This window comes from Pipra filicauda, unplaced genomic scaffold, assembly GCF_003945595.2.
Source record: "Pipra filicauda isolate LSUMZ 115617 unplaced genomic scaffold, ASM394559v2 scaffold72_size3293161_pilon, whole genome shotgun sequence".
NCBI classification, from domain to species: domain Eukaryota; kingdom Metazoa; phylum Chordata; class Aves; order Passeriformes; family Pipridae; genus Pipra; species Pipra filicauda.
Genome location: NW_024104898.1, coordinates 1,500,311 through 1,643,646, shown reverse-complemented (window position 1 = coordinate 1,643,646; position 143,336 = coordinate 1,500,311). Strand labels below are relative to the sequence as shown.

At 46.3% G+C, this 143,336-nt stretch overlaps 2 protein-coding genes and 3 long non-coding RNA genes across 7 annotated transcripts; 2 read left to right on the top strand and 3 right to left on the bottom strand.

Annotated features, from left to right (window-relative positions):
* Positions 1 to 9,882: 9,882 nt before the first annotated feature.
* On the top strand, positions 9,883 to 16,574 carry LOC113995209. The gene is made up of 3 exons (XR_003543303.2): positions 9,883 to 9,970; positions 12,847 to 12,971; positions 16,504 to 16,574. It is a non-coding gene; the product is annotated as an uncharacterized LOC113995209 (long non-coding RNA).
* Positions 16,575 to 62,027: 45,453 nt separating this feature from the next.
* On the bottom strand, positions 62,028 to 70,417 carry LOC120324859. Its single transcript, XR_005566527.1, has 4 exons — positions 70,252 to 70,417; positions 69,842 to 69,942; positions 66,419 to 66,760; positions 62,028 to 64,246 (listed from the first exon to the last, which is right to left on the bottom strand). It is a non-coding gene; the product is annotated as an uncharacterized LOC120324859 (long non-coding RNA).
* A 13,517-nt stretch (positions 70,418 to 83,934) lies between these two features.
* Positions 83,935 to 97,834, bottom strand: LOC113995208. Of its 2 annotated transcripts, none has more exons than XR_005566525.1 (3): positions 97,544 to 97,834; positions 86,173 to 86,251; positions 83,935 to 85,428 (listed from the first exon to the last, which is right to left on the bottom strand). It is a non-coding gene; the product is annotated as an uncharacterized LOC113995208 (long non-coding RNA). The 2 variants fall into 2 exon arrangements; XR_005566526.1 differs by lacking the exon at positions 97,544 to 97,834 and adding an exon at positions 97,351 to 97,444.
* An 85-nt stretch (positions 97,835 to 97,919) lies between these two features.
* MRPS18A (mitochondrial ribosomal protein S18A) lies at positions 97,920 to 120,876 on the top strand. Its single transcript, XM_027735056.2, has 6 exons — positions 97,920 to 98,034; positions 98,202 to 98,233; positions 101,561 to 101,665; positions 110,327 to 110,450; positions 111,269 to 111,335; positions 120,137 to 120,876. The coding sequence occupies exons 1-6, from the start codon at positions 97,935 to 97,937 to the stop codon at positions 120,279 to 120,281; spliced, it is 573 nt and encodes a 190-aa protein (XP_027590857.1). The 5' UTR covers positions 97,920 to 97,934; the 3' UTR covers positions 120,282 to 120,876.
* A 1,995-nt stretch (positions 120,877 to 122,871) lies between these two features.
* On the bottom strand, positions 122,872 to 141,400 carry RSPH9 (radial spoke head component 9). 2 transcript variants are annotated; one of them, XM_027735054.2, is made up of 5 exons: positions 141,140 to 141,396; positions 140,811 to 140,973; positions 140,108 to 140,237; positions 139,465 to 139,611; positions 122,872 to 123,134 (listed from the first exon to the last, which is right to left on the bottom strand). In XM_027735054.2, the coding sequence occupies exons 1-5, from the start codon at positions 141,364 to 141,366 to the stop codon at positions 122,974 to 122,976; spliced, it is 828 nt and encodes a 275-aa protein (XP_027590855.1). In that variant the 5' UTR covers positions 141,367 to 141,396; the 3' UTR covers positions 122,872 to 122,973. The 2 variants fall into 2 exon arrangements, with proteins under 2 accessions (XP_027590855.1, XP_027590854.1); XM_027735053.2 differs by lacking the exon at positions 122,872 to 123,134 and adding an exon at positions 136,879 to 136,976 and having other exon boundaries at positions 141,140 to 141,400.
* Positions 141,401 to 143,336: the final 1,936 nt, after the last annotated feature.

The window sequence follows — 143,336 nt, the reverse complement described above, 5'->3', positions numbered from 1 at the left end:
TAGTCACCTGATATTTCCTGAGAATTTGAAAGAAAAATGAGAGACATTATTTTGCAGAAGCAATTTTTGGAAAAGTCGCTGTGGTTTTCTTGTCATCTTCCAAGCAAGAAAATAAATGACTTAAGTTTTTTAAATTTAAGTACCTGTAAAAAGCCAGATCGCAATATGCCTTGCCATCTTCAGGTGCTTCATTCTCCTATCATTATAAAACAACAAATTCTACCAAAAATATATGAATCTCCTGGCAATCATTGACTATGCTATTTACCTACAAAAAGTATAAGACTGCCATGATCAGTTCTCTGATATTTAACAGACCTCATTCTATGAGCAACCATTGAAGATTTAGTGTTTCTCACATACATTGCCCAAAGTTCCTGTTTGTGGTTACCTAGATGAATTCTTTCTGCATTCACACAGCTCAAGGGAGGCCTTGCCAGGAAGTGGTCTAAAGCTCAGTGAGCTCCCATAGCCCTGCTTGATACAGCCATCCCCACCCATGTCACAGAATCACAGAATCATCAAAGCTGGAAGACACTCTCAAGATCATCTGGTCCAACCATCAACCCAGCACCACCACAATCACCCCTGAACCATGTCCCCAAGTGGCACATCTCAGTGCCTCTTGAACACTTCCATAGATAGTGACTCAACCACCTTACTGGGCAACTTATTCCAACGCCTGACTGCTCTTTCAGTGATAATTTTTTTCTGATATTTAACCATTTCCTCTCATCCTTTCACTTGAGACATGACAGAAGAGAACAACCCTCACCTCACTACACCTGCCTTTCAGGTAGTTGTAGAGAGTGATAAGGTCTTCCCTGACCCTCCTTTTCTCCAGACTAAACACCTCCAGCTCCCTCAGCTGCTCCTCACAGGACACGTTTTCTAGACTTTTTACCAGCTTCATTGCCCTTCTTTGGACATGCTAAGGTGCAGGACACCTGCAGGTCAGCACACGCATGGCCACACTGTCACTGAAACCACACCGCCAGCCTGAGGAAAGCCAGGTGGATACCAGACAAGACTGGTTGTAAGTGCAGGCTTAGGCCCAGACACAAATTTAGTGGACATATCCCTTATGAAACCATGGAAGAGGCGGCAGCTACCTTGACAGCAGCAATCAAAGCTCAGGTTTCCAGCAAGCTTTTAAAACTGTCAGTCCTCCTGCACTAGCCCTGAGATTAAGGCACATTTAGAAGATATTTATTGCACTTTAGGTTCTATTTTCACTCCATTAAAAAAAAAAAAAAGTTTTGGCCATGAACACAGTCAGTTATTTGGCTTTTGCTATGCATACACAGGGAAACTTCCTAGTAACATCTTGCACTGTCATCAAATACCATGAATTTGTTCCTTTCCACTGAACTAGGCTCGGGCTTGAATTCTCAATTCATAGACTTTGAACTTGATTCAGGGTAACATTGTTTCAGCTGAGGTTCACAGACCCTGAAGGCCAGAGAGGGCCAGCCAGAACATCTTATCTGACCTCATGCTGCCCCCAGGCCACAAACTTCATCAGTTCAAGAGCTACACTTGGGTTCAGCAAACCTCTGCTAGGAGTACCAGGAAGATCCTCAAGATTTTGGAGGTTTTTTGGTAAAAAAAAGGTAAGATATTTATTAGGTATTCATTGGGTTTCTTTCCTAATGCAGCTTTGATAGAAGAAACCACACAAAGAGACAAGTATGGTAAAATTTCCATCACTCCAGTCCTTATACCCCATTTGGTGAGGACAGGCCAGACCATTTCCAGTTGTTCTCCTGTCTCAATACTTGGGCTTGGGACAAGGCTTCTCAAGCCAGTGATTCGGTTATTTCTGGAGCACTGTCACTGGAGCACTTCCCTACCTCTTGCCCCCACTCTGTCTCTCACCCCCAGTGTTTCCTTCTCTACCGGTGAACCCACAAGCAAAAATGACACCCGAAAAAACATTTCTGAAGGTCAGTTTTCCACCTCTAAAAAAAAAGAGACTGAAATTTCGGTGTAATTGCAATGAAGAAGTTGTGTTGTAAAAACTGAGCTCATTCATAGAGAAACAAAGGAGGAAGCTGTATGCAAGGACCAATTCACAGAGCACATCTCCATCAGCTCTGGCCCTTCCAGCCCTCCATGGACCTTTGCTTTGGTACCCAGTTACACAGGCTGTTCTCAGGAAACCTATATAGGAGAACAGAGAGAAAGGTGAGATGACCTCTGCTTATACGAAGGCATGAAGCAGAAACTGAGGATTTATGACATACTTTTTCTCTTGCTTTCACCACCTTCAGAGATTCACAAAAACTGTCTAGGTAGTACGAATGCTCATGGTCAAATTCCTGTGGGAAATGTTCTTGCTGAGTCAAGCTGGCGGAAAAACAGAAATTTTGCTCAGTGGGAAATTCCAGGACCTCTGTTTTCTCCTTAAATTAATCAGAAAAGTCAGAAATCAAAACTTTCTACAGAATGATGTTTCCAAGTATTTTTCTTAAATATTTGGAAGAAAAGATAGGGCAGCCTCAGTTTTACAAGCCACAGCTTTGTGAAATAACAGCCAAGTATAAAACTTTTTTGACATTTCTGTGCTGCAATTCCAAAAGCCACATCACACTGCAGTAAACAAGTGCAGCCACAGAGACAGTGTTCCTAGCAGCATCAGACTGCCCTGCAGAAAATGCAGTGTCTGTGTAGGCAGTGTCTGCGATCTTCCTCTAGCAAACACACCAGGCTGAGAGGATATTCTCTTCCTTGCAGGGCCATTTGTTGGGCTCTCCTCTTGTATCTGTGCAAGGTGAAAGTATGTTTACATTGTGAGTACTTTCTACTTCCCGTGTCATTACCTCTCCCACACACTGTGTGTGTTCCAGTGACATGCAAAGGAAGTTGACATAGGAGACAGACAGGCTCTGAAGATCTCCCCAGAGCTTTGAAACGAAGGCTATTACAAGGAACTATCTGTGCTTCTTCTTGTGCAGAAATTGCAGGCACAACCACATGGCAGCTCTTGAAGCCTGAACCGTGTTCTATGCAGCACCAGTGAGGCATCAAGCAGGTGGTCTCATGTAGCACACACTGAACTGAGCTCATGAGGCTGAGTGAGGGGAACTTCAACCCTGCACGCTTTCTCTGCATCAAGAAAAGGGAGTAGTGGTCAGCACCAGGTGGCTTCATGAGGTGGTGCTCAAAGGATGGGCCCTTTCCAGCACAGTAGCACACAGGACCACAGCCTCCAAAGCCCAGGCTGGAACCGGGTTCAGAAGAGGGACAGGAATAGACCAAGGCCTGATGCTGCTCTTCTGTGCCAGAGCTACACAGGTTTTCCCTAAATCAAGCCAGAATCAAGCAGAGATTCCATTAAATAAGGCAGTCCTAGGACAAGGTCTCCCCAAGTACTCAGACATGAGGGACAAAAGATGGTTTAACAGGAGTAGGATGAAAGAACCGTTCTGTTAAATCCAACCAGCACGTCCTGCCTCCAGACTGTTCTGTGGCATATTTGTAAGAGCAGCATGCTGGGGAGACTGCAAATGCAGGCGTTAAGAGTTACACTATGTGGTGCTGGACAGCTTTAGTTAGTTTAGTCAGTGAATTTACCAAGGACTGACTGGAGCAAAAAGGAAGTGGTTTGTGGGGGCTCTTCACTGGCGGGCAGAGACAAAAAGCATAACAAATCACTGCAAATTAGTGGACAGAAGGCTACAAGGCATATACATGGAGCATAGGAAAAACAAAAAGTAGAAATTATTACAATAATCCAAGTAACTGGATTATTTCTTCTTGAGTTGGAGCATGAAGTTCCTGTCTTGTAAAGGTACTCTATCTTTCATACAGCCCATGCACCAGGAGAGTAACCTGGGGCCTCTTCAGTAGGCTATAAAAGCACAACTACAAGAAGGAATTTCAAATTGCAGATATTGCTGTCAAGGTGATGCAGGGTCGCTAACACAAGCCCTGATTCTACTGTGGGTTTCTTACAGGTGCCGTCCCCTGCTCTTGCCCCCAGATGTGGTTAACTCAGATGTTCACTCATAAATTGCTCTGTGCAGGGCCAGACCCAGAGTTGTACCAGCAAATTCAGTTTTGGGGAGTGACTTTTAGTGAGGCTTAAAAGGTCTGGAAGAGAAGAGGTGTGAAACTTCCAAAAAGGTTCATCATTCACACTAATTCCCCCAGACAGGAGAATCAAAGGCCAAGTGACTTGATCACATCCCTTCTCCTTCCTTACTCACAGGTCAGGAAACAGCAACACATGCCACAGTAGTAAAAGTGACCTGTGGTTGCAAGGTTACAAGGAGTAGCGAATTCCCAGGAAGCTTTCACAGAGCCATCGCTAAGAGGTTTCTAGTGGCAATATCCTACCAAAACTGAAATCAGGCAGTATAAAGAGAATAAAAGGGGGAGGAGGAATACACCAGAGTGACAGTCATGTGATGCAAAGGGCTAACAATAGCCTAATCTGACATTTTAATTCCCTTTAAATACATGTGGAGTGGTTTGGGCATAAGTGAGATGCTAGTGGACTCTAGCCTGATGTTATTTTCTTTGCATAGGAGAGAATTGCCACAAACACCAACATCCAAAAAATAGACTTTTATAAAAAAAGTTTCCTAGCTCCACTACCAAACCCTACAGGGGAGGAGAAATGAAAAATGGTAGGACTGGCAGCATACTGAGAGATTTTTGCCAGTTCTTCTACTGCAAGACCCAACCTTTAGGATGAGCAGGGTTTATGCCAGCAAGTCTTCATCTGCATGATGGAGTTAATTCATGTAGTTTACTGTCCAGTCTCACTCTCCATTAGCTGACTTTGCAGAAAAGCAGCTCTGCCTCACTGGCTCCTCTCCATGCTTTTGGGGGCTTATCCCACAGCCCCAAGTGCTGTGCAGGAAATGGCATGGCTCTACAAACCCTTTCCCAAAGGACTGGGAGGAGAAACATCAGTCTGACCCAGGGAAGGGAAGGGAACTCCTGGAGCACATAGCAGCATGGGAGAGGGGCTAGCTGCACCCGCATTGCAGAACAGTTATGTCAGCAGCCTTGGGGTTGTACTCTAGCCCATCTCCTTGGCTGGCCAGCCAGCTCAAGTCAAAAAGCGTCTCTGATTTATAGGGATGTGGGTGTGGATAAGACATAAGTTACCAGCAACACTGGAGTTATAATCTTATTAACTCTGCAGTGAACACCCACACTAAGCAGGGAGGCCAGGGAGGCAGAAAGACTCCAAAAGAGGAACAGGACAGCCAGGCTTGTAGTACTGGTCCAACTGTAGCCTTCCCACTCTCATTCCCTTCACCCCATACGCCCAGTGATCCTGTTGCCACCTGCACAAGGTGGGGGCAGGACGTGTCTTTCCTTTCACTCTCACAGGATCTCACTCACAGGATCTCAGCAGCAGGGCCCCTTCCCTCGGCCCTTATTGCAGCCACTCATGCCTCCACCACCTCCACCCTGAGACCTTGCAGCTGGGCCCAGAGCACACAGCCAGAAATGGAAGCTGTCAGCGCAATCACTGTGGGTTTCCCAACCTCTTGTTACTGCAGCTTTACAGTTTATGTGCTGTGTGTGCCAGCATATGTGGACACATGCTCTGTTCCTGTGGATATAAATGCATCTATGTGTCATGCTACCCATCTCCTAAAGCACAGGGAATGTCAAGCCTGCGAAAAGGTGATGTCCATGGTTTGGCAGTTGCACACTTTGTGGTCACTCTTTGTATCAGATGGGCATGGGAAATTTCTGCTGAACTCTGGCAACAAGTTTCTCCCTTGGCTAATTTTTAATGGCAAAGGTTTTGTAATCACCATCCGAGCCTGAGGAGCAGAAATTCCTGAGGGGTAATTGGCTTTGTCGGTCTGTTGGGCGCACTCAGCCTTGATCTCTTCAATTACTGTATGCATGTACCTACTCTCACACTGACACACTGGTGAGGACAAGCCCTCTGGCTCCATGGATGGGTGCGTGTCTTCAAGCAGTGCAACCACCCTGGTAGCTAATGCAGTGCATGAGACATGGGGCAAGTCTAGCAAGGAGTAACTCTGGTCTCACCTTGGTGGCCCATGAAAAAGATCACTGATGAGATGGGGCCTGTGGAGACAAGGGGACAAATAAAATGGTCCTCCAGTTGGTCCTTTGCTGACCACAAGCTTCTTCACCTGCCACCATACAGGGCAGCTCGTTCTCATTGCCAGCTAGGAAAACCCTCCCAGCAGAGACTCAGCTTCCACTGACAAAAAGTCTGCACGTGCCAGGGTGGCTTATCCTGGATGAATTTTCTGCCAGCAGTACAGTGCATTGTCTTAAGACTCTTGCCAGCAAAACTGTATCAATGTGAGAGACAGGATGACTTTTCCTTGCCTTAATTAATGGGGTTATGGAGGCAAAAAATTGTTGGGAATGGACAAGGCTGATGACCCCTTAATGCTGCCTCATCAACACACAGCATTTAAAGGATATGTATGACAGTGAAGCATGTTTTGAAGCCCCTCTGTGGGGCCCAAAAGGACTCCACATAGGCACAAATCTAACATCTGTTATATCAGATTACATACTGGGGTCTCAGACACAGCAAAGGAGTCAGGATATGTGTGCACAATCCTCCTATTTGCTCCTTCCATCCTGTTCCATCCTCCTCACCTCCTCCCCACAACAAACTTTCTGCTACCGCCTTTCTCCCTCCAGTCCTCAGGTCTGTCACCCATTCCCAGATCACCCCAGGAGCTGCTGCCCCTACAGCAGTGGCCAGCGGGTTGTTCCACAGCTCCACTGTCCCGGAGTTCACCACAGGCAACTTTCACTCCCTCGTCTCCTCTAATTGCGGTCGGCACCCCCCAGGCTGGGGGAACTCGTAAATACCATGGTCTTGTGAGGGAGTCTTCCAGCCAGTAATTGACTAAACTTTCCAGATGCACTTCCAGCAAGAAATTAAGAAGCAATGTGACCCTTGTCAAGGGCACGGGCTCCCCCTGCAACACAAACACCCTCTCCCAGGAAAGCCCTGTCCCTACAGACATGGGCCTGGCTGGGCTGGCAGGATCCATAGTGACAGGAGGCGCCTGGGGAGCTGGGGAGCTGTAAAGCAGATCTCTCCCAGCCCCCTTTCCCCCACAGATCCTTATCAGTGCCACTCAGCATGGTGGATGCTACAAGAGGTATGTGAGCAGGGCCACCAGTAGAAATAAGGGCTCCCTGGAAGCCTCCAGACAACCCACACCTCTGGGGCAAGCAGGCCTGGCACAGGGGTCTTCTCCTCCTCCCCGCTCCCAGCCCCAGCTCCTGATAGCACTGGGGGCTGCAGCCTGACTGTCCAGCCTAGCCTGCCACTCAGCAAACCCCATGCCTTAGCCTGGGCAGGTTGGACTTCCCCCTCCATGTACCCTCATCTTCTCTCCCCTTTGTCATATAAGAAACAGCCTTAATGAAGGTGTTTATTGAAAAATAAAACAAGTCGGGAGCTTTACACCTGGGGAGTAAAACAGCCACGGGCTGACAGTGTGCACCACTGGCAAGGCACTCCTTCCCAGCCTTGGCCATGGGAGTCACACCAAATCCTAGAAGACCTGTCTGACTGGGGGCCATTCTGGCTGCAAAATGCTTTCCCTCAGCACCCAAGCAATGCCATCACTTTCTAAATGAGCTTCTGCACCCTCCAGCAATGCTGTGATGGGAGAGGAGGCCCAGCAGAAAGTCTCTTACACTGCAGGCCTGATTCTTGGCTCAGGCTCCAAAAAACATGGCACAGTTACCACCTTGTAGGGCTCTGCAAGAGACCAAGGAATTGGGACAACACAGGGAGCAGGGCAGAGAGATGCAGGGGCGGAGTCCAGGCAGGTAAGAGCAGAAGAAGGCAGAGGTCTTCAGCAGAACTGCCAGCAAGTAACTGGGTCTGGAGCCAGTCGGGGCTGGGGCCAAGGGACCAGAGGAGGCCTTGAGAGGGAAATGTGCCCTCTGTGTGCTGGGCTCCCGCACCCTCTCACTCCCCCAGCTCAGTGACCTTCAGGGCAGAAATGACAGTCTCCAGCTGTAGGATTTGCAGACAGGGGAGAGGAGGAAATCCAGTCTGAGGGAGAGCATCCTCCAGCACCAGCATGGGGTGGAAAGGAAAACTGAGTGTGTTGCAGCTCACTCCTGTCCTGCCACAGTTGGTGGGGACAGAAGCCAGGGCCAGTGTGGGGAGAGCAGTGATAGTCCCTGTGCGGCAGGACAGAGCTCCCTGTATGAGGCACAGAGGGAAGTGCCTGGGGAGTGCCAGTGATTCACAGCATTGAGACCAAGCACAGATAACTGGTTGAAAGGTCTCTCGCCCTGCTAATCCTGCTTCCTTTCGATAGCTTTAAATCCATCACTTAAAAATTCAGTGTTTCTCTGTAGGAGAGCTGGGTGGCCTACAGGATGAATGGAGCTCTTCACCCGTGGGGCAGCAGGGAGACTCCAGAAAACAGGGCCAGGAAGGTGCTGGCATGTTAGCACGTAGTTGGGTTATAATTTACACACATACACCATATGCTTACTACCATTAGCATCTCAGCTTGGAAGGCACCCAGTCTCCTTTCACCCCTGAAGGAATTGACCTCATTAGAAAGCACTCAGAGGCCTGCGTGATATTTGCCTGCAAAATAGAGGCAGCTATGACTAAACCAAAGCCTTGAATATCAAGCTCTCTCCCCTTTGATGGAGTTGGAAAGATGGCACTTTTCATGGTGGGCAATCTCAAGTTGGTCGTTTTCCCTGAGGGGACACAGCACACAAAGATATTGCTGCAATTTCAGTGACCTCAGGTGGCAAGCAGTAGGGATCATTTGCACTTGCATATTTAAAATAACACCTATGAGAGATTGCCCAAGGGTCCAGTACAGATGAATTAGCTGGTAGGAGAGAAGTCTTTAACTGCATGGCTAGTCCATAAGATAGGACCTCAGGGGCAATTAAAATGGGATTGAGTCCATGCTTAAGTATGGTTTTATTATTGTCACTAGCACTTTTCACACTGAGTGTGACAAATACTGTTCCCCTCCTGCACTCCTCTAGGAAAGGTGCAACCATTTCAGAAGTCATAAATAAGCCTCAGGTAGGTGAGGTCCTCAAGGGTCAAACCAGCAGTCCCAGCTACACAGGAGGGCTTTGCCTCCAGGTGGACTTGTCTCCAAGCAGCTTACCCACTCTCCCACCACTTTGGAAGGCCACAACCCAACACTATCCCTTCCTGTCTTTTTCCAGTGTTTCTACCATCTCCACTTAATGAGTGCTGTAAAGCCAGCTCCCTGATCCCTGCACACAGCCCTGGGCTCCAGATGGAGACCTGGGGGTAGGAGGGTTGCTGAGTCTGTATATTCTTCAGTATCTCCCTCCTTCACACTCCTCCATGCAGAAATATCCCTACTCCTATCAGCGGTTTTGGAGCTGACGTCTTTCGTGACGCAGGTAACGTCCTACAGGGGCAATGAGGAATGATCTCCCCCCCTCCTGGGGTCCCAGACCCTGCCCGCCCCAGCTGGGGAGACCTCACACTCATCTCGTTGCTGGTGCTCACAGGATGCTGCTGGGCCACATTGGCTCGCTGAAGGTTGGGCCTGGTGACAAAGTGGAGCAGTGCTGATTTAGACCCACCCAGAGAACTGCCCTTTGAAACTCTGCTCCTTTGTTCAGGCTGCTAAAGGGCCATACTGATGAAAGTCTTTGCATGCCCTCTTGATCAGCATTTCCAAGCACTGAAACCAGGACTGCAAATGTTGAAAGTGCTGGAGCTCAAGCCCACACTCCTGACTGGCACCTCCATCATGTTGTCACAAAGAGGACTTGGATCACAGACAGGAGCAATGGACTGTATGTAGTAGTTGCTCCAGGCAAGGAGCAAGACTCTCAAGGAGTGGCCTCAAAGGCAGCCTCACTGTCATGCCAGCATGTACCTACTGTGGAAAGGTTTCTAGAGACTGCATCCCATTCCCTGTCCTGATTTGACCACATGGGAACCTTTGCAGTGGAAGGAAACCAGGTACTATGGGGCCAGGGCAAAGTGAGTTCACATAGTGAATGCCTAAAGGGAGGTGCTGAAGTGCTGTCATGCCTTGGTGCATAGTGTCAGAGCTCTCTAACTAGTTAAGTGCTAAATTCCTTCATCAACCCCAAGCTACTGCCTCAGGTCAAAAGCAACCTCCACCATAGTGAGAGAAGCAAGTTCAGCTGCTCTTTAAATTCCTTCCATCCTTCCTTCCTTCCTTCCTTCCTTCCTTCCTTCCTTCCACACCATACCCGCTTTTGTCCCCAGAGCTCTTCCCTGTCATGCATTAGCAGCTGCAGGAGGGGATAAGCAGAGAAAGGGAGATGAAGGAGAGCTCTGCTTATCTCTCCCAGAGGGAATTTCTCACCTCCACTCTGTTCTGCTCAGCTGCCCAGGAGGCAGCCCTGTCGACAGAGACAGCGTCTGGCCTGCTGTGTTGACAAAGTCACAAGAGATGTGGAGTGCACATGGAGATCAAGGCAGGGCTGACATAGGCTTTAAGCCCATTCCCACTGCTCTGTTCATCAGAGAAAGGAGGCGGGTGTGGGGGTGGGAAGGGGAGAAGACTTGTCTTCTGCACTGTGCGAGACCCAGCAGCAAACCTTGGCTCCTCTGTTTCCCCGGCCCGGCTGCTCTCAGCCACTCACGCTTTCCTGCCTGATCCCAGCCAGAGACAGCACAGGGTTGACAGCAAGTCATTCCATGACCTTTGCAGAGAGAGCAGAAAATGTTTTCCTTATATTCAAGTAGCACTGTAAAAAACTGGTGAAAATTCCTGTGTCAAACACACCAAAGTTTTGTTCCCAGACTTGACAGTGAAGCAGGCTCTTCAGGGCAGGCATCCACAGAGCATGTTGTCTCCTTCTTGTTCTTCTGCTCTCCTATTGCACTCCTCCTCTGGATGGTTCCTCATTCATATGCTTATCTGCTGAGTTTGGCATCAACCCTTAGATCTGAGTGCCCTGCCCACGATCCTGCTGCACCCCTGTTTGCAAAGGATCATGATGAGGTACACTATAACTGCCTGGCAGAGGAGGGCAAGTTCGCATTTGTCTGGCAGTTTTCATGCACACCACTCAACTGATTGCAAGTGCTCATCTGTGCCTCTCTTTAGCACGGAGTTCACTTGCCAGAGGGGTTTGCCCGTTTCCACAGGCTGGGACCAGAACTATTGCCAACACTTCCAGCAGCAAGAGCAAAGCTGCTCCAAGTGCCTCCTCCCTGCATCCTCCCAGACATCCAGGTTTCGTTGCCCGCTACTTACAGCCTCCCACTTGCTTGCACCACTTGCCCCCTTCATGCCAGAATCTGCCCATGCAGCTCACTTAATCTAAGTGGGAAACTCAGGAGTGTTGGGTACACTCAGAAAAGCCTAACTCTTGCACTGAAGTTCTCCTGAGCATCTGTGCTCTGGTCTCTGGGTACTGGCACCTGGTAAGAGATCAGGGGAACCTAGTGGTCTGCCAGGACTGAGCACACATCTCCATTCCTAAATGACTGCAGTCCTACCTACTTTGGCAGATTGAGATGAATTAGTAATAGCACTTCAGTACTGGTATAACACTAGCTATGCTTCCTAGTACAGAAATATTCCTTTAAAAAAAACACCTCATACCTCTACATGTCTCAATTTCACTGTGAGGCTGGCAATAATAAAGGCCAGCTTAGCCTGAAATAGCTGAATTTTTAATGGTGCTCAGCTTCCACTGAGGACAATAACAAATCCCATCCTGTGAGGGGCAGCAGAAGTGGTGCTGAAAATCTGGCTGGCAGCACTGCTGCTGCTGCTGGCAGTCCCAGACATGCAGCAGTGTGGATGCAGGACCTCTCACCAGGAGGGAAGAGCAAGTAGGACTTCCCCTTCCCTGACGCTCTGTCTCCACCTTTGTGTTGCAAAAACAAAGAGTTTTGGGTGTGAACCCGCCCTGTGCCCAGCAGCAGCTTTGGCGGTTGCGTGCACAACGTGCCCACTCCTGGTGCTGCTTATGGAGGAGGAGGTTGTCTGTGCCATGGGCACGTTCCTTGGCCCCTGAGGCACCATGCTTCTCCCTCTCCAAAGTACACATGCCTGCACCACCTCCCCTGTGCCGGCAGCGGAACTGTTGCTGGAGACTTTTCAATGCTGCAAGCCATGCTGGATGAGGTAGGCCAGGCTCTTTCCAAGGTGCCCGACCGCCTCCTAACATGAAATCACAGAGCTGATCGATGCAGATGAGCATGCAGAACAGTGTATACTGTCTCAGCCTGACTATAAGAGCTTATGGTTTACAGCCAAACATGGTTTGACCTCCTCCAGGATTGCCCAAGGGAGGAGGGTTCTTCTTTTCCAGCTCTCCTTTTCTCATTTTATTGTTTTGACCCTTATAGCAATATCCAAGTAAATCCCTCAGACTAGAAATCAAGAGGTTGCATTTTCACTCAGCGGTCACTGGAAGCTAGGAGCAAGGAGACACATGTACTAATTTACTGTGCCACCTAGAGTAGTGCATACAGGGTCAAGGGTCCACCACCAAAAACAAGAGGGAGGGTCAAATCTGTATCATGCAAGGCATCAGAAGGAAAAAATATCACAGGAGGAGGAAAAATCCCCTGACACTACATATACATGTGTGTCCAACTAAAAACCACTGCCAGAGCAAACTGTGAAGACCCTAGGTCAGAAGGAATAGAGTTACAGTAGCATCTCCATCTGATTTGGCTCCTATGCTGAGAAGAGGAGCCTGTGGCAAGCAAGCTGGCAAAGTCTGACAGAGCCAAGCTATACAGTAACATTAGCTGTTAGGAGCAGAGCCTCTAGGCTACTCAGTCTAGGCATTTTTTTAATTTTTTTTTTTTTCCCCAAAGTCTTACTCTGCTTTTTCCAACTCCAGACTTTGACAAGCATTCTGGACAGCCTAGTAATTGTGTGCTAAGTGTATAATCCTAACGAGAATGGAAAGACCTGACTCTTTGGAAGCTCCTGCAAGACTTCAAAGGAATTACCAGGAATTACCAGGTGGTTTTGAAACACATCCATGACTTCTGGCCCATTTTCTGATTGTCTCCAAGGAGGGAAGGCTGCTTGAATCCCTGGGAAGGGGCATGGGACTAAAAGAGGAAAGCAGAGACTGGGGTGGGAGAGGTGGGGGTTTGCATGCAGCAGGAGATGACCTGGGGTAGTTTGTGTGCCAAGAGGGTACCAGGAGGAGCAGGAAAGATGTACACTAGTTTTCTTCTTTCTTTGCTGGAGACAATACAGATGGCATGGTGGAGATGAGACGGTAAAGGGAACAGGAAGATATCCCCTGGTGTCCAAAGAGAAAGGTTTGGCAACAGAGGTGCAGAGCTGGGAAAAAAATGGATAGATATCAAGGGAGGTATACAGACAGAAAAGACAGCCTGGTAACACACGCATTAGCCTGACTGGATGCCCACATGCATGCTGAGTTGGGAGCTCCTGACTCTTCATCTGCCCACTTAGCAGCAACCCCCTGGACCTTGTAATACTATAAACAACTCTCCCAAAGCCTCCTAAGGCTGGAGAGGCTCCATGAGAGCAGGATCTCTCATTCCAAGCACTTTCCACCTTAACCTGTTTTTGCTGCATATGTCAAAGTGAACGCATGTCTCTTTCATCAGGGACACTGCTCTGTGCATAGATAAGTAGAGATGAAAATGTCCTCAACCTCTACCAACACAACACAGGGAGGCTTGAAATTTTTGGAGGGCTCCCCTCCATGGCTATGCTGTCAGAGAAATTATGTGAGCTTTAGTAGAGATATTTGAAGTTCAGGAGCACAGGTAGGCTATGAACAATGAAAAATAAGACTGCCATGCAGGTATTAATACTATCTCAGTGTATAAAACGAACTGAGGCAAAGGGGAAACCAAAAACTTGGGAATGCAAAACCCTTCTAGGTACTGGGCAGAAAACAGAAGATCCCCACTGTGTATCCCTTCTCTCTTGTCAGATCTCATATTGCCCAAGTCAGAGCTGCACATGGATGTGCTGCTGACAGAGCACCGTGCAGTTGAAAGCCTGGTGCTATGCCAAAAAGTATGTGTGGCACATTGCTAATACAGATGGGGGTTGTCACCCCCATAGGCACCACTGGCAATTCAGTGCCTGATCTCTTGTGGATTTATACACATCTGGCCATCCCACTTCTGGAGTCCTTATGTGGAAAGGCAACTGCAATGCACTTATCAGACTGCACAGATGCTCACCTGCCTGCCAGCTGCTTCCTGCTGCTCTGATGACTTGCTTCATCACTCCCTCCTTGTGAACATCAGCCTTTTCTACACCAGTCAGCTGCAGTCATAGCTGTTACTTAATTACTTGCTCCTCAGGAGCTGCTTGCCCAGAAATACAGAGGCGCTGACCTATCCTCTGCACTCTCCCTGGGTGCCAGACTGCACCCACGGGGAGGTCCCAGCCCCACCACTCACTCCTCACCTCCTGGAAGCAGCGAGGTGGGTGGCAGCATTTCATCCCATGTACAAGCACTGCTGCATGCAGTGCTCAGAGCCAGCAAGGCCAGAGTGTACCATTGGTCTGTACCCCAGATCATAATGCCCCAGCCCTCTTAACAGCCCAAGAGTACACAGACACACGTACACGTACTCTCAGCCTGTGCCCAAGCAGAGCCTCTGATGCAGACGTGCTCTCCTACTTGGCACTCATAGACAATGGAAATGGTCTCATTAAAAAAGCTGTAGACAGAATGAATCACAGTTTCCTGCAGGCCTAGTCTGTGGCCCTTCCCAATGAGATGAGATTGGCAAAAAGAAACCAGCCCATCACCCAGAGCTGCTTGCTAGCTTTAAGCAGCACCAGGAGGAAACACCCTGCTCACCACTCTGGGACCAGGTTCACCCTAGGAAAGGAGTGGAAAGGAGAAGCATTCTTTTGAGATGGTGAAGAAGCCCTTGATCCACATCAGGGGCTGCCAGGGAACAGTGCTCCTGGAGTCACAGGGCATGCAAGGAACTGCAAATGTTGCAGGATGCAGGCAAAGGAAATGTGGTAGTAGTGAGAGAAAAGAGGTCTCCACAGAGGAAAGCAACCCCAGTGTTTTCCCCAGGACGTGGCAGTGACTGTGTCTTGCTCTGGGCTGGTCTGCTCCATTCCAGAGAATGTAAGAACTAGCACCTATTTTACTTGTCTCTGACAACTCTGGCTTCATTTGCTTGTAACTTGCCACTTTCACCACTTGAGTTGACATTTTCCAGGCCAGGCATCTGCCTTAGCTTGTTACAAGAAAAAGAAGAGATAAAAAAACCAAACCCAGCAAAAAAGACCTACACATATTTAGGGATTTTGACCATTTTCAGAGTACCAGAAGAAAAAGAGGTTATTTTGTCCATGCTAAAAAAAAATCAACACAACTTGTTAACTGAGAATTTACAGCTTAAAGAAAGAACTTGAAATTAGGCAAGGGAAGTGCCTAGCTGCCAAGAATAGGCCTCTGCTGTCCCCAAGAAAAATATCCCAAATTTTGATTCAGTTATGAGCTTGATACTCACACATAACAGACTTGGCAGAGTTGGCAGCTCCATGCTGCAAATTTTCTGCCCCAGGTGAGTATACAGTATGTACACACATAGCTCTCAAGTGTTGAACCAAAATGGCCCTACACCAGATATCTGCACGTCTCTATGTCAATGTGTTTGGGGTGGGGCATGTTGATGGAAATTTTACTTTCTCTAAAGAACATATGCATTTGCCTTGTAAAATCTTGCTGAATTACCCAGTCCCAGTTTCCAAACATTACCTGAAAACACTTGCCAAGTCTACCCTAACTTCATTCACTTTTACACACCTTTTGATTTCTGCCATGCACCGAGATTGTGTATCACAAGCAGGTCTGGTTTCCTTCCCTAGAGAAGCCAAATTCATATTCACCAACACTGAGATCAATGCAAATAAGAAAAACACACAGAAAAAATGTAACATGATGGTATTTCCATAGTATCTGATCTCCTTATGCACCAGGAGGTAAATCCTAGATGCAAAGAAAACCCTAATTCCATCACATCCTCACTGGTAAAGTTTGACAATATTTTTAACCTCTATTGCTATGTAGGCTCTTACACTTTCATCTCTGTGGTTTCCAAGCTAGTCCTAAGCAATATTGATTATGCCTCTGAGGTTTGGGTCTCTGATTCTTTTATCCTGCACCCAGGGGAGGAACTGGGGGAATATTTTGAAGCCTCCTATCTAAGGCATTATGCTTTTGGATAGATGTTGCAGAGTGGGGAGAATAGCCCAAGAATGTCTGCTCCCACAACAGCTCTAGAGAGGAAAGCTGGCTAAAGGAAGGCTATGGCCCTTTTTGCCAAGGGCTACTGAGCTACATCTTCCAGGGCATTTGGAGGTCCAGATTTCCAGATTCAGCTTCCACACCAGCAGCCCAGAAAGCAGAAAGCAGAGTAAACCACAGTATTAATGTACCTTTCATATCAGGATCCCTAGGCATTTTGTATCAGTTTCACCTCCCAACAGACCAGAGAGACTGGGTAATAATTATTACTTTTTCCTTTTGCAGAGGAGAAAACAGACACTGAATGTGAAATGAATTACCCACAGACAGCAAATAATTCATATGCAAAGTTATGAGAGGAGCCCAAGTGTCCTGACTCCTTTCTTCCTTCTCTGACCATGCCAGTGAGCTGGAATAGCAAATGCCACACACACAAAACAATCACACATGCTGTTGCCTTGTAGAAATGCTTCACTCTTTAATTTTAGTCAAGACTTCCATGTATACTTCTTCCTTGCCCTTTTAAGTATTTATCCATAGCTATGTCTAGCCACACTGATGAATATAGCAAAGGGAGATGGAGGGCAAAAGAATCGTGATCTAGAGCAATGGGTATCCGTGGGGTAGGAGATGGAATAGGAGCATTTTCCTCTTCTCTTCCACTTATTAGCATAGAAAGATTTGTAGGAAGAGTAGTGGGGTTTTCTAATTAGACCAACTGATGCATCTGGGAGAAGACAGACAAGCTGTCAGGAGCTTGAGCTCTCCTTTAGGTCGGAAAGAGACACATCAAACCTCAAGCTAAGTACAGATTGCAAACAAGTATTCCAAGTTTAACTTCAGTGTGTCAATCAGCTAGCTGTTTTGAAGAAAAGGGGGTTGTTAGTGCATCCACAGCAGTAGGAAATATTAACAAGGGAGAGGAGTAGAGACTGCTCACTTTCATATAATAAGTACAGGCAAAAGTTCTTGTGAGGCAAATAGCAAGGGATTAGTGGAAGAGTCGGCAGCTGGGGAAAATTGTAAAACCAGTAGAATCATAGAATCATAGAACACTCAGAGGTGGAAGAGAGCCACAAGGATCGCTGAAGTCCAACTCATGGTCCTGCACAGGACAGCCCCAAGAATCACACCATGTGCCTCAGAGCATTGTCTAAACACTTCTTGAACTCTGTCAAGCTTGGTGCTATGACCACTTCCCTGAGAAGCCTGTTCCAGTATTGGTGCTGTAGCCTTGGTTTCAATTAAAGTAGAGTACTTTAATTCCTTACTAATCTTTTGAAGATGTTTCCTAGGTTTCCCATAAGGATCACGATCAATTCTGTGACAGCATGACTGTTTGCTCTGTGAACAGTCCTCTCCTGCCTGTGCAAGCTTTGTCCTGTTGTGTAGCAATGCTCTGTGTGAGTTCTTTCATGGCACAGGAGTGGTTTCATCCCCCACTGGTTTCCCTGAAGACACAGGGCATGCTGGAGGACATGTGTCACATTCTGCATGCCACTGGGTTGACTTTGGGACATCTTAGTGATTTTATCCTCTGTTGTTCAGAGTTTGAATTCAGGGTGACAACCACCTTGTTGTGTCATGTAAAATCCCCAACACGGGCTACTTCTTCCTAGCCTGACTTAATGCTAGTGTCACCCAACGCTTCATCCCCATCTTTTAATCACTGCTATTCCCTATGTCTTCCTGTGAGAAATGGCATAGAAATGGGAGCTTTGCCGAGTCCTCACCACATAATTCATTGCAGAGTAGTCTCTTCCTGCTGCATTTCACCCTGTTTCAGACATCTCCCTTTCTGACTCTCTCACCCCTCTCTCTTTTATTCTCTGCTGTTTGTTCTATGAAACTATTCATCAGATAATTCCCACAGACGGTTCCTAGGCATCAGTTCACTCATGAACAGCTGTGTGTAATTCTGCTTGAAATACCAGCTGCTCAGAATGGACGTGCAGGTGCTGCGGGATCCTTCTGTCCCTTGTCATGAGGGGAATCCTTTGGATGGTGCAGATATTCTCATCTACACACTCTGAAATAGTTTCCTGGGGTCAGTCTCTCTTGTCTGATGTTCATAGTGGAGCATGGTGAATGCTCAAGGCAGGATTGCCATGTTCAAAAGGTGTTTGATAAATTAGTAGCTATGGATCAGTTTAACCAGAGATGCAAACATCTCTGGGCAGATTGGACAGTATGGCCAGCAAAAGCTGACTCTTCAACAGGCTTGTGCAGCTTCCATGCCATTACGTTAAAGGAGTATAGAGATGAATAAATCAGTATCCACTGTTTGCTCCATCCTTTGTCCATGCATTCCTCCATCAGCACAAACCCACCAAAGCCTTTGCTTGGGCCCATTCCTAACAGCACGTCTGAACCCTACTCTAGCTGAGATCACATTTCTCAGGTTGATGGGTCTGCTTTCCTCCAAAGACAGGTTTAAAACAAAACCAAAGCCACTCACTTAGAGTTTGGGGCTTAGAAGAACCTTTATCTCATGAAAAGAGAGATTAAAGCCCTCTGATAATTTATAAAGTGCTTAAAAGTTTAAAGGGGAATTGGGCATTTATCTGAACAATGAGGTAACATGAAGAGTGCAAAGGCCACGCATAAGGCAGCCCCAGGGTTCAGTCACTTCACCGCAGAGAGCTTGTGCTTCCAACCATGGATCCGATCCTGGTCCCTGAAATAGTAGCCAGACTCCCAGACTCTCATGGACTAGTAGCCAGGCCAGTCTGACATGTCCCTGTGGCTCAGACATGCAGTCACGTAACTCTCGCCTAGAAGGTCCTTGGGTGTCCTCATTTACTGGTGCCTGACAGCTCCTGTGGTGACACAGGCTGGACGACCCGGATGCCTTCGAGTGAACATCCTGGCATTGAGGGCTTCTCCCACCACACCGATGGCCTGTGCTTACTTAATGACGGTGTGCGGTGTATTCGGTATGCCCTAAGCAATGTATAGTTGGCCCAAGTGCTCTCAGAAGCTTGCCCAACCTGTTTTCATTTGAGTTGGTATTTTAAACAGCCAGTTATTATTTGAGTGGTTGAGTCCATCATTCATTTACTCTCCTGGTAGACCTTTACTGTCTTCCCAGCTGTCTCTCTGCTCATTATCCACTTTGTCTGTTGCTGACAATGGTGTCCTGGCAGACTGAGACCACCATCAGACAATGGAGGGAGGAGCATGTGTGGGACACAGAAATTACCCTGGAGCTGGCCCTGGGTACTGGAACTAGCTCCTGCAGGAGACAGGAACTCATAGGCTTACAGTGAAATGCCAAGCTCAACTGTTCTTCAGCATTTCACACACATAAAGGAAACAAGTTGCCCTCTGAGCAAGAAGGTTAACAAAGCCTGGGGTTCCTGGGGAAAAGGGATGTCCTTTGTCCCCAGACATCTCCTCCTCAGCCGCTACATTAATCCTTACCCCACAAAATGCAAGAGACAATGGCAGTATGCATAATCTAGAGCTAGATACCTGCTGGCGGGCAGGTCACGTTCACACATGATGATGGTGTGGCAAGCTGATGTCTAAGAGCCTCTTTAGAAATCACTGGTCTGTATCATTTCATCTACTCTGACAGCCAAAAAGTTAATGTTTTTGAAACTTCTACTGCCCTTTCAGATGTAGTTGAAACTGACTGATGTGAGCTACCGGGAGAGGGGAGGATGGATAGCCAAACAAGCACTGTTTCCTTTGGAAAATGGGCTTTAAAAATACCCTGCAAATAAACTAGACTTTCTTCCTTTGTGCTGACCTTCAGTAAAACCACGTCCTTCATGCAGCAGTCCTAACCTCAGTCATCCTAGCATGCAGACAGAGCAACCTGGCCAGGCCCACCCTCACTGGACCAAACTCCTTAGTCTCTCATGAGTAAATGAGTACACTTGCATGTGCTTTGCTGGCAGTCCACAAGAGGATCAAAATGTTCCCCCAAAAAATGCATTATGCAAATTGTTTGCCAAATACTTATTTTGAAGGGCCTTTTTTGCAGCTTTTCAAGTCCAAGTTGAAGATGAAGGTTCTCTCTAGAGGTTTTGGTGGATCACTTGATAGACAGGGCTTTGTCAGTCTCTGATCTAAGGGTTGGGAGAACTGAGTTCCCTTCCTAGCTCTCTCTAGGACCTTTCACACGACCTCAGAGGAACAATTCCCTTTTGTATTTCCTCCCTCAGTTTGTCCATCTGCTTTGTTTAAATTGCTTTCTCTTTGGAGAGGAGGTTGGTATTAGTGAAGACGTGACCAGCGTTTCCAAAATGGGGCCATGAACTTGACAGACAGGCCACTACAACCTTAATGGCACACAACCGTAGATAAGGACTTTGCTAGTCTTCATTTCTGGAGAAATATTTGCAAAGAAATAAGTATCATGGAATCAGAGAATCACTGCATATTCTTAGTTGGAAGGGACCCACTAGGATCATCAGATTCCAACTCCTAGCCCTGCACAGGGCATCCCAAGAATCACATCATGTGCCTGAGAGCATCATCCAAATGCTTCTTGAACTCTGGCAGGATTGGCGCTGTGACCGCTTCCCTGGGGAGACTGTTCCAGCACCCAACTATCCATGGATGAATGTCTAACTAAACCTCTCCTGACACAGCTTCAGGTCATTCCCTCGAGTTCTGTCACTGATCAGTGCCTGCCCCTCTTTTTCCCCTCATGAGGAAGTTGTAGACAGCAATGAGGTCTCTCCTCGGTCTCCTCCAGGCTCAACAGACCAAGTGACCTCAGCCGCTCCTCATACGGTTTCCCCTCAAGGCCTTCACCATCTTCGTTGCTCTCCTTTGGACGCTCTCTAACAGCTTAATATCTTTCTTATATTGTGGTGTCCAAAACTGCACACAATTCAAGGTGAGGCCGCACTAGTGCAGAGCAGAGCAGGACAATCCCCTCCCTCAACCAGCTGGCAATGCTTTGCCTGATGCGTCCCAGGACACGGTTGACCCTCCTGGTTGCCAGGGCACTGCTGACTCACGTTCAACTTGCCATCGACCAGGACCCCCAGGTCCTTTCCCTGGCACTGCTTTCCAGAATCTCATTCCCCAGCCTGTCTGTACATCCAAAGTTGCCCCATCCCAGGTGCGGAATCCGGCACTTTCCCTTGTTGAACTTCATACAGTTGGTGATTGCCCAGTCCTCTAACCTGTCGAGGTCTCTCTGCAGGGCCTCCTTGCCTTCAAGTGAGTCAACAGCTCCTCCCAATGTTGTATCAATTGCAAACTTACTTAGTATTCCTTCCAGTCCTGTGTCCAAGTAATTTATGAAGAGCACAGGGCCTAAGATGGAGCCCTGTGGAACCCCACAGTGACAGGTCACCAGTCTGATGTTCCCCCATTCACTATTACCCTCTGTGCTCAACCTGTGAGCCAATTGCTCACCCATCACATGGTGTGTTTATCCAGCTGTGTGCTGGACATTTTGTCTTGAAGGTTCCTGTGAAAGACACTATCAAAATGTTTACTGAAATCAAAAAAGATTACATCAACATGTAATACATACATAAGTAATTAATATATATCTAAAGGAATACATATGTATATATACACATATATTATTTCATATGAATAAAGAACCCAATACAAAGGCTGGGAATTGAGGTATTCAAACTTTAAGAAGTCTCTCTGAAAATGTCTGGAAGTGTTCGGTCTGGTCATTGGTACTGGCAATGTATACAGGACACGGGAAACTGCTAGCAATTAGTGAGATGCACCATATAGCCAGGCCTGTCCAACACCTTCCATGCAGCCAGGTAAGGCTCTCTCCAGGGACTACTGAGTGTCAGTACTCAGTAGCCAACAGCACCTGTCTGCTGAAGAGGATTTTGGGTATACATCAGCCACTTGGCTTGTGCGGTGCTGAGCATGGGAGCCACTGTGAGATGGAGGCGTTCAAAATATCCACGAAGCACTAGAACATTTTGGGGGGTTATACTGTGGTTTGTCCTTTGGTTTAGGACACTACCAGAACCAGCCAAGAATGCTTTAGCGTGACAACATTCTCATTCGCATGGCTGGCATGCTAACATCCTCATTCTTACCTTGCATGTCTGTCAAGTGTAAGCAAAGTATCTATTAATTGTGTCTGACTGAATTTCAGCGCTCTTTTAAAAGGTCATTGATAAAAGTTTAGACAATAGGCCAAGGAGAGGCTGAATCCCCATGGAGAACACACAAGGCATTCTCTTGTGTCACTGACTTAATAAGGAAGAATTGAATACACTCCTGTTTAGAAAGGCCCAAATACTTTGAAGGTTTCTGCTTGAATGAAAGTTGGAATTCACTTTGGCTGTGCTCTCACTCTCTGCATGCTCACCTCGCTTGCACTGCTCCATCCAAGGGCTTTTACTTGGGGAACATCTGCAAGAATAGCTAGAACACTGCTAGTTTTTTGTGGGAAATCCTGTTTCCAGTAGATACCTCTTTCTAAGTGTGAGACTCATCCTCCAAGGCCAGCAACAAGAGGTTATGCATGAGATTCAATATCCAAGACCATAAATGAGGTGATCAACACGTGCCAAGAAAATGAAGTTAACTCTGACTTTGAACCTTTGGGGATTTGCAAGAAACAAAATTCTGAGAGTTCATCTGGAGGCAAGACATAAATATATCACTTGAGATGACAATCAATCATAAACTCATGGGCTGCTTAAAAACATGACCAGGGCTGAAATGCCCCAGTTACATGACTGGAAGTGTTACTCACTTGGTTGCAGGCATGACTCCTCAGGTCCACATGGTCACCAGAAACCCAGCCAAGATCTCACCAAGTTGGCCCTAGCTGCCAATTCCAAGGCCCCTTCGCTTAGTCAAGTCCCCTGTGCAATACACACTTCCTGCCCTGTCTGCTGCCAAAGTCCCACTCATCCCACTCACCCCCAGCAGCAGATGGAAAATATCCACAGCAAGAAGCAATGAGAAAAATTTCTCTGGTTGGCTCCTTACCTCTCAGTACGCTCTGAAATCAGCGAGCTGTGCTGGCTCCCTATCCCAGAGAGTGCTGCCATCTCTCCCTTTCTATTTTAACTGCCTCACATAAGGAGTGGAAAATTCTGCAAGAGAATTAAGCTACCGGGAACACTGGTAGGCACTAAGCTGTGAATAACTCCTCACTTGCCTGAATCACAAGAAACACATTACTGAGGGAAGCAGGGCAGACCATTGCCACAATGGGACACAGGTAGGGATGTCTCTGTGCCCAGATGCCATGAAAAACAATACTCTGTGCATTACATTTATTATATACTTTTAGAAGAGCCCAAACCAGCAAGATGTACCAGTCTGCACTGCACTACATCTTTGCAGTAGCTCCAGACCCAAGGTTCAAGCAGGCACTACTCAATTCCTGGTACAGTATCTCATGGAGCAGTGTACTAACATTTCATAAGCACTGTGTGTCCCCAGCACATGAACGTGAAAAAATGCTCCGTGCCCAATGCACCTGAGTGTGGAGGCTGTGCATTATTGCAACTGTCACAATCTCAGCTTCGGATCTCTGGTGATAACAGACATATTGTCTCTATTACGCAAACCGGCACCAGGTTGGGCCAAGCAACTCACAACAAGGCATCACTGGCATTCTAGGAACAGTTCTGGTCCTTTGCTGCCAAAACACATGGCTCACTGCACATCCCAGTGCAGTGACACGCAAACCGAGAGCTACAACCATCTTCCTGTAACCCTTTTGGGGTTGGCTAGGAGCATATTTGGGGGGGATACTGTGAAGCCCTGCTGGAGAAGGCCAGCAGCTGGATAGCTGTGGAGTAGCTCAAGAGAGATCCGACACCACCCAGGGTGCCTGTTGCTTATATAAAACAGCTAATAAAGCTGGTTATCATCCAGGCAACTCTTGCATTAGGTGTCAGTGGCCATGTGGAGGACTCCCAAAAGCTATATACGTGCTGGTTTTGCTGTCCAAGGAGAGAAATGTAAAATAGGAACTCAGCAGTTGGATTTTGTTGGTCCTTTAACAGACATGTAGCAACAAATGTAGAGCAAAGCTCTGTTCAAAAGGAACTTAAGCATGTGTGGATTAAAGTTAAGCATGTGTTTGTGTGCTGTCCTAGATCATATCCATTGCAATCTCAGGGCCTGTGTCTGCAGAGACTTTGTTGGCAGAAGGCATCCTAATGCAAAATGCCACCTACTGAGAACAGGCTTTCACTGGGGTTGCCTGATGGGAGGACATATCAAGCCAATGTGCAGAGACACTGAATTACCCCAGTAGGTGTAGAGGCTTCAAACATTTTTAGTCACACTCATCAGCAAGAAGAAAAAAAAAGCAAAAACAAACCAACAGCTGCATCATGCTCAGATTTTTGTGAAAAAGCCTGGAAGGCACATAAAAGAGACATACACCTCTGCCTGCTGAGGACACATTCTCCCATTCCTTAGGGTGAGAATGTACCGCAGTGTATTGAGTTGCAACTAAAAGCATGAGAGGCAAGGCCTCAGTGAAAACTCATCCAAGGAAATTGTAAAAGTACATTACAAGAACCAAGGGGCATCTAAGAAACTGGTAAGCAAAACTTGCAGTAGGAGGTGTTTGTTTACACAACAGGTAGTTGCACTGTAGAAGTCCTTGCCACAAGATGCTGCGAATACCACAAGTTCACAGGGTTTCAAATATGTAGAAAAAGAAAAAAAATGCAACAAATATACTAGGTTTCCTCAGAAAGTCCCCAAAGTACAAATTGTGGGATGCTAGGGAAGATTTGGGAGGCATATCACATTTGCCTTCAAATAGTGCTGTTTGCATGTGTTATCAGCCACTGTTGGAGACAGGCTGCTGGGCTCCAAGAACCCTTGGTCTGACACAGCACAGCTGTGCATCCTCTGTGGACATGCACTTTTTGGTCGATGGGGACAGAAAGAAGCAGCAGACTCCCAGTGGTCAGTGCCAGAGGGAACACCTTGGATCAGGCTCCATCCCATGGCTGGTTGTGCATGATGAGGGAAAGATATTTTGCTCAAAATGAGATAAGGCAGAGATTTGAATCAGGGCATTTCTCCCTCGGCACAAACACTAGCATGCACCCCTCATATTTCAGCTCTGAAAAATGTAAGTTTCAGTCTGAAAATCACATTTCACACACAAAAAACGGAAATTTGACACAATGCACTCTCTGCCAGAATAGCTGAAATATCATGGCTTTGTCCCAACACAGTCTGAGAGCTAATTAGAAATCTTTCAAAGTTGTTCCCAAACAGAACTGCTTTTCTCTGGTTATCTACTATGGCAGCTTCACTCCAGAAATACACAAATATGTCCAAAAATACAAGGATGTGTATCAGCAATTTGTAAATGTATCTGCAAAAAAAATGGCATGGTCTATTTTACAAAAAAGTGGGAGCATAGTTAACCATGGTTATAAGTTGAAGCTACGAAAATGCTCAGATGCTGTTTTTCCAATGTTATGATAGGAAATGCCAAAGGTCAAGGGCACAGGCAGTGCTGAGGGGAAGCTGGCAGAGGGTCTGGGATGTCAGCCACAGAAGGAAACTCCACAACAGAAAAGCACAACAGAAACACAGTAAAGCATCATTCTAACACAGTAATGGCAATCGGACCATCCAAAAACACAGACTAGACTCAAAAAAACCTTAATGAGCTTTGTTTAAAAATAAAATAATTAAAATCCAACATGGTAAGCTGCTGGTTTCATGCCTACAACAGAGCCTTTAAGCCTTCAGAGTTCCTACTCCCAGACTTCTATTGGTGACTCTTTGGGCTGGAAGGGTGTTTAAAGAAAAGCAGCAAATGGGGGGGGGTGGGAATACCTGATTTGGGTTTTTTTCAGACTTGTTTTCTTGCCCCAGCCATTTTGAAATTCTTGCTGTTACATGCAGAGCAGCTCTTGCCTAAGTAAGACTTTGGCCTAAATGTTTACCCTGAAAAAGACTTCCGAAAATAACAAGATCAAAGAAGAATAGGTCCAAGGATCCATCCATGACTGTTGACACTAGAATAAAATTTAAAACAAATGAACAAACAAACAAAACAGAAGAGAAACTTGCTATATGTCTTTAAAAAAAATATCAGCGGTAGCACGAAACAGTGCAGCCAAATTTTCTGGATAAATTGGTGAGTAAATCCACTCAAGTGGCTTATGAGCAGAATACCCTGCAGAGTGTTAGCAAAAAGAAGGAACAAAGATGTTAGCTGGTTTTGCAACACAAAAATGAAAATGAACAGAAAATGAAAAAGAATGCTTAAAAGTAGTTGCTTCTCTGTGTTGACAGTTCCTGACATTCAAAGTCATTACTGAATGATTAACTTACCAACTCATTAGAGGTTATTTACATTGTTTATGAGCATATGACTAATTACACAATGAAGATACCGAAACATAATCACCTAATAACAGCATATGGTTGTGGCATAGATGAATTGGATGAGCAAGGAGATCCTGTCTAAGTGCTCCCAACAAGCCCCAGCCTGCCCTGATCATGGGGTGCATGAGGCTCCTTCCTCATCTCTCACAAGCAAATCCGGAAGAGGCAAGGAAACTTTCCAGGGGTACTTGCTGTAGAGGGGCCACAGTCCAGAGAGAAAATGAGGAGGGTTGCATGAGCATCCTTGCAGGGAAACAGAGGTAAGAGGCCCTGTACAGAGCCTCAATACCACTGTCACTGACAAGGAGGGTGTAATCAGGACAAGTGGTATTTGGGAGTGGTTCTCATTTTGACCAGAGGCAAATTCCAACCCAAGAGAATTTGATCCTGATGAAAGGTGTTTGACAGGTAGCCTTGAAGATCGAATGGCAACATCGGCGCAAATTCAAGTTACACTAACAAGTGAACTTTTTACAATATCGCGTTTCCTATTTCTGATAGGCTTTCCCTGATCTCTTCACCATTTAAAAACAAAAAGGCTGACATGGTCCTGACTTAACCAAAACTAATGTCTCAGGGTAAAAGATTCTCTCAAGGATGGTAAGGAGAAACAGTGACATTGAAGACCTACCTCCAAGCTGGATATCAGCTGATATCAACTTCCAAGCTCCAAGATGATATCAGAGAAGCTCTTCAAGTGCTGTAAGGTGTTCCCTTTGTAGAAAAAACCCACACAGGAGGAACATTCACCAACAGCTCACAGTGATGTGAGCTCTTTTAGCCCAGTTGGGCTGAACCTCCTGTGCTCAGGAGGATGTCCTGTGCAGCCAGCCCCAGAATCTGGGGAGTGTCTGGTACTCCTGAAGGCTGTGCTGCCATTCAACAGGACCTTGATAGGCAGGAGAGTTGGGTGGAGAGAAACCTGATGAGGTACAACAAGGGCAAGTGCAGAGTCCTGGGGAGGAATAGCCACAAGTACCAGTTCAGGTTGGGGACTGACCTAGTAGCGAGTAATTCTGCTGAGAAGGACCTGGGAGTATTCGTGGATGGGAAGTTGACTATAAGCCAGCAGTGTGCCCTCACAGCCAGGAGAGCCAATGGTATCCTGGGGTCCATTGGGAACAGTATGGTCAGCCGGTTGAGGGAGGTGATCCTGCTTCTCTACATGGCCCTAGTGAGGCCACATCTGGAGAGCTGTGCCCAGTTCTGCACTCCTCAGTACAAGAAAGATAAGGAGCTAACAAAGAGGGTACAGTGGGGGCCCATAAAAATGGTTAAGGGTCTGGAGCATCTCTCTGATGAGGAGAGACTGTGGGAGCTGTGTCAGTTTAGTCTTTAGAAGAGAAGATGGGTGTCATGAGGATGGTTGCCAGACTCTTTTCAGTGGTGCCCAGAAACAGGATCAGGAGCAACGGCCATAAACTAATACACAAGAAGTTCCATCTCAACATAAGGAAGAATTTCTTTACACTGAGGGTGGCAGAACACCGGAACAGGCTGCCCAGGGAGGTCGTGCTTTCTCCCTCCCTGGAAACATTCAAAACCCATTGGGGCACATTCCTGTGTAACCTGCTATAAGTGACCCTGCCTTGGCAGGGGGGTTGGACTGGATGATCTCCAGAGGTCCCTTCCAGCTCTAACAATTCTGTGTGATCTTGCCAGGGGTCCCGTGTCCATTGGGCTTGCAGATGCACTGTAACAGGAACACTGAAGCATGGCCGGGTCAGGAGGGTGTAAGACTGCCTATTTACCCACCAGTGGCTGAGAAAGCCAGGGACCCTCGATGCTTCATAACATCAATGGCAGTAATGTTTTGGATGAGGTTCTTCCAAAAAAAAGTGCTTTATGGAAGACAAAAAAATCAGCCAGACTTATGGTGCCACTTATGAATGTCATCTTCTAGAAGCCATCTCATCTTATGCTATCACAGCATCTGCTTATCAGAAAGTTGCCTGCATCCCCCCCAGGACCCCACAGATCAGTAGAGGAGACATGGCACCTCATACACCCTGTATCCCTGTGCCTCCAGCACTGTGGCCCAAAGCTGCGACGCCTGATGGAACCATATGCCCCCAGCTGGGAAGCAGAGTGGTGGCAGAAACAATGTGGGACTACAGCCATGGCTATCTGATGGCACTTGTAAGGAGCTCAGTTTGCTGCCAACTAGTATCTGTTCTCAATGGTGCTTTCTCCACTCCTCTTTCTCAACCAAATATTTTTGCTGCTGTTAGAAGGCACTGCCACGTGAAGGGCAGGACTACATTAAGCTTAGAATAGGGCTTGCTGGGAACACTTAGAGACCACCTCTTAAATTTGAATACAGCATATGCTGAAGGGTCCAGAACATTCTGGGTGGAACTCGCCCACTGCATTACTGGAAGTGTTGGACAGTCACACACAGAGTCACAGAATCACAGAATACGATGAGTTGGAAGGGACTCACAATGATCATTGAGTCCAGCCCTTTGCCCTGCACAGGACAGCCCCAAGAGTCACACCATGTGCCCGAGAATATCATCCAAACACTTCTTAAACTCTGTCAGGCTTGGTGCTGTGACCACTGCCCTGGGGAGACTGTTCCAATGCCCAACCAGCCTCTGCGTGAAGAACGTTTTTCTAATATCCAACCTAAACCTCCCCTGACGCAGCTTCAGGCCATTTCCTCAAGTCCTGTCACTGGTCACCAAAAAGAGATCAGTGCCTGCCCCTTCTCTTCTTCTCACAAGGAAGTTGTAGACTGCAATGAGGTCTCCCCTCTTCTCCAGGTTGAACAGACCAAGTAACCTCAGCCGCTCTTCACATGGCTTCCCCTCAAGGCTCTTCACCATTTGTGTTGCCCTCCTTTGGATGCTATCTAAGAGCTTAATATCTTTCTTACATTATGGTGCCCAAAACTGCACATAATATTCAAGGTGAGGCTGCCCCAGTGCAGAGTAGAGTGGGACAATCACCTCCCTCGACCAGCTGGTGATGCTTTGCCTGATGTTCCCAGGACACAGTTGGCCCTCCTGGTTGCCAGGGCACACTGCTGACTCAGCACCCTCAGCATGACACAGGGAGAGACATAAGAAGAGCCCTTGCCTTGCCTTGAAATGTTTTTTTTTCTATGACAGTGCCCAGAAAGGGGATTAATGTCTCCCTGATGGGGCAGACAAGCAAGAACAACATAGATGAAGCCCAATACCAATTTCTGCAGGCAAACCAGTGGCAGCACTACTGTGATTTACAGCTCCCTGTGCCTACAAGCTCCTCATGCTGCTCTTACTCCAACAACCCCAATGCTAACCATAAACTCCAGTTTTCCATCTGCTGTCAGCTTCATCTCAAGTTCATGCCTCCAAAGCTACCAGGGATTTGTACCCCGAAGCCCAGAGACCAGACGCAGCTCCTTCTCTTTGGAGTGGTTCTTTTGGCATAAATGCAGACTGAAGCTCCAGCAGGAACTACATTGTCTCTGAAGAAACCGCAGGGAAATCCCAACCCAACTCAGAACTCACAATGGAGAGGCAAAGGACCCGGATCTCTGAGTTACCCTCTCATCTTCTCCCTGTCCTGCCCTGAACAAGATGGTCAAGAGGGAACATGGTGATTTATTAAAGTAGCTCTTGTGTTGAAAAGAGGCCCTGGGTGCAGAACTGCTGAGCTCAGATGAAACTGGGCATCTCCCACAAGCAGTGGGACAGGAAAATTTGTATCAGCTGAGGAGTGACCCTGCTGCATGGCATCCAGCTGTTTCCCTTCCCTCCTGGGTCTGAGACAGCACAAGCGTACTTACTTTCCTCCCCCAAACTGTCTGTCACATTTGTCACAGACTACACTGGCCTAAATAGTTAGGTGTCACGTAGCCAGCAGCCCATACAGGAAGATCTTACATAACTCAGATAAATGGGACAAGGTCAATGCCAAGCCCGAGCTCCTCTTGCAGAAGACCCTGCACCAATAAGTCCTCACAGCCCTCCTGCAGCACAGGAGGCTGTCGGGGATGGGGAGAAGCAGGGGCTGCCTGGAAGCCCTGGCCACTCTGTCCCCAGGCAGGTCAAAGGGCACTGCTGATACATGCAGGAAGGGATTCCTGGTAGGATTTGCAGGACTGGAATTTGCCATTGTCAGTCTGTAACCAGCAATGCCAGATCAGGTGAGATGGTTTAGTGAAAACACAGGTGTGGCCCTTTGTCTGTGCCCAGTGCCTGGTGTGGTGGAAAAGTTTTACCTGAGTTACCTCATATCTCCTGTGCCTGCTGATTCAGGTTCCTCTCTCTATTTTTAAACAAAGTGTTCAGTGTCACACAGTCAGGAAAATTACTCTGTGCCTCCAGGAATAGAAGCTATACCTTATGTCTGCTTTGCCCCATCCCAGGGGAGTCCCTTATGGCTGATACCATTTAGCTACGATCAACACTGCTCCTTTGTGCACAGGGATTTCTGCAGCATCTGCTCTGAGACTGCAAAACCTGCATTTGTAGGAAATGTGGTGAAGGAAGGACAAAGGGGGCTGAGTTATAGGAGAAGAGAGCACAGGGAGAAGAGCGAACAGGACTATGTTTTGCATTTTCATTAAAAAGTAGGGAGGCTGGGGAGAGGGGCCAGAGAGACTGGATGCTGTGGGCAGCACCAGTGGGGGTCAACAGCCGGACAATGCTGGGCCACAGTTTGGGAGCACTGGCCTTCAGAGCAGGGACAGATACCAACTGGGGAGGACAGATCTGAAGAGGGGCCTCTTCTTTTCAACAGGGAGAGAAGAATGTGGACAGTGGGCAGAAGCACCCAAATTAGGATGGGGTTTGTGGTAGCGTGCGTTTTCTTTAAAGCCCCTTCTTTCACTGAGGGAAGAAAATTTTCAGGACTTGTCTAAAACAAAAGGCAGTTTCTAGTCTTGGTGGTTTCAGAGAAAAGTTTAGAGTTGTGTCTCAAGAAGAATTTTAAGGTTAAGCAGTTGGAAGTGGGGGAGAAAGGGAAGGGCTGTTAAATACAAGTGCTTTTCTTTACTGATAATTCTTACTTACTCTATCAATTTGTTGTACACTTCAAGCTGGCGATGTACAATTGTAAGAGCCAGTATTCAGGGGGGTTCTCTCTGGTCACCCCTGCCTTACTGGAAAATGCAGGGGGGCTGCAGCACTGTTCTAGCTCTGTGGCCTGTGCTGCTTAGGAAGGGTCCAGCCCCACAGCAAGCCCAGTGTCTCCATTTCACTTCCCTCTCCTACATTCCCTACTCTTACTTCAGGGAGCACTGGCTCCTTTTTGCAGGCCCCTTTCATACCCCCATGAATTGTCCTGTCGTGTTCCACCAAGAGTCCAGAAAACACCAAGCAAGTCCACAGTGTGGTGATGACTTTGTGTCCCAGTGTCACTAACTCCAACCTGTATGGGCACATGGGGCCAGTTACAGATGTCCATCACCTGGAGGTAGCAGCCGGTGAGCAGTGTTTGTATCACGTGCTGGAGAAGGAAAACCACAGAATCAGCTGGAGGCCAAAAACAACAGCCGTGAGAGAAGGGATTCATTAAGAGAAAAGTCAAGAGAAGCAAAGCGTGTTTGTGTAAAGGTAGAGCCAGCAGCAAACCATCCTGCAACCTGCAGCTACAGAGGGATGGAGCTGGAGCCATGCCCACCCAGCTGCTCCTGTGTCAGCCATCTCCTCAGCTGGGCTGTCCTGGCATTTGGGGACCTCCTGCTCCCTCTCAGTGGGACTGTGGGGCTCCAGCAGAGGGGCTTCACCACTCCCGATGCTTTCACACCCCTGTCATCGTCATTGCTGGGTTTGGGGTTTGGGGCATTTGGGCAGCAGTAGCCCCTGGAGCAAGTGGGTGGTTTTTCAGAGCCCAAGGCCTCATGGAGGACACACACCCCTGCTCCTTGTGGCTGCCTGGCTTAGCATCCCCTCTGGCATGCAGGCCAGCAAGTTTCCAGCAAAACAGTTGGAACAGACTTCAAAAGGATTTACAGTGAGCAACCTTTCTATCTCTTGATCCTCTCAGCTGTACACTGGATTAGAGCCTGGCTGAAGCCTGGAGCCCTCAGTTTGAGGCTCACTCCCCTCGGTCTCTGGGGATGCACCAGGGCCCTGCTTATCCTCAGGTCCCAAACTCTCTGTTTCCCATGCTGGCCTGACTGTCTGCAAGAGGGATGTTCTGTCCTGCATCAGTGGCCTTCCCTGGATGCTGGCTATTGGGGCACAGGGGACCTCACGAGGATATGGTATGGGTTTGGCCACTACAACACAACCTGGCAAAGCTTAGTAAGGCAACAGTCTCCTCCGCCTTGAGACTGCCATTAGAGCAGCCCCAAGCAGAGTCCTTTTATCCAGGAGGAGGGAAAGCTGAATTAGCCCAAACCTTGTCTTTCCTAACTGTTTTTGCTGAGGCAGCCATGCCCACAAACCTTGCACCACCCCAGGGCTGAGCCATTCTGGTTTTTACGTGGGCTACCTCTCCTTGGGAAATATATTGGATCCTTCCATAGCATACCCATGCCATGAGGCTGACACATCTCCTCAGGTCCTAGCGAGGGGGAATGGTGCTGGAATAACATTGTGACAACTTGGAAGAAGGGAAATTTTCCACCAAGGAGAGGAGAGTGGATGAGGGGAAAAAGAAACACTTCAGGAGCTATAAATCTTTACAAAAGAACTAAGCTTACAAAAAGGGAAAGGGAAAGGGAAAGGGAATTTGGGGCAGGCTTTTTCTTTAATTATTATTTTTCCAACAGACAAAAAAGCAGGTCCAGTTTTTGAAAGAGGAAAAATACTCTGGCTTAGCTCAGGGCAGCAGAAGAGTGGGTTGAGCTCAAAATTACTGACTTCCATTTGCTCTGCAGGATGGGTCAGTGTGATGTAAAGCTTGTCTTTGAAAAAGATGTCCAGACTTTTTCCAAGAGGTGGGGATGGGAACAGAGGTGGAGTCACTTCATGAGGACAGGAAACTGCTCAAGCAAAGTTCATACTGGAAAAGTGGAGATATTTAGCAATCACCAGAAAAAATACACAGCCAGCATAGTAGACAGGGTTACTGCAGGGCAGAACACCAGGGCTTCCCTCCAAAGTGGAGGAGAAGGGCTAAGAGGAAGCACTGGAGCAACAGAGCAAGGGTCGAGGCACCAGAGTGTGGAAGCAGCATTCCTGCACTTAAAGCCCACTTTTACCCCTGACTCTCCACAGGGCTTTGTGTAAGTCTCCTTTGTGTCTCAGCTTACTCCTACAAAACACAGGGGGAAAAAACTCAACTTCCAAGGGGAGGTGAAGGTGTCAGCCACCACTGTCGTGTGTTTAGAGACATACTGAGAAAGGGAGAGGACTCCATCCTGCCACTGCAAGTGATGGATACATTAGGCTCTACTGGGATGGGCTTGCTGAGACTTTGGCCCCCATCACACTCTCCCCGCTGCTGGACTAGCTAGTGCTGTGGGGGGCACTGCACTGGGAGGTGCTGGGTAATCACTGGACAGACTCACCACTGTCGCTTCAGCTTGTTTGTTTTCCCTAATCCCAAGAGGCAGCAACTCTGACATGGCAGCAGCGTGATTAACAAGATCCAGCATTGCTGTCACAAGCATGTAATTACGGGTTTCCTGTGCCACTCCTGCTGGGAGGTCAGTGACTTGCCCTCCCTCACTCCAGCAGAGAGAGGGGACAGCCACAAACTCCCATCTGCCTCTTAACCCCTTGGCCAGCTCTGGCCTCCAGCCTCCAGCTTCAGCCTCCAGCCTCCACAGCCCCGGCGAGGAGTCGGCAAGCTGCAGCACACAGCTAGGCTGGGGAGGGACAGCAGGCTGTGAGGGGTCAGGGAAACTCAGAGCAAAGAGGAGGGGAATCAGAAAGGCTGGAGAAATGGGGTCTTGAAAGGGAGACCACAGAGGATCCTCCTCCTCCTCTGCTGGTACTAAGCACCCTTAAGTTTGCCCACAAGGCTCTGCAGCACAGTGGCACATGTGGAGGCAGCTGGACATCTGCCAAGGAGGGGCCTACCTTTCAAGAGAGGGTGTCTGGTGCATTTTGGGACACTGTCATTCAGACCCCACCATGAGGGAACCTGCCTGTTCAAGGGAGACCTCGGACCCAGGGAGATGGGTAGCACCCTCCTCATGAGTGCAGGGGCCTGCTGGGGGCCAGTATGAGGACTACACTGCCCATGGATGCAGAAAAGTGGAAACTGTGGCCTGTTGTCCCTCCCACGACCCTTTTAAGACATCATCATATATCTGGGACCATCCTGAGAGACCTGGGCAAGCTTTCTCATCCACATATCTCTGCCTACGAGTATATGATGAATGGAAGCTTTGCCACAGTCTTCCCCATGTTCTCCCAAAGGCACTGCAAAATCATTTAGGAGGCCCCAAAGGAATCATTTTGCTCTTCAACACACATGTTTCCCTCACAACTAGTAGGCTGGTCAGGGATGCACAGAGGAACTGCTCTCACCAGATCAGTTTCTGAAGCTGTTGTACATGGGATTATCTGCAAATCGCAGCAGAGAAGGACCCGCTGCTGGCCTGTCAGAACAAGAAGAGGTTTTGTGCCGCATTTGCTCCTGAAGAAGGCCGGGTTTCCTCAAGCTCTGTTTGTTTAGTAACCCCTACATGAGGGAATCCATCACATAGCCTCCTTTATTAATGCTGGCAATCATCTGCAACCAGCTGTTGCCCAGCTGTCAGAGCTGGTATTGCATGGGAATCCCTGCACAGAGAGCCACATCTCCTCATACTCATAGACTTGGGATCCTAAAGAGACTTAAGGAAGAGCCTAGGAGGATATGGCAGCAGCCTGCTTACTGGCACAGGCGGATGCAGTGGACCTTAGCTCCTACTCAGACAGCAAACTGCAACTTAGCTGCACCCCAGGCTGGCTGTGTCCCCACAGCATCCAGTGTCAGTGCACATCCTGTGTCAATGCTCACCCTTGGCACGACCAAAGCACTTCTGTCTGAGTAGCTGCTGCATGGTCACCAGCTCTCAGCCCAAGCAAAGAGTAGCTCTCTCCAAAGCACTGCACGCTGTTGTATTCAGATGGGGGCCAAACCCCACATTTGGGTGTTCAGGCCAAAACAGATTTGCACCTCATACATAAAGAAAACTGTGAAACTGAGTCTCAGCTCTTCCCTTGCTGACTCAAACTATTTGCATCTGGCAAGTCGTAGCTTCCAGAAGGTCATCCAGTCTCACTCCAAAGACATCAAGAAACAAAGAAGACACTATTACCCACAAGAGAGTGCTCCAGTGAAGAGTTGCCTTCACCACTAAAAAATTCTGCTTTTATCCTGATTTGAGCATGAGCTAAGCATGCCTAATTTGGCATGAGCTAAGCAGCAGGCAAACCTTACACGAGTTGTGTTCACACCTAACACAGTTGGCAAGAGCTTCAGTCTTGAAGTAACTGCTGTATAAACCTACATGGGAGCAGACGGGGAGGACTTTTCTTCCATGAAAGATAAATAAGCCCCATCCATAAAATGTGCTGTGAGGAGGGACATCATCTAGAACCTCACAGGCAGATGAGGACGGTTTCCTAATTCATGCCAGCAGTCATCCTAGCCACATGCCATTGTTCAAACAATCAAGGTTTCCTCTGAAACAGAAAACAAAGGAGCACAGAGGTCCTTCAAGCGAAGGCTCCCAAAAGCAGCCTCACATCACAAAAATCTCCAGCTAATGCATGAGCTTAGGAGTCACTGGGTGACTTAGTTATAAAGAGCCTTCTTGAAGGGGTAGCACAAAGCTAGCGGTGGGAGCGCAGAGACAAACTGGAGGAGGCATGAGGCAGCTGTGTGGATCCTGCCAACCATCCTCCCCACTTCCCCCACAGGGAGCAGCAGAGAATGCTGCAGCATGCTGGCCTGTGGTGAGGATTACTGCGGAAATCCTCAGTGCATGCCCCATGTAGCTGGTCTGCTCACTGATACAACCCTCTGCACAGACAAGGCCGTACTTACACAATAAGTAACCATCTTGCTCCTGACCACTTGCACAGCCAGTCCCTGAAACTCCCCTGGTTTTTCTCGTACCCCTCAATTCACATGACACAACATCTCTGTGTTTCTGAGTGTGCTTGGGGTGATTCACAGGCACATGGACAATGGCTTGTTTTAGTGAGAGGCCAGGGAGGAGCTCTACCTGCCATGACAGAGATACTGCTGCTTTCTGAAACATTTCCAAGAAGGAAAACCCTTCCCCTTGCCAAGGGCAATGTCATGTTGGCCATGCTGCTGCAAGGTTAGCAGTGACTGACGTGTAGAGTTCATTCCCAGGATGTGGGAGCTATTCACTTCCCTTCACCTGTCACAGTCCCAGGGGTGGGAATATGTCCCGTAGCAGATGAGACCCAGGGTGAAAAAGCCCAGACGTGTTGCTTCTGGAAGTGAATGGGATGCTACTCTATACTGAACTTCTATTATATTTGAATTTCTGTATAGTGGAGGGGACAACAAATTTGCAAACAATGCAGATAACTTTGAAAGAAAAGAATGCATCCTTTCGACACCAGATACAGAAGAGGCAGACAGCTATTAGTCACCTACAGAACTATTGTATTGGATACTACCACCAAGGCCATCAGTCCCAGTTCCTACAACTACACTCTGATCTAGAGGTCACAAGGACATTCACCTCCATCCCCTCCATCGCTCACATCATGAAATACGTCATTGTTCTCTGCAGTTCACAGGAACATCTCCTGGTGGCCAATGGAAGCAGACTATGCGATGCACTACAGGTTAAAAAAATTGTTCCTACCAGTCTGATTTGGATAGAAATACTTTCCTGACCCCAAATCTGGCATTTCCTTAAGGCTGGAATGCATGCATTAGACATGTCAGGCAGACCTTGGAGAAGTTTCTGTGGGCCACTAAAGTCACCACGGCACCCCACCACATCTTATATCAAGCTGTAGCCAGTGATTTATGCACCAGGGCAAAAAAAACCCCAACTTTTGAATGTCCTTTCAGCATTTTTTTCATGCAAATCAAAAGGGAAAAAAAAAGTTTGCTAGTGGGTTTATATGGGCAATCTGAGATAGAGACTTATTTATCAGAATTGTGTATATTCACCCAGATTAATTATTGCACTGCACCAAACTGAACTGAGATCACTTTTCATGTCCCTTTTGGCAATATCACCAACTGGAACATCCAAAACTCAATATTGTGAGCTTAATTCCTCCAGTCCAGAACCCCGTTATTCTGATACCTGATCCCCTCCATAAATTCAGCAATACTGCCAATGAATTATGCAGCTGTCCTAAGTCTTATGCATCAGCTGCTACCCCCATGTAAGATCAAGATCATGAGGAACGGGAAGAGGGACAAAAAATAAGATAGTCTGCTTTTTCCCTAACTAGAGAATGTCTTATAGCACATCCCAGAAAAAGGGCCAGAGCTCCCCAAAGTGCCTGTGCTCTTCTAGTTAAGATGAAGAACAGCCATGAGGAAGGGCAAGAGACTCATACACTTGATATGAGTCTTGTATTAAGATTGTTTGTTGAACTTGGAGTATTTGAAGATCCTGGTCCTTGAGATTTCTACAGACCATAATTTTTTGCTGCTTTTTTTTTTCCTGTTTATTTAACCCACAGATGTAACTGGTGCGGGAAGTACTGACAGGACATGACTCAGAAATACATACAAGCATATCACTCTACATATACACAAATAAATTCCCACGGATTCGATGCTGATGATGGCTGCATTGCACTGGATGTAACAGGTACTCATACAAAACATCCTCAGGGCCCTCTGAGCTCATGTAAATGATCCCTTCTTGGACACCCTGGGGCCTTCTACCAAGATGGGAAACAGCTATACTTACTCAGGCATTGGCCTGTGACAGAGGACTCAACGCCACAAGTCAAAGAATCATAGAATCATTTAGGCTGGAAAAGACCTTTAAGATCACCAAGTCCAACCATTAACCCAGCACTGTCCAACTGCTTTCTGCTAACAAAAGTGAGGAAGCTGATGGAAGATGGTGTGTTTTGGAGCGTGAGGTGAGATCATACACTAGCTGGCCCTGCACCAGGAAGTCAAGCCCAGCCTCATCTATGATGGCTTTGCTGATCTTTATCTGCTAGAAAAGTGATTAATCTATTTACAGCTGGGTCTGGGGGGGAACTTGCAAGAGGTGAAATCTCAGAGAAGGGGACAGAAGAGGTGGATGAAGAATTTTTTGACCCTAATGGATAAAGGCCTTCCTGAAGCTCAGACAGAAAGCGACCAAGACTGTGAGCTCTGCCAGAGAACAGGGGAAAACTGGAAGTCAGCAAGGAAAAGCAAAGTTCCTTTATGCTCCTTTGGGACACTTATCAGAGATGATTACCATCATGCTATGTCCAGCTACTGAAAGAGACAGATCCTAAATTACAACAGAAAACAGAAGTCCTGGGAGTTCTGAAACAAAGGCCTAAAGCAGGACAAACATTGCCACAAAGACATATGAACAGCACTGAAGATGCTGACCCTGCTACCAAGCTGTGCAGAGGAGCACCAAGTCGTTAGGCCATTTCTACATGTGAATATCATTCCTTCTTGAATTCTGATTGCCAAGGTCAGAGCTCCAGAGAGAAACAGAACTTCCAAAAACCAACATACAAGTGTGTTAGAACAAGCATGAAGCAAACATTTGATTGCAACACATAACACCTCCATTGAAAATTCCAGAGAACTCCAATGTCCTTCATGACAAGAACCAGTTAAATTTTACATTCTTGCAACAAAAGTATTTCCATTTACTGACCAGGAAACTGAAGCACCAGGAGATTCCAACCAATGTTTCTAAATGTGAAAGCCTTAAATCAGATGTCTAAAAAAGCCTGCAGACATGTTGGAAATGGTCTTGGTCTTTCCAAGGTTCCTCACGACCCCACTGTTGCTAACTGAATAATTGCCAGCTGACCTACTTTAGCATCCATAACCACAAACCTTTCCATAAAGGTGACAATTACTATTATTATGTCTGATAAGAGGGCCCAATTTAACTACTCCATTCTTCTAAATTAATTCTAAGGCTCCCAATGCCATTTCCACTGATAAAACAGAGGAGAAGGTTGTCAAATAATTTGCTTAAAATTTCTCAAAGTTTTCACAGTTACCTCTTGCGCAGATTTTTTTTTTCCAATCTGAAAGCAGCAGACTCATGCATGACTATGTGGGGCCATTTGATCCTATCACTTTTAAACAAACGCCCCCCCTGGAAATCAGGCGCTAGCAAGTCCAAGCAAGAAAAATCTGTGTTCCAAAACCATGGATGACTGAAGTAGAGATCTGTATTAACATGTCCTTTCCAGGCCAAAAGAGAATTCATTGCTTTTTATTGTAAGTCCACTTTATCCAGACTTCTGGTTTGGATCACTGAATCGGATGTTTGAACAAATTTCCCCACTGCTCCTCTTATGGCAGGACAGCAAGGAGCTTATGTGACAAGGTTGATACTATTTGGTAAGATAAAAGCACACAACATTTTGAACATCAAAAAAAGTGACCCTTCATCACTTACAATGCAAGTAGGAATTCCTGTCCATGAAAATACTAATCTTAACACTTTCCCAGCCTGTGTTAAATTAGTAGCATTCATACGCAGCACTTCAGGCCATTTACGAGGGGCATTTCCTGCAATCAAAAACATATGTCCCGTAAATGGCCCATTTCTAAGTTTGCTTTCCTAGAGCAGCTGGCCATTCCTGAGAATACAAAGGAGAATATATAAGCAAGTGTAGTGTTTGCTGATACCCCAATCTGTCTGGGAAATAGAAATCCCTTCCAGCGGGAAAGAAAACAATTGTAGCTGACTTCCTTTTTAAAGAAAATACTAGACTGAAAAATAAAAAATGCTGTTTTTACTAGAGTTACACAAAAACTGTGCTTTAAAAGAACCGGAATGAAAAATTTTGGCTTCCTGGCTGTCCATCTGATAGGGATATATTCACTTTCTGGGGCAGTTTAGCTGTCAAAAACTTAGTGGGGTGACTTCCCATCTTCCAGCCTTCTTGCACCTCTGACTGCTCAGCTGTATCTCTGATTTCTGGACCCGAGGGGAAGGCTGGGTGTCTGAAAGCTGCACAGAAGGGCAATTTCTGTTAGTCTGCCTACAACACTCCAGGCAGTTTTATTTTCTCCTTGCAAAAGAAGAGCCAAGCTTTTTTGCATCAGCTTGATTTTCCCAATGGAAATCTGCAATTTTGACAGAAACTGCTGAGTTAGTGAAAAGGGCATTTTCCATCGGAGAATTATTCTGATGGAAAATTTCCCAACTAGCTTTATTAATACCCTTGACATAGTTTTGTCATTTCTCCTATCTGCGTATCAGTGTCTGGCCACTGAACCAAATTTCCAGCCAGGGCTTTCATAGTTATTATTCCCAGAGGGTCATCATGTAATTCTTGGAGTACAGTAGACCTGAGATTTATTACAGTAACTGCTCTGGTGCCACACGTTAGGCAACGTGGACATGTATTTCAGTCCTCTCTTTCCAGCCAAGAAGGCTCAAAGATGCTGCGTGCTAAGCCCATCCTCTCATCCTTTCATCAGATGCCTCGGTTGACTTGGCTTGTTCTCAGTTTCATAATGTGTCAAGGTACGTGTCACTCTTCAGGTGCCTGTGGTACCAGTCACTACGTATTCCTACCACAACACCAGAGCAGGGAGTAGCCCAGAAAACCTCCTTGTCCCTAACCAGGCTGTTACTGCTAACACTGAAGCCAGTGTTCGACATTTGCAACCAGAGTAAATTGTTTCCTCTTGAGATAAGCTGCGGTTAAACCGCTGACCTCCCAAGACGACACGTGGGTCTGTTCTCTGGGTGTAAGCACAGCGCTGTAAATGGATGCCAGTGATCCCCAAGTGCGGGTCTTTTGAGTATTTTACCCTGACGGCTGGCTTTCAGCATCAGTGTTTCAGGCCCATGGTGAAGTGCTGCAAGCTAATTTTACAAGCAGAGTTTCATTTTCTGTTAATGCAAAGTTGTTTGCTTCATCTGGAGCCTTGGCACATCGTGTGGATCAACATTACTTCTGTCCTTTGTGCACTGGTCTATTTAGGGAGTGTAATAGTGTCGATGTATTGGGCAAGACCCCTTGGTAATAACTGCCTATCCCCAGAAAGGAAGATAATTGTGACATATCTTGTAGTTGAGGTGCCTTGAGGATAGTCTCATGCATTACTGGTGATTTATGAATATCATCTACAAGACCTACAGCACACGGCTGAGCCTCTGGAAAATTCACTTTTCCCTCATTTGCTGTCCAGCCATTCTTGAGAGCCTCACCAGTACCTCTGCGGACATCCCTCATCGTCATTTCCATTAATCCTTGCCTACATTGCTCTGAAAGTTAAAAATGTTTTGCAATAGCTGCTCTGTGACCCTCCATCAGAACAAAGGTGTGGAAACTATCCTAGTGCTGGCCTATTATACTGGAGCAAAATCTTATGTGTGTTATTCGCAGAGGGTTTTTTTCCATTAGTTAGATTCCCACATGGCTGATAGGTTTTGATTCGTCAAACCTAGGCGAAGGATACCCATCTTTGTTCACAGCAACTAGGGAATCACCGCAGAATGGAAAGGCTTCTCTTTCCTCCTTGCTGACACCACATCCTTTCTCAGTAACCCATGAGAGGATCCCAGGTCCTGTCGATGTTGCCATTCTGCCTCTACACTGGTCGTTATGCAGATTGGTTCTCAGGAGCACAGTGGAAATAAAAGCATGTTTCTGCTTCAACAAAGCTTCCTGTCATGAATGTTTTCAGTTCTCATACTCTCCTGAAGGACTTTCACTCCAAAGGGGTGACTGTCCCCCAAAGGGGGAACAATGAAAGTTTTGTTTCAGGCTGTTTGATGCTGTTGCAACTCCCTGTCTTCTGGAGTAGCTGTATCCTTTGACACAGCAGTTCCTAGAGCACATTTTAAGGGCAAATCAGACTCAGTTAATAACAGTTTTTGTATTGCTTCATTTTACATACCACACACTAACCGCTCCCTTGACACAGTATTTAAACTCTCTCCAAACTGGCAATACACTAGTAATTTCCTTAAACCCCCCACCCCCCTATTTAGAAATTGTTTAATTTTTCTTTTTTTTTTTTTTATTTTAATTGAGTTTTTCAGGATCTTAAATGCATTGTCATCACAACTGCCTTTATGAAGAGAGGATTTGGGAAAACTTCCACCATTTTGGCAAGCATTTCCCCCCCTGGTTTAACAGAAGCCACTATTCTGTGGTTTCCTCTTTATCTTTTTAGCAGCCACTGTATTCCTGGATTATAATCCCACTCTGATCACCATTTTGCGTTTTTCTTTCCTACTTAGACATAACATGAAGAGCCACACGGTCACGGATCAGCGCTTACTGAGTATACACAACAGTCTCTCCCACTACAACTTGGCCATGAGCACGGAGCAAATGCTGCTTTCTCCTTCAGCACTTTAGCCTGTCTTCTCAACCATTTATTTGCTTCCTGGAGGCTGTTTAGTTCAGGGATGTAAAGAACGGTTTTGATTATACATCCTCCCAGAATATCAGTGAACTGATCTCGGGCACCTGGTGATCTCCATGTCAGGTGCTGCTCTCATACCAGTGAATCCTCACTGGGTGGAGTTCAAATACCCAGGCTGTTGTATGTATGTGGTCAGCGGTGTCGAGACCTCACCACAGCACACAAATAGCTCACACCACTGCCAACATGTCTCTGCTTACAGCTTCAGATCTTTGACCTCTTTTCTTCTCTCTTCGCCATAAGGGACAATGTGATGCCTTTGCTTTCTGGTTCACAGTCCCTACCTTGCTGATAGAGAAATGGGAGTAAGGAGACCAGCACCATGCAGCAGTCGGGGGGACTCAGCCTTCCTGTAAGCCATTGCGAATGCAGCAGTCAGCTGACAGGATGGTTATGAGTGAGTGCCCTATAATCCCTCCCTATGCCATGGGGGATCTCTCCTGGCACCACATGAGAGGGGCAGAGGTGCCTCATGATGCTTGCTAACTCTGCAGGCACTGTCTCTGCTCACGGCCAAGCAAGCAAATGTCTTCTTGGCTTCATCAATGGTGGAGGGCACAATAGGGAGCAGAGAAAAGGGGCCCATGTATGTTGGGGGAAGGAGGGAACTGGAGGGATAGCCCATCAATGCACAGGGACAATCCAGGCCCCCAAGTAGGGAAAGGCATTTTTCAGGCCTCCCTTCTAGCACTACACTATATTCTGGCAGAGATGTGGAAATTCACCTGGGGTGTTACATCATTGAGGCCTGGCATAAAAAGCTGAAAAGAGGCTTTACCAGGCACCCAAGCACTGACTGCAGGCACAAGAGCATGATTGGAAAGGTATCTGAGATGGCAGTGAGTCACAGGTACAGAGTCACATCAGAAAGGGGATGCCAGCTTTTCCCCTCCCAGTCCAGTTTCAGAAGGAAGTGCTGCTCCTGCTAGTGGCATTTTCCCTGCAAACTTGGCAGTGCTTGGTGATGCCTGGGATTAGCTTCCCCTGAGGGGGAAGGGAAAGCCAGGTAATACTTGAGGTCGTGCCAGCCTGATCCTCATTCAAAAAGAAGACCTGGCTTTTTCCAGGCTCTGCTTCTTTCTCTTGCCTGCATGGGAACCAAATCCCCCAGTGGGGACAGGCTGGGAAGGCAGAGGGAGAGACAGAAAAGCCCATAGAAGCTACTGCTGTTGGCAGTTATGCTGCCTAGACCGGTCCAATGCTACAGCAGTGAGGGGCGTTGCAGAATCCCCCTGCTGCAGAGAGAAAAGGGAGTACCGTGACTGGTTATTTGGTGCGGCTCATCCTTCCTCCCTGACATACTCCCGCTTCCCCTGCCTTGCTCAGGCACCACGCACATGCCAGACCTCACAACAGCTGTAAACTGTCACTGCTTGTACAGAAAACAACAGGCTAGCAACTCCTCTCTGTTTTCCTTTAGGTTAAATATGACAAATGCCAAAGAAAAGATGAAAAATTACTTCAGCCTGAAGTCCAGGATGGACAATAGTGAAAGTCAGGCCATGGGCAGTTTTAAAGCAATTATCTTACATTTTACTGTCTTGTAAAGCATTGGTGTCCTGCCTCAGGAGAGGAGTATTGCTACCAGGCTAAGCATCAGCTCTGCAGAGTGCAAGGCAACCTATTTAACACAGCATGGAGCTCAAAGTCATTATTTCACATGTGAAGAGGAAGCTGTTCAGGAGCATCTGAAGGAGAGAGGCTGCAAGGAAGAACTGTGCTGTCACAGGCATCAGGAGGCTGCAGGACAGGGTCAGAGCTGGGGTCCAGGGCTGCACGAGCCAGGACTGAAGGGCAGGAGTGTAGAAAGAGGCTTTGGGCTGGACGAGTTGCAGATAGGAATGGAGGGTACAAGCTGAGCTGCACGGATGACATTTCCACAGTTGCTGCCTGCAATACACGTGGATCATGCCTCTGCCCTTGGTCTAGTCACCCTTAACGAGCCATAGTTTGTTTGTTTGTTTGAAGCAATTTCAAACCCAAGAGTAAAGCCAGAGTTGCCCAGAGCAGTGCTACTGTCCACACACTGGTTGACCTCATGCCTGTATATGTCAGGGAGGTATATCCACCATACAGTAATGACCCAGGACGTGCAGCTTTAAACTCCAGCTCTAGGTGTTGCATCAGGTTATGTAAAGTTCAGTTGCATCATGCACTGTTGCACAATGCAGCCTGACGGCAGCATGCCAAACCTCGCTTCATTCATCGATCAGGTCTCGTTGGCCACAGCAAGCTGGTCAGGAGAGAAGTGTCTGCTCCTCAGGGTACCCCAGTGTGGGAAAGCCACTCCCAACTTGCCACACCCTCTCAAAATGTGCAGGGGGAGCTGCCACCCAGTTAGTTCTCTGTGGTATTTGGCACAACGGCAGCACAAGAGCCCAGTGAGTGAGCAAGGCACAAGCTGCCCAGGTGGCCTCCTCTTGACCAGAGCTGAGACCATGTCTTCTTGGAGAGACTCTCTGCTCCGCAGGAAGCTCTGCCAGGCAAAATGTGACATTTCAGAGCCTAGCACTCACCTCACCATGGTGTCCCTGTGTGGCACCTCTTGCAGGTGGTCTTGGCCAGCCCAGCCCAGCACTGAACCCACTGATGTAGCTGATGCACCACACATCGCCCCCAGCATCTGCAGAAAGAATCTGCAGGTCGGCTAGGGATTGGGCACTGCATCAGTACTTCTCTGCTCAAGCAATTCAAGCCATGGACTAATGGGAAAGATGGTAAGTGGCCCTCTGAGGGTCAAGGGTGATGAGAAAGCAGTTGTAATTCAGAGACCACCAGGAGCATACCTGAAGCTCAGAGGAGGTTTGTGTTCTTCTTCAGAGAGCCCCTAGTCCCCACCCCTGCCAGGCGCCTGTGCAACACCCCTCCCTGGATGTGCTGGGCCACCCATGGTGGCAGGCTCAGCAACGTTCAGCGGATTCTGCTATTTCACACTGCTATTGTGTGAAATGCTGCCTTCTTGCCAAACGGCGCCCCTCCTCTGCTAAAAGCGCAATCCTCCGATGACCCACTCCAGGGTGCGGCATTGCAAGCAGTGGCCCATCCACCAGGATGAACTGGATGAAAGCCCTTCAGCATGGGAGGATCTCTCCTGGGAGGGGCATGGGGGGACCTACCTCTGCAGCGAGGTCCTCTGTCCCCCTCCAGTGGCAGAGACCTTCAAGAACCAGCTACCAGGTTTCACTTACCCAGCTCCCCCATGTCAAGTTCTACATAAGAGAACGAATGTGTTTGAGGCCATCAGGCAGTGCCACGCGTCATAGCCGTGGTGGGCTCCAAAGCCACCAAGGCATTGTACCAAGGAAGTCTTCTACAAGGAATGTGCCCTGGCAAGGGGTCCAGTAGTCTGGAGGAGACTTCAGACAGCTACAACCTGATCCTCTACAGACCATGCCTTCAGCACAAGCATACAGAGCTTCATGGTTCCTATATTCACTTAAGAAAAATAGAGGTTTTGAGTCCTGGTTCTTCTCTGCCCAAGATACCATTGCTAGAAAAGGAGGAAGGAGATCCCCAATGTCTCTGTATACAGAACTACACATTTGATCTTGCATTTGCCATGCCTACAATTTCCTTTCGGAGCTGTAATTGAGCAGGGACATGGACCTGGTTGACTGCAAACCTACCTGCCTCAACAGTACATGTCCCTCCACAGGGGAACGTCCCAGGTCTTGTGGAAGACCCCAGGAGAGCCCAGAACAACAGGGATCCACCCAGATTACATCATGAACATGCTCAGGAGATTTTCCTAGAGCAGCTGTTGGTATGGGTATGACACAGCACAAGCAGACACGAACCTGTCCCCTCCAGAACAAATCACCTTCAGGCAGCAGGAACATCCTCCAGACTGGGCATGAATTTGACAGAGGAGGGATGAAGGTGAGAGGTCTGGGAAGATAAAGAAGCCTGACAGGCTGGCACATCTAGTGCAATGACAGGAAGAAAACATATCCACACCCTCATGACTGATTTTACCACCAAGATATCATACATTACCTGCAGCAGGAGCTGGGGAAAAGAGTTGCAACCAAGCCACGGCCCAAGTCTCTAGCAGCTAATTGCTCTGCCCAGGAAGGTACTCAGCAGCCAAAAGCTGGCTTTGTTGGGTTTGCTCAGGCTGTTGAGTAGGAGGAGGCTTTAATACCAGTCAGTCGTAAACTGTTTAAGATGTGAGGGCAGGCTGAGCTGGACAAGGGCATGGAGAATTTGTTAGACCTACTGTGACCTCTACTGGCTTAGTCTAAAACTGGTGTGCTGGTTGGCATTGTCTTGCCAGCATGGTCCCCCTGCTGCAGGGCTCCCTGGCTCTCTGGAGTTCCCACACTGAAGTCCCTGGGGATCCCTGCCTACAGCACTGTCTTACTCTCACTCCCAATGTAAATGTAATGCAACACCCTTGACTGCTCTGGAAAGAAAATTGCTGTCTAATTCTCACAACAACATCCTTCTGCAGTTCCTAGGCATGCCAAGTTTAAGCTGTCATCTCCTCAGAAAACTGTATAGGCTCAAGGAGTGCCACACTGAGACAGGAGACTTTCATGGGGCAGAGGTGCCCTGCTCCAAGTCGGACTGGTGATTCGGGAGCTCCCACCCCAGGCCTTCCCCATCCTGCTACTAATGTGGCCACTATTAGGCCTATGCTGTGGAAGGGACCCTCTTGGGGGGAGTGCAAATGAAGCCCTGAACAACTGTGACCATGAGAGGCCATTACAAGTGCCTGCTTGGGTCTCCTATAGATGAGCCTTGGAAAGGATACCCCAATGAGGTGAGTAGGACAGCTCATCTGCTTCACAGCTGCTATCTCAGGGTCTGAGTCTTGATCCATTTTTCTCCGAAAACAAAGCTGGTTTAAAAGTCTCCTGCCTTTCCGAAGCCTGGCTGCTTGTTCCTGAATCCCTGCTGCAATGTTCTGCCTTCTCAGGGGCATGTTGATGACAATTTTTCCTTAGCAGTAAAGCTGCTTATGAAGCTCCTACCCTAGCCTTGTGTTCCTGACCCTGCAAAGCAACTTGTCCTTCCTCTTGTCCCTCACCCCCTGTGGTACCACTACATCGCTGTACATGACCACAAAGAGAGCTCATTCACTGAAATGGTTTGGGTTTAAAAAAAAAGAAAACTTCTAAAATTAAAGCAAATTTTCGCCCCTTTGTAACCCTCTCCATGATGCAGCTTGTAGATGACAGCAATAGCAAAACCAAAGGCACAGACGGCCTCAGTGCAGGGGACAGAAACCTCTGCCCATCTTTGCTGCCAGGCAAACTGCAGCACTGAACTGTGCCCTTGGGGTTTGTGGTCCCCAGAAGAAGCTGTTGCATTGCTTCTCTTTAGATCAGGGTTTTGATCTTTTCTATGCAGGCAAAGAGCAGGAAGCTTTCTTTTTTAAAGGAAATCTGAGCTTTCAGTTTAATCCTGTGTTTTTAGGAATGCCCAGATCTTAATCCAAGCCTGGAGTTTGGACTGTTTTAAATAGATGTTGTGTGACATTTCAGAGCTAGTTGCATTTAATTGGTGACCTAGAGTCTGTTCCCACTGCTTTGTATGAAGTTTTAGGCTATAGTTTGATGAAAAACACTAAAACACATTCACCCACAAACCCCTCTCCAGCCTTTACATATAAAAAGAAATATGGAGGGAGAGAGAAAGGCAAAATCATTAACAAACCAGTAGGGTGCTGAACCTTACTTTGAAAATAAAAACCAGAGACTTATTCGTGATGACACATTAAAGTGTCACAAGTTATTCCCATAAAAGATACCACAGAACTAGTTTTGATCGAGTGTTTGTGCTTTTCCCTATGCAAGCTACCGTCTCTACAGCAACATAAATGTTTCTTGTAGTAGAACTTTTCCAGTAGTTTCATGTTTTAAGCACAATTCCTCCTGCAGCACTAAACAAGACTGAATGCTCATATAGCTTCAATGGGTTTTGCAGTCACCTGACCTCTCTTGTAATCCAAATACTCTTCATCACAGCGAGCACACCTTCCTCTAGGCTGTTTGTTCCTGCTAAACACAGGACAGATTCTCATCAATGCTGCAATATGTACTGAACAAACATTGTATCATGAACTAAAAATAAAATCTGGTGAAATAAAAAACTGAGACATTTCAAACTCCCTAGAAGATGTTCCTGGGTTACAGGGATGTCTCTTGAAAAGCCAAGACACGAAGACAAATGACACAACACATCCTTATCAGACAACCTTTGTCCCAACCCATCAGACTGCTTCTCTCCTATATGATAGACAGTATGGACTTGTGGACTTGACCTAACTGTGATGCTTTAGTAAGAGCCTAGCCTTTCTTTAGCAAAGGGGATTGTCCACACAGACAAGGGGAAGTGATTGCTACACTTCCAGATAGCTGACAGTGTCACAGAAGAAAATATCGACAGCAGTGAATAAGCGATGGTGAAAACCACAAGGCAGGAGCCTTCATTATTACCCTTACTAATGCATTTTGGTTACAAAACCATCTAGAAGATTCCAAAACCATCCTAAAGATCCCATCTTTAGGCCCAGTGTGCAAGGCTGACATACATTTGCCAAAAGCTGAGGTTTGTTCCAAGCAACACATGAACTGAGACAGGCAAACGAATGAAGAGCACAGAGAGGGGGGAAGGTAATGATTCCCGGATACGTGCTTTGCCCCGCCACAGGAGCAGATGAATTCTCCAGGTCAAGTCAGTGTTGATCAGAAAGAAAACTTGTATCCCTGAGAGAGTTATGATGTTTGTGACTGTGAGAAAAAACTATCCTGCAATATCAGTCTTGACCTCACTGAAGCAAAGCCCTGTGAGTCCACGAGGCAGGGTGGAGTGAAGGCAGATAACTTAAGGAAAAAGAGACTCAAACACTCCCAAAACAAGAGGCTCAATAACAAGTGAAGAGTGACTGAGCAGGAAGGCACTTGCGGGCTCTGCCATGGGCTGCAAGCTGAATCCCCAAAGCTGGAAAGTTCCTTTCAGTGTCCACATAAATATTTCTGTAAGTTATTTTTAAGTGCGTGTTTTGAAACTGAAGTATATTTAGACTAGTTAAATGAAAATGTGGTTTATAGAAGGCTGATTCTTTAGAAATTTCCCACACTGGGGAGTCTGCTCGGCCGTGCTTGGTCCATACCAGGGCTGCCCAGTCCTGCGGGCAGCTTGGCAGGCTGGCGCCGTGCAGGCAGCAGCGGCAGTGCAGGGCAGAAGCAGGGGCACATCTCTCATCAGGGCCAAGACAGCCATGCACCAGCCCCCTTGCTGGCACAGGAAGGCTGGCAGGCCATGCAATGCTTCCATGTTGTTTTTTGATCCCGGACTGCAAGAGTGGGGTAAGAAGTGGTGCAGCACATGAGAGAGGGGAAGGGCTGAGGAGGAAATCCTGGATCTAGAGAAAGCAAGCTTTCTCCTTCCTGTGAGCCATGGCCGAGTGACTTTCCCAGGGCGCAGCAGGGGTCACGACAATAGTCTCTTCCCAATGTAGCGCAAATCTGGGGTACTCATCACGTGTGGTCTGATCCCAGAGCACTTGCCACAGAATCAGGATGTTGTTTTGGCCAGGCTCCAGCCTGGCTTGAGCAGCCAGCACCCTTTCGCAGAAGTCAGGGATCAAAAATGTTCATGAGATGGACACACAGTCCCTCTGCCTGGTCAGTGAAGACTGGCTGCCTAGGACCACAGCATGCCATGTTCTAGCTCTCTGCCTCCCTGAAGGAGTTTCAATGGGATGCAAACTTATCATTATTTATGTTCACGTAAAATAATACTGGGAGTGACATCATGTAGAAAAATGCTTTTTCTTCCACTTTTTGTTTGCACTATCTGTCCCTCTCATGAGCAGAATTATTACAAGCTTTCCTATGGATTTCAGCTGGCTGGGTTGATTTAGGAAAAACCTTTTGAAGCTTCTGCACTCCTGCCTGCACAGTTGGATGGCTTTTCAGGGGAGTTCTGGGAAGTGCACATACAACAAAACCTCTTTCCAGGACTCTGATTTTCTTTTCCAACTTTTATAGATAGTCCAGCTGGAACAGTAGCAACATGTATGCTATAGTTTAGAAATCTGACCTATTTCCTTTAATCCATGCTATCCATGGGAGCTCTCAGAGGGCTCAAAAACTGTGCACAGCCTTACCAGGTCACTTGCAATACAGGCTTTGAAGTAAAAGCTTCATCCAAAAGTAAAAACATCCTTTGATGGATATGAAATTAACCAAAAACAGGGGGCAGAGGAGACTCTGAGCTTAAGCAACAGCAAGTGTATTATGATTCCTGTTTCTTCTGCAGAAAAATGAAAGATAAACTCTCAGAAATGCAACCTTCATCACCTGTGAGAGCTCCTTCCATGGGAATTCCAGAAAATAGAACTAGAGATGTATCTGGTAAATACAAATACAGGATTAACAGCAACTGACCCAGTGGCAGGACTCCAATCAAACTGCTGAAATTAAAGTTTACAGTAAGTCCCAGATTGCCTGTTTGTTGCACTGCATATCCCCAATGCTTAAGGGGCAGCATTCCCCAGTTGGTAGGCTAACATCTGTACAAAGGCTGCTTAGGGAGATGGCAAGACTGCCAAAGTGTGTATTAAATCCCAAATAAAAGTAATGTTGCTTCTTTCTCTCCCAATACTATCCTTAGAGGTCCAGAAGTCACCTCTCTGAACACCATGTCTCTTCCCAAAGTCATCAGCCAAGCATTTTGATGTTCCTTTTATTTTTCCCTGATACACATACACAAGGGCTTAATTTTTTTCTTTTTTTCCCAAGTAAGGGCTTACTCTGTGCAATAGGAAAAGGCTGAGAAAAAGAAGATTGAGAAACCCACTTCTAGGCACTCTTTTCTCAGTATAAGCAGAGGTTTTTATAAACCATATTCATGGTCTGTTTGGAGTCTGTTCTCTTCCTACAATGATAGGTGCCGATTAAAAAGAGGAGCAGACCTGCTCTCCTTCTAGTTGAAGCCAATGACAACATTTCTTATCCTAAATCACCCTCATCTTTTCCTTCTCTCATTATACAAGTGCTTTTCCCAGGCTCCCAGCGTTTCTCAACAGCAGCGCCCCAGCCCCCTCTGTTTCTTTTTTACCAGAGCTGAAGACTATATTCCCTTCCCATGAGAAAATGCCATTATAATATTTGCTGATTTTTCTTTTTTTTTCCCCTTCCGCCCCACTCCTGTTTTTGTTTCCTTTTGACCCCAGTGACACACTGGGAAGAGCTCTCTCCACAGCCATGCCCACTGATACTAAGCCTCCTGGCCAAGCAGCTACAGCTGATTTAAAACATAGCCCTGTGAACAAACGGTTTGACCATTCCTTTTCGATGCACCTTCCCCCAGCTTGGTTTGCTTCTCCAGACCTCAGGGTCCAGATGTTCCCTCGACCGTCTCACACCTCCTTCAGAGCAGAGATAACACTGTCCCAGGGAGGAAACCTCCAGATCTCATTAGCAATGCTGAAAATGCATTTTGGATGCAGTCTACATCACAGATTATCCAGACAGCAGCGACATACTTGTCTCCTTGCTTCAATCAGGCCACTCAAAGAGAATATCGAGTGTACCAACAAGCACATTTGCCAAGAACAGCTATGAAAATTTAAGAGATGGGCACTGCCTGCCCTGTGACAAAATTCCCCTTCCTACTCTGTGCAGGGAAACATTTACAGGCTCTCTGGAGTTTTGTTCTGCTTGTTTTTAGGCAATGGGAATTTCACTTCTGTTTCCAGGATTCACATGCAGCCAAAGGTGTTTTCCAAAACAAAACCATTACAATCTGTAAAAAGATGGGCCCAAAGGGCATTCTGGCTGCAGAAAAGCAGAAATATTATAATAATAGTAATAATTTGAATAATGACAGCATTCAGGATGAGACAGCTGAACGGAAAGTAAGAAAGAAAGGTGAGTTCTGGAAAGCTGTATAGCCTCTGATGCTGCTGCAGAGCCAATTCTGCCTTTGGACTCCCAGTGTCAGGAGAAAACCACCCTGGATACAGGTCACTGCACAGCATCGCTGTAGAGGTCCATACACCTGTACCTGTACAACATCACCATTTGGCCGCAGTGAAGGGGAACCCCAATATTCTCATGCATGGCTGGACCCTGCAGAGGTGGGGAGCCTGTGGGACCAGCTGGGCACCCGGCACACAGTTTTCCCCACCTCCCTCTTTCTCAAAGGGTCCTTTCTTATCATCTCCCCCGCCCCCCACCCCCACTCCCCGCCCAACCTCCCCATTTCCACATGTTACTGGCATTCAAGGCAAATATTTCTCCCAGCCCCTTCAGTCTGGTGTGTCCCCTGGGCTTTTAGGAGGCCCCTTTATCAGGCAAGATCACGGCGAGCCAGGCAAACATTACCTCAGGGGCACCGTGAATCAGGGCTGGGGGCGTGAATAGGCCCCACACATTCTCTCCAGCCTCTTCCCTTTCCTATAGCAACCAAGTTGGGAGCAGGCAGGTCACACAGCCCCTCCGTTGTGTGGAGAGCCCTGCTGGGGCCAGGGGGGGCAGCCATTTGGTGGTAGCGGGTCGCAGGGGGACAGGCTTGGGAACAGGGGTCCCCAGGGCAGCACTCAGCCCTGTGCAAATATGGCAGGGGGTGCCCTGGCTTCCTGTTTGAGGCCTGGCCAGTGGCTGCATCTGGCTCTCTCTTCCTTGTTAACCAAAGTCATGTTTTCTGGTGTGAAAGAGAAGCTGCTCAGCTCCATCCCAGTCTTTTCTGCCCCTCAGAGAGGGGAAAGGAAAGCAGCATAACAAAACCCTGCTGTGTCAGCCACCGATCCCAAAGGAGAGCACCAGGCAAAAGGGGATGAACTAACAATAGGAGCCTGGCAGATCTTTCCACCAGCAGAGGTTTCTCCAGCAGTCTTAGCAAGGGACCCTCTGTCAGCAGAGCCAAGCCCCGCACACTGGGCAGGGCAGGAGCCACTGCTCAGGAGGGTGTCTCCAAGGCAGCATCCCAAACCAAGGCATTGTGTCTGCCTCTCTACACCAAGTCCCAGGTATCCCTGACAGGTTCTTCTGGGGAAGCTCCTGATGAGACCCTCAGCCTTGACACATACTGCAGCACCAAGGTGGGGGATATCTTGCTGTGCCACCAGGATTTGGTATGGCATTGCCCCGGGGCTGGCGTCAGCTGTACCTCTCAAGGCATAATGTGGACCTCATTTCAGTAGTCCACTCATCCTTCACCAGGCATGAATGCCAGCTCCCTCATGGCACCCAGAAGGCTTTCCACAGCCCTGTGCACACACTGTCTTGCTTCTTTCCCTACCACAGGGCTCTGTGCAGTTTCTTCCCAGGGGAATTTGCGGTGCACAGATCATGCGGTGTTTAGCTAAAGACGCCAAAGGGCCATCCATCCTCTGGCTTCTGACCTCCCACAGGTCAGAAGCCTCCCTCTTGGCAGGCTTCCTGCTGTGAGTGTGCAGAGGAGGGTATAAACACAGTTGCACAAAAGGACCAGCTTTCACCTGGCGCTGTTTCTGGGTGCACTCAGGGAGAGCAGGCAAGGCACACACTCTGGCATCAGCTGCGTGACAAGAGACAGCACCGATCAACAGCCTGGGAATGGGAGACACTCCATATTTTCACTGGGGAAAAGGAAGAGGATGCCATTTTGGTTCTGTGAAACTTTCCCTTGCAAAATATTTATGATCCAACGTGACAGGGAGAGTCATGGGCAAAAGTCTACATGCAACAGCAGTCTCCCTGTGGCTCCACATATAAGGAACAAGCACAGCTGTGCTGAGTCAAAGTGAGCATCCATCTAGCCAAGCACTGGCTGATAGATGCCTGAGGGAGAAGAGAAGAACAGGCCAACAGTGATATTGCTCAGGACTTCCTGAGACAGAGGCTGTCTTCATATCTAATGATGCCTTGAGTCTGACTAATCATCTTCAGGAGTCACAGATTTTTAGCACCCACTGATGCTTACCCAAGGGCTGTGTGAAGGACTAACCCCTTTTGCTTTTGTACTGTACATGATACTGCCTTCCCCTGGCATCTCAAATAAACAAAAAATAAACATTAAATGGGTCGTTTTCCTTCTTGGAAGCATAATGGTGCCTGGGATGCCAGAGCAGATTCTTTGACCCCACACTTCTGGTAGATGCTGGATACACCCACAATGGGATGCCCAAGCAAGTGAGCTCAGTCCAGTATTTTCCATCATGCCCAGGTGTGGTGGGGCTTGCTGCCTTTCCATGCCAAAGCCACAGCTCTTGGTGTTGATCCTGTGCTTAGCTGTATGGGACAGCTCCTGCCTCTGCCAGTGAGACCTTTCCAGGAACTCCTGCAGCATACAGTGGTGCAGTGGGTTAACCTTGGCTGGACATCAAGTGCCCACCAAGCTGCTCTATCACTCCCCTTCCCAGCCGGACAGAGGAGAGAGAATAAGATGGAAAATGACTTGTAGGATAAGATAAGAAATCTTGTGTGTGCACAAGTGAAGAGGAAAATAACAAGGTTTATTCTCTAATTCCCATCAGCAAGCGATGTCCGGTCACGTCCTGGGAAGCAGGGCTTCAGCACATGTAGAGGTTACTCAACAGATAAACACAGTAAACAATGAATTCCCCCCCTTCCTCCTCTTTTCCTTAGCTTTTGTATCTGAGTTGATATCATGGTATGGAATATCCCTTTGGTCAGTTTGGGTCACCTGGCCTTGTTGTGTCCCCTTGCAGGATCTTGCCCTCAACTGGGGAAGGAATGTTACAGTGGTGATGCTGTGTCAGCGCTGCTCAGCAGTAGCCAAAACACTGCTGTTATCACTGTTATCAACACCTTCCATGCTACCAATGCAAGGCACAGCACTCTGGGGTCTGCTATAGGGAAATGAACTCCATCTCAGCCAGACCCAATACAAATGGCATCACAAATTCAGCCACATTCTTCTCACTTTTACGCTTCTCTCCTAGTTTATATTCTGCAGCCCTCCCCCAGGAGCCATTTCAGTCACTGTCATGCCATACCTCTCACAGAGGATGGACATGGATGGATGCAGCCCCTTCCCTGGGCTCATCTTAACCACCAGAGAGTTCCTAAGCTGTCCCAGAACTCTCAAGTCTAAAACCAAAGATATTGAATAAGAACTTTGTCTTCCAGGAGAGAAAGTAGGATAGGTCATAGAGGTGTAGACATGAAAGAGACCCTGCTTAAGCATCACCAGAACTATCTGAAGGGATATTAGTCTAAGCCCCTCTGAAAACACCACAGGAAGGATCTGCCTTAGGTTGTTTGCCCCAGTGTTAACTAGTCTGACAGGAAACTTTTCCTAATATCATACCTCAAATATTCATGGACACTTATGCGTGCTAAGCTTCATACCAGCTGGAGCTTTTCCAGGACCTGTGGTTTTACTCCTAAGTATAGACAGAAACTGTCAATTTGAGTTCTCATGTGTTTCCAAAATGAGTGTGTTGTGGTTATTTTACTAACGTTTTTTTATGTCACAGTAGTAGCCACGAGGCACTATGAATTGTACAGATGGCGAGGGAAGAACAGTCTTCCCAAAATCCTACATGATTCATGGTGAATTAGGACACTGACAAAAGGTGGGTAGCAGGGAGCAGTGGGACAGGAAAGTGATAGTGACGGTGACTAATATCCTGAAAGCCAGGAGCCGTTTTGGCTCTCCTACCCACGCCAGAGACCCTCCATCAATCTTGTGGTTTCACAGTCATATATTCCACTTTCTAAAAAAGCTTTCACTCTCCCCCAAAGGCTTGTGCAAGGCCCGCCCAAACAACGGAATAAACTCACTGACCAAAGAAAAACTGATTGCACCCAAAGTGCTGACACACGCATCGCACGACCCAGCCGGGAGCCGAGCATGAGTGTTTTCCTCCGCTCTTGGCTCTTGGGAATGTCACAGCTCAGCAAGAGGATGGAAATAACTATTTGAGAGAAGTGCATTTTTAAGTGGATAGCGCTCCTTCAACAAGTTGCTACGTCCTTTGCTGAAAGATAACTGGGTATATCCCAGGATATTTTGGGTTGTAGGTAAAATATCTATGCCTTCTGCTGGATCAAGGGTAAGGAAATCCCTCCTTGACCTGGCTTCCTCTTGCTATGTGACAAGAAATCATTCTCCATCCCATCCATACCCATTCCCATCACATGTCAAGGCTTGCACTCCCCATGCAATGGAGAAAACCAATCCATTTGATCATGCACTAAAGACATTGCTGGTCATATCACAAGGAGAGGCTTGGGGACGGCAAAGAGCAGGCTGTTGGCTGCAGGAACAGTTTGCAGAGTCTGCGACCTGCTCCTCAGAGACCTCTAAGGGCTTCAGAAAAGAGGGGATATAATAAGGAACAGGTCCTGTGCCAGAGAATGTGGTCTGGCAGACTTTGGGCTGGGAACTGTAATCCCAGCTCTACAGGATGACATGATGAGGTAAGGCAGTGCCACATGCATGGTGAGCTACCAGATGTTACACCAAGTGTGAGACACAAGTTGGCCTGGTAATACCCTCCAACATCACCTCGACCCACTCCAGAGGTGGGCACTGCCTCAGCCTGGGATCATTGCCCCCTGCATCCCAGCTTGGACTACATGGGACCCCGGGGAAGGGTTTGTGCTGGTTCCCAACCCCCAACAAGGCTGGAAATCAGCACCAAGAGTGGCTAACCATCACCATGGCATAGACAGCCGCAGCACACAGAGCCACCCACATTCCTTCTCCCTGACTCCAGGGAAGAAAACCAGGCTCTGCCTGGCAATTGACTGTTTTATTTGGGTTTAGGATATTGGCCAAGTTGGTGGGTTCAGTGCACTGGCCATGCAGCAGGCCATGCTGGCTGCATTCACAGTGCAGCAGGGAGAACGTGCTGCTAATAGGTCCCCTGCCTCAGCCACAGAGGGCTCTTGCCACTCTCCACCAAAAAACCCTACCCTTGAGGAAGAAGCCTGGTGGGGAAGGCAACTCCCAGCACTGGCCAAGAGGATCTGGTGGCAGGCTCTTTGTCTCCACAAAGGTCAAAGACTCAACAAGGGAAATTACCAGAGTCCTAAACTGTCAGATGACACTCTATCCTAACACAGACGTGGTACCAGTCACAACTTTTGCCCTGAGCCACATAGAATCTTTGTTGTTCTCAGCCTTTGCCTCTTCACCAGGTATTGCCATGGAGGAGAAAAAATTAATTTGGGATTAAAGCATTGGGCTCAGGACTCCCTTCTCTGCATGCAGCATGCCTCAGTCCCCCCTCCAGGAGCCATGGCTGGCAGGTCCCTGCCCCCTTTTCCTGGGGTGATGGAAAAAGAAATCCCATCTGCTGAGGGCTATGTAGGCATCAGCCCCCATGCTTCCTGATGAGAAGCAGGTGAACACGTAGTTTGTGCGTCATATTTGCAGTTTATTTAAAATCAAAGACAGGCAGGAGAATAGCAGGGATGCGTTGGCTAAGGGCCACTTATCCTGCCACCCCCCTGCATGCAAAGCGTCTGTTTGAGGCATTTGTGCCTCTCCAGGGACACATCCTCTGCACCCAGACTGTGGACAGAACTCTCTCTCTCCAGCTATCTCCTGCCCCTCAGTCCTGCAATTGTCTGTGAATGAAAAGGAGTTATTCTTGCTACTTCTTTTAAAACCCAGTTCCCAGAAAAGGCACTTCTATCTAAAAAAAATATATATATATATAATCTATGTTAACAGGAGCCTTCAGCAAGGCACCCACCTTTGTCTTCCTGCTTCATTGCCACCCACCCAAATCAGCAAGAGCAGTGGGTGGCATTTACAGAATATGTCCCTGCTGAGAAGCAAAAGCACTAGGAAGGTGGCCCCGCTACCAGAGTGGGAAATTCAGTGGTTTGAGAGCACTTGGCCTCAAATCGAAGTGGTTTATTTCTGGTAACTCAGCCACAGCAGCTTCCAGTAACGCTCATAAAGCTCCTTTCCGCTCGGGAGGCAGTGACTTCCAAGGGCCATCTCAGCTAGCACTTTAGTCTGGCTTCCCTCAAAGTGTGTTGGTGGTAGGCTGAAGTCAATGAGGGAGCTGAGGCTGCCCAAGATCCCATGTGGGGGACACTGGAGATTTCCTAACAGAACCCACAAGGCACTTTTACATCAAGAGTATTGACGAGCCAACCTCATGTGGTTTGGCCAGCATCCATGTGTTTGGAGAACAAGGGAGCAGGATGGCTTATGAAGACTGCCTGTTCCTGGCATTCCTCAGATCTGCCTTATCCAGTCAGGAACTCCCAAAGACCTGCTCTGGACAGGTTGCTCGCATCACCTCACTCCCATCAAGCCCAAGACAGGGCAGTCTTTGCTGGGAACAGCTGTGGCTTCTCCTTACATCTGCTCTAGACCTAATGATGTCTTGGAACTGCACTGTTCCATGGGGAAGCTGGGATGTTGTCTGAAAGACATCTCATAGGGAAGCTGCAGGAACAAAACAACAGCACATCAAAGCCCAGCCTTGCCCCGAGCTGTTGTACATCCAGATCCAAAGACTCCATGCAGTAAAAATGCCACCAGAGCTGCACCAAAGTGAAGTGAAGCTTCATTTTGGTAAAGGGAAGAAGTGGTCCAGCCAGCTACCACAAACTATTCTCTTGCCATGCCACACCCCATCACTGATTGCTAGCCTACTTGTTGACAAACAGAAACATGAGGTCTCATCTATCATGGTGTCCTGCCTCTCTGCCCCAGTGGAAAATAGTAGCAGGGTCACTGTCAGAGCATCAGCTTCAGCAAAGCATCACCTCTGCTCCCACAGTACCCCTTGCTCTGTATTAGGTTTCTCCTGATTGCATATGTCCAGCTACCCACCATTGCCACAGCCACACACTCAGCCCTGAGAACTTGACCGTGGTCAAAGCGTGCAGATCCTGGCTCCAGTGGCTAAACAGCACCACCTGGGGCACTTTATAAAGCAGTTGGCTAACACTGCTTCTCGGTCACTAGACATATTCCGTATATCCTGCACTTAATTGTTCAGCTGGTGTCAAGGGTTGCAGAATCACCCCTTTTATCTGCCTGGAGTGTGACCCCTTTGCATTTCAGTCTGTGCTTCATTCACCTGAGACTGAAAACTGAGACATATCAGAGCCTCTCTGGGTTTCCCTGCAACATTCATTCCACAATCTCAGCGTGCTTATTTCCTTTTCTAGCTACCAGCAAGCCCATGGTGCTCCCTTGCTTGAGAGCATGCACTTGCTCCAGCAAATTGCTCCCTGTCTTGCCTCCTGTCTTGTCATTCTGGGGCTCAGAGCTGGTCATGAGGCTCTGAATGGGAACACAGCACTGAGACGGGGAAGGATGGAGCAGCAAGGAAAGACAAAACCTCTGCCCATGGAAAGCACACGTGATGAGGACATGTAAGTTGGCCTCAGCAACATCCCACTGCGTCTGTGTCAACAGACACACACATGCAAACACACCAGCAATGCGCACACATACCCAGACACTGCTATCTAACACCAGCATGCTGGTTCCAGAGCCCAGCTCAAGGGATCTACCCTGAACCTCCAGGCTCTGCTTCCCATTTATCCCCTCTTACAGGGACTACCCAAAACACTTGTTGCCAGTCATCTTCCAACCCAAAAGGTAGCGTGGGAGCATCAAGGAGATTGATCCAGCAGATCCCATCTCCCACTCAGGTAGGCAAGTGCTGCCAGTTTACTGGGGCCAGCCAGGGGCTGTTGCTATCAAGGGAAGTGATCTCATTCCCTGCTAATGTGGAAATGATGGGGATCATCTGAGAGCCCATCCCCATCTCCACTGCTTCAGGCTGTGCTCTGGCCTTTTCTTGGGGCAGTCATTTTAATGACTGAGCATGTCTCTGAATTTCCCGCCAGGTTTCAGTCACAGGGATGGAGAGAGAGAGAGAAATACATGCAATAAAGGGGAAAGGGGAGTAAGACAAAAGCAGGAAGAGATATGCTATCATCAGAACATCAGCTTGGAAGAGAAGGGCCTGAGCAAATGAAGGCAAGCAAAGCAACATATGCTAGCATTCAATGGTCTTTCCCCCAGGCCAGCAGGGAGGTGAGGTGCTGCAGTGAGGGAAACACAGCCAAAGAGCAAAGGACCCCAATAGGGAAGGCAGAGGAAGAGAGAGAAGAGGTGAATAATGATGTAAGCATCTCCATCCTCCCCAGAGACTCCTAGTAACCAGGAGCATCTAGGAACCTTTACGCTCTAGACAAGCATATTAGTGAGGATTAACAGCCAGTAGAGAACAGGTGGCCAGGGCAACTTCAATGCAGTGCAGGCTTGCAAAGAGCCTGTTGATCAATAAAGTCCATAAACACAAGAGCCCTGTGGTGCCTCCAAGTACCACTGGCCCTCTCTCTGGGAAGACCACAACTGCAGCACCTGACCGTAATACATGACGTCTTCCAATCAAGGCATGTTTCCTTCCTGTCTGTGCCTCTGTCTCACCATTCTGCAAAGGGAAATACCAGCAGGACATGTTCTGTGTGCCCCAAAAGGGCACTGTGGCTGGGGGCATGCCTGTCCTTTTGGTTCCCTGGCTGTTGCTCACCCTAAACAAGGATCTCCTTTCTATCTGCCAGTGGCTCTGGGTGAGTCAGGCTGGCTGAGGCTCCTTGGTGAGGAACCAAAAGCCTCTTCTGCTCATGCCTCTCTACCTCTCTGATCCACTCACACCACTGCTTCCACCCCACTCAGTTTGGACTCTGGACAAATGAACCTTGAACTTGTCCTGTCCTCCTGCAATGACTGAATTCCCCCAAGGATATACTGGAAGTGTCTCCCCAAATCAGCTATGTTTGTCACTGTGTTTTTTTGCCAAGGCAGGACTCAAGCGCAACCCAGCCTGAGCTTCTACAATCTACCTGCCTTCTCTGTGGAACCCCACATGCTGTCCTTCAGCAGCCCCAGCACATAAAGGAGAGCAGGAAAAGCTTTTTCGTTTCTGAAGAGAGGAAAAAAATGGAGAAGGTGGTAAAAAGAGAAGACCTGATGGTACCTGCAGTGTCATCTCTCTATGCAGACTTTGGTTCCTTCTGTCCTCAGTTCTGCAAACAGCACCAGAAACTACGCATTGATACGAATGCCAATGTTTTAATTGTTGTTACTATTAACATAGTTAATATTGATAAACAGTACTTTCTAAGGACTGGAGAAAAAGCCCTACAGAAGAACCAGAGGAGAACGAAGTCAAGGAGATGAACGTGGGTGGATACCCCATACCTGCACTCCCCACACCACACTCAGCCCCTACACCACTGCTCCCCACCATGTTGTGGCCCATCTGGTATCTCCCAAAGAGCACTGTGGCATCAGGACAGAGTCAGTGCCCTGGGCTTCCTCTCACCCCACTGTGTCTTTCTTTGCAGCAGCACTGAGCTGGCCTGGAAACCACTATGAGTGGCCAACGAGAGGAAATTATTGCCAAGGCCGCTTCACCATGAAGTTTCAGAATCTAATCAGGGAACTTTATTAAAAAGTAATAATGGTGACAAAAAGAGAGAAAAGGAAGCTGCCTTGGAAGCCGTTCAACTGCAAGCACAGGAGCACAAGAGGCTCTTTCAAATGCAAACACAACAGAACCTCCTCAGGGCCAAGCGCAGCTCAGGGCTGCAGGTTGCAGTTACCAGCTGCACCAAGGTCCAGCGCCAGATTGCTTCTGATCAAAACCAGCCCCTCGCCACTTTTTGCCAGGATCAGCAAGGAATGAATGAAGGTGTTTCACAGAAGCTGGTGGTGTCTCTTCCTCTCTGCAGCCGGGGATTCCCCAGTGGCATGCCTGAGGCTTACCCAGGTCCTGCACCGTGGGCAGCCAGAGCTCTTCCAGCACCTGGTGATGTGGCAGGACCAAGATAATCTCAAAAGCCTCTTTTTTCGTTTGTTTTCTTAACAAGTGTTTACAAATAAAGCATCGCTCAGAGGCTCAGAGTGCACAGCTGGGGCTCCCCTTGATATCACAGCAATCAGATGGGGCAGGGTCTGATGTCCTCAGAGGTACTTGCACTTTGTAACTGTATCGCCTAAACTTTCCCTCCCCAGTACTCCCTTTACCACTGCCAGGAAGGGTGAGGAGATGGGAAAGTCCCATGGATTTCCCTCTAGACTATTCCCCAGTCAGGGAGCTGGGGCATGACTGAAACCCATGTAAGCAGGGAGCAGCCAGCCCCTTCCGGGGGATAAGGTCCCATGGACTCAGAAATGCTGCCAGTCCAGCCTCTTCATCTGTGTGGTGCCTCTTCTCTCCACAGCTGTCCTGCTTCACCGCTGGATATCACAGCTCTCCTGCCTTAGTTACTACTCTTCACCTATCTGTGACTTGGGCTGCTGTCTGGCATCTTTCTGCTCAGGTGAGCTTGCTCAACTTGAGGGAAGGGCTCCACTGATTTATCCTTCCCACTCTGGCAGGTGTCCCCCAGGTCACAGGGGAAGGAGTGCTCCAGCACATCCCTCAAGTCTCTTCATAACGCAGTCCTTCATCCTCCAGACGCTCAGAGTTTGCATCTCCCACAGGAGATGTGTTATTTCAGCAAAGCATGATGTGATGCTCCATTTTGCATCACACCTGGAGTACACCACCCCACAGTGAAATCCTGCAGGCAGAAAACGTCAATTCAGTATGCCTCTGTTTAGAGACGGTACCTTTAGCATCAGTCCTCGGCACAGTCCTGTCCTCATGTGGATTCACCCTGCCCGTTCCCTCACTAGCAGCTCATGGACAAAATGGTCATTTCATGCAGGTGAAGACCCTGTGGCAAAAGAGCAGCTTTAGGCAGGATGATGTGCTGCTCCAGGAATGAGGGAGGCCCAGGTAAGGGAAAGGAGCTGAGAGGGAAGCTCAGAGTCAGAAGAGGCAAAGCCACCACAGGGAGAAGTGCTACCAGAGAAAGGAACGCTGCCATGGGCTATGGGAGGTTGGGGCCTCCGTTGCACAGTCTGACACACCTCAGAGCATGGCTGCAGTTGGGCCGTCGTCATTGGGTTTGGCTGGGACATTCCAGATAAGGTGATGCTGTGGTTACTGGAGCTGGAAACCACTTTCCTCTGTCCAGTTATTACATGTTGCCCTATGCATTGATCCTGCTCATCCAGCAGAGAGCTCACCAGCAGCAGCGCCAGACAAGGAGCCAGGAGTCAACAGCACCATTCAGAGAAGTGCTCCTGTGCCTGACTGGAATTGGGTTCATCAGCCTGAGTCACTCCTGAGGCAAACAGCCCTCACCCTACCTCCCTGCAAACACAGACAGTGCTGAGGCAGAGTGCAGCAACTCATCACTTCGGGTGCCTCACACGCACTTGTCTGCAAATAGAAGAAAGAGACAAGGAAATGATCAGATTAAAGAAACCACAAAGCCTGTCTCTGCAACTCCCCATCCCCACTACCTCTGGACGGGATCGATAGGAAACCAAACATCCTGTACACACGCAGCATACCGTGCAGCAGGGACGTGAGATTATCGCCCACTTCCTCTGTGAGCATGCCTGCTGCTCCCAGTGCTCAGTCCCAGTCCCAGTTTCACGTAATGAGAGGTGGAAACAAACTGCCAGCTCATGCCGACTTCTTCGCACCCCAGGAGGCCTCTGGAGAGCAGCTCCCCACCCCCTTCCTCTCCTCGTGGCACAGTGAAAGCAGCTGGAAGTGCTGCTCCTCTGCCCCGGGGAGAAAGGAAACCTGCATCCCACACCACTGCAAACCCAGGTGCCTTCCCAGGAGTTTGTTCCCCTTCAGGCAGCACCCACCAGGCTCAGCTCCCAGCACCTTACCACTGTGGCAAGGAATTGCTCCAGTGTCTGGGCTCATCCTTCTCCCCGGCCCCAGGGGTGTCCTAGAGAAGCTCATCGAGTTACACCAAAAGGAGAGGGCGTAGGCATTTAGGGATTTAAGAGGCACTGAAAGCCACAAACACCTCAGCTGAGGGAAACTGGCACCTAGTCCCTTCTTCATGTCTTGACCACTATCTATGAGGTTTTCCTTTGCAGTCTCTGTTTTTCTTTGGGCCAACCCCAGCATGAGTCCATTGCTACTTCTGTTATTTCCACCGTGTGGTCCATTACACAGCTGGATGTCTTGGACATAAAAAGCAGTTCTCGTGGCTAAATTGAGTGTATTGCTGCATGGTTCATCAGGGCTGGGAGTTTTCATCTTGAAGGAGAAGTGGAGTGACAGAGGTCACTGCACTGCCTCTGCTAGGTTAAACGTGAATTTCTCTGAGGCTCTCCTGGAAAATCAGTCATCTGGGAGCTGTGAAGTGCCCCCAGGGAGACATAGGTAAGGCAGAAGAAGGCTGAGAGGGGAGCAGAGAGTTCACCCACCAATCTGGAGTGCATCTCAAGCACTGATATTGAATAAACCCCATGAACAAGTTCTCCATTTGCCCAAGGACACCCTCCCGAGGGAAAGCACATGCATAACTAAGTCCTGAAGGAGATGCTGCACCAAAAGTCACAAGCCAATCCTTTGCCTTAACCTGCAGGCAGAGGAGATATTTACACCTCGACTGAAAGCCCACCAGGATTCTCCTTTCCTCTGCATCCTACTCTGCCTGGCAGAAGGGGCCAAGGTAGGGAGGCTGAAGTGGCTGCCACAGCCCCTCAGGCTCTTTGTGCCCCTCCACCCTGCTCCCAGGCTTCAGGAGATCATTATCAGCCACAGGTGACCCCCGGATTATCTCTCACCACCCGCCAGGCTCCTGACATCGCACATCCATTACAAGCTTCCTCACTCCTCAGAGGCAACCTATCTTTCCGGACCCCCCTGCAAGTTTGTCAGGGATGCTGGGACACAGAAGGGGTGGTGGGAGACCTAACCAATAGCCCATGACATGCTAATCCTGGGATTAGCCAGGGTTCAGAGGTTAATTACAAAGGTGTGGAGAGGAAGAGGGAGAGAACAGGGACCACGGGAAGACCCAAAATAACTCCTCTTCCTAAGCATCAAGATGGAACCCGGGCGGATTGCAGTTTCTGAAAGACACTGTGAAGGAGGCAATACTCTGGGAAGACATTATCTCCCTCCTGGAGTCAGAAGGGCTGGTCCTCCCCAGTTCCTGACCCATCTCCAAGCCAGAGTGTCTCCTATACCCCAGCTGATAAAACTAGCATGGTCTCCCTCACAGGGGATGAGGAAACTAAACCCGTTGGAGAATGTGCACAGCTCTAATACAACCCAGGCTGTGCAGGAACATAAAATGGGGACACGCAGGGCAGATATTTCATGGGGACACAGCAGGATTTACAAATCTTCCCCCCCAGACTGATTTCTCAGACATCTCTCTGGCAGAGAGAGGCATCACGCAGGGAGATCTGAATGGGCTCCCAAGTGGGAAGCAGCATAAACGCTTCAACCTCAATTCATTATCAGAAAACATCACTAATTTATTCCAGCACAACCCTACTAAGTGTGGTTTTCTGGCTTCCAGGCCATAAAGTATCTCTGCAGGACACTGCTATTGGATTAAGTAGCTTTACCCACCTGTGGAGAGCTGCCTGGGTGCCCAAGCATGGCAGAGTCAGCCCCGTGCCACCTGCTGAGCCCTGCTGATCTCAAGGGGAAGAGAGGGAGAGCAGAGGGTCCCTCCCCAGGGTCTCCAAGCAGCAGCTTCTGGGGAGTCAGTGCTATCGGCCCACCAACAGGTTCCTGGCATGCCCCTCGCCCACCGCATCACTGCAGCATCCCCAGGGCTTTCCTCAGGGATGTCATTAGTCAGAAACTGCAGCATATGACTGCACATCTGGAAGGAATTAGATGACAAGAGCCTCTGCCAGCTGTCTTCATTTAGGTTTGTTCATACTTGGAAGCGCTCTGCAGCCTGATCTGTAAAATAAAAAGTTGCACTGATTGACGCGAGCCAAGGGTTTCCTCTGAGGCACTCCCTGCCCCCCTCGCCTCTGCCCAAGATGACATTAGTACTTATTACATAGTGGAGGCTGGCTGCACACTATGGAGGAGGTTGTGTAAGAATAATTATGGCACAGAAGTTAACTATTGCCTTTCTTCATGTCAGAGCATGGCCAGTTCCAGCATGGACAGGGAGCCCATGGAAATGCCAATCCCAGATGACACTAAGACAGACCCAATGATACCACCAAGCATCACCACCTAAGCGGCATCCAGTGGGTCTTTGGTGCAACCCTGCTTAGAAGCCACTTCCTGTCCCTCGGCACTTCACCCAGTGCTGAGTGCTGCAGTATGGGGCATCCCATGGGCTGTCGGGCAGTTGGTTTCTTCCCTATCCTCATTTCTGTACATTGGGTTTCCCAGGCCCCAGTGATCCCTGAGCTCACATGCTTTGTTCTGCTGGCAGAGGGAGAGGGTGGAGAGCCCCCTGCTTCAGTAGCTGGGAGCCTGGCCTTCCTCCAGCCCTTTGCACAGAAGTCCGCATGCCAGACTGGGGCAGCTGGGCAGGTTGTGCTGCCTCCACTCTAAGGAAGGGAAGACATTGGTGGTGTGGGGCACACAGGGCATAGGGTAACACAGCAGTGAGCATGCTCACAGTGGTGTATTAGTGGGGTTGTGCACCATGCCACCACCACAGTTCAGGCATTTCTCACCTGTGAGATCAGCCTAAATCTCCCAGATACCTGCAAGACCACCAAGCTCAGGAAGGGTTGCAGAGCTCACTAGAGAAGCAGATGAGAAGCTCAGGAACCTCCCCTTTTCACTCCACACAACAGTTTCCCATCTTAAGATGTTTCTGCAGGCTTGCCTCTGGGTGCATCAGAGATTAACAAGGTCTAGGGTCAACCAAAGGAGGCCATCAGGAAAGCAGCATCTAAGCTTCACTGAATCTTCACGGATTTGTCAAAAGACTTTGGATCAGCTGTTCCCAATCTGATAAACCAAGTCCCACACACGAAGCCAGGGGCTGCTGGGAAAACAGCTGATCTGTTTTAGGATCTCCCAGGGTTGGATCCTTCCCACAAAGGATGAAAAAGAACAGGAGCAGCCAACCCCTGACATTGAGTCCTTCCCAAGACATGGGAGGCTGCTATGCAGGAAAGTGGGGAGGACACTGGGGAGGTGTGATGTTGCGAGAGTATGTACTCTTGCAAGAGTGCCATGAATTCACGCAGCCATGTACAGCCTCCCTCAGCTTCCATAGGGAACATGAAACCTGCCCAAAAGCAGCACTAGGGCTCGCAACAGAGCCGGGGTGATTGTCTCGGCTGTGTGACACATGATCTCCCAACGAGGCTGCCATTGCTGGGCCTCAGCCAAGGGGTTGTATTCCTAAGGGCATGGCTTGAATTAATGTATTTTCTTTCCCATTTTGTTTAAAATTGAGGTTGAGCTGCTTCTAAACAGATGTGTTGGAGTAGCCAAAATATTTGCCTTTTTGCAGGCTGCTTGTTTGGCATCCATGCCTGGCTGATGCTAAAATATTCTGTCCTCCCAAGGGCAGTGAGTGAGAAGCAGCTCAGGGGGTGCAGTAGGCGTCCTCCACTCAAATGCCCAGAGCATCACAGTCAGACAGGTCCCTGCTGCCACTATGTCTCATCTGCAACCCTGGCATCTCCCACGAAAGCACAGGAAATGTAAAAGGAGTTTCTCTCCTGGGAAATGCAGGGAAAGAGGGCCCAGCACTGGAAGGAGTGGGCAGGAGGCTGGGGAAGGAGCATCCACGGTGAGGACAGGGCAGCAAGCAAAGTCCTCATGCCCTCACTTTGCTAATCCTGCAGCCCACACCAAGAGCAACCAGACGAGAAAACCCCCACCAAAGGGGTTGCAGTGGCCCGTGTCAGGGTGTTACAGCCCCACACAGCCCCAGTAACCCAAGGTATTTTCACACACCCACTCAGCAGGGTAACAGTGTCAGGGCTTGTCCACCCTGTGGAGGGAGATGGCTTTTGAGACACCCTGAACTTCAGGAAAAAGTAAAGATACACCTGAGCAAAAGACACCTCACCGGGGGGAGCAGCAAGTCCAGTGCCTTCTGTCCCCGTGCTCACTGCAGGGACGGAACCCACAAAACACAGCAAAGTTCCTCAGGGAACTTCCACCCACTCAGGGACATTCTCAGCCCCGAGCTGTCCAGAAATGTGTGTTTGGAGACAATTTCCAGCTGCCTGCAAGGAGGCTTCTCCGCACGCAAACCCGTGCGCTGGGTGCTGGGAAATCCCCCCTGCTCGAAGCCAGGACCCCGTGATTCAGAGGTGGGTGGCCGGAGGGACAGTTTCCGTGCGAGCGCTGGTGAAGGCGTGCGGGAGCACCGCTCGCTGTGCTGTGTGCCTCGGGAATGAGCCGACCGAGCACCGTGCAGACACTCTGTGACTCAGAGCAGCTTCGCCAGCCCGGCGTCAGGCTTCGGCTGCAGCTGGGGAATGCGCCGGCATCACAGACGCGGGGGAAACCTCTGCCTGTCTCGTCCTTTCCTTAAGACACGTAAGGAATAGCATCGTGCAGTTTCCTCCTCCTTCCTCCCCGTGCAGACACAGACCCCTTCACGCTGGCAGAAAACCGCGGTCGGTTTTTGAGTTGGGAAATAGGGCTGTCTCCGCAGATTTCAGCCTCCCAGCATGATTTAGCCACCTGCAGGGTTAAATGCAGCCCCCTGCCCTCACAAGTGCTTTCACCAAAGCTCCCAGAGCCTGACACACCATCTTGACTCTGCAATAAGCTAATAACCAGTGAAGAGAGCATGAAACCAACCGCTCTGACCCAGCAGCCCGATTCACTCCTACCCAGTCACACACCTGGACACTCATCCATGATGCAGACAACCGTTTACGCCAAGGCTCTCAGGCTAGAAACAATCCTAGCACATCCCCTGGCTCTGAGCCTGACACACCATGGTGGGAGGAAGACATTTCAGCATTGCAAGCTTATGCCCCCTTTTGCTAAGGAATAACCGGGGGGGGGGGGGGGGGGGCAGGGGGAATGATGCTATCAGTTCACCTCAATCCGTGCCTCCTTCCACATTTTTTTTCCTCTCTCACATTTCTGAGGCTCCTCTTCTCTCACTTATCACTCACTGGGTCCAGATGCTCAGGATAGACCTGGGTATCAGTGGACAAAACACACCAGTCAGGTCAGTCCCTGGATCCCACAGAGGATGGATCTCACTCGGGGGCTTATTCTTGCTGGTGGTTTATACAGCCAGCAAAACCTCAGACCTGTGACCACAGCCCCACAAGATGAAGTCCTTCCTCACAATCCTGAGGAAGAGAGAAATTTTACACTGGCCACTTCACATATTGTTTCAGACTACAGTAAAATTCACCTTTGAGACAGCAACCCACTGGTCAGCAACTTAAGCAGCGTGGCAAATCATAGAAAGCCCTTACACAGAAGGGTCAGGAGCTGACCTGGAAAGATGTTTCTTGCTATGCTCTCACATAAGGTTTTTGAGTTTGAGTGCCAACTCTTCGGACTCTCTCCTACACTGTTTTGTCTTCCACCATTTCTCTGAAAGAATCTTAGCTGGTCTTGTCCTCCAGCAGCAGATCTGAGCAGACCAGATACCCCAGTGCTTCACCTCAGAGACAAGTCAGTTAGTTTCAACAGCAGTTTAGATGCCAAACTGCCCTGTGGGTCTGCCTTGCAGTGCTTTCCAGCTGGAGGTCTTCCCTAGACCTTATACTGAAGCGCTCAGCTGCACTGGAGTTTCATGCAGCTCACATAGACTCAGCATCCCCATCCCTGGAAGTGTCAAAGGCCAGGTTGGATGAAGCTCTGAGCAAGTTGTCCCTGCCCATGGCAGTGGGGTTGGAACTAGATGATCTTTAAGGTCTCTTCCAACCTGAACCATTCCATGAATCTATCATTCTATTATTCTATGACCTGCTTTTGGCAATGGATGGATCTAAACAGTGAGAGACAAGAATCAGTGGCAAGGAAAAAGCAGCATCTGGTAGGACATGCTGGTTGAAGACAAACAATTGGCACCTGTGATCAAGCTGGTCAGAGGTGCAGAGCCAGAGGGTTACCATGGTCCATCTCAAAGGGACACAGAGAAGCACTAAACTACTCGTTGCTCCAACTGCACGGCAGCTCAGTGCCATCAAGGGTTTGTCAGGATGTCCACCTGGCTCCCTCCCCTTTCACTGAACTCTTGCCTTGTCTCCTCTGCCTGTGAAAGGCCAAGGGAAGAGAACAGTGATGCAGCAGCCTCAGTCACAGTACTTACTATACCTCAGCAACACCCTGCAGCCTCCTAACTACTCTGTGTAAATGCCGCGGGCTACAGAATGGGTTTCCACCAGTTGATTATGACAGGAATCCATTCCTTCACCAGGTAGAGGCTCTGCCTCTCCAGTCCTTCCAGTCCAACAAGACAGGAGATCAGACCATCTTCCCCTTGCTGTAGCGCTCTTAAGGCCTTAAGTTGCAAGTGCAAAGGGGTGACATGTAAAGGTTTAAAGAACGCTCCTGCTGATCCCATGGCTGGGTCAGCACTGATTCCTTTGACAGATAGGCCTTTGAAGAAAAGGCCATGGAGCCCAGGAATATCCAGTTTCTTGCCTCTCTCCAGAGCCCACTAGCAAAGACATGGGCATGTTATGCGTGTGCCCGACGGCAACACATCTGTGACCCAGCCATGCACAGCTAGCAGCACTGGCAGCATCCAGAGCCTCCCAGGGGGAGAGGAATTGTCAGCCCAGGTGTTCTGTATGTGCTATTCTTCCAGCTCTGAGGGAGGAGCCAGTGCCCCCTCCCAGCCTTTGAGACAGGAGCTGGCTGGTCCTCTGTGGATTCCCCTCAGCAGGACTTTGTGTCCAGATGCCACCACATAGGATACTATCCAGTGAGAAGGGAGGATGGTGGCGAGGCATTGCCTTTTTCCTGATCACCAACTCACTATCTCATCATGGTGCCCCAGACAGATCAACTCCAATGAGTGCTTCCTCCCAAACATCCACCAGGATGAATTCCTTCCCTCTTAGCAGAAATGTCTCATGATAAAACAGGATTTCCCTTGTTTCCTCAATACCTATGATTTAGAATTTTAATTGCCCAACACTTGTCTGACAGGCTTGAAGAAAGGGGTAGGTCAAGATGGTGTTCTCAGAACTTGATGAGCATCATCCCAAAACAGCCTTGAGTATGTCATAAAGGTCTCCCCTGAGTCATTCCCTGTTGAACTGAATGCAGTCATACAGTAAACATCCCAGTCTTCAAGCTGGAAACGTCTGATACCGACTGTCCCAACTGGCTGCTCACGTACAATACTCATGTATTACTAGAGAGTACTTACATCTCTATTGGAGCATCAGAGTGGGCTGTATTTTTCCAGTCTGTTGTGACTCAGTGTTGAGCAAGTGGGGACGTGTGGACTATGTCCGGTGATGGTGTACCATGCTTACACACATCTGGGAGAGTAATTAGATACATGGCCACACTCTAACCTCAGCCTTCCTCTGTGGTCTCACACTCAACCTGGAAGCCAGAGATCCAGGGCAGAGTCTGGCCTCACTGACCCCACTTGGAGGAGAGCTCTGGTTTGAGGACATTGCTGGGGCAAAAGATACTCTGATGTTCACTTCAGCCCTTGCCAGCCAGTGCCTTACAGGCAGGGCGAATGGTGGGGAGATGATGAGAGGGGGAAGGATTCTGGTAAGGCTCTCAATTCCCCAGGCCCAGCACCACACTCTGTGGAGTGTGTCCCCAGGGTGCACCATTCCCAGCCCTGACTGCCCCATCACTCCCCCTCGACCCTCAGCTCAGTGGCATGTCAGGCAGGGTGTCTTCCAGCATGTGCAGCCAGTGGGAAGCACAGGCATGCTCAGCTACAGGAAACGAGGCCTCATTCCTCAGGAGTCCCATGCTGGACAGGCAGAGATGATAACCACAAAAATTTGTTCTTTATTTGTAAAAGATCTATTCCCTTTGTTTTACCGTTCCATACCCCCCATCTCTCTCTTCTCACCTCTGACAGCTCTCCTATACTCCCAAGGAGGAGGCAATGATAACAGCAGAGTTGGATAAGATCACCTCTCTGAAGCCCAGAAAGGCTTTGGTATGTTTCCTAAGAGCTGTCTCAGGGTAGCCACAGTCCAGGCTCAGGCAGGCTGACACACTGGGGAGGTTTTCCACTGCCCAGAGCTCCACTGGGGAGGATGGGGATTCTCCAGACTGGGCAAGATGTGAGCAATCGCCACCTTGGGCCTCTGCAGATGAATTCCAAGGGTGAGATGGGGTGCAGCTGTTAAGAAGCTGGGACGGGGCAACCACCCAGCTTGGCAGCAGAGTCCTCCCAGATGAAGAACAGCTGTAATTTAAAAAATGCAAAGTTTCCCCATATTTCCCTAACAGTGCATTTTGTACTTCACCTCAGTTATCGTCAGACCTTGGGGAGCACACAAGGCGCAGGACAAACTCAGGCAGCAGCAGGGCAAACCCACACACCCTCTAGCAGGGTCAGCATCACCCACCAGTTCACACCAGTGAATGATCCTCCCCGGGGGCCAAAACGCCACTGTTTTTCTGCAGAGAGGGCTGCTGCAGGACCATGAGATAGATGCTGTTTCCTCTCCAGTTTTGCCAACGGGAAGGTCAGACAAACCCAAATCTGTTAACAGCCCATATTAATTTTGAAAAATCCTTTTATCAGTATAATGAATCCTTCCTAACAACATATATTGAGGATATCTGTGCTCCCATACTCTGCATCAAAGCTAAGACCTCTTGGCAAAAGCAGTCTGGGCTGGCAAAACCTGCCCTGGCTATTATGGCCTGGTGCAGCCACAGACCTTTGGTTTCACACAGTTGTTTTTTAGTGGCTCTTTAACACACAAAACATGAAAGCGGAGAGCTGCTCAACCTCTGCTCTCCACAGAGGAAGCAGGAGTGAGTGTTTGCAGGCTGCTTTTAGAGAAGTGGAGCCCAGCCCAGCCCAGCCCTCAGCCCTCCCCTTCACCCCTCGCCAGGGAAAGGGTTCACTGGCCCCAGCTGTTTCTCCACCCCAGCTTCCTCGCCAGATGTTGGTCATTAACAGGGACCAGTGTGAAGCAGGGCTGGCCGCTGGGAGCAGCCTCCATATGCTGTTAGTGGTACGTGTGTGTGAGCAAGAGCACACGTGTGCAAGCCAGCATATGTGTTTGCAAGCGTGTCTCAAGGGCTGCAGTAACCACTCCTTTGGCCCGCTGCCAGGAGCGAGACATCTTTCTCGCACACGCACGCTCTTGGCTTTTTGCTCACCCTTGCCCCCTCACTGTTTTGTAAAGCCCCAGACCCATCTGACTCAACAGCTGAACTATCCAGAGGCCCGGAGTTGGAGATGTCCCTCCTCCTCAGCCGTGTTCACGTCCAGCACTTTCCCAGTGCACAGAGGTACCAGCTTCTGACACCATTTCTGTCATCCCCGTTTGGCTCACTTGTTCTTGTCAGCCCAGCCCAGCCCACACACACAAAAAGCCCAGCTTTCTGATTCATCCTCCATGGGTTCTGAGGAAAATGAATCTTCAGCTTTTGTTTTCTGAGGAAGGAGTGGGAACTGTTTACTCAGCAAGGCGATTAAGTCATTTTTTTTCTCCTTTTCACTGATAACAGAAAACCATTTCAAAGGAAAGGAGTGAGTTCAGATCTGGCCTCAGACAAAAGTTGAATGAACCTAGACCGGAATCAAAGGCAAACAAAGCTTATGGGTGGCTTGTCCATAATACTGATAAGTCCTGACCCAAGTTCTCTGCTGCCACAATCAGAAAGAGACTCTCCATTATGGATAGAGCTACAGTCTATGAATCCCGGCTCCTTGTTCCCTTTCCTGGCCACCTAACCTCAACCCCTCCCACTGCTACAACATGATTTCAGCAGTCCTGCTTCTCAGGAACCTGCTTCATGCATTAGGTCAATTCATCTCCTAGAGCTGGAAGGGGAGCTCTGGAGTCCTGCTCTGGTTATTTGGCATCAGTATTTGGAAGAGCTTTTGTTCCACTCACTTAACCCAGCGGGGGCTGTGGAGGCACCTAGGGATAAAGCAAAAAGTGTGGCTGACTTCATCCATACACGTTGCCCCTTCAAAACATAGACACAGTGTCCTCAGGTCATGCCCAGCTCAATGCCATGCGGATCTGGCATCAGGTACATCTCAGAAGGATTGAGGAAGTCTTTGACCCAAACTGAACCTACAGTAACATTGTGTCTAATGTAAGGTTTTTTTCTCCTCAAAGCTTTGTCTGATCTTAAAGTCTTCACCATTTGACATTTACTCATTGCAGCAGATGCAGCCAGAGTGCACCAGACACTGGGCGGCTGCTTAGGAAGATGAGCAGAGGCTTGTTGCCTTTCTTGCTGCAGGACCCAGAGCAACCACTGCTGTTCAGTCATAAGGAGCAGCACCTGGGAGATGGCTGGTAGTGCCCAGTACCTGATAGATTTAGCATTTCCAAAATTTTCTTGTCCACAATGGGTCAGTGGTTCTAGGGGTGGCCCCAGCTCCCACATAGGCCTCTTCGTTCAGCAAAAAAAATCAGCAGAGGTTGCAGAGCCGTGGAGAATGTATTTACAAAAACCTGTGTTGCTAAGCAGACATGCAGCTGCGATTGACACCAGTTGAAGTCTCCTCCATTCCCCCTTGGCTCTGTTCCCAGATACAATGAGTTGGATTCAAGGAGCTGAAGGGCTCTGCTTCCAGATCTGCATCCAATAGAACAGGCGTGGGGGCAACTCATGGTCGTGTAACCCTCCAGGACTGGAAATGTCATCACTGACTTCACTGGGCACATTTCACTGCTCTCCAGAACCCCACAGAGCGACTCACTGACATCATTCCTATGGCTGGGCTTGGCAGAGGCAATGGGGATGAGGCCCACAACAGCCAGCAGGCTGGGGATGGTCTTCATGGTTTCCATATGTTAATTCTTTCTCAGGAGTCTACCTTTGCTGCTCAAAAGCTTCAAGTGCCCTCTTTAGCTCACCAGTGCAACAACTGTGACTGCTGCCACGTATGCAATTTCAACAGGTCCACAGCAAGACACCCTGGCTAAAGGGGAAACCAACTGCAAATCCTTTAGCAGATTCTGCTATAGGCAAAGGGAAATCAAATTAGTCATCCATGCACAGCCCTTCCTTTTTGTTGGGTTGGCTATGAAATGTAAAGTTTTCATCACTGCTGGGATACTTTCCACAATTCACAGCAGGATTTTAGATGTAGACACAGCTGTGCTTCCCCAAAGGTACCTGGACAGTGGGCAAGTGAGACATACAGGCACATGCCAAAGAATGGGCAGAGAAGAAAGAGAGAGGAGGAGAGACAGCTGGAGAAGCACAATAGCAGAGCACTGCTCCGAAAATGACCAGCAGAGAAAGAATAATGGTTGCCATTATTAATTAACATCATCACATCCCATGCTGGTCCACAGCATCCATAAAGCAGACCAGGGCCCACAGGAACCTTTCTCCCACTAATGCTGCTTTCCAAAAGGAAGTTAGAAGAGCACAGATATCTGGAGCAAAATATACACACACCTAACAACAGCGCTGCCCACAAAGAGTCAATAAGAGTGGCTGTGCATCTCAGCACTTCAAAGATAGAGAAAAATAAATGAAATAAATGCTATAAGTAACATATCAAAAAGAATAAACATAACTTGTTCTAATGAGTAAGATAACTAGCTCCTCAAATAGACTAACAAGTTGATGTATGTGCACACTGTCACTGAGGAAGATGGGTTTGAAATGAGGAGAGCTTTCACAGCATTTTGGAAAGTGAGATGCTGAGGACTTCCACGCACAGTCTCAGTCCTGATACTATAAACAGAGCTTTACTTTCTCATGAAAAATATCAGTGGACTCCCTATCGATGAAGAGGAAAATCACAGGTCTGTTATCTCAGCCAAAAGATTGCACTTCCTACAGCCTAGTTTCTCCTGGCACTAGGATGTGCCATTGGGTTCAGCAAGGGAAAGTGCCAAATCTTGAATCATCAGGACTTCCTGTTCACTCCACAATGACTCAGAAGATATCTTTCTAACTTCTACCCGCTTCTTGCTTCCCTTTTCACCATGCTGCTCATATTAGGTAAGGGTAGTCAGGCAGAAAATATTACACAGCCTGATTTCTGTTACCTGGTGTGTCAAACTAAAGCTCCCTTTTGGTTTCCTTTTTTCACTTGCTTGTGCTAGTAGGCAGAACATTTATTGGCAACTCTGCAACACATCTATGAGATTCATCAGTGCAAGATAATTTCTGGTACAAATTCTTTCCTGGGCAAAAGGCTGACATGTCTGGACTAGATCTTATCTGACATTTCTCAGCAAATTTTGTTGTTAGTTTTTTAATTGAAAAAAATTTACTGGAAATTAACCTCTTTGTGGAAATTTATCAGGACTGACAGACCAGAAAAAGAGTCAAGGTTAGGTTTGCAAGAAGGATGTGGGAGACCCAGATTCATAGTCTGCATCAAATGGACCAGAGAGACTGATTCATTACACTGCTGTGATTCCTCTGACAGGATGAGGCCTGTACTCAAATCACTCACCTAATGAGCACTGAATCCTTACACAACATGAAATAGCTCCTTGGGAAGAGGGAAAGCACCTCCACACAGAAACTTTCAGGATGGGGAAAATGTCTGGGACACTAAAGACTGAGTGTCCCAGTCTCAGATCTCAGTCTCTGCTTCAATCAAAGCAAATATTTAAGCAGGTCTCACTTACAGCATCTTCAAAATACTTTGTGTCACACTGCCCATGGTGCTCTGGGTGGCCACTGCAGTGACCTGTGCCTGGCAGATCTGACGTGAAGCACTGCTTATATGTCCTTTCACTCAGGGGGATTGGTGAGGACAGCTGAGCCACTCCCAAAGCACAGATCCAGTTGTTAAAGAGCTGAAGCAAAGCACTGAAACCCTACAGGGTAGTAAATGGTGACCACAGGCGATACTAAAAACTGTCAGGGAAGCCAGCTGATGAGTCACCTCATTGCTGAAAATAGAGTAGGACCTAAATCTCCTACAAAGTTTCCACCGGCACCCCAAAAAGCAGATGGGATTTCAGGCGCTTTAGGCTGCCCACTGGAGGCCCTTCTCCTCACAGGCCATGGACAGTTCCTGTAGGCAGCACCCAGTGACCCTAAGCAAGTATTTTACCTCAATGTCCCCGCAGACCCCATTGCCTAAGCTGGTAAGAAGCTGTCATCTCCAGGAAAACTGAGAAACAAGATAGACTGGAGCAAATAAAAGCCACACTGCACACCCACTCGTCTCCAGGAGAAATCACATGGTCAACAAGACACATCCTGGTCGTTCAGTCCTCAGTGTCTCAACACTCCTTATCAGGAGTGTGCCCCCACCACCAACCACACTCGGATACCACCAACGATAATCTTGACTCCCAGTCAGCTGCAACAGCCCAACAGGCCAAGACCTAAACAATAATCCCCTGGCATTTACCAAACTGTAGGAAGGATGCAGTGACTACAAAGCTCAGACCTTGTGTCTTTTTTCTCTACCAACCTACATCTGATGGTGTAAGAGGCCACCTCTGGAGCTGGACACCAGCTGTGGGTTAGTTTTGCACAAGAGGACCTCTCTGCTCTCTGCAGGGCCACAGAACCTCTGCCTGCCTGCAGCTGCCCTGCCGTCAGGCACACATTTGCCATTGTGTGGGAAACTTGGCTATCAGGAGAGCTTTGAAAGCTACTCCCAGCTACTCTGTGGTAAAGCTGCTTTCTGGAGGAAGGAATTCCTCATTGCCAGCTGGTTGCCATAGGCTAAGGAGGGCTGTACCTTCCGGTGCTCCTCCTGCTCTTCCTCCCTACTCCTGGGTGCTAGTCCTCGCCCAGCCAGGATGCAATCTCTTGCTGCTTTGCTTCAGGCGCAGCAGCTGCTGGGCTGCAGGACCAGCCCTCCTGAGTGCAGAAAGGCTCTGTGCAAGTCAGGTACCCCTGGCTCTGCCCTCCCCAGCCAGCCCCATCCTGCTCCAAAAGCCCTGTTGGTAGAGTGCCTCCTGGCTCCTAAGAAAGCATCCCCTCCGGAGCTGTTCCTAATTGGCGGTTTCCTCCTCTTTCTCTTGTGGTGCTGAGTTTTGCTTCCTAGATCACATTTTATAAGACTGTTTTTTAGTAGGCTGTGCAGACTGCCAGACCTGAGTCTACCTTCAAACTACTGGGAAAAAACATCCTGTCTGCAAATCAGAGGATAGACAGGGTTTTGTGTCTGGATGCAGGCTGGGCCAGTGGGCCCATCCAGAGGCCAGTAAGAACTCTAAGCTTTGAGATTTCATGCCTTCAACAATCTGAGTGGTGTCCAAGTATCACAGTGATGGGCGCTGCAGCCCAAAGAAGACAACCTGGGGCTGGTTTTCAACGTGCATTCCTGAGATCAGCTAACCCATGGCATACTGTATGTGGTGGGTGTGAAGGGCAGCCTGAATATTACTCTCCCATAATTACAATATCCTTCTTCTCCAGGGATCACCAGCTAGAGCAGGGAATAGATGAACCTGAAAACAGCACTGTCTGAAATGAAGACAGATTTTATTGCTGTACACCCCAGCTGTTGAGGAAGGAGTGACTACACACAGATAATTTGCCAGGACATGACAAACACACAGGAGGAGCCTTCTGCTCCATTCAGTAGGCTAGGCATAGAAGACAGAGGCTGGCAGATGCAGCATGGTCCCCTCCGACTGCCTTGGTCATTTCCATCTCTGCCCTTCCCCTACAAACTTGCCTGGTCTCCCTTGAGAGCCAGGACACTGCTGTCTCCAAGGCTCCTTTGGCCCTTTCCTGCTACATGGGGACTTGAAGGGTGGTCTGGGCAGCAGAGTTGATATACTGAAGCTGAAAACCCATCACACAACAGAGGCAATTGGGCCTACCAGCATCTTTCTCTTTGCCCGGAGAGCAAGTCCTGGCTCTGGCAGGGCTGTCACAGCAGCAGGGCCTGTGGCGAGCTGCCACTTGTCTGAATAGCCAAACTCCATGCTCAGGGAGCAGGCAGGGATGGAGGAACATAGCTGTGGTTGATCAAAGCCACAAGCTATTCTCCAGGAGGAAGCCCAGGCTGAACTCTGCAGTTCCAGTCCCTGGGGGCAGACTGCCAAAAACAGTAAGCCAAAAAAGCCACACACAAGCCGAGACAAAATCTTCCTTCCTCCTTCCATTAGATCATCTCCTTTGCCAGCTGCTCAGCTCCTCACCTACAAATCCCCACCAGCTCCTGCGTCTGAGCAAATATGCAAGTTATCAAACCTCACCTGCCTCTTTGCTCAGATCCAAACTGGGGAGTCATCACCCCTACTTGCACCCACTTCTCACCCTCATCGCAGTCCATTGCTGCTTGGAAAGTTTTCTCCTCTCCAAGGAGCCCACACACAGTGTGACTACTGAACTCCACACGTGGCTGGCAAGTCATGAGGGGATGTTTGTGCTCCCAATCCAATTTGCAGAAGCAACCAACATACCGTGAATTGTAAGTGTCAGATATCACAGGCACATCTCCAGCTGGATTTTCCATTCAGAGGGGAGGTATTGGTTCCAGAAATTGCAGCAAGTGCCTCCCAAGTGTAAGAAAAAATAGTGACTGTCAGAGAAGGGTCAGGGCTTGATCCCCTGCCTCTATCCTTCCTCCTTGCTCACTTGTGAGCTGAGGATGGGTTGCTTGAAGTGCACCACCTATCCCTGCCTGCCAGTGAATATTCAGGCAGTCTATCTCGAATCTCTGAGCCTTTGATCCTATTTGCCTACAAATCTCCTTGGAGATAAGGGCAAAGGAGGGAGACCAGAGACAGGATTGTTTCTAGAGAGAATAGTGTGCCTTCTGCTTTCCCATGGAGAATCAGGAGTGCTGCATTCCTTTCAAGCCACTGGCCTTGTTGTGCTGCAGGGATGAGCCTCACCACGAAGCCTGGGCCCAAGGTCACAAAGAAAGAGCTCTCAACTCAACCCTGTGAACGGCAGAGCAGGGTTCATTTAGGTGTTTAATTAGGAATTATTGCTAATCATTGTATGCACTACAGCAGAACAGACAGGTTCCAGTGGAAATCATGATTTGCAGACACAAACATACTTACACAGAAGCTCATTCTTGCCACAGACCTTATAGTCTAAAGAGGAGCAGATGTTGATGCAAAACGTCACAGCAGGAAACAGACCAGAGACTGTCTCAGTTCAACCTGAGTGCTCAGGTAACACTCAGCTGTCAGGTAACATGTGTAGGGAGAGAAAAACACTGGGGAGAAGCAGGGTCTGTAAAAGCAAGCAGATGAAGTACATGGGAGACTCACTGGCACAAATCCCTAGCATCATGTATTCTTGCAACCACAAGACATCCTGATGAAAATACTCACAGAGAGAAAGACTTGCTGCTGTCCTTGGACACACAAGGGTGAACAGATAGATATTCAATCAGATGAAGAAGTGACTGGTCCAAACTTCATCAAAGTAACTAATCTCTTTCACTCATCTGTAATTGGATTAAGCTGTCCCAAACACAAGAAGCTGCGGAAGCCAAGAATTAAGCAAACAATTTTCTAAAAAGATTGGACAATGATGTGGATGAGAAGAAACAAAAAAGCATAACAATGATCACTAACAACGCTTTCGGAAAAGATGCTAAAATTTATATTCCTGGTCCCAATCCCATCTCTAATAGATAGGAACCAGAAAGTGATGGTAAGTGTTGAACAGATTATGTTACATCTGCCAGCTGCAAGGTTCTTGCACCTTCCCCTAAAGCATCTGGCAAAGGCATCAGAGAAAGCATCAGATAATCAGAGACAGGATCCGGGAATAAATGGATTTTAGGGCTCACCCAGTTTTACCATTTCAAGGTTCCAGTGTTTCCAGGATCAAGATTGCAATCTCCATATTTGTGTATACAAAGTCCTTGCTGACATCAGTGAAGTGAAGCCATTTGAAGTAGCACTGCCAGTGTTTGTGATGGGTTGTGGATCTCATTATACTGGTCCTGTTTTTCCTTAAAGCTCCAGAACCTGATGACAGATGATTAGGTGAGAAAAGTGTTATCTGCATAAGACAAGTTTCTAGTCCTCTTGTGTGGGGGAAAAACCAAAAATTGTGATACTAATGCAACATGTTTTCTTCACTGCAGGGAAAAACTACAAAAAGCTATTTGAAGGCAACTCTAACGCTCAGAGGCAAAGAGAGAAAATGCAGTATTTATTCTTTTACAAAAACCCATGATTTTGGAGTTATCACAAATTTTTGTGGTCCAGCTTAAAATGTCTGAAACTTTGGGACTTAGAATACTGAATTTAAGGCAATGTGAACTCCTTTGAGCTCCCTCATGTCTCAGTTCTTGATACCTTCTCTCAGACGCAAGGCTTCTGTTCAGCAGCTCTTCAGAAGCCCTCCTCTGCAGGGTCTGCCTCCCCCCATGCTGCTGACTTCCTAGATTTCATCAGACATCCCATTCGAGTCACCGTTTTTTGTAAAGCTCCAGCTCCCAGACTCACTCAATTACGTGAAAACTTACATCATATAAGGGAAAGTTCCTACTCTTCACAGCTACCAGGAAAAGCTAGCAATGGAACCTGACTGTAACCTTAAAGCCCAATACTGAAGGCCTGAGAAAAACACTAGTATCTTCTTACACTACTGTGTAAGATGTTTATGATTTGAGAGATTCAGGTCTTGGACTGTGTATCTGAAGTCCTTTTGCTGGCTACATTGCTCTCCCCACCCCTTGATTTTGAATGGGTCTCTCTTGCCTCCAGCCTGCTGCTTTGCCCTCCTAAATTTACACCGCTGCTTCCTAAAAAGGCTAAAAGACTAAAAAGTGCTCCACAGCAGTATGGATTCTGGATAAAAAAGGAGACTGATGTTCCCTTGAACACCAAAACTCAGTCCAGCTCAGGCACTAGTGGCATATCCTTAGCATGGTCCTGAGCTTTGTCCCAGCAAATGTCACCACCATATTTGCCTCCCACCCTCTAGCTAAGCTCTGAGTCTCTCTCCCTTGTCTCAGGGCATAGAATCCCTTGGTGCCAGGGAGCGAAAACAGCTCTCCTCTTACTCCTCCCTTTCCTCCCTGGCTCCCTTGTCAGGTGGCAGCCAGAAGCTGGTAAAGGTTACAACCAGTTTCCCACTGCTGCTGTAATTTTGGCTCTATAGCACAGCACCCTGTTGAGGCTGGGCTTTTAGAGCCCCAAAGGCTTTCCGACTGAAGATGTAGGGAGTTGGCCCTGAGGGTTAGGGCGTTCACAATTTGCATGGGAAGCAAGTTAGTGCTCAAACTCGGGCTCTGACCCAAGTTTAGCATACAATGGGAACGTGCCCACGTACTAGAGTCTTGTCCTGGGGCCAGTGTCTTAGGGCATCATTTCGAAGGTGATCACACCTCCTAACTTCATGTAACCTGCTCAGCAAGGGGTTTCCAGTGCATCCCTCACCCTGGTATACAGGTGTGTGAGATTTGCATCTGTGGCTGCTTCACACAGGCAGAGCTTTCCGGGGAAGGTATGTTTTCCAGTTCTTTCCTGTGCCAGTATTGCCGCCACCTGGAGATGAGAGGAATGAAGGGCACCCAGCCATTTCCTTACCTTCATCCCTCTGCCTCTTCTCAGCCACAAAGCACCTTCCTCTATTTCAGCTGGAGAGAAAGCTGGCAGCCTCCCAGCTCTTGCGGTTATGGTGTCCCAAGCGTGCAGCCTGTTGTGAGCCCTGCTCTGCGGAGGATGGGGCCCTTACGCTCTTGGTAAAAACACAGCTCCTGGGCACTGGGGGAGTCTTTGGCAAAAGGAAATAACCTCCACTCAGTGCACTCACAGTCCTCCACCTTCTGGAAGGAGCAACTTGCCCTGGGCTTTCCTGTCCTTTTTAGTTTAGAATTTAAGCTGCAGATCTGTGCGAATGAATACAGGCTTGTGTGTTCGGCAGAGCTGTAAAGGAGAAGGGATTTTTCCATGTATTTTATGGCACTGTCTGGGTACTGAGATGGGAGGGAGCTTATATGCTGCATGTGCACGTGCACATTTTCATGTTGTCTGCACGTGTGTGCATGCATATGTGCATTTCCATATTGCGTCTAATAGGCTCTTTGTTTCTCCAGAGAAGAAGGAAAAGGAAATCCGCATGTAATGAATCCATTTATTTTATGGAGCTCCCCTGGAGAGGGGCCGGGGAGCACGATTTATGCAAAAAATCAGGCAGCTGCTGTTGGGAGGGGGACATCAATCTGGTTTTGATTTTCATTCGTAAGTGGAGGTGGCCACACAAGCCAAGGCCTCATAAACTCCCCATAGAGGAGAGTGGCCCGTTGGTGTGAGGCTGTCAGAGCCTATTTGGCCGTTAGTATCGAGCTGCTCTCCTCTGCATCCGACTAATTCCCGCCCTGTTGTTCTGCTTTCTTAGGATGTGTTTTCCCCATGCTGAGGCCTCCCATTAGAAGAGAGAGGCAGAGCTGTACAAGGGGCACAGACTGAAATCTTTGTATTGAAGGGCAAAAAAGCCCTTTACAGAGCATTTGCAGTTTATACCACAATTCAGTGTATAATGTTAAAAAAAAACAACAAAAAGTAACATGACTTGTATGATACAGTCCAGTCCCTCTCTGCCATTTACAAAAACAGAGGGAGTGAGATGGGATGGAAGAAATGGCCTGGAAACTATATACCACTTATCAGTCTTTTTTCCATCCCTGCCATTTTGCATAACTATTGTCAGGACTGTGAGTGCAAAGGGACAGTGGAGTGGTTCCTGGTGGGGAAGAGATGCCTTAATGGAGCAGAGCTCTTGACAGAATTCTGTTTTATTATCTGATTCTTCATAGATTAAGAGTCCGTGGAGTTTATCCATCAATAGCATAAGAGAAAACTGCCCATAGCATACCATAACTCACTCTGTGACAAGTAAATTGCATTTGGCTTCCTAATGATCTCCCCCCACTGTCTGTGCATGGCATAGCTAACATGCAAAGAATCTAACTCAAAATCTAACTCAGGGTCTGTATTCTTCAACATAATCTTGTGCTTGTCCAGTAGAGGTAGGCAGGTAAGTGGATAGACATATATCAATTCAGGAAACCAAGAATGAAAACTAGTCTTTCCTGAAAACTGTCCTCACATGCGACTAGCAATTAATTACCGGACAAAGTTATTAATTTTTGTATTTTACTGGCTCTATGTAATTTGGGTCCCTATAAAGTACATAAATTCTCTAGTTCTCAACATTGAACGATATTTTTAGATCCCTCAGATACATGTTGTCCTTTCAGAGAACAGACAACACTTGACTGTTGACACTGAACTTTAAAAGGCTTTTCCTTGGCAGAACTAAGGCCCAGTAGTGGGTCAGTGAGAAAAATTCGGAAGAAGAGGTGTGGTTCACTTACCACTCCCTAAAATGCCCAAACCACCTTGCAGAAGAAGGATTCATTTTGAGAACTACAAAAAGGAAGCTGGCTCATTTGCATGTAACACATTTGTTGATTTTCCAGGTAGCCTTTCCGTGGCTTTTTGAGAACTTCATTTGGCACCAGCTTATAAATCAAAGGTGTTTATGTTATGCTGCCAGCAATACAGCCCCTGGCATCACACTGCTTTTTCATCACCAAACATTCTGAACCTCCTGTTCCCAAGTATCTGGAAGGAAAAAAAAAAAGATGCCTTGAAGATATAAAGGCCAAGTATGCACTGATGTGAAATGCTAACTTTAGAGAAGCAGCCACAAGGAATGGGGGTTTTTTTCTGAAAACAGTGGGATCAGAGCCTCTCCCTGAATCCAAAGGTGGTACGTCAATTGGGCCATCAGTTTTCAGGCCAAAAGAAAGAGCTGCTTTTACAGACCATACTGGAAAAACAGTCTTATCTGTGGAGGAATGGATCAGGTTACAGAGCTTCCACCAGCAGTAACTTTCAAGCATAAAGTTGGACCCATTTCACAATGTTGTTTTGAAAGAAACATAATTGCTTACTAAGTCTCAGAACTCCTAGCCCTATAGCAGAGACTAATAAAGATTAGCTGAAAGGCCTCAAATTTACAGGAAAATGCCATTGTCCACACTTGCCCCTTGAGAATGCGCAATTCAATGACTTTACTCTGAGAGACAAAACTGAGTTCCAACAACCAAAACACTGTGCAAGACAGGTGAGTAGCTAAAAGTAAACAGATCACCTTAATGCTCTTCTGTTTTACATTATTCTTCCTTGGATATAAACACAAGTGTCTTTAGTAGCATTGCAAAGGACATTTAGAATTAGAGAAACGTTGAACCGATCCATCCCTCCACCTTCTGCATGTTTGCACATCCACTTATTAAGTGCACATGTTTCAAGTCATTTTATGAACTGAATATCTTATGAAATCTTAGTTGAATGATACTGTACCTATCAAAGTTTTTCAATGGTCCCTTCAGCTACAACTTGTGCAACTCTTAATTTTAATGTGTTCCATCTTCATACAGACCTATAGGAAAGAGAGGCACAATTATACACCATAGCCAGTTAAGTCCCTGAGGAACTCAAAGACTAAGGCTTGTCCCACACTGCAAAGCTCATCCGGCCAAAAAGGACTGCTGATGTAACTGTGCCAGCAAAACCCCTCATGCAGATGTCTCCAAAGTGATGCACTCTATAGTGTCCTCATTTTTATCACTCAGTAAACAAGGAAATGGCCCTAGGCTGGGAAAAGGAGGCAGTAAACAATGCCCAGTCCAGCAGTAAGGCTTCTAGATATGCAGACCATATTCCCCCTAGGTGTCTCTGCCAATGTAGCTATGCTCCTGATCATATGGTAATTAAGCTATTATTTCTCAAATAAAAACACACAGATCATAAGTAGGTACTCTGTACTTCATGACTGGCCAGCACACAAAAGCTCATTCTTGCTATTCTCTTGGAGTTTGACTTCTGCTTCTAAAACTGTGCCCCTTAATTGCTCACAAGAAAAACATGTTCGAAAAATCACCTCATGACTTGTCAAGGTCAAACAGAAAGTCTGTGGCAAAGCAGAGAATTGAGCCGAGATCTGCATCTCCAGCTAGTCACTTAAGAACATGGATCAGATGACACATGAGAAGCAGGACAGCCTGGAAGCACTCTAAGAAAATTTATGCCATCATCAGGATGTAACAACCCAGAAAACAGAATGCAAAATCATCCTGGGAGATAGGGTGAGCTACCTCAACTGACAGACACAAGGACATGCTCACATACGCTACTGCACAGCTAGAGACATGGCATGCCAAATATGCCAGACGACAGCACTACATACATTCGTGTGTCATGCTATGATATGACACCTCTTCTCCAAATAGACAGCTCTGAGGACAGTGAGAGAAAATAGTTTCCTGCAGTATTTCTGATGATCAAGAGAAGCCTCCATACAACTGGACTGAGGACCACACAGTGGAATTAAGACAGCAGCTGTGAGCAGAGAAGGTTCCAGCCTGGCCTCTGGGCACCCACAAAAGGCATAATAACTTCTGATACTCCTTACGCAAAAGCTATAGGTCCATTGATGTCTGTCTGGAAAGAGTCTTAGTATACAATAAGGAAAGGTGGAAAAAAACTTAAAGAGACTAGTTTAGTTCACCTGGTTGAGAACAAAGACTCTTCTAGCAGCAAATAATTCAGCATAGCCCTGACTCCTTCATCTAGGAAGTGATTTTCATCCAAGAACTCCTCACCAGGAATTACACCTTTTCAGCCAGCTCTCTGCACTTCCTACTGACTTGGTCTAATGAAAGTGACTCCCAACCAATACTGGTTTAGTAAAGTTCTTACCAGATCAAAACTGACCTCAGCTGGCTCCTGTCATTTCCAAAAAGCTCCTGCTGATTTGGCTGACTAACTGAGCTCCGGGAAAATTGCGTGTAAGCCCTGCATTTTCAGAGGGTAAATTCTCCCTTTCTGGAACACAAAAGAGAAAGGAACAAAGCCAACAGGAACAAACAGAGTCAATTTGTCTGGATGGAAATGTTTCCAGCAACCCCTGCTCTAGGGCTACTGACACTGAGCCGAGCAGCAAGACATCCTGGGCAGACCAGCATCCCGTGCCACTTCACACAAACTTCCCCAGCCACTGGCCACTTTCTTTCTAGCTTTATTTGACTGCCCCACACCTGGACACCAGCACAACTTCATGCTGCAGCCACATGCAGAGAGGACTATCCTTGCAAAAAATCCTTTCATCTTGTGAAGGGCCAAAAGATAAGTCCCAAAGCAGACACTCAAAAGCACCCTGTACATTGGAGATGAGTCCAGCAGGACTTTCAGGCACTTTCCTTACCCCTCTCAAGCTCTTGGCAGAACTGAGATTCAAAATGATTACTTTGATTATAGGCTTACGGCTACTTTAGCATCTGACTTCCATGCATGGCCCACCTGGCAAAGCAGGCACACCTTCCCCAAATCCACGCCAGGCCCATAACATTAGCAGGCTGTGTGGGCTGCTCTGCCTCAGGGCTGTGGAGCCTGTCGCATTCCCCTCCAGCTGTATCGTCGGCAGCGTCATGCTGACAGGTTCAAGCCGTGCAGAGAGAGTTGTTTTTATAACCCACTTTCTTTTGATAAAACTTTCCCAAGCTTATTCCTCTACATTATAGTCAGGATCACCTGCTGCTCAGGGGGATTCAGATTCTTAAAGGAAAATGGAAAAAAAAAAAAAAAAGAAACCCAGTGAGGAAAAACTGACATATAATGGCATCCAAGGAAGAAGAAAGCACTTAGCACTAACCAGTTACTCCAAATACTGAGCTCTGCCAGCATCCCTCATTCCTGACTGGCAACTCCCTTTCTTTCTCTATTCTTCCCTGGTGTCACCACAACAATCTCTGCTGACCTGCAGCTCCCCTACTATTTCTGCCCTGGGACCACAACATATTGCCCAGGAGTTGTCTTTGAGTCTTGATCGATAGCCCCCAATGCAACAGTGACATGCTGGTCTGCTCACAAATTAAACACCACTCAGCTCTGTGATCCCACAACCCATCTCTGCTGCACACTTTGGCCTTTGCTTATGACATCCCAATTGTTCTTATCCCTCATTCACAGTACAGCTTCTTCTATGTACCTCAGTCTCAATTCACCACCTTCTTTAGTCCATACAGACAGAAACCAGCAGATGTGGAATATGTGAGTCGCTCTGTTGCAGCAGTCCCAAGGTCTCCACAGTTCAGTATTTTACCTCCTGAAAAAGCTACCAGACTAGACAGAGGAGGATTTAAAATCCACTTAGTAGCCTGTCCACCATCCAAATTTGAACTGACATTAGTTTAAAAGCCTGAAACATCATGTTTATTCTGGCTTTCAGTTATGTTATTAATAACTACAGTGACTCTCCACATACTTGCCATTCACACACTGCCCAGTCAAGTAGACAGTAATACTACAAATGCACTGAGTAGTGCTGCTCAGATCTTTTCCTAAACTAGAAGAATTAAGTTAGAGCAATTCAAGACATCTGAGCAAATTAGTTTTCTCCCAGATCATGCTTTGTCTTCTGGCACTCTACAAGGAACTTCATTTGCCATGGAGCCTCCTCCTCAGTAAGTTTAGCTGGGTCTCTCTGAACTCTCCTCTAGTCTCGATCAACCTAAATTTGGCTAGTGCTCGCATACTAATATTTAAAGCTCCCACAGTGCAAATGAAAAAAACATGCTATAAAAGGATTCAAAACAATACCATTTGTTTTTTGTTTTAAAATTTTGGTATTGAATTTCATGCTATTGAATCCACAGCCCTGGAGTCCAAAGTCCCCTTCTTACTCAAAAAGAGCTGCACAGGCAAGACAAGATTCTTCACAGTGTGCTGGGGGATGGACTTCTACGTTCCCTAGAGAGTTTAGACTCTAAGGAATACTTAGTCCACAACTTTTTTGATTAAACTGTCAGTGAGTGCAACAAAAGTCCAAAGCCTTTTTGAGACAGGGATATTCTCGACCACTAGGAACTGGACTACAAAAAACCCAATTTATTTCACACATGTACTGCCAAAGAGCTGTCAAATGAAAACAGCTTATTGTGAAATGTTTCTGTCATGAGAATGAATATTCATTCAAGAACAAAACAAAACCTACCAACCTCTCTGACTTTAAAAACAAAAAGCCCTTTGGCCAAGAGTTTCAAAGCTTTTCACCACCCTCAGTTGGCCCAAGATCCAGGATCCAACAAAGTTCAAGAGCTGCTGCCCAGTAGGACAGGGAATGAGATCCCAAACAGGTGTGGACCAGGTGTGAAAAAGTAGAAGGTTAACACACCCCATCCATCACTGGACAGCACATCTGTAAAAACGGAAATAAATATTAACTCAAGTCACAATCTTGTCTGGAGATGAGCAGAATTCTCCCCAGTGGCAACTACAGAATATCATGTGGTGAGGACTGCAGCTGAGCTGATTTACTGCTAAACTGTGCTTGTATGTTTGCAGGAGGTTCTCGTTCCCTTGCTGCTGAAGTGCTTTTCCTTAATACAAGAGACAAAGAGTCCTAGTGCTCTTCTGAATATCTCTCTGGTTCATTTTTCCAGTTGCAAAGCAAATGGTTTGAAGTTTCATTGTCTTGCCAGACTCATAAAAAGAAACTATCAACCATTAGCCAAATTGTGAAGAACAGCATGTTTTATGAAAACCTAATTAAACTATGGTCATCAATATCACTTTCATCTTTGCTGAGTACTGCCTCAGCTTTCTTATTGCATGCCAAGCTCATGTTCTTCTCTGATTCACTCAGTGAGATTACAGTTAACAGTTTTGTTTTGCTGGGTTTTTGGGGGGGACAGATACAAAAGCAGAGTCCTTCTTGTTTATATACTAGATCTGCAGGGTACCAGAAATAAGTGTCTTTGGGCTCAAGAAGGGATTTTATTTTCATGTCTCGGATATCAAAATGGGAATTGGTTGTCATTGTCACTCACACAAACAGACACAGAATGCCTTTCCCGGAAAGAACTGACAGAAATTAAATTACAAAAAGCACCACACTGCAATACACTTTGGAAATCCTCATCAGTGAAACAGCTCTTTGAGCTGCACAACATGACCCATGTAGATCCTATAGTCCAATGTACCAGGAGATTTGGAAAGTATAAAAAAAATACTACCATGTCCTTCTTTCCCCAAGGGAAATTCTTTTTTCCTTTATCTGTCTCTAAACAGATGAGGCATCCAGCCAGCTACAACTCATAGAGGAAGCCATAGGGAAACGCAAAAGTATATTGTGTTTTCACCTGATGGCAAGGAGGACAACACTATAGCTTTCCAGAAGCCTCCAAGCCTCTTCCAGGTCGATGATTAATAAAAGTAAAGAATTCACTAAAAATGCAGCACAAAAGACTGCAAAGCAGAAAGCACAGACAGTTAGGGATGAAGTAAAACTGATTTTAACAGATCAACAATCATCACTCCAGCCCACCTGATCTTTTTTCCCACATGCCAGTCCAGGAAGCAAGCTTGATGACGACTTAAACAAAACAAACAGAGAGGTCCTACTGTCTTGTATGGTTATCACTCTTCTATTGTCTTCTACTGTCTTCTCTTTACAAGACTGCCTAATAAGACTGTCTCCTATTGTCTACTACTCAGTGCAATTTTAGTGCTAAGTGATAAAAATGCAGTGAGAAGGGCATTCCCTGCTTTTATTTGTCATGATATTTGAGGTTTTTCACGCTGAACAATATTGGAAAATTTAAAAAAAATAACCTAGAGAGCAAATGCACATTTTCCAGATTTGCAGAATGCAAAGATAATTAGAAGTTCAGATAACAGTGCTTTGTGTGTTAGAAAAATCTGCTGGGACTGACGGTGGTGGCACACATAGGTGTGTACATGAAATGCCACGTTCTAAACTATTAAACAGCTGGAAAACAGCAGCTTCACAAAGAAATACCACTCTGAGAACCACATCAACAGCACAGTTGGCTAAGGGAGCACTCTTCTCAGAAATACTCGGAGGAGTTAGATGACTGAAAGCCTCCAAAACTGAAGGACTTTGAGGCGAATCCAGCTGATATATTTGTTGTATGGTGCCAGCACAATTTCCCCGAAAGGCTAAAGAAAGGGGGAAGCATGAAAAGGGTCAGATGGGAATATATGTGCATGTGGGGGAGGGGGGCAAAGAAAAGGCAAAACTAGCTGAGAACAGGCTCCATTTAAATTGCATGCAGACCTCACACAAAGCACAGAGAATTGGTCAGTAGATTGAAGCCATCTGGCTGGAGGAGCCATAAGAGTAAAACCCTGCTGGAGATCTCCCCATCACGTCCCATCATGGTCCAACATCAGAGCACAGCATGGGCTTCCCCCACTCCAATCTCATGGAGTGAAAAATGGGAAGATGAGCAAGAAGAGGATTGCAAAGTTTGTCATTATAACAGAGCCTCTACTCTTTTCACAAAGTATAAACCCAGCTGGCACTTTCTCCTGCAAACTATTTCAGCCTTGACTCTATGCCTGGTTAAAAAATACCACTTCACTAAAAGTCTAGGTGTTTGATCTCTGGCTGGAAGGGGCTGTAGAGCCTGCTTTGCACTCAGCCAGTCTCATATAACTCTTGACCGTAGTGATTGATAGCTGAGCTTGTGGATCCTCCTGCACTCAGAGACAGGGATATGAAGCTTACAGATGTCCACACTAAATACTCGATAAAGCAGTTTCTACAGCGATACATCAGTTTGGCAGAAGGAAGGACTGAACATGACTGGTTTTGTCTACGTTGTCCCAAGGCCTCTCTAATAAATTTCAAGCTTTGGTGACAACAAAAGAGAAACTGAGTCAAGGCTCTACGCTCTGCAGCCAACAGCACAGAACAGTGATGCAGACAGCTGGCTTCAGGCTTCCATGGCTCCCCAGTGAAAGACCACCCCAGGGCTCTCCTAATGTGAATGAACCAGCGGACTCTGAGTCTCCTGCTCATCCTCGCCATTTTTGCAAGCACGTCTGTTATTGAAGGCAAACTCGGCATTTGTTAAAATGCAGCCTGGAAGCATCTGAAGATGCAGCATTCTTATTGTAAAAACATACAAATGTATTTTAAAACTTATAAAGCATATCCTGATTTATGTCCCAGATAAAGCCTCTGACTTCACTTCATGCATATTAGCACTGCTTGTGTTTCAGTACGCTGGTATCTGAACACTCAGCGATGCCATGGTCTTTATGCCAACCAACCCTTACAAATCCAATGTTTTTTATTGTCTGTTTTTCTGAAGTCTCTCCTTCACCTGAGCTGGAAAATCAAGGCACTTAACATCTGGAAAAATTAAAGCTTTGGAAGTCTGCCTGTCTGATTGCCATGGTGTTGTTACAGAATTTTTGTTCCTTACGATTCTCCCATGCAGCCCAAATATTAACTGCCAGAGATTAAATCCAATGCAAGCTCTTCAGTTGTTTTCCATCACTTTGACTTGCCCATATGGAACATTCCCAAAGCATCAAAAGTCATTAGTATTTTTTAAAAACTTATCATTTCTGTATCAGAAGTGCTTTTCAGTGATCCTAAAGGCTTCTCTCTCTGATAAATGCCATCACTGAGGTATTGCAGCTGCTGTCAACAATGCCACAGATACCGGGTATAAGAACAGTAGCAATGAAAATACATAAGGAGAGTGGTGAGGGGAGAAACAGAACTGAAGTGCTCTTGAAAAAGGAAGTTGGATTAATTTTCCCACTGGATTTTTCTTGTTTACACTTAGCTTGAAATCTTGGAAGGAAACGTAATGAAATTATTACTTGGTTATTTTACTTTGAAAAATAGCCATATCCACTGGGAAAATAAGAAAACCTTAAAAATATAAACAAGTTATATTCAAGTGAGTCGGTCGTTCCTCTACCAGAGTGCCATCTCTCTCTGCTCTCTTTGCAGCATTTCCTTCTTACCATCTCCAGCCACCTTTTCATCCCCCTCCCCACTTCCAATTATTAATTTTTGTCTCAATACCATTCTCTCCATCCTCTAAGATCTATTTCAGAAGCTAGCTGCCACTTCTTCATGGACACAGGCATTTGGGGTACACTGTTGTTGTGTGGAAGGGGCCAGGCTTTCCTGTTGATGACATGTGACCACTCTCGACCAGGACACTCGGTTCACATGCGTGCAATGAACCCTGCAGGAGCCTCTGTGCCCTAACAGACTCGTGACACTGGACAATCTTCAGGGAAGTTCCTGCATGTCAGCGGTTGGGTAGGATGAACTGTATTTTCGGTGAAACATGACTGTTATTCTCTTCCCTTATTTAGACATAAGAGGGGTTTTGTTACTTTTTTTGGTCTTTTATGATCAGAAATTTCATTTTATTTATCCAGACTTGTGTTTATGTAACTACAAAATATTATTGTAATATGTGCTTTCTAAGTATGGACAATCCAACAGGATAAACCTGTGAATCCGTGTCACTCTCACTACCACTAAGCATCCCCAGAACAGTTCTCAGGATCTGTAACTCTAATATACATACATACCTAACAAGTAATTCTGAAGAGCTCAGTAATTTTCCTCATTTAAAATCTTGGATGATAAGTTGTTGGACTTGAACACATTTCTTCTGCTTTTGATCACCCAACATCAAATTACAGGCTATAACATAAATTCTAGACGTTTTGCAACCTACTTGTCACTAGATTCAGGTTTCCTAATTTTTCAAGAAGGGGGAAGGGCTGTTGGATTCAAAGCGAGCGCTGACCTGCACTGACCCCTTCTGGAAAGCACCAAAAATGTATCATTGGAAACAAACCTGTACTGATTCAGGGGGTGCGTGTGGGAACTACTTGACCTAATAGCTTTTTCCATCTCTATTCCTATGACTTTTAATCATGTTTGGTTGGAACAGCCTCAGCCTTCACAAGCTATTTGCATGGGTAAGGCTCTGGAGCAGATATACATGTCATCCATTAGCATCCAGCAGACCAGAAAAGGCCCAAAGGACGAGAAAAGTTTCTTTGTAGCTGGAAGCAGAAAATAGTAAGACATTATAAGAAAAATGGCAAAACATAGTCCATTTTCAGACAAGGACAGAACACAAATTAGTATGAAAAGAAAACAGAGCCTTACAGAACGTCTACAATGTGTAATCCCAAAGCATCTAAAACAAGAGAATACAATTTCTTTGAGAACAGTCCCATAAAATCTCTGGAGGCTATAAGCAATCGGGACATAAGTTTCTAATCTAAAATATGATACTTCTTTGCTCCTGAGCAGACTCACACTTGGGAGCACAGGTTTAATTTTTATTCAAAAGGAAAAGGACTAATTCTTCAATGGCCAGTGACATCCTGTTCTGTTCCTTGGAAGTGTCCAGTTCTATCTAAACTGGATGACCCTCCACAGTGCTGACAAATCACAGACCATGGCTGAACCGGCTTACAGAAAGAAAATAATTTTCTTTTCTCTCTTGTGTACATGAACATAATATTCAAAGCTATATTTCTTCGCCCTTGAACACAAGGGCTTGATGAAATAAACACATTCAAAAATTATCTGCAAGAAATCAGAAATATGTCAAATTTCCAAATTTGGAAAGAGATTATGGGCTTCAACTCAAACTGGCACATGCTTTGTTTGTCTCCTTGGGACTCAATGGTCTGCACTGCTAACAGTTGTAGAAAATACAAGACAAAAAAAAACAACCAACCAACCAAAAAAAAAACAAACCACATCTCGGGAGAGGACACAAATCACTCAATCCAGAGAGTACAGGTTTTTAAGAAAGCAATTATCTTCCTTGTTTACATTAAATTATGTGTCACATAAATTCCTTTGGAGACAGCGTGTCTTTAAAGGTGAGGCAAGGAAGTGGAGTACTTACTGTATTTGAACTACCACCATATTGCTGGCCTCTTCCTGTCTGACCAAAAGCCACACTGCTGCTGAAGTATCTGCTTCAAAAGTCCCACGACATGGAGAAACTCTTGGACAGCCAGTAACCCTTTGTCTACATATCTTTACCATGATAAGCCAGCACTGTGCTTATCAACTGTTGGTTTCCACGACATGAAGAAAGCCACCCCTTTAGCCTTCTCAATCACAAGAGGCCAGCAGAAGAAATTGCATTTATTTTAAGACATTGAATAAACTCTCCTATTATGTTGTTGCAGACAAACTCCTTCCACTTGGATAAAAGTCACTTTATAAAGGAAAAAAACCCCCAACCCTCATAAAAATGTGACATCACTACATCACTGTGCATAGCAATGTTCCTTCTCCTCATAAGGATGATATTCCCAGACTGGATGGCAGTAAATATTTTGTTTGGCTCTTATGTTTAAGATTTTGGACAAGTTAAAGATTACCCTGCTTCTAGAAATCATTATATAGCATAAAGCAGCAAGAGAGGAAGAGATCTCTTCCGGCAAGCATTCTTACTCAATTTGCTCTCTGAATAACCGTGATGGCCCTGTTTTCATCGCTTGGCATAAAGCACAAGAGCCTGGACAGAAGCCCTGCCTTCATTCCCACTTCTTTGGAAAGTCCCAGAGTTAAGTGCATAGATCTGCCACATAAAGAGATTTGCAAACTAGAGTGTAACAAGAAGCAAGTGCCCACAAGAGGATGGAGGTGGAAGACCTACTGTGACAGGAAGAGCAAACTATATTTTACAATAAATTTTACATTTATGTGACAGTTTACATTTTACACCACATTTTAGCTATAAGCTCAGAAAATGTACAAAAGACCTCGGATGATCGCTGTTGACCACTGATGGAACTGAATGGCATTAATTTCCATCAATGCACATGACCCCCAAGTGATTTTAATTTACTCAGTTAGTTTTCGCTTGCTGAAGTGACAGAATGCAAACAAGCACTTGGAGAAACCCCATGAATGACCTTTCCCATCGAGTACAGTTCAACTGAAGTACTCTCTTTACAAAGATGCAGAATTACCATCTAAGATGAACTGTTTGTTGGTATCTGAACTCTTAGCAGACTAGGCAGGCTCTAAGCGGGCACCTCTAGGCTACCTTCCATGAAAGGCAGGTGTAAGAAGCCAAGAGGTGAAGCATGCTAAGAAAGATGATGGGAAAAGTGACCTCTCAGCAGCCTACAAGCTGCCCAAGGCCTGACAAAGGCAAGTGATATTAAAACAAAAATGGAAAGCGTTTAAACTGGACAGACTAGTTACAAGAGTTACATCCTGGCAACATGCTACTTCAAATCTTCACATGCTGAAATACACAAACCACCATGGGAACATGCAGGGACCTCAGGATCCATACAAATGTGGTCATTTGAAAACAAGCCCCTTCCACACATCCCACAGAAGGCCTGAAACACTCCTTGACATGAGAGTCACCCCAGAGCCCATCCAAATAGGGCAGCCATATAGTTCAAGCAAAACCACCCCTTGGTCTTCCTCTCATTGGAGAGCTAGGAGAGACTCAAGAGCTGTGGCAGGAGTGTAGCTCAGACTTCCATAACACAAAGGCAGCAGTACATCCAAATTCACCTCCATTCTCCTGAACATGAGGCAGCAGTGTGCCCAGGTGGCCAAGGCCAATGGCATCCTGGCCTGTATCAGGAATAGTGTGACCAGCAGGACTAAGCAAGTGATTCTTCCCAGTGGTGAGGCTGTACCTCAAGTCCTGTGTCCAGTTCTAGGCCCTTCAATTCAGGAAAGCCATTGAGGTGCTGGAGCAAATCCAGAGAAGGGCAACTGAGCTAGTGAAGGGTCTGGAGCACAAGACCTACGAGGAGCAGCTGAGGGAGCTCGGGTTGTTTAATCTTGAGAAAAGGAGGCTCAGGGGGCTTTATGGCTCTCTACAACTACCTGAGAGGAGGTAGTAGCCAGCTGGGTATCTGTCTCTTCTCCCATGCAACAAGCGACAGGACAAGAGGACATGGCCTCAAGCTCCTCAAGGGAAGGTTAAGGTTGGACATTAGGAAGGATTTCTTAACAGAAAGCGTGGTTAAACATCGGAATTGACTGCCCACGGAGGTGCTGCAGTCACATTCCCGGGAGGTGTTCAAGGACCGAATGGACGTGGCACTTAATGAAAACGAAAACCCCGGGTGGAAGGCGCTGGGCAGGGGAAAAAGAACCTCCCGCCCCCTTCTGCCCCTCGGCTGCCGAGGCGGGGGGGACGCGCCCCGAAATGGCGGCGGCAGCACCGCCCTCCCGCCGGCGGAAGCGGAGTGACGGCAGCGCCGGCGGCGGCAAGATGGCGGCGTCCAGCCTGCTGTGCGGGGGGTTGAGGCGGCTCTTCGCCGGGTTCTGGGGGGCTGGCTGGGCCGCCCCGCCGGCCCGGGCCCTCCGCCAGGGTGAGTCCGGGGGCGGCCCCACGCTGCCCCGCTGTCCCGCCGTCTCGCCGCTGTCGCGGAGAGATGGTTGCGGTCACTGTAATTCGCCTTCTCCCAGTCCCCAAATACTACTTCTTTCAGGCTGAATGACTCTCATTGTGTCCTTCTGTCTCTTTTTTTTTTTTTAGTTGTGGAGGTGACTGAAGGCAACACGACCACAGTAAGTCCCTGTACCCCTTTTTCTCAGTAGCTGCCTTTGCTGTCACTTCTCCTTCCTTCAGCCTCCAGTCATGTGTGTGGCCGTGTGTGTCCATGCTCGCACCCCCCCTCCCTCCCCATCCCCCCTAGCAAAGTTAAGAAAAAAAGGGCTGTAGGGTGCGTTGCGAGTGCAGGTAAGCAATGGAGGATTTGGCTGCCAAAGGTCAGGATTGTCACCCTGCTGCTGGTGGCAGGTGCCTCCACTCTGAGCCACCTGTGAGCACCAAACCCCTCACTACAATCCTGGTGAAGCTGGAAGCCCTGACTGGAGGCATTCAGAACCCAAAACACCACAGTTCTTCAGAGGGTTCATTTCTTAAACTGGTGACACTCGACAGTGTCTCGAGTACAGGCACAAAAGAGGGCATGGTGGCTTTGTCATTCCATTGTGGGCTGGCAACATGATGTGGCACTGAAGGATGGCTCTGTACCAGCTGTGTGCCATGCACATCTCTTGCCTTTGATCTATGTTGTGTTTGGTAACCACTGTGTGTGCCATACTGACTGCAGGTGATACAAAGCTTGCATCTTATAACACACATGGTGAGAAAAAATATTTGGTGAAAGGGGTATTTTCAAAGAAAGGGCTTAAATACTAAAGGAAAACAGCCCCTGAAAATAGAACAGAGGTTCTGAAGTAACTGCTGAAGAAGAACATCTTCTCAGCTACACTTTAAGACAGAAGGAAAAGATTAAAGCAGTAGAATTCAAATTTTACCTAATTAACATCGTCTGATCTATTGCACTTTATCGAAAGAATTGTCAAGGAGATTGCAATATTCTGCTCACATTATTTATGCCAGTAGCAATCTATGCCTTGACTGGAGACAGGTAACACAGATATTTTGAAATATATAAATAAGGAGAGTGGAGAAGGAGTAATTTGGGAATAGTTAGAAGACAGTGCACCTAAATGCTAATCTCTATATACATAAATAATAAGAATGGGATGGACTTTTTTTGCTTGCTAATGAAACAGACAAAACCTGGTTGTTCATGCCTTTGAAAGTCTTAAGTATTTTTGTCAAAAATGTGTTTTCTCAGAAGTTTTGTCTTATTTGTATTAGTGGACATTGTCATGTTTGAAACCTGCATGGAGCAGGTTATTTGTTCTATTAGAGATTATATATCTAAAACATATAGCAGTTAACAAGATCTCTTAAGACTGTCAAAAAAACCAAGTTTAAGGTGTGATACTAGGTGTGATAGAGAGTATCTTTTTCTTGCCTTGAAATGCCAGGCAACTAATCTCTGCCCAGAAAACTGAAGAGAAGAGCTTGCAAGCATGCCCTGAAGTTGTTCTAACCAAAACAAGGGGTAGTGTGCACACCAACAACACACACAATGTATTTTGCACTAATATAATTTACATCCCTTTACAAAGGAGATGTAAATTATAATCTCAAAGTCCCAAAACATTAACTGAGGTTTGTTGTAAAAAAGGTATGCATTACATTAGCAGAGCCCTCTATAAAACTAATTCTTCCTGGAGATTTGGAGGTTTTTGCTGAGTAATATCCTAGCATCAGTCTAGGATCCATCAGTGCCCCTGGATGAGGAAAGTCTTGTAACAAACAGTGTAAATTGAGAAACCACGTTTCTCAGTGTATCCATTGGTCACTCCATTTATCCTGCCAGTTCTCCGTTCGTATTTCCTGAATCCATCTTTCTGTGCTTATCTTTCTATGTGTCTTTGGTTTTATCAGTATTGAAGGAAGTTTTTGACATGAACCAGATGAATGAATCCCAGGGAAATCTGGATTGCATCAGCATACTGAGAATGTAGAGCCTCTTTATGCACTCTTAAGTTGTTTAACAGAAAAATAGCAACTGAGTGAATTAGCAGTATTGAAATCCTCAGTAATTGGGGAATAATTGCTAAAGCATGTACACTGGAAGTTATCTCAAGAAACAGTGATCTTGACATAGCATTCTGAATCTGTATTCATTTCCAGCATGAAATTACAGTCAAAGTACAATCTGAAGCCAGACTGGCAAGAATCAAGACCAAATACACCAGCTTCCCAAAAAATAACTTTACTGATTAATAAAAAATTAGATACTGGCCTACATTTTATATTCATAGTGTTAGGTATTTGTTTCTGTAAAACTGACTGTTTTACTTGTGGGAGGTAGGAATCTTACTTAAAATTTGACAGTACTGCCTCTTTGAGATAGCAAGATGCTTGAACTACAAATAACTTATGTTTCCATTTTCCCATCACCAGACAAGAAAGGCACAACCCCAGAGTATGAAAGAGTTCTGCCAGTTCAGCTGGATGCCAGTTTGCTGTGCATGCTTACAGAAAATGTCTTGCTTTTCTTTTCCCAGATTTTCCAGCACAGAACCTGATGGTTTCTTAAAAGTAACCTTGCATTCCACCCAGGGTTTCTTTTCAAACTCTCTGATGCTTGCAGTGTTTGAGCCTGTCAGTTGATGCTCAGAATCTGCATTTAATCTTAATTTGACCAGAGGAAGCTTGCACAATATTTTGGAGAAAAAAGGCTTAGTTTTATTGGTTTTTCTGTCCATCTGGCTGCAATTTGAGATAGCTTTTGCTTCTATTAGTAAGTCCTCAAGAAAAAAAAAAAACAAGTGCACATGTAGATAGACTTCATATTCCTATATTCCTACATATCTGCTTTTAAAAAACAAATTTGTCGAGTTCTTCCTTTACACACCTTCTACATCTCTTTGCATGTTACTTGTGAGAAAACTTGAGTGTTAGACATCACCACTTTGTAGTGATGTAGAAAAGATCATCTTATAGTCTCGAAAAAGAATTGTCCAGCAAATTAAACTGGATAAAATATTGGTGTATGTAAAAAAAAAAAAAAAAGAAAACCACAAACTCCACAGACGTCTCCTAGCAATGCTTTCTTAAATTTAACTTTTGCTCAGAATTTGCCCTCTTTGTGATTTATAATCACTACAACTTCAAGGCATGGTGTTTCAAAAGAGTACTGCAATAAACAGAATTCAGGTGAATATGAGAACTTCACACTGACTGTCAACTAGGTAATGTTTAGTAACCTTTACACAAGAATTTACCAAAGGGTTTTCTATGCCCTCTGGATTTGTTCTTCTCCCCGTAGTCTGTGGCATAGATGTACCAAAGTGCTTGGTGTACCTATATAAAAGTGAGTTGAATGCAGATACTCTTTTCCTTACATCTGCACAGAACTGATCAACGTATTGCGGGCTTCATGAAAAGTATTCCTTTATTCACAGGTGCAGGTAGAGGTCTAAGCTATGCCTGATCACTATATCCTTTAAATTTCTTCCTAGATTGAAGGGAAAATTTTAGAGGATGCTGAAGCACCAACTCCTCCAAACCCCTCTGGCCAGTGTCCCATCTGTCGCTGGAACCTGAAGCACAAGTACGATTACGTGGTAAGTTTAATGAAGGAATTCCCCCAACTTCATAGCTAGATCAGATGGCCCTCAGATCTACGTACTGCACAACCTGCCCCTCTTGTCTTTGGCTGGGTGCAGTAAAAATACTTAACTCCATCTCTGCTTCTCTTGGGTGTAACAAGAGCTTTCTATGGAGTAATCGTTTGCCTTGGCTGATGGTGTTCCTGGGGAAAAAAACCGATGAGCTCGTATCAAATAGATTTGGAATTATACAAATGGCCATCTGCTCTGGGAAGGCCATATATTTCTTCTGTGCCCAGCTGCCTTTCAGCATTGCACTTCCAGGAGAATCAAACTGGAATGCAGCATTAAGTCAATGGATACAGGCGTGTTCTAACTCCGGAGAGGCCAAAAGACCTGGCTAGATCAATTATATGACTTCAAGCACTACAATTTCTCATTGGGTCATTGTCCACTAAGTTAATAACTGTTTCATATAACCTTTAAAAGTGTTGATGAGTACAAAGGAGAGCATGCATTTTTTACATACCTTGCAACAGAAAAAACAGGTTTTATTCAAGCTTTTTGCAGGAAATGCTAATGAGAGGTTCATTAACTAATGAGGGGATAACTAACACTAAATCTAGACTATGGGAAGAAAATCCTGTAGTACTTTAAAACAGAAGTACAACAGTTAAGAACACTTTAGAATAAGAAGCATGAGATAGAAGATGCAGAATGTAACTTTACAAGAGGTCATTCAAACACAGAGTTTACAAAGGGACTAAGTTCCCCCCTTGCAAACTAAAAAAACTCAGAATAAGTTAATGTCAATAGGATTAGAGAGATATAAATACATTGGAGGAAAAGAAATGTTTGTGAGAAAGAAATTCCATTAATGAGAGAAGGGGACTGAAAGCCACATTTGTTGCAGAAAGACTAAGCATGTAGTCCTAGTGCACACACAGAAAAGAAAAATCATGTTTTAATATCTGTGTAGTAACGGCAATGTTGAAAATGTAAAACAACAGGAAAAAACAGGTGTAGAAATTACTTAAGCATTGAATTAGGTACAGACCAACAGGTCTGGATTGCATGTTGCCCCAAGATCTTGAAGGATCTTAAAGGAATTACTAACAAATATATTACTTCACTCACAGGATTTTTTTTAAAGCATGAAAAAAAAATCCTAAGGAATCACCAAATGGTTTGAAAATAGCAAGCAAAATAATAAGTAGTTGAAAGAGGAAGGAGAATGATGCCGATGATTACCAGTTGGTAAATAAAATGTTGCAAATTCCAAGTAAAATGGTATCAGCTAGGAGTAAAAACAAATAATGGATTGAACAGGACTAATTATGACTCATGAGTTATGAAGAACATGAGTACAGCAATAAGTGCCAGACAAAATACTTACAATTGCTCCAGACAGGTGAAACAGCAGATATGAGATGTAAATGAAATATGTTTAGTATCTTTAAAAGCCTGTGTTGCAGAAATCAAGGCTTTAGGATCTGAGTATTGTCAGTGATTTTGACTCAGGCTGGGTGCAATGTTAAACAGGGAAATTAGTTGTGAGCAGGAGAGTATTTAGTGTTCTCTGGTCTGGTTTCTCAGCAACCCGGGAAACTTAAAACACAATGAATTTGCAGATTATAATAAATTAGGTTAAATGGCAAATACCGTTAAGGTTTGGAAAGTACTACAAAAAAGATTGTGTTTATTTTATGTCGCCCATGTTTGAACACAGCATTTTCTTGGAACTCATTTCTTCTTCATGTTTGCTGAATGGTGGTGTAATCAAAACCAACCCATCACACTGGAAAATACTTTGTTAAGGTTACTGCAGCTACGTGACTTTTGTATGCAAGAAGTCAACAGCATCATTAAACTAGAGATTTACAGAAAGCATTCCATGAACCACATATTAACAACTCAAGAAAACTATAAACTGATGTTCAGGGGTAAAATGAGCTGTGGCAGTGGATTAAACTTGGAAATTAATATATAGACTCAGTTTCTAGTGCTGTATGTGGTAGAAGACTGTTGCATGTAGAGATAATCGTGCCATCAAGAACCAAAGAAGCGGTTTTAGACAATGTGATGCTGTAGAGTCTGAATTCCAGGATTAGAAATGGGTCCCAACAGACACAGTAAAACATGAGTTTTACGTGTGTTTGTAGAGTGAACTAAGGTTACAAGTTTTCTTCCACACTTCACTTTGATTCTTAGATCCTGATTCTTACTGCTCAGTATGGAGGCAACAGAAAACCAAATGTGAGGAGAAATCCTGCAGCCAGAGTCTTGTGAATCATTGCTAGGATCATTTCTAAGAAATTGTGGTCCTGAGAGACAATCTAGGAACATGTCCATCTCAGCTGTCATACAATTTTTGAATGCATATGCATCTAGTGTATATATTATCCAGTACTACTCCAGTAGAGCAGAGGAGAACCTGGACAAAAAACTAAAGAGAGCAGTGTGAACTAGTATTTTGTAACTGTAGAAGTTTCTTACCTTATGTTTAGAAGCATCCCTCTGTGGGGGTGGTGAGAACTAGGAGAAATTTCAGTTCTGGAGTAGACCACTTCTTTTGCTTGTGTAAGTCCCTTATGCTTTTGAATGCTTTGTACTGATCACAGATTTTCAGGATTTTAAATGTGAAGGTGAATAAAAATCTCCCTTTTCTGCACTAAAGTGGTCTCTGCTATTTTCTTTGCTGCAGCAGTGATGAGCAGCAGAATCTTGAAATGCTTAAATACTAAAGTGCAGGCATTTAACTGTGTGGGCTGTTAAGCAGTGGCACAATTTACTCACTGGTGGTTAATTGTCCTAAATGTCTGTAAATTGAGAACAGCTATTTTTGTTAAAGATATAGCCTAGTTCATAGAGCATAACCTATAAGCTGTGCTTGGTAAGAGATCAGAATGGATGGATCACAGTGGTTCCTTTGAGATTGATAAACTGAGATCAGTCGGTTGCACAGAAGGGAAAGTGTGAGCTTTTTTGCTTGAGACGCTTGTAATTGGACTGAATGAGGCACTATGAAAAGGGAAGTGTTGAATTAGCCCCTGAGGGAGCTGAGTAATATGACCTCACAGGACTTTCCTTTTGTCATGTGCAACTAGCACAGTCTAAAGTAGTGGCATAATGAGTTACTCTGGCTGTCAGAGAACTGGGGGACCAGTGTCTCCAAAGTTATTAATCAACTGAACAGGCATTGTGAGCACTAGCAGGTCATGATTCCAACCTGCCTCAGCTGTGGTGTGGAGGGCTGCAGTTGTCTTTGCCAGTTCAATCCTAAGCCTCTCCTGTGGCTCAGGATAACAGAGCTTAAGATATAAATTCCCACAGTTTGTGGTCTGTGTGTGTCCGTCCAGTGAAAGTGAGATCTCAGTTGATTTTTTTTTCACATCCATTGGAGATAAAAAAATTATTTTGGTCATTATAAGGATGCAACTGGATTGAAAACTGCCATCCGGTTTTGAAATGCCTGGAGAATGGTGTACAGCTCCCAGGAGTAAAAGAGAAAGGCAAAACTAGACTTGTATAACTGGAAATAATGACTGCTGGACTTGTCCAGTACAGCCCAGTAGTAATTTGTCTGCACAGACAGAACTGTTCTCATGGTAAATTAAGGTTTTAATAAATCGCATATAAGCAGTCAAGGATCCTGCTTTTCAAAGTGTCTGCAGACACTGAAATGCAGAGATGCGTTGCATTTTGGTTGCCATCCATTCACAAGAACATGCAGTATATAGCATTCCATTTAGCAAGTTTGTCCTGTTAGAAGTGAAGGCTAAACTTGTTTTTCATTTCCCCCCTTATCCACTTCAGACATCATTAGTTTGAGTAGGCAGTAAATATGTCATCTTGCTTTGGCAACAATTAGAGGAAACCAAACTTTAAGCTTTGCCTATTAGCCTATTATTAATTCAATCCAAGTTGTTTTCATCAAATGCTGCAGATCACAGGGGTGGGAATCTGAGTCCAGCCTCATGGAAGCTGTCCAGTGATTAAAGCAAATCTGTGGTTACAGGCTTGGCTGTCCACTAGCACAAAATGTGATTTTCATGGAACATGACGGCACCATGAGAACTTGCCAGACATTTTTTTCTTTGACCGCTCCACATATTTGTTCACTTCCCTCCACAGCTGCCCAGTGAAGTTGGCTGTACCTGTGTACTTTCTCCCAGTGGTAAGATACATCTGTGCTAGTACTTTGGGAGAGCACCTGGCCTGATAACTGTGGGGATCTTCAGAAATGGACAAACCTTCGGTCAAGTGTGCAGCATTTTAAGCCAAGTGGTGTGAGTGTGATTTGGAGCTGTAGCATGTGGGACATAGATGACTTCAGTCAAGAAATGACTGCCACGCCAGGGTGTTGGTCAGTTGGTGACAGTGTTGGTCAGAGATGATAACAGAGAACAGATTTTCTTGATTTTTTTTTCTCCCACAGAGAGAAAAGGAAAGACTATCTCCCTTTGCTTCCCACCTCTCCCCTTTGCATGGAAACACTTGATAACAAGCCTGTGACTCCATGAGGTGTGGTAGTAATATTGAGAAATCACTTGGACCACACACACGCCCTTCACAAGAGCCTGTGGCCTACTTAGGCTTTCAGGAGTGCGAAAACTGGAACTGCCTCCGACTTGCCATTAGCTCCTTTTTGCCTCCTCTCCACAGAGTAATGCAGCAGGCTAGTAGCAAAGTCTAGCAAGTTTTTTTCTTTCTAGGCACTTGGAGCTGAACATCCGTTTTTCATTCAGGGAAGTAGTATGTCCTAAATGGCAAATTGAGCTGTTGGTCATTTGAAGAACCAGGTGGCTGAAAAAGAGCAAAAAAGGGAATGAAGTTTTGCCCTGGTTTCCTGAATCCAATCCAGTGTATTTCAGGAGTGGTTGAAAGTCAGAGACCTTGGACTGTTTGCCTGGCCTCTATCCAGTTTCTACCAATGCAGCTGGCACCATCTGGTTCCCTGGTTACTGTTCTCCTTGGCAAGGCCATGTGTCAGCTGGCCTGAGGACACTCCACTTCCATTTTAACCATCGACAGCCTCCCAGGAGCTTTTTGCTTGTTGCTCAGCTGTGCTTTTCTCATTCTTTGGATACAGCATCACTCTGTAGGGTGCCCGATAAGTCATTTGATGTCAGTGAGACACTAAAGTCAGGATCTAAATGTCAGTGAGCCTTCATAATGCACCATTGTTTTCAAAGGAGCTAGATCTGAAAATCAGCCTGAACACATTTCACTGTAAACAAGTAGAAGTAGAAAGGAAGCCAGGTGAGGGAAGAGGGAAATTCTGTGTCATGATGGTATTAGTGAGGGGAGGGGGGAAGGACAAAACAAATCAAAAACCAAAACAAACAAAACCCCTCTAAATCGTGTCTGTAACACTTGTAATGCAACAATTGTCCCAAGTGACTATAAAAAGGGAAACGTTATATCCGTCTTAAAAAGGATTGAAAGGATAACCCTGGGAACTACTACCTGTCAGGCTCACCCTAGGAAGGTCATGGAACAGATCCTCCTATAAGTTGTGCTAAGGCACATGGAGGACAGGGGGGTGATTCAAGACAGCCAGCAGGGCTTCACCAAGGGCAAGTCCTGCCTGACCAACCTGGTGGCTTTCTATGATGGAGTGACTCCCATCACTGGACAAGGGAAGGGTTACAGATTTCATTTATCTGGACTTCTGTAAAGCCTTTGACGCTGTCCCCCACAACATCCTTCTCTCTAAATTGGAGAGAGATAGATTTGATAGGTGGACTGTTAGATGGATAAGGAGTTGGTTGGACCGTCGCATCCAGAAGGTAGTAGTCAGCTGCTCAGAGTCTGATGGACATCGGTGTCAAGTGGCGTCCCTCAGGGGTCCATACTAGGACCAGTGCTATTTAATACCTTCATTAATGACATAGACAAAGGGATCGAGTTCACCCTCAGCAAGCCTGAAGATGACACCAAGCTGAGTGGTGCAGCTCACACACCTGAAGGACAGGATGCCATGTGGAGGGACATGGACAAGCTCAAGAAGGGGGCCATGGGAAACTCATGAGGTTTAATAAGAGTAAGGTGCTGCGCCTGGGTCAGGGCAACCTCTGGTATCAGTACAGGCTGGGGAATGAACAGATTGAGAACAGCCCTGCCAAGAGGGAATCAGGGGTGCTGGTGGATGAGAGGCTGGACATGAGCTGGCAATGTGTGTGCACAGCCCAGAAAGCCAATTTTGTCCTGGGCTGCATCAAAGGTAGTGTGGCCAGCAGGTGGAGGAAGGTGATTCTGCCCCTCTACCTTTCTTCTGTGAGACACCACCTGGAGCACTGCATCCAGCTCTGGGGTCCCTAGCACAGGAAAGACATCAACCTTTTGAGTCAGTCCACAGGAGGAACACCAGCATGATTAGAAGGATGGAGCACCTCTCCTGTGAGAAAAGGCTGAGAAAACTGGGATTGTTCAGTCTGGAGAGGAGAAGGCTTCAGGGTGACCTAATTGTGTCCTTCCAGTGCCTGAAGGGAGCCTACAAGAAAAACAGAGACAGACTATTTGCAAGGGCATGTAGTGATAGGAGAAGGTGGAATGGCTTCAAACTGAAGGAGGGGAGATTTAGATGTCAAGAAGAAATTCTTTACTGTGAGGTTGGTGAGGCACTGGAATAGGTTGCCCAGAGAAGCTGTGGATGCCCCATCCCTCAAAGTATTCAAGGCCATGTTGCATGGGGCTTGGACCAACCTGGTCTAGTGGAAGGTGTTCCTGCCCATGGCAGGGGGGTGGAACTCGATGATCTCTAAGGTCCCTTCCAACTCAAACAATTCTATGATTCTATGACAGCATCTGTCAGAATTGGCCATTACCAGAAGGCCATCCTAAATTCCAGCAGCCCCCTTCACAGCTGAGGTGGTCTGATGCTGTGGAGGTGGATGAATAATTCCTAGTTAGCTAGATTTCTGAATACTCATTTTATATTCACTTGTGATTGTTTGCTTTTGCAAGGGCAGTAAATGAAGCTAGGAATGCTCCAGGGAGCTCTTTGTAAAAGAGCAAAGATGGGGGGTGAGAGCAGGTCTGTGAGTCTGTGAACAGGCTCACCCAACGTGAAAAGCAACAAGTACTCTTTGTTCTTGCCTGTTGCCCTAGACAGGGGGGTGTAGAGTTCTGACATGCCTCATTTGAAATCTTATTCTGTCTGAGTGCTCAGTGGCAGGTCCCCTCAGACTGCAGGCAGCCTCTGCATGGTTCTGCTGCCTCAACTATGAACATATTTACAGCAGCGATGGAGAAGTAAACTCTCACCAGCAACAAGTCTGTCGACAGAAGGGGAAAAAACAAGCAGAGAGTCTCCAGAGGCCCTTTGGGACAACTTATGCTGACATCAGGATGTCAAGGGGGCCTTCTTATATTGGCCTGAGAGGTACCTTTGCACTGGTGCTGTGTGTGGAAATGGAGAGCACATATCTGAATCCTGGGCTGTTGTACTGTGTACAGTTAATGGGACACTCGTGCAACAGCTGGTGCTGCTGTGTTTAAATGTTTGTCATTCCAGCCCTGTGATACTATCTGATCCTAGAGATCCCTTTAATTTTGTTTTTATTAAGAATGCTTTACATTTCTAGATCATTGGTCTACTCTGGCCTCCAATCGGGAGGTCTGGAGGCACACTATCTATAACACTGCTGCTTCTTTTGAGAAAGCACGCAGGATCACTCTCGAGGAGAAAAGACAACGAGGAGAAAAGACAACGTAGAAAGAACCGTGTCTTGTCGATACCACCCAAGGAGTCCTTCTGCTGTGCCTTTTGCAACCGGGCTTGTCTATCTCACATTGGCCTTTTTAGCCACCAGCGCACTTGCAGCAAGTGTGGGTAGAGTCCTTCCCAAATCTTCATTCGCAAAGCCTAGCCATGAATGAAGGAATTGGAAAGGTCAACAGCAGTGTAGTCTGAATGGTTCTTGAATCACAGATGAACCCTCAGCATGCTTTGAGTGCTCCTTCCATCCAGCATGGCTGTCACAGCCCCATCTTATTAAGATGCACACACAGTTGAAGGACTGAAGGCAGCAATTTATCCTATTAGGCCTTTCTCATCAGCACACATTCTTTTTTTACAAAAAGCTTCCTCATGCAAGATATTGGATCATTGCCCTGCTCTGCACCCTTCCAGAGAGACGTGAGGGAAGTTCCACTATGGGAAACTCGATAGAAGTTTGAGGAGTAGATAGCAGAGAACAGTCCTGCTTTGAGGGAACAAAGAGGGGACCAGAAGTGGTCTAACGTATCTGTGACCTTTAGGATAGCAGCTGTGATGGCATTTCAAGTTGTGTAAACAGTGTCCACCTGTGGGTCTTGTGTAACTGTGCCTGAGTACCTAGGACGCATTATCTTAGCAAGAATCTTGGAGCAAGTAGTGAAACAGTGAAGGAGCAGGGATTGCAGCTGACATCATGTGTTTACACTAATGAAGTCAGGGGAAGACTCAAGCCATCTGAGTGACCTTACTGAGCTAAGCTGGCAGGCAGCAAGTGACAACAAGCAAAAACCACTTGTTGTCAAGCTGCAGACAAAATGCATAGGAAAGAATCATTGTTTTGTTTTGAATTGTTTTAAATTCTGTACACAGCACAAGGGTCAGCACAACACCTTGAGTACCAGCAGTTAAGGTAGCTGTAGCACTGATGGTTTGCCCTTCTCTTCCTCCGTCAGGATGTCTTGCTGCTGAGTCAGTTTATCCGTTCTGATGGAGGGATGCTGCCACGAAGGATCACAGGCCTCTGTTTGGAGGAGCACAAGAAGGTTGCTGTCTGTGTGCAGATGGCTCACCGTGCAGGTACCTAGCCCCCACCTGAGACAACCCTTTACTGTGGAGTACCTATAGAACCCCTTGAGAGGGGTCTCCTGCCCAGTAGGTATAGCTCAGTGAGATGTCATTGTCCAGTCACCCAGCAAACTCATTATTGTCCAAATACTGTGACAGGGTGATGGAGCAGAGACTACTTGTTCTGCTTACTGTGTGTCTTGACTCCTACCATGGCAGCAGACGTTTATCCCTGTAGCTGAAACTACCATTGCAGAAAGATCTGGAAAGTGGCTCAGTCTCTGTTAACTAATGATTAAACACCTGCTTCTGAAATGACGTGATTTAGTGTAAGCTTACCTACCCCTTTAGTAACACACAACTCTACCATCTGCCGTGTGACGGCTTTTTTACTTTTCCCTGGGACTGGGACGCAGGTTGTCACAGTCAGAATATTGTGCTGATCTTTATTACTGGTACCTGAGTTGTATCCAAGTTAAATGGACTGAGAATGTTAATAGTCAGATTTTTCCATCCTGGAAATGAAATCTAATTGGACACCAGTGCCCTATGTCCTCTGAAAAATCCTCTGCAGTGAGCCCAAGTGACAGTGTCTTTGGTTTGTATTTCCTTCCTATACCCAGCAGAACCTCCCAGCTTTGTCTTTGCTGAGGTGCAGGTTCAGCAGTGACTAAAGACAAAATACCTTTTCTACTGTACTTGAGCTTTTGCTGTGCTGTCCCAGTAGCAATCTGGGTTTCCTGGCTTACGAGGTGTAATGTGACTTCTGAATGCTGTAGAAGCAAGGAGGCGCTGCAAAATATTCTCACACCTTTCTTTTTCTGTTTCAGGTTTGTTGCCAAACCACAGGCCTCCACTTCCTGAAGGGCATATTCACAAGAGACCCAAGCTCAACAGGTGAGTAGTCTTGTCTTTCCACATTTCCTTTTTTCAGGAATAGATTGAAAGAGGAAATGGGGTAAAACATGCCTCAGGCAACAGGGTTTATAAAGAGTACTCATAGCATTTTGGAGAAGTAAGATCTGTCACAGTATTCTCTAGCCAATCTTTTAAGGACAAGCCACATCTCATACAAACCATTTATCCACACAGGATTAAAACTGCCGCACGTATTAGGGTCTGCCCACCCTTCCTCAGCCGTGCTCACCTCCTCATCACTAACAATCAGTAAGACAGTCACAGGAGGACACCACAGAGATGGAGTCACAGCACTACAGATTAGCTGAGGCTGGAAGAGGCCTCTGGAGATTGTCTAGTCCAAGCTATGTGACTCAAGCAGAGTCACATAGAGCAGGTTACTCAAGACTATGTCCGGTCAGGTTTTGAGTATATCCAAGGATAGACCTTCCACAGTTTCTCCAGGCAGCTTGTTCCAGAGAACCACCCTCATAGTGGGACAGTGTTCTCTTATGTTTAAGCAGAATTTCTCATTTCAATTTGTGCCTGTTTCCTCTTGTCCTGTCACTGACACCTGCCTCTGTCTTCTTTACACCCTTCCTTCAGGTACTATGAACATTGGTAAGGCACACCTGAACCTTCTTTTCTCCAGATTGAGCAGTGCCTTCTCTCTTAGCCTTTTTAACCCCCCAACAGCAGCAGGAGGGTGCCCAGGCAGAGAAACAGCAGTGAGTGGGGGACCGAGCAGCCAGCAGGGGCCCATCACAAGCCTGTTGCCTTCTGCCCCATCCCTGTTTCCTGTAGTCAGCAATTCACCCTCTGTCTGCCCTTCCTATGCAACAGGATCTCTTTCCCCTCCCCAGCCTCAATGGCCCCTGGCCTTTAGTGGGCAAAGGGAAAACCTGTGGCTGCCTCCTGCTCTGTGCTGGGCACTTGGAGGTGCTAATCCCCTGTTTATAACCTCACACTGTTTCCATGGGGATGCCAGAGCGGTGTATGAACCTCACATTAGCAAGCCATGGGGTTACCAGAGGCCATGGGTCCATTGCTGGAAGAGCTTGGAGTGCAGGGCTGAGGATGGCTGGAGACTCCTGCACTTCAGGTCTGACTCTCTGCAGTGGAGATTTGAGAAAGGTTCTTGGAAATGTCCCTTAGATGCTGGCATGCTGCATAATGTAGCCATCAGATACTTCAACTGTGATAACTTCTTTCCTGTGTCTTATGAGCCTTGGGGATTCTTTAGTAGCTGTTGTCTATCTTGTAGCTGTGAGGTAGAGCACATTATCTTGTTAGCATTCACACTGCAACCCTGCTTAGCAGGCCGAGACTGGAAACGGTAAGTGCAGTAACTTGCTGGACTCCACATCTGATTCCCTGACTCTTACAAATTGTTCCATAGACTTCTAGTGAGAACAAGGAATTAATACCTCCGGATACATTCTACATGCAAGTAGGTGTGCTACACCTCTTAAATAAGGGATTTAAATTGGAAATTAGTATCCAAGCTCTTCCTGTTGTATTGCTAGTCCCTCCCTACACCACCCTTGTTTTTCTCTTCCCAGTGAGGGAATGTAGGAAGCGGGGTGGAAGCAGAGTTTAGAAAAAAAGAGCAGAGCTGTTGCAGAGGATATGGAACAGCATTGAAATAGGCAGGCTTTGGGGTCTGGGTGGAGACAAGAGAATAGGATCAAGAAATCAAACTGAAAGTTTTGGTGGTGAGCCTGAAACTAAACAAACAAGTCAAAAAACCAGGATAGAATGCTGGTGTACTTCAGGAGTGCTCTCCTCGTCCCTCATGATTCTTCTCAGCCAGATGGAAGGGGAAAGCTCTGTGTTGGAGCCTTGTGAAATCTTGCCATTGCAGTTCTGTAAGAGTTTTGACTGTGTGTACCCCCACCTCTATTTCCTTCATTGCTCTCTGGAGCAGCAGCTGGCACCACATAAGGCAGGAGTTACAAATTGCTTCCTTCCTCTAGCCTGAAGGGTACCTACATGCTGAAGTCATACAACCAGTACTTGTTTTGGGAATGAGGCCAGAGCTCTTATCAAAAGTTTCCCACATAAATGACTTGTCCAAGCTTACCTTGTCATTACTTCTGTACTTGTTTCTAAAGCTTCCTGTAAGTCTGTAGTAAACTTGGGAAGCACCCAACCTGTGGTGCTGCCAAATGCAGGTGAGCTGACAGAGAAGAGCAGGGGCAGAATTGGGCTTGGACTTTGGAGTGGAACAAGCTGCTTTGTTCAATGCCATGAGAACATGACTGGGTCATCCTCTAAACCTGTTTGGCATAATATCAGGCTGCTCACCGAACTTAGCTTGTTCCTTCATTGTGTTTGTGTCTGCTGGATTTTTAAGTACCAGTTCAAGAAGGGATCAGCAGGATCTACAGAGAGCTTACTATAGCAGGTAGGCTATAGGAATAGCTGTAGTAGGCTATAGTGTAATAGCAGCTATTACACAGTTAAGTGATGTATTTTCCAAATCCTTGAGTTTCATCTCTTTGAGATTGCTATATTGGCTGCTCTAGCCATCTTTACCACTGTGCTTAGATGAGAGGTAGCAGTGCCGTTTTGCACTGCTGCTGTAGCCCTGGGAATGCCAACAGGGAGAAACTGAGGGGCCTCATAATACACTTAGGCCGCTTGTTAAAGCTTTTCCAAGACAGGAACACAGGTAATGTACATTCCTTAACATCAGGTTATCCAGCCCTTGCACTTTCCATCTCTTCCTGCAGTGATGGCTTTTTTCTCACTCCACTAGTGTGTCTACTCTGTGTGTGGTGTTGAAATATGCCCTTTACACCCCTCCCCCTCCAGAATAACTCTCACCAGTTAGAAGCAGATGGAAGTGCCCATGCTGTAGATGCTGGAACTGTTGAATTGCCACCAGCTGCTTGAGGAATCTTTTACCTCATCTCTGAAGGAGCCAGGGATCCTGGAACAACAGTTTGCCCAGTGCTGTGCACTGGTGCTCTCAAAGGTAAAAAAAGACATCACTTCCTTGGCTCTACAGGAGACTGGTCCTACTTAGGCAAAAGAAAGTAGTCATGAAGCACCAAGCCAGCAAACAGAGAGGAAGATAAACTAGGATCAAGGTGGCAAACTGAGACGGATAGTCCTCACAGGTGGCTACTAGTATCTAATATACTGAGAATTTAGGCCATTCCCAGACACATGGCCTCCCTTCTGCTCTCCGTCGCTCATCTGCACTTATTCTCTTGCCACCAGAAGCTGCATTGCACATGGAGGAGAGCTTTGCATACAGAAGACACAGTTCCTGCTATACCATTCTAAAATAAGGAAGTGCAAGTTGAAAAGAATAGATAGAACACTGTAAAGGTGTTGTATTCTGTGTCAAGACTGGGACAATAAACTTTGTGCTGCTGAAGGGCAGTGTTTCTCTCAGTCTTACCTGTACTTTTGTGTGCTCACCCTTCTCCCCTGAAATTCCTCTCATTGCCCCACCCCATAAGCAATCCATTGTTTGTTTCTTTGCTCTGAATTGAGAAATCTTTCACTTTTGCAAGGGAGGGACTTCTGAGAAGTCACTGTCTGCTCCAGATGTTACCCCACATAATTCTGTGAGTATTCCTACCATCTGGGGACTGCCTGCCTTGCAGTTACACTGAGCTGAAGAATGTCTTGTTGACAGTAGAATGCAGCATCAGCTGTTAGAGTGCCAGGACAAGATGAAAGCCTAAGATAACCTTCAGGACTGATTCCACTCACACCACCTGAGACTGAAGGCGATTCATCATGGGAAATGTAACTTGGAGTGGGAGTCAAAAGCCCAGTACCTCTACTGTAATACAGATCTCAGCATTCACTTACTGCATGTAGACTCACAGCAGCAACCCCTGCTTGGCTGAAGTCTGGCAGAATACTTCATTTGGATGAGCAATCTCTTTCATTTCTCTCCAGTCTTGCAAAGTTCTGGTTGGTCCTCCCTTTGGCCAGGCTTCTTCCGGGGCTGTGTCAGTAGTTTTGAGAGCAGCTTCATTTGTTGCTGAAAGAGGGACAAACCAGCCTGATGAAAAATTGATTTGTCCCTGAGGCAACGTACAGGCCATCTGCACAGGGGGAACTATGGTTCCTGGGCAAAGATGCTAAGGAAGTACACAAAGAACGACTGAGGAGCTGTGTTAATGTATGCAGCACCAGAAAGCACCAGAAAAGCTACTCCTCAGCTATTAATTTGCTGCATTTATGGCTGTCTTGGCCAGGATGTTTGGCCCATGTCATGGTCACCCTGATTAAAGTGAGCCTGCTTCAAATCTGGCATGCACTGGCTAGCACCTAGCTGGGATTAAAAGGTATCATGCCACCATATGGAACTATCAGCAAACTGTCTTGTTTTAACAAGGGTCACGCATGCTGACCTGTCATTGATTTAGTGTTGTGAAGTGTGGATTTATCATACAGAACCCCTCTTCCTCTCAAGAAGGTGCTCTTCTGGTGCTTACTGAATGATGTTTTCCAAAAAGCATAATTCCCGTTCTATTTTCTGAAGTGGTTTTATTGTCTCAATTGTAGGAACTTTGGACATTCCCTTCTGCATGCCCTAGATTTCTCTGCAGTACTGGGTTTTCACTGTTTTCCAAGGGATGGTTCCACAAGCAAATTTGTCTTGCCAAGGATTGACCCCTCATCCTCAGCCTCAATTCTCCCCTTCATAACTCCTGCTGTTACTTCTGCATCCATTCATGCTCCAGCCTGATATGTTCCAGTTAAGTGCTGCAGCAACAAAATATTTTCACTAGCCCAAGAGGCTGAGGGAGTTCTCAGTGATCTCACCAGCACTGTGCAGGGTGACAGACTGTTCTCATACTCCAGAGTCTTGTGTGTGCAGGACACCACACACTAGAACCAATTGGGAAACAGCCAAGCTCAGCTGTAGGTCAAACTTCTTCCTTTAAGTAATGGAAACCTGAATAGCTCAGTGATTTTCTTTTCACCGTGGAGGTTGTCACGTAGATAATGTGGACTAACACTCAATCCAGAACAGTCCCTGAATTCAAGACAGTATCTAGATGCTCTCTTAATGTGAATATAGCACTCTTTTTCTTCTGGCAGGTCCAAAATATTGATTAAAGCACAACACTCTAAAGTTGTTGTACACACCCTTTCCAAAAGGACTAGGGGATTTCACAGGCTCCCTGAGTCTCAGCTCTGTCAGCAAGAGGTGCTGTAAGATTATGGAGTACTTGATTTTGAGTACTCAGCTGCCACTCCATTTTCAATTTCCTGGTGGAAGAGCATAACTTGGCACAGGTAATATCCAAGTTAATCCCTCCTCCATCACCTAAGCTGGAGGAGTTGCTGTGTGTTAGGAAAGAAGCAGGTTCCATGTGAATTCCTCATGAATTACAAGGTTCTCAGGCTCTGTGGACACCTCTCATCCCTAGGAGCAGAATCTGGTTTCACTGCTATCAGCATTTTACTCCAGCAGCATGTGGTTTCTCTCATCTGCGTGGAAACTGTGTTGTGCATAGCATGTGAATTCAAAAGCAAAGAGCCAGAAAGGTTGCAGGTGAGCAAAGCCAAGAGGTGTCGTGGGAAGGGATGTGGCAGGGAAGAGGCAGTCTCGCCAGCACTTTGATCGAGTGCTTCCTGCAGTCTGTAGCCCTCTGCCTTCTGCTCTTAATCCAAACAAAAGCCATATTGAAAAAGTTCAGTGAGGGTTCAGAAGTTCAGCCTTGAACTGCACCAACATGGCCTTTGCTTGGGCTGTGTGCAGGACTGCGGTTGCCCCATTTCCATTACCCAGAACATGGAAGCCCTGTGCCTACTCCTGGGAGTTAAGTAGCAGCCTCCAAGGGGGAAGACTTTGGGGCCCTCCTGCCCACTAAATAAAATCCATGGAAACAGACTTCCACATGCTACAGAGATTTTAGGCTATTAGAATGACTGTAGGAGACTAACCACAGTTGTTTCCATCCTGCTTATATCTTGCCTTTTCCCATCAGGGAAATCCCACCAGGATTTCCATCACACTTCATCCAAACTACTTATTTTTGCAGCTGGAGTGTAGGGATTCTTGTTGTTGCTCAGGACTCTACCATACTCAGGGGCAAGCAGAGCCCTGAGGTGAGTCACCATTCCCAAAACTGGCAGTTCTGTCCCCCTGCGCCCAGAGTGGGAGCTCTGCACACCGAGCTAACGGGTTTAGGAGACAGCGGACCAGCTGCATTTGGCATCCACGTGGAGGGTCTGTCCTGACAATCCTCAGGCCATCCATCAATGTGTTTTTGTAGGTGGTTATAAAAACTCCCCAAGACAAATCATGTTGTCGGATACAATGAAAAGTTGGGAGACTTGGCTAGAAAAGGGGGTACGCTACCTTACATGGATGGCAGAGTTTGCAAAAAAGTCCCATGTGCTGGCCTTTGAAGCTCTCGTATGTGAGTTTTGTGGATTGTTTTTACTCTGTGGAAAAAAAAAACCTGTGTGAGACAGTAGGAACTGGAGTTAGTCAGAGAGGAACAGGAACTTGTAGACTGACTGCTCCCAGGGATCAGGCTTTTGCACTGCTGAATCAAGGTAAAAAAAAAAAAAAAAAAAAAAAAAAAAAAAAAAAAAAAAAAAAAAAAAAAAAAAAAAAAAAAAAAAAAAGCCAGCAAACAAAATAGGACAAGTTTGAGTTTGGGACAAAGCAAGTATTAAAAGCCCTAAAACCAAATGTGCTCCAGGAAGGGAAAGCGTCCAAATGTCTGTTTCAGTTAACAATGAAAAGCCCCAGCCTGCAGTCCCCAAAGGAAGCCAAAAGCCTGGACCAGAGGGCTGGATTAGACCTGCTCAAAAGAGAAATAACAAAAGCTTTAAAATCAGGCCATTACTAAATCCTCCTTCCTATGCAGAATTGGGGTGTGCACTTCCAGCCCCCACACAGAAACAGAGGGATTTCTTAAAAAGCCACTGTCTGTCTAAACCTGCACACAGCATTGATGTGTATCTCACATTCACACATTCACTTCTCTCCCAGTGAGATCATTTATTATCACGGGAACACTTTCCCGTAATCATGTGGACACGTGACCAGAACTGCACTTGGCACACTGATGCATTAAAACAGTTTGGGATTTTTTTTTCCTCCTTTGCTGTAAGTGCAGTCTTGCAATACCAAAACTTGTGCTACAGCTGTCCCCCTGCAGCACGGGGAATATGAAAAGAAGGACCTAGCCCATGTGCCCATCTAACACCCCCACAGCTTCTCCCAGAGGAGTTGCCTTGCTGTGGTTCTTTGCCAGATTCCGAACTAGGGACCTGCGTTTGGTCTCTCTGAACTCTCCTTGCATGTGAAATTAGAGACAGGAGACTCTCTCCTACTTCCTGTCCCAAAGTTGTTATGTAAGGGATTCCACTAATGCATGAGCATAGCATTACAGGTCAAAAGGGACTAATTGAAGGCACAAATAGGAGAAGAAGTAGTTGGATCTTGCTCTGTGTCGTCACCCAGACCCCTCCTGCTGTTGCGTCTACGTGTTTTAACTATGGTAAACTCCTCAAAGCAAAAGCAAAGCATCTTGGAAGTGGCTTCATTTCAGAGGCAGGAATCTCCACATGTGATTAATTTTTCAGTTTGTGCTGTTTGGGAGTGCTGAGGAATAAAAGGGCTAGGAAGATGGGCTGTTACATACTCTGTAGCTGCCTGGCATAGCAAGCTTTCTTTGTAGTTCTTAGGAATGTCCCAAATACCTTCAAACAAATGCATTACATAGTCTCTATCCAAAGTTCTTAATATCTCAAATTTGCACAATGCAAATAAAAGGTAACAAAGCTGTTTGGGGAGAGGATGACTGATTGAGGTTACATTAAGACCATGGGATTACTCAACAGAGGCATGCAAACATCTCTGGACAAAGTTTATCAGTCTGTTCCAAATTCTAATTTGTTGGAGCATTGTTTGTGCAGATTATGCTAGGGTTTTACTTTGGATCTTTATTGTCTGAAAAGACTCCTCTTTCTCTAAGGACCTCTGTTCCCCTCTCTACTGGTAGCAAAAGATTTAAAGCCTAACAAAACTCCAGGCCACCCAGTCACAGGGTAAGATTTCCAGTAACTGATTCTGGATCTGAAATCCCCTGCCTGTTTGCAAAGCCAGGTCTAAAACTTCAAATGGTAAAAAACAGAGGATATTTGCCAGACATTACTCTTCACAGAGATTTGTAGTTGTGATGATAATTCCATTCTAATACCTCTTACACTGTAGGTGTTGACTTCCTGCACCAGCAAGCTGCAACAATACTGTTGTACAGAGAACACTAGAGCAAATTTGGACATATGAAAATACAAGACTAGGACAGAAATCCATTCCATGCATAAGAAATAACCAATTATCCCCCAAAAGTAAATTAATCCCTTTTTAAAGACTTTATTTCTCACAGCATTTAGCCTTTGTAATTAGTTTACCTTGTTGAGACCAGCTGTTGAAATAACACTTCCCCTAGAGGTTGAATGCATTTAATCTTGGACTTAGTTGCAATGATGGGATTTGGCACTCCAGTTTAGCTGCAGGTGGACAACTTGCCAGCAGCCTGGAGACTACACCTGATTTGCTTTGTGAGACTGAAAGTCAAGCAGGTGCCAGTGGGTTCAGTACAGAGGTGAGCTTAGAAATTCCAAAACAAACAAAAATTGCTTTCCAGTAGTCCCTTCTGAATTAAGAGAGCTCTGCTCATGCTTATTCCTTTTATAAATAGGCATGTGGGGAGGCAAAGGCTACAGTGCCTGCTTCTGCTTCAGTTGAAACCTTTTCTCAGTGATCAGTCTCCAACTGAAACATGTTTGTGTTGTTTTGACAGGTACCTGACCCGCTGGTCCATCAGATCTGCAAAGCCCATCTGGAAGAGGGGCCCTAAGTGGTGCAAAAAGCCCTTTCCAATCGGACACCCTTTGCTGAAGGATAATGTAAAATATACACGAAAGCCTGTCTCTTTAAACCACTAGTGGCCAGAACTGGCATAGTTAGTAAGCACATGTTTTGCACTGGTCTGCTTTTTTATTTTTCCAAGTTTGTCAATATCTCCAATTTTCTTATTCCAAAATTGTCCTTGGTACTCTATATTGTGTCCAGTTGTGATTTGTTCCTCTAGAATACAAGATCCATCAAAGCAAAGTTCAGAGTGCAGAATGATTTGAAGAAAGCAAAGGGCAAAGACTTTCGCCTCAAAGCCAGAAAGGATCTGAAGGCTTTTGTTTATGTTCCACATATGGGTTTGGGAAAGGATGTTTCCTTCTTTTTCCATCAGTGAATGGTGTTTCCCAATTAACATGTTTCAACTCAGATTTGCACAATTTGGGCTGTGATGCTGATGGAAGAAAAAGTCCCCTCAGCACTAGGTTTCCTTGGCAGTAACAGAAATTGTTAATGACTACTGAAATTAATTTTTTTATTATTATTATCTGTACTATCCATCATTTGCAGCAGAACACCTGTGGCCGTGGCAGACAGGTATATGTGTCTTACGTATCCCCTTAAGGATTCCTGGCTTGTGCTTCACTCCTGGATCTGAGAAATACACAGTGTTGACATCCTTGATGACTTGGCCTGTTTTTTCTACTTTGCAAATACATTTGTCATAAGTCTTCCATGTCAGTGATATGGTTGCTTCCTAGGATAGCTTGGGAGTTGATAGATGTGCCTTATCGTCCATCTTGTAATAAAAGGTGGCACCGTTTCTCTCTCTGTATAGTACACATATGCACCTTCCACCTACTGTCCACTGCTGCTTATGGGCCTGGTATGAAAGGCTCATTAAATTTATCAGGGTCATTACTGATTTGGTTCCATTTCTTCAGTATTTATCTGGGGGCTATAAAACAGCACAGTTTTTTATGTACTACACCACTTAACCTTGAATTGCTTTTATCAGAATCATCTGCTAATACCTTACAGCATGGGCAGGAACAAAAGGTAAGGATAAACCCATATTATCCAGGAAATCAAATTAGAATAAAATGATTCTTTTTAGCCTTATTTTGCAAAATGGAAGCCCTAGATTCAGCCCCTTGAGCTGGCCAAGACCTTGTGCTTTGGGAGACAGAGCCAAGACTTCATTAAGTATATTGAGAAAAAATCTGTGGCTGACTGTCTCTGTTTTATAAAGCTTTGAAACCTACAGCTCTTCAGAAAGGAAAAGATTCTTCTTTATTCTACTACCTACAGAAGTTTCTATGTCTTCTAGCTCTGCTCAGCAAGCTTTGCTAATGGAAAAGTCACTGGATTAAATCATTGCCTTGAGATGAACTTAAATGAGCACATGTTACAAAAGACCAGGTGATGCCCACAGCTATTTTTTTTTCTACAGTTCAGTGCCATGAGCTGGAAAAATCCAACTATATGAAGTTCAACAAGGGAAGGTGCTGGATTCTGCACCTGGGATGGGGCAACCCTGGATGTACAGACAGACTGGGAAATGAGATGCTGGAAAGCAGTGCCACAGAAAGGGACCTGGGGGTCCTGGTCGATGCCAAGTTGAATATGAGTCAGCAGTGCCCTGGCAGCCAGGAGGGCCAACCGTGTCCTGGGGGGCATCAGGCAAAGCATCACCAACCAGTTGAGGGAGGGGATTGTCCTGCTCTGTTCTGCACTGGGGCAGACTCACCTTGGATATTGTGTGCAGTTTTGGGCACTGCAATATAAGAAAGATATTAAGCTGTTAGCGTCCAAAGGAGGGCAATGAAGATGGTGAAGGGCCTTGAGGGGAAGCTGTATAAGGAGCGGCTGAGGTACTTGGTCTGTTCAGCCTGGAGAAGAGGAGACTGAGAGGAAACCTCGTTGCAGTTGACAACTTCTTCATGAGGGGAAGAGGAGGGGCAGGCACTGGTCTCTTCTCTGTGGTGAGTAGTGACAGACCTGAGGGAATAACCTAAATTTGTGTCAGGGGAGGTTTAGGTTGGATATTAGAAAAAGGTTCTGCACCCAGAGGGTGTTTGGGTGCTGGAACAGGCTCCCCAGGGAAATGGTCATGGCATGAAGCCTGACAGAGTTCAAGAAGCATTTGGATCATACTCTCAGGCACACGGTGTGACTCTTGGGGATGGTCCTGAGCAGGGCTAAGGGTTGGGCTCAATGATCCTTGTGGGTCCCTTCCAACTCAGCATATTCTGTGATTCCATGACCCCTCTAATTTTGGTGAAACCTAACATCTGAAAAACTAAATACTGTTCTCTCTTCGATATGCCTTTCCAGAATTCAGGGTTTAGTACAGATCCCTTACAATATCCATCTGCTTTCTACTCTGACTCCAACTCTGTTTTTGCCATTCGTGGGTGACAGCAGGTATTCGTTCATATTGTCTCCAAATTAGTTCTTGTGTAAATGAGGTGTCTTTGTAATCAGACAGATGGCCTAGTTTTGATTTCTGACCTAGAGCTTCACCTGTCATGGAAGAAAATGCCATTTGTTACCATCTAAAGGATCTGCAGTGACACATTACAGGGAATTCAGTCTGGAGTTGCGGGAAGATTGCATTCAGTGAAGTCCCAGCAAAAGAATCGGGGCCAGAGTCCAGGTACAAAAGAATCCTGCTCGAAGTGCAGAGGTTTCACACATTTATTAGAACAAGCAGTAAACAAAAATCTAACAATAAAATCAAAATGTTCTTTAGTTCTTGAGTCCTTGTGGCAGACAGGAGAGTCACAGCATGAAGGGCAGATCCACGTTCTTCTCACCAGTGCCAAAGTAGATGTAGCCGTATTGCTTGGTCATTGGGACATGGTAGAACGTCAGTCCCAGCCACAGCAGGCTCCGCAGCACCACCACAGCACCTCCCTTCTCTAGCTGGACACTCCAGGAGCCTGTGCGAGAAGATGTGCAAGTGAATCACTGGACAAGAGAAAGAGGCAGCGTTCCTGGAACAAGCTATCCCTAAGCTGAAAGAAGGACTGCCGTGGGTTTTGCCTGACCAGTTAACAGTGCACGAGGCTGCACTGGTGTTTGTGACACCTGAAAAGAGGGAAGTCAGGGAGACCAGAAACCTTGATGCTCTTTTTTTCTTTTGTCACTTCAGCACTACAGGCTGCCCTAGTTTCCAGATGTCTGTGTCTCAGTTCACATAGTAGCATATTTCCATGGCTATGATGGTAATGTCATATGCGTCACAGGAAGGGACCCCTTGAGCTCCAGACTTGTATAGTTGATCCCCAGGAGAGGCTCCAGCTATTCTTGGCTGTTTCTGGGTGGGCAGCAGTTACTCTAACAAGCTCTGTCACCTACTTGGTCTAGCTAATAGTTATAGAGAGCCAAGATGAGCTCTAGCAATCCTACGTAGGTATGAAATTTGTCCTTAAAATAAACTTTTAGCATTAGTAGTGGGAAGAGGCACTTTCCTGATACAGTGACTGGGAAAGAGGGAGAAAGTGAAAAGCAGGGTATTTCCTATCTCTGAGAAATTTACAGAAAAGTTTAATTCTCTTCAGTCTTTCTTGGCTCCACCATTGAAGAGGATGTGCGTGGTAGGGGCAAAGGGATTAGTTTCCACATTAGTTTTGCTTTGGCTCTGCAGAGGAGGTTCAGAGCCAGTGTGAAAATGCAGTTTCTTCTGGATACAAGGAGCTCTGAGCCACTGAGTATTTATTTTGCATCTAACATGACAGCCTGGGAACTATGCCAGAGGGGAGGGGGATGAAGAATTGGCTTGGATTCAATGCTGGAGGGCTAGGAGCTTCCAGGAGAAGAAAATACCAGCTTCAGCACCAAATCGGTAGTGCCTAAAGGCTACAATATAGGGAAGAAGGTTCCTGCTGAATCTCCATTTAAAAAAAAAGGAGCACACCCAAATTTTTTAAAAAATTGCAGTTGGAGCTGTCAGGCTACTACTGGCCTGGAGTCAAGCAGTCAGCCTATCTGCACCCAAAGCCAAAATCTGCCAATTCCAGAGTAAGCAGAAAGCCCATAATGTGCTGGGCCAGTTAGGCAGTATTCATCCTTGTAGATAATTTTAGGCTCATCAATTTGTGCTATGACTCATGCTTACTCATGTCATGGTTAGCCTGGGGAAGGGCTTCTGTGATTGCTGTCAGCTGCCAGTTCTCCCCTTCCCACTCACTTGTGACTCTTGGCCAATTTTAGTCACATCTGACAAAGGACTGAAAGGCTTTAACACCGCAAGTTCCTACAACAGGTCTCCCCCAGGAAGTCCAAGGATTGACTGCAGCTCCTGAAGCTATTTGTTTGGTCTGCCAACAAGGAAGTACAGGCTGTTAGGCTTGCCTGGCAGCCACAAGGCAGCAGCTAGCTGGGCAATCCATGTTTGTGTAGTGTTGGGCTCTTGCATACTCGCTTGTGGTACTTGTAGTCTCTTACACAGTTCATGGCAAACTACAGTAGTTGAGGGCTTGAGGGAAGAAGCTGAGTGGAAATGTTTACGTGGTAGCTGCAGAATCAGAGAGGAGCAACACAATTCAAAGCACTATAATAGCAGGTCTTGTGATTTGTGCTGCTCACCTGTTACTCTGTCTCTTTTCTTTGTATTTGTGTACTTTTCAAAAGTTTCTTGGACACCATTGTTTCCCATGTCTCCTTCAGTAGGAAGTTCCACAGGTTTGTTATACTATAATATGCCCAAGTCCTGTGTCATCTTTTATGTTACCTCTCAAAGTACCCTCCAGTCATGTGCAAACATGGAACTCAGTGAAGAGCAAGAATGCCTACCTCCTTTCTGACAGACTGACTCTAGCTGCCAGACAGAAGTACAGAAAAGACTTTCACAGTCTTTTGACTCAGGAGCGTTCTGCTCTGGAGAACTTCTCACTCACTCCACTCCACGTTTCCACTAAAGACGAACAGCTAGGATCCCAGTAAAGCAGAGCACTACTTAATATGGGAGGGTCAATACAGGTGTGTGCCATCTTTCAACATTACTTGCACTGTGACATTCTTTGAGCAGGTCCTAGTTAAAACACAAGCTGTCTTCACAAGCAGTGGTTTCACATACAAGGCAACCCGAATCTCCCATCCAGTCTCTCCAGTGCCACACAGACGGACACAAACTAGTCTGGATCTTTTTCATACTTGGAGTAAAAATACGTATTATGGTTCAGCCACTGGGATTACAAATTCTGATTGAATGGGTCTCCAACAAAATCTGCATGTTCTTGAGAAACTTCACCACTTGGATAGCACGGAAACCCAGATGAAGAATACTTCACTACAAGACATTATCCGGTGACTGAAGCACTAACAGCCATCTGCTGTCAAAAGGACAAGCTTTCAGTTTCTTGAACTTTGTTCCTAGAAGTTTTCAGCATTTGCCAGTGGTAGTAGCATGACTATGTATAGGGGTGTTTAGTAAATAGGTCTAAATGTAATAGTTACCAATAACTTTCTCAGTTTCTCCTTTGAACTGACTTTGCTCCCAGTACAGGGTTCTTGCAGCTTGAACTTGGAGAAATGATCTGCAAGCCCTTTATCTAAATACTGGTAGTTCTTGCTGCAGGTTAGTTTGCGGGAAAGGAGAGAATGACACACTGTAAACTTTGGGAAAAGTTTCTCTGACAAAAAGATAATGGAATGAGGAACTCTCATTGTCTTTGATTTAGGACCAGTCCTCTGAGAAGCAAGTCTGTCGAGAATAGGACTGTGCTTTGCCTTGCTAGGTGGTGAAGGCCTTTAGGGATTATCTAATTTGCTAATGCCTCCCAACATACCGGAAGCATCCAACAGCCTGTGTACATGTGATAGCTTGTATATGTATATATATGTTCATGTACACACATGAACTCTGTGCCCCAAACTATTTACAAAGAACAGAAAGAGATGCCTGGAGCATGACAAATGGGAAAGGTGAGAGAGTAAACAGGGATATTAATGCTCTTAGAATTATATCTAGATTCAGACATCTTTTTGTTGGACAAATTCACAGAGGAGATAGAGTAAATCAAGTTCAACATGATTAAATTCCCATATCTGTGCTCTGAGGCAATAGAGTACATGGATCCATGATTTTGTCAGAGCGCTTACCCAGTGACCCACAGGCTTATCAATCTCAGTGGAATATTCATCAGCAGTTAACTCTGCTGATCAAAGGAACTTCCCATGCACCTTCACACCTGGCAGAAATGGACAGATGTAATTGAAGACACCTCCATTCACTTTTGTTCTAGATCTCTGATGGCTGTCATGTGCAGCTACTGTATTTCCCCAGCATCTGTCCAAGCTGCAAACTCTCAAAGGGCTCATATTTGTCATTTCATAAATGTGAGACCTTTGGGGAACATTATTATTGTTAAACTTTGTAGCTCTTCTCTGGCCCTTCATTCTGCATCTAATTCTACGCAAATATGGACAATAAAGTTTTGCTGATGCTGCATAGGTCTTTCTGTGAAATGAGGACCTGAACAAAGCAAGCAGGTTACTTAAGGCCAGTCCCAACTGGACTGGCATGACAAAGGTTGAGAACAGGAAAAAATTACAAGAAGCTGCTGCGAACTGTAATGTCATTTTCACTCAGTTCCTGTTTTCAGCCAGAATGATCATTAGTCCTAGAGCTGCTCTTTATTCTGCAGAGCAAAAGAGTAGCAGCAGTGCCACCTTCCACCTTTTACTAACCAGATCACTGGGGACATTTTTCTAACCCAGTTATCAAAGATGATTTATTCAACGTACTTTTTCTAAACTGGGTTTTGCAACGCACAAAACCCATTCAGAAACTGCATTTGATACAAAATGCTGGTGTGTCTTCTTAGAAGACATCACATTAAAGTTCTGGAACTTATCTGGATTCTTTGGTCCTTTTCTTTAAAGGAAGAAATTATAGCCTGATATCTCCATACTTTTTTTTTCCCCATACCTCACCATATTAACAGTATTTGAGGAAATGGTGCAGAAAACAAAATTTGAACTCACGAGACATGGAGAACGTTGTTCTCTTGGAAAGATCCAAAGCTGTTGTATTCTCTCCATCACAGCTCAAATCTCACAATATTCAAACAAGATGCTTTTTCAGGCCCACCTTTCTTGTAGGAGTTTGAAATATAGATAAATCACTCTAAAAGCACTTTAATCACTACCTAATGAACAATATGAAATAATGGCTCAAAATGAATATACCTTCTTTCTCCTTCAAGAGAAAGTCTTAAAAATGCATTTAATAATACAATATAGAAAGAGATGAGGAGAATTATAAAAATTAAATGCTAGGTTTATCCTTCTTTTTTTCTTTCTCTTTTTTTTTTAAACTTCCCTGCTATTGCAAATAGTTCTTGGAGTAAAATCATTGCATAGGTAGCTGTAGGTCCGCATTACTATAAAAATGCAGAAGCAGGCTGCTGGGTTCAAATCCCTTCTAACATTGGCTGAGAATATCCCATGGCAGTCCCTATGTCAGACAATATGTCTCTTACTGGGAGGCTGGGAAGCTCAAAGCATCAATCTGTAAGGTACACCAATACTCCTAGATAAAAGTTGTCTAGAAAAAAGATTTTAAAGCGCTGTTATTTGCATTGGAGGGAATACAACTATAACTAGAAACCAGCAAGTAAAATCTCAATTTCCTAGAGTTAAGTACTGGTTTTAACTTTTATGTACGTGTGAACTGTAGCCTGTGCTGCCCCTAAATCAGGCAGCAGAGTTAACTCATCATGCAAAGCTCAGTGAGGTGCAGGGAACTGGAGGTCATTGCTCTCACACTAGAGATTTCTACCAGTAACTGCTCTGGTGAGTTTCCCAATCTTCAAAATACATTTTTTTAAAAGAGCAAGTTAATTCTTAAGCTGCACCCAGCAAACCTAAGAAAGCCAAGCACTGTCTGTGCTGAAACTATTGCCTGTTGCTGCTCCAGAAGGGAAGGGAGGGAGCTGCTGTGTGGGAGGAAAGAGCATGGGAAAAGCATTTGCTGGATGAAGATCTGGAGCTTCCTATTCCCTGTTTGGACCAGGCTGCAGCCTCCACCCCTCCAAACACAGGCAGGAATTCTGAGGAGTTCCTTACATCTTTCCCAAACAAGAAAGTACTTTGAAGATCCTGATGCTCACCCAGTGTTAAACCACTGCCTTTTTTATGGCCCTTCAACAGCTGCCAGGACACCAGGGCTGAATTTCAAAAGTCAACCTCCTCAGCTGCTTCTTCCTTTCCAGTCGCTAATAGAAATCCCTGTCTCATCCCCCATGTCTGCCTCAGCTATGGGCTGAATCTTGTAATCCGCAGAGGCAATAGGGTGCGTGAGACATGAGCTTTTAAACAAAATCCATTTAGGAGGGCTGTTTGCAGAAGAACTTTCCTCCCGTAACTGGTCCACTTTCAGTGTGACCTCTTATAACGTTGCTGCTTTGGAGGTGATTCAGCAATGCCTCATTTCAGTGCAAGCTTGAGAAGAAACAGCCTTAAGAGCTAGACAGCCTGATAGAGAGGCTCCACATCACAAAAGCTCACAGAGGGTCATAAAAGTGACATTATCAATTCCTCTTCAAAGGAGGAAAAGTCTCAAGGGAAAAGCAGCAGCAGCGTGGTTGCACTTACTGTTAACACAATATGCTGCCACAAGAGCAAGTTACAGTGTATGTTCCTGCAGTTAGTCCTGAGAGAGAGTCAAGTACAGAGTTATAGGACAAATATTAACACCCAGAGAAGGGCATAACCATTTCACTCTGCAAAAGCAGCTCCTCTTGGCTGTGTGACCCCAAGCACTTAGCTCTGACAAAGCCTCACTACACCCATGGGATTTAGCTTCCATTTCACTTCAACAGAAAATCCTAAACTGGGAAGAGCTTCCTACTTCTAATTTGCTGTCTGTAGGAAACAAAGACAAATTGCAAAGCAGAGCAGCTGTGAGAAAAGGTCACCGTGCTTTGGCTCTCAACAAATTGTACCACACGGACGTTTCGCGCACAGCCTATCAGCCATAAGGACACATCCAAACACTCCTATGTGGGGCCCAAACTCCTTCATGCCACTTACTGGCTGCAAACTAAATCTCCTTCATTTGCTTGACACACCACCTGCACCCCATATGTTAACACTGCTGTCAATATTTCCAATTCCCCATATAACTATTTAATAATAATTAAATAAAAACACAGACTGGTTGCAGGTTCAGTACTATTTTTAAAAGCCTCCAGAGCCAGAAAAGCACAGCTTACAAACAGTCAAATGCTGCCAAGTGGCTCTTGCGTGGTCCTAATGCCTACCATGTCCTTGACACACAAATACAACCATTCCCAAACCTCAAAGTAAAATGATCTTACTTCAGAGGCTTTTCCTCTCCATTATTCTCTCCCACTGGGAACGTGTCTGCAGTAGAAATGATTAAGACTGGCCTGGACCTGCCATTTATACATGAAGAACCCGTTTCCTGCTGACAAGGAAGACTAGAGATTGCAGTGCTGTCCTAGATGCACAGCATTCAGGTACCTCCAAGTACTGGGTGAAATTCAGGCCATTCTTAGAAATCTGACAACAGTGCTGCTTAATCCAATTGAAGCAGCCTCTGCCCTCAAACCCTTATTCCCGCCCTCATCACTCTTCCATCACAGAGACCACAAAAGTGTTTATTTACTGCTCAGTGAGCCAGGTCAGTGAAATGATCTGACTAAAAAATATATTAGACAAAAATAATGTTTTTCCAGCTGGAATCTGGCTGCACAGCCAGCAATGCCAACACAAAAGAAGGGACAATACACAGATATAAATGAGCAGCAGAGGATGGGAATGACTGAAAAAGCTAGCACAGAATACACACCAAATTATAGCCTCCCTTACAGCCCTGTTAGTTTGCCCCTTAGTCCTAAATCCACCTGATAAAACAAAAGAAAAAAAAAGATTCTAATTAAGAAAAAGATGCAGGCTGCACAGAAAGCATCCAGAACAAAGATTTGGAATGGGGCTGTGCACTGGAGGAAACAGCAAGACAATAAGCAATCAAAACTTATAAGGAGTAGGAAAAACTGATTAAAATCCCTGCTGTTTGTATTCTGACAACTACAGTACAGATCATTGTGTCTTGGGTCTTCTGTAGTAAATTTAGAAATTGCTCAGAGTGGCAAATCACCCTCCTTCCAAAGCAAGTTTATGCTGGATCTCATCACACTCCATATTTCTTGTTCAGCTGGTCGCTGTGGAAACGTTTTTGGAGCGTGCCAGGAGTCACGTAGCATCTACCTGGGGAGCCCCTGCATTAATCCGTCACCTTCGTGGGCTTCTCTGAGCCCATTGGCTGGTAAGAAGAAAAAGGAGTCTCTCGCCCCTCCCTGCTCCAAATGAAAGACGCTTCCTCTAAATCTTGCTACAGGATTTCAGGCTCAATTCAGCTTCTTTGGGGCTTTTGTCACCAAACAAATGTGATGTCTTTGAAAGAAAGATTAACAGTTTGATGAAAGGATGCAATGGACAGCTTTGTTCTAGCCTGCTTCCCCCTAGAGCTTTCGGTCACTGTCACTTTCTTACCCACGGGAGAATATCTGTCTGACTCTCAGAAGAGATTATGGCCACCTTGTAAGATTTTTCCTTTCCTGGTAACAAAGCACTGGCCACTTTGAGGAGGTGATAATGATGAACAGGGGCTGGATTAGGGGCAAAGAACCTCACATTGATCTCTGAATTCTGAGAGAACACAAAGCAGTCGATGCTGGTATTCAAAACTCACTGAATGCTTAGAGCACATCCAATTTGCTCTCCTGCAGGAGGGGCAAGGCCACAAGCCCTGTCAGTCCCCCAGTCGTACTTCCTACCTCATCATCAAATTAGCAGGGCTAGTTAAAAGAGCTTGAGATGAGGAACAGATGGCATGGATTATAAACTGTTGATGTTTTTGTACTAAACTAGATATGAATTCTGGACCAAATTACTCAAAGAGTTTACAGTTTTCTGAGAAGACTGTCCCATGGAGCATATCTACACAGCACAGTGCAGTGTTGATACTCAAGCTAATTCTGAACACTAAAGATGGCTGAGCATCTTTCAATGCCTGGGATAGCCTAGCCATCTCTGCACAGCACAACTGCTTTATAAATATACCCATAGATAAATTCTCCCTTGTCCTTCTCCCTCCACACACAGCCATGCACCCCTTCAGTGTGCACAATTTCCATCCATATGATATTTGTGTACAGTGAAACAAGACAATGCCCATTGACTTCCTCCTTGCAAGAGCTCCATGGCCAAAGGAGCAGCAAACAGCAAAGCAAAACTGTATTTCGGGCTGGCATCAATCCCAACGGCTACGCAGGCAGGAGCTGCCACTCGTTATGTGGAGCCCCTTCAGAGACTGATCGCTCCTAGGAAAAGCTGACCTCGTTTTGACTTCAGTGACACACAGCGTGTCCTAGGATTTCCCCCACAAGTAATTTTTCATCGTTCCCCAGAGAAAGGGTTAGGCCAAGGCTGACTGATGTGGTGATAAAACTACAACTTCTGGTTCTGTAACGCTTTACCAGCATTTCCCATCAGTTCAGCAAGAAGTTCATCTCCTTTTCATATCCAACGAACCAGGAGCTGAAATGGAGACAGGGTGGGTCATGATTTCTTTCACTGAGGAGAAAAGAAACTTTAAATACAATCCCTGGATAGTAGCTATGAAGACTTTGCTTCTGTCCTCATTCTTTCACTACAGCAGTCAGGAGGACAAAGGACTCCACCACAGTTCTCAGTTGATGGGCAGCCCTGCTCCAGCATAAACTCATCCAAGATCTCTGATTAAACAAGACCCCTGAGGTGATATAGATCTAGGACCCAAAAGCAGTGAATGTACTGCTTTATTAACCATAGACACAAAGCCCAAGGAAAACAGTCTCCTTTCCAGAAATCAAGGCAGACCATGATCAGCCAGTCAAAAGCTATAATACTGACTGGTTCTGGAGTCCTCCTGCTGTGCTCCCACATGAGAGGTTCCAATCTGATCTTGAACTCCTGAGCTGGCAGCGCCCCAGCTTGTAGGAGTGACATATTGTCTTGTTCCCGGGTAACTCTCTTGGATCACTGCAGCAATGGCTTTAATGGCCTCTAAAGCTTCCCAGTCCACACATCACTAGCAAAAATGAAGAGTGCCTCTACTTTTGAAGGATGTAGGGGACACAATTATGTATTTGTGTATGTCCATTGCATGCTTATGATCGCTAATGATAACAAGAAAGCTATTGAAAAACCCAGTGACAATTCCAGAAGTTGCCTTAGTTTGGAAGAGAGAGAGTATCTTCTCTATACCTGCAGTTCAGGAGGTCAGTATATCATACACAGTCCAGAAACTCAGGCCATACCTTCTCGCTTTGATGCTGCTCTTGGTGCTTTTCTTTCTGTTTTACTTTTCTGTGGTTTCCTTTCTGTGCTCACTGACATTGCTGGCACCATAGTGCACCCTGCTGGAAGACAGCAGCTAGAGCCATCCTGATATTTCTGGGGATGGCCGACTTCAGTTTTAACAGAGAACTTCAGGTACCAATGCTTTTACTAATAACCCACTGAGCCAGCTTCTGGGTTCAGTTTTCGGATCCGAAATTCGACTGTTTTGATGCACACTAATCTGTTCTACTCCTCTAACATTGTTCTAAGGCTTGTTTGTCAAAACCACTTGTATAAATGTCAGGTAACTCCACGGGATACTGTAGTTCAGTTTCACACGTACACCAAGCCTTAGGATAAATCCAACGAGGAATGGGGATAGCTGTGAGCCATGCTAGATATTTCAGTCTACATTTTGGCTACCTGTTTTTATCCTTACGAACATGAAGCACTGCCCTCTCATTTATTATGAGTCTTTTAGTTTGGATTTCAGTGAGACAGCTTGAAAAGCCTTGTCCCCGTGTGGCTCTTGGCAGGCTAAGAAGTAAAGTGCTCTTGCTCTCGGCTTTCACAGAGCTGGGGAGGTGCTGCTTATTGTTAAGCAATGAAAGGGGAGGGCTCAGGTCACATCTGTGAAATGTTAGCAGAGAAGGGAGGCTGGGTGAAAGTAGGTGGCCAGCACAGCATAGCACTTTGCTGGATTTTGCAAGGCCACTGGGGAGATAGGCAGCCATTTGTCTTACAGCCCTGATAACGGGCCCTTGCGCTCTGCTGGCGGGCTGGGGCTGTAAATACCTCTGCAGACACAGGCTCTTCAAATGGCTGGAGTCCGAGGCTGATAGGGGATTAATAGCCTTGAAGGCTGGGGAGGGGAGGAAGGGGGGAGGGCCGAAAGGGAGTTAATTAGGTGTGTTAATGCATGGAGATAAAGCAGGTTTGTGCCTCCTGGTCTTCTTCTTTCCTGCACCCGGGCTTTTGGGACAGCCAAGTGGGGCTACCAAAATGGCCCTTGAGAGTGTCCACAGAGACTATCTCCCACTTAGAAATGCAACCCCTCCATCTTCAAGGGCCCATTAAGCACTAGCTTTTGCTAAACCGATAAAGAGCGTGCCAATGAAGCTTAGAGGACAGGAGGTTGGCGTTCTAACCCACACTACTGTTCACCGACTTTACAGAAAGGCTAGTGCCCAAAGTATTCAGCCGAAGAAATGGCCACAGATCCCTTTGTAATGCTGTATAAGGAATGCTCCAAAACCACTGTACTTTCAGATGAAGAAATAGAGCTACAGACCAAGTGGCTGTCACTTCCTCCACAGTCAAAATGGTAAAGGAGCTGAAATGATCTTCTGTCTAGGCACTTTTCCTCTAATTTAATCTTAAACAGCAAGTAGACAAGACTCACTACGATGCATCCTGCCACTCTATACCCATTTAGATTGATGCTATAAAATTTCTCCTGGCATTAGAGTCAGCAATTACATCTGAGAGGTCTCAGCTCCCCAGATTATCATTCACAATTGACAGCAGTAAATCAGGAATCTTTTTAGTCCTCTTTTGAGCCCTCAAGAATCATAATTCAGAAAGCAAGCCAGCTGATTTGCACTTACAGTCACTGTTTCAGGAACCCATTGTCACCTTTGTGTTATTGTCACTGACAATGAAGAAGCCCAAGCTGAACATCACCCTCCATGGTTGCCATCAAGTTTATGGCCGGGCATACCAGGAATCTGGACTCCTACATACCAATGCCCATTAAACTGAACTCAGTTGCTCGTGTGTGGGACTATCAACTTATATTTGCATTTGGCTGAAACACCGTTTCCAGGAAGATATCCAGCATGATGTTAAGCTACCAAGAGACAGAGGCACATCCATTACCCTTGCTAGCTTGTAATCATTTCATTGTTCATTTTAGGTTTTCTGGCTATAATATTTAGCTGCTGATTCCTGTTATGCCTTTCTCTGCTATAATAAATAGATCTTCAGTACCTAATACTTAAACTCCACAGAGTATTTACACAGTGTAATACAGCCATTCTCATGGTCTTTTCCACAAGATAAACAGATCGAACTGTTTATGTCTCTCACCAGCCCTTGAATCATTTTGTGTCTCTTTTCTGCAACTCTCCGATTTTGCAATGCGTAGTAATCCAATCCTGATTCCACTAACAGTATATGCAAAAATACAGTCACCTCCCTGTTCCTATTTGCTACGCCCTTGTTTATGTATCTGCAGATCAAATTAGCCATTTATGTTTCAGGATCAGACTGGGACCTGATGTTCAGTGGGTTGTGCCTGGATTTCTTTTCAGAGCTACAGCTTCCAGAATACAAATCTAAAAGTCTGGCTTCTAGTCCTTACTTGTAGATACGTGACTTTGCATGTAGCTACATCAAAATGTACTGTAAGCCGAGTTTTCCAGATCTCTGTATCTATCCTGCCCTTGTCATTATTTGTCTCTCCACCAATGCTTTACTTCTAGATCATTTGTAAGTAGGTTGAAGAATATCAATACTAGCACTGGTCCCAGCTGAAGCCCCTTCTGACCCCTTCCAGAAATACATCGATTTGGCAATTTCTGAATCTCAACTACTAATGAAGATTAAGTTTAGGGGGAAAATTCTGCAATGCTGGGATTTATTAAAGGTTAGTATGCCCCAAGTCTCCTGAGATAATGATTTCAGAAGTAACTTATTTGACTGCCATTTTAATTCTTTTGACTCACAGACAAGGTTGTTTAACTCTTCCCTCTCTTAGCAAACAGTCTGAAAGCTGTCTGAAAGAGTATTTTACTGTCTTTGTTTAATGTGAGTCCATATTCTTTCCAAAAACAAACCAGAAAAAAATATTGAGCACTGCTGCCCTTGCGCATTCTTACCAGCCTTTTTACCATCACCATTTAGTGACAGTTTCCAATAGCATTACTATGCTTTCTTTTCTTCTCAATATAGTTGAAATAAATCTGCCTTACCGTTGTCATGGACTACTCCAGGTTATTCTGGCTCCCTTTGTCATTTTCTACTCATTATAAATTCCAATTTATATAAGTCATTAATTGTTCCAAACTTTCTGCATTTCCTTTTATGTGTCTTTTTAAATTCTAATTTCTGCTCCTATTCCACAAGTGAACTGTGGTAGGCTTTCAGCCAAAAGCAGCTATTTATTGACTGGGAGCCATGACTTTTGAAGAAAGTCTTCTCATATAAAACCTAATTCTACTCATATCTTTTCCTATCTAGACATACCTCCCCACCCACGTCAGTTTGTCAGTTTTTAACAGTGTCCTGTCGGTGTCCCTTCTCTCCATATCAAAGTGATCTGAGTCAGTAATCTGTAACAAACCCCCAGAGTCAAGTTAGTGCTTTTCTGAACTGTAGTTTGAAAGCGCCAAAGAACTGCATTCTCCACCCCTGTCTCACATCCTCCCAAGCCTTCCGCTCTACACTAGTACCTTAGGCTTTCTCTCACCCCCTTTCTTTACCCTTGCAGAGTGGAGCACAGTCTGATCTGATACCACGGTCACAGTAAAATCAACCTTCACCCTCTATTTTTACTTTCCCCATCATGTCAATGCCTGACAAGTGACTATTATTTCATATCTCTACAACATTAGATCATCAAGTGAAAATGCTGTAGGCATGCTAGGAATTATTGCTATTTGCTTTGCCATTCCATTATCTATAAGCATATGTAAAACTGCCACAAACCCTAGTTCCTGAAATAGTAAGTTTAGGGTTCCAAACTGCATGCAGCAGAAAGGACCACACTGGCAGTGTGCCAGCAGCTGAAAGGCCACATCTAATTGTGCATAAAGTTGAGCAGATTGTCTGCTTAGACCAGAGCAAACAAGCTTATCTTTAATGCAGACATATGGCCAGCAAAACCTACAGATCCCAGCATGCAACGTTCTGGCCAGCTGGCCACTTGGATCAGAATGAAGCTTTACATGATCTAATACTGCAGTGTCAGAAGATCAGCATTGCAACCTCTCCATGTTCATGCTTTTGAGGCAAGACACTTTTCTCTACAATTAATTTTTAAAAGTGTATTTTTTTTATAAAAACTCAGTCACACAGTCACTTGTCTGTGGAAGCTGAGACATCAAGAATAAACAGACAGACCCACAGAATGATTAAAAGAGGAGCATCAATATGTTCTGAACTCTTAAAAATGCGCAGATAACCTCATAGATAGACACACAGACAAAATTTGGAACCTGCAAGCACCACAGATATCACTGGCAAAGATAAGGATGGCAGACAGTTTTGTTACAAAACTCCAGGTTTTCCAATTTTGCACTAAACTCTGCTTTTACCATTGTTACCTTTATTCAATCCACTTTTAACTTCCTTTCTTCCCACCTCTCAGCTGTCATATAAAATGTTCTTTCTGCCTCCAACTTTCCATTCTGTAAGACACCTCTGCTCTCCTATAATGACACACCATACATTTTATGACAGTTACCCCCTTGACAGCCATCACAGATGCTAAGTCTCCAATTAATAGAGAAAACTATTCAACAGAGTTGTTACTTTTAGACAGGTTAAAATCAGCCCTTAATCTCTCAGTCCTGTTCTTTAGGTCTTTTAGGATGCTAGGGGAATTCTAGCTATTAGAAGCTGGGAGCATCACTCCTATATTGCGTATCCGCAGTCCCCTTCTTGTGTATTTGTTGAGGACAGAGACAATTCTGGCTTCAATCACAATTCTAGATGCTATTTGACAATTCCTACTTCTGCTCTGACAGTAACCGCTCAAGAGAGGATCTAATCAGGAAAGGCAAGAAAAACTTCAGGTCAAAATGAGATTTTCTAGAGCTATGAACAACACATCATGAAATAGAAAAAGCACTGTCTGCTTTTTCTGCTCTGTCAGAACCAACATGCACTGTCACAGATGAAGGAAAGTAATCCAAGAACCAGAATCTGAGTGCCTCACAACCAGGAGTGAGTGACTTTGATAGAGCCATGCTGATAAAATCAGCAGAAAGCCTGTGTCTGCCCACTGTTCTTTCCCCCACACACACACATTTTCACAAGCAACCAGTACTTTTAGGCAACCTGAATGCTTGTTAAAGGAGGGTGAGTTGATCTTTCTTTAGTGTCAGAGCTCCTATCTGCATGTGACAGAGTGCAATTAGAGAGGCTACATGCCTTGCTGTAACAACTTCCTGTCTTATTTCCTTCACCTGACAAGCTCATTCCATCAATTCCCAGGTTCAGTCCAAAAAAGAGCAGGACAGAACAACCAGAGCTGCACTGGCACCATGATGAATCTTTTCCATTAAGAAACACTCAGCTGCACTTGAGCTCAGGTAGTCTCTGAGAGGTAACTTTTTTGGGGGAGAGTGAGAGATTGGTGCTAACAGCAACACCCTCCTGGGAAGGGGGCGAAGGTTCATGCTTACACAGACCTCGCGTTGCCACAGGAAGACAAATGCAACACCGGCACAGTTGAGCCCCACTTTCTATCTGCCACTGGGTAAAATAAAGCTACAAGGCAAATTTGATTCGAAGACTTCAACAAAACTGCCATTTTCGCATCTAACACACGGCATGTCTCCCTATGACAAGAGAGGGAGAAAATAAAGGAGGGAGCAGGGAGGAGGCAAACAAGAGCAACACCTGAACTACTGTACAAAACAGCAGCTAAAATTTTCTTTGGAGATATCTAGGAACTAATCCCCCCCTTGCAATACTCTTTTGAGTCAAAAAGGTCACCTCAATGAGCCAGCGTATGTGAAAATGTGCAGTCTCTCCAGACTACACCTCTGGAAAATGATTGCATCAAGGACACGCCCAGTAAGTTGAACAGTGGTTTAGATTTTAGCAATTTATGCTCACAGTCAAAAATGTTCAGAATTCAGGCAGAAGCTCACTAGGTTTATTCTCAATTCTTTTTTGCCAAAGGGAAGATTACAAGCTAGGAGGGGAAGTGGGGAAGAGAGAGAGAGGAGAGGGAGTGCCTGAAAACCTATTTACAGTACTGGCAATTCACTGTCCCTCCACTCAGTTCCATCTGGCACAGGTCATCTGCTATCCTATTCTACTACTCCAGGGTAGGAATAAAATAGCAAACCTAAAGTTCTGATTGTGTCCATAGAATCTTCCTAGACAGCAGGATGTACAAGCACTTGGTCCAATCAAAAAAAAAAGTGCGGCACATCAGCAAAAAGTGATTAGAAACAAATAACAAGTCATTCCCATCTCTTCAGAGAAATATCCTGCCAGAGGAATCCCTGAAAGAGGCTTTAAATATATTTCATGGTTGTCCAGCAGAACAGTAGAGTTGTGAACTGAAAATACATTCCAGTATGCTATCTTCTTTTCTCCTTCCACAATTTAAATCCCACCAGAGTACAGACTATTCCACACTCCAGCATTTCTAACATAGTTTATCAAATGAACTTTTGAATGCAGCCTCTCAGAGATACCAGCCTGGTGTTAATGAGAGCCCATTAAGATAAAGAAGAGCAGTGCTGGGTGGGACAGGAGGTGTGAAATACTTCAAGCCACATAAATTCCCCGCTATCACAGGTGGAGTTATTTCTCCCCATAGGGATACCAGTTTGCCACAGGCTTTACAGAAGTCAGGAGAGAATACGACACTCAGGCGGAGGGGTTAACTGCTGGTGTGGTCAGACCTGTTCCCGCAGCCTAGCCATGATGATGGTCAGACCTGTTGAGAGGATGTGACAGCCCTAGTACACTTACATCTTACTATTGTAAGCAATTAGAATTGCTTAAAATGGGACTTAACTACAATATTTAGTAAAGGATTAAGTTTTTTTACAGATTCGCAGAAGCTTCTCCGAAGCATATCACCTCTACAGTAATCCAAACCAGTAACCTCAGTGTTTCCTAGACTACTCAAACTGCCTTCCCTTTTACTGCATCTGTTGGTTTTCCTCCCTTTACCTTGTGGGATATCATGCTCCAGAGAATCCAGAAAGTCAGTGGATGGGTCCAGGTTAGCCTTTTCCAGCAGGGTTTTATTCTTCAGGTTAACAGGCTCAGTGAAATGGAAATAGGAACTTAACTTTTTTGCCTCCACCAAAGACAGACCTGCAAAGAGCCATTGGTGACCATTAATACAGTGAACTAGGGTAACATTCATTATACCGTCAAGTATAACATTGTTTCTCTAATTCCCACAGCATAGGGCAGAATCATAATCTTTCTCCGGTAGACTCTGCAGAAGACTACAGTCTTCTCAGAAAGAGATGTCAGCACTCCCTGATGTTGTGCATTGCAGACCATACTGACTGTTGTCCAGATAAGCAATGGACACCAAATTGCTAAATGCTGACATAAACTACAGTTTATAAAGACATATGAAACTACAGGTTTAAAGACTCAGAGCCATTACTGATTTTTCTCTCCCCATCCATAGTTGAATCATGCACCTGAACATAAGTGGCACTGGATTCTCTCCTCCCTGTTCATCTTACCCAAGGAAAAAAAAAACTGAAATCAAAACATCAGCCAGAGAAAGTCGTCTTAATTTACAGCTTTCGTGATCAAAGTACAGTTGATACTGATAAAGGCAATGAGAATTTACCTTCAAAGTGTCTGTTTTCATGCACAGACCCAAGAGGAGTCTTCACGAATGCCCCCCGGGGGACGATACCAACTGCTCTGTCTATCTGTTCTATCGTAGCTATGAGGCGGGCCTCCTCCTTGATCACGGGCTTTAACGAAAAATAGGGAAATTTTAAAGGCAGGAATTTCCTTGTTTTCGTTTCTGAAAATAAACTGGAGGTGACAGTAGAAACCACAATGGACTCATCAACTTGAAGCCCAATGGCACTAAGAGGAGAACCACAAATCACATGTTTTTTCTCATAAGATATGACAGAAAATTTGACTGGGGCAGAGAGTTTAGATTCACCAGAGAGATAACTATCCCTCTCTTGATCCATTCTTTCCTCCCTCTCGATTAAGCAACTTACGACTTCTCTATTCATTTATAAAGAATGGTGCCTGCAGTTACTTGCTTCAGAAACTGAAGTGGGAATCTGTACCAATTGTGCATAATAAAGCATAAGAAATATATACTCTTTCTGAGCCCCGTGTAACTCCGGAAATAACTGAAGGTCAATCAAGAAGTTGTTGCTACACAATGACAAAGAGGAAATTGTGTATCTTCTGCCTGACTACAGGCTCGGGCTGCTAATTACAACAAGGAGGAGGAGCCACCACCTGTCCAGTGCGAGTGGCACGACTGTAGACAAGAGAGTTCGAAAGTGTTTTGCTGTATTTACCTCCTTACCACCTTCAAACAATGTCTCAGCAGCTTGTGGGTTTATCTCAGCGAAGTTGTACTCAAAAGAAGGATCACCCTGAAAGCGGCCCTTCAGCTGCTCGGCCTGCGCAACCATCTCCTTGGTCGCCGGTGTCAGGAGGCTCCAATCCAAGCAGTTCAAGCTGCCAACGACAAGCAGGACGTAGGGCCGAGCCCGTTAAAGAACAGGCCCCTCAGGGCACGGAAAGGCTCCCTCCAGGAGATCCGGACAGCACCCCTCGATTCCCTTATCTCCCCGCCGCCCCAAACCGGACCCCCGGCCCCAGCTGCCCAGGGCGGCCCCCGCACCTGTAGAGGCGGATGCGGGGCGCGGCGCGGTCGGGGCGCAGCCCCTCGGCGATGTAGTAGGAGCCGCGCACGCCCTGGATGCAGCCCCAGAACCAGACCCGCTCGAAGCGGTAGTTGTGCTGCAGCAGCGTCAGCGATACCCCCAGCGCCGCCCGCTTCTCCGGGCTGAGCCCCGCGCCGCCGCCCGCCACCAGCGCCAGGGCCGCGGGCAGCGACTGCGCCTCCATCGCCGCCCCGTTGCCGGGCGACCGCCGCCCGCCCCGGGTCGCGGCGAGGAGGCCGAGCGCCGGCTGCGGGTCACGCCGGGCCTCCGCCAACGAGGAGAAAGCAGGCAGCGCCCTGGGAGCCTGCGGGCAGCTGCCTGTGCCGGCCCCGTGCACAGCTAACCCCGCCCGGCAGCCAGAGATGCTGCTGAGCACAATAAGGACGCAGCTAGGGATGGCAGGCTGCACACGTGTTCCTCAGTTTCAAGAGGCCTAAACCCAAAGCAGAGTCCAAAAAGCAGGAGGGCATACAATTGCATTGCACCTTCACTAGGATACCATATTTTCCTCATTTCTTACATGAACAACAGGAAAAAAAAAACAACCAAAAAAAACCCAAAAACAAACAAAAAACCAACAACAACAAAAAATACAAACAAAACAAAACAAAAACTCATGAAGTTCACTGCTTACAGTGTCATTCTTACAGATCCAGAGGAGGGCTAGGAAGTTGATAAGAGGACTGCAGCACCTTCCTGGCGAAGACAGGGGCTGTTCAGCCAGGAGAAGAGAAGGTTGCCTGGAGACCTCGTAGCAACCTTCCAGTATTTCAATGGGGTCTATGGGGCAGCCAGAGAAGGACTCTTCATCAGGAACTGCAGTGACATGACAAGGAGTAATGGGTACAAAGTGAAAGAGGGGAAATTTCGGTTAGATAGTAGGAGGACATTTTTTACTGTGAGGGTGGTGAGACACTGGAACAGGTTGCCCAGGGAAGTTGTGGATGCCCCAAACCTGGCAGTGTTCAAAGCCAGGTTGGATAAGGCCTTGAGCAACCTGATCTAGTGGGAGGTGTCCCTGCTCATGGCAAGGGGAGTTGGGACTAGATGATCTTTAAGGTCCATTCCAATCTCTTAACATTCTATGATTCTATGATCTTACCTAACTTATATACATCTATAAATAAATAACTTATTTATAAATGACTGCATTTGGATTGCTCCTTGGCAGCTCCTTTTGCTGAATCACATTCAGACAGACATCCAGGAAACAGCTCCTGCCCTAAAAATCTTGCAGTCTGGCTTAACAAAAAATGCAATAAATAAGTAATGAAATTGTGCAGCTGCTTAGAGAAATAGAATTTCTATTTGACGTCTTCAGGAAGTTTAAGCTTTTATATGTGCGCATTATATAAACGAATATGTGCATGCACTTACATTTAAATCCATTGTCAAGTCATAAGTTCTTTCTTTTTCATCCGTTTCCTGTTAACTTCTAAGGAAAACACTGATCCTGGGACCACGGCCTGTAACAGTTGTCACCTGGGATTTTTTGTCAAGTGAGATGTTTAATGAGCTTTACAGCACACAATCCAACCCATTAGCTTTACTTATGCCGCAGAAAAGGCAACTCAGGTTCCTGGAGGTTAACCACCTCTCTTTGACATGAATCAGGCAGAACATGCAGGAGTGACCACAGACTTTTGCTCCATGCTGTCACCTACCTATTCCATACTGTGATTTGCTCAATGGAATAGGAATTTTCAGGCTTTGTAGACTCATTAATCACTGATTCTCTAGAACTGTGTGTTAATATTTTGTGTTAGGGCTATGATCTGACCAATAACAGCAGAACTGCAGGCCAAACTCATTTCACATGAGTCAGAGAGGCAACCCAAGAGTATAATGAATTTCTGCCTCTGTCAGCCACAGCTGGATTCAAACCAGATGCTAACAGCTGAGAGGCTCTTTAGCCTGTTATGGATCTTCTAAGCCACCCAGTCTAGTCTTTGCCTGTCCTGACTGAAGATTATCAAAAAGGAGATCTATAGCTTAAGGAAATTCTTCCTAGTTCGGTAAAGTATGGTGGGTAACTGTACTCTGCTTTCCTTTGTCTTGACCCCAATTACTAAACACCGATAAGGATCGAGAAGTAAGTGGTTGCATTATTTAACAAATGAAAGGTCAAAAGCGCTGCTATTGAGTAAGGTCAAA

Bases quoted from the DNA above. Each gene is read 5' to 3' on its own strand.
- MRPS18A (XM_027735056.2), top strand. From the start codon at position 97,935: ATGGCGGCGTCCAGCCTGCTGTGCGGGGGGTTGAGGCGGCTCTTCGCC. The intron at 98,035-98,201 runs GTGAGTCCGGGG...TTTTTTTTTTAG, and splicing joins GGCCCGGGCCCTCCGCCAGG to TTGTGGAGGTGACTGAAGGC. The intron at 98,234-101,560 runs GTAAGTCCCTGT...ATTTCTTCCTAG, and splicing joins CTGAAGGCAACACGACCACA to ATTGAAGGGAAAATTTTAGA.
- RSPH9 (XM_027735054.2), bottom strand. From the start codon at position 141,366: ATGGAGGCGCAGTCGCTGCCCGCGGCCCTGGCGCTGGTGGCGGGCGGC. The intron at 140,974-141,139 runs GTGCGGGGGCCG...TGTCGTTGGCAG, and splicing joins CCCCGCATCCGCCTCTACAG to CTTGAACTGCTTGGATTGGA. The intron at 140,238-140,810 runs GTAAATACAGCA...TTTTCGTTAAAG, and splicing joins TGTTTGAAGGTGGTAAGGAG to CCCGTGATCAAGGAGGAGGC.